We start from the raw sequence: 144179 nt of genomic DNA, 5'->3' as shown, positions 1-144179 counted from the left end.
GCAGAAATCATTTGCAATTGGATTGAAAACTGGCTGAAGGATCGTATCCAGAGAGTTGTGGTCAATGATTCCTACTCGGAATGGTCACCAGTTATGAGTGGTGTACCTCAGGGTTCTGTGCTTGGCCCACTACTATTTAATATATTTATTAATGATATAGAGGTAGGAATTGATAGCACTGTGTCTATTTTTGCAGATGACACCAAACTGTGTAGTGTAATACAGTCTATGGAGGATGTTCATAGGCTGCAGGGTGACTTGGACAAACTGAATGTTTGGTCATCCACTTGGCAAATGAGGTTTAATGTGGATAAATGTAAGGTTATGCACCTGGGGGCCAATAATCCAAAGGCAAAATATGTCCTTGGGGGAGTAAACCTGGGAGAGTCCCTTGTTGAGAAGGACCTGGGGGTACTAGTAGATCATAAATTGAATAACAGCATGCAATGTCAATCAGCTGCCTCTAAAGCTAGTAGGATCTTGTCGTGTATCAAAAGTGGTATGGACTCTCGTGATAGGGATGTAATATTACCCCTGTACAAGGCACTGGTTCGGCCTCACCTGGAATATGCTGTCCAGTTCTGGGCACCGGTCCATAAAAAGGATGCCCTGGAGCTGGAGAGGGTTCAACGTAGAGCCACAAAAATGATAAGGGGTATGGAGGGTCTTAGTTATGAGGAAAGATTAAAACAACTAGATTTATTTAGTCTGGAAAAGAGACGACTACGAGGGGACATGATTAATTTATTTAAATATATGAATGGTCCATACAAAAAATATGGGGGTAAGTTGTTTCAGATTAGATCAAATCAAAAGACGAGGGGGCACTGTCTCCGTCTGGAGAAAACAAGGTTTAATCACCGGAGGCGACAGGGCTTTTTTACTATGAGAACTGTCACTCTGTGGAATAGCCTGCCTCAGGTGCTGGTCACAGCAGGGACAGCAGAGAGCTTTAAGAAGGGTCTAGATGCCTTTTTACACCTAAATAACATTGATGGTTATGTTATATAGAATTGTTTCCCCTAAATCCCTTCCTCATCCAATCCCTTCCCTTCCTTGGTTGAACTTGATGGACAAGTGTCTTTTTTCAACCGTATAAACTATGAAACTATGAAACTATGAAATTTGCACAAGCTCATCGAAATTGGACAGTAGAAGATTGGAAAAACATTGCCTGGTCTGATGAGTCTCGATTTCTGCTGCGACATTCGGATGGTAGGGTCAGAATTTGGCGTCAACAACATGAAAGCATGGATCCATCCTGCCTTGTATCAACGGTTCTGGCTGGTGGTGGTGGTGTCATGGTGTGGGGAATATTTTCTTGGCACTCTTTGAGCCCCTTGGTACCAATTGAGCATCGTTGCAATGTCCATCCCTTTATGACCACAATGTACCCAACATCTGATGGCTACTTTCAGCAGGATAATGCGACATGTCATAAAGCTGGAATCATCTCGGACTGGTTTCTTGAACATGACAATGAGTTCACTGTACTCAAATGGCCTCCACAGTCACCAGATCTCAATCCAATAGAGCATCTTTGGGATGTGGTGGAACTGGAGATTCGCATCATGGATGTGCAGCCGATAAATCTGCGGCAACTGTGTGATGCCATCATGTCAATATGGACCAAAATCTCTGAGGAATGCTTCCAGCACCTTGTTGAATCTATGCCACGAAGAATTGAGGCAGTTCTACAGGCAAAAGGGGGTCCAACCCGTTACTAGCATGGTGTACCTAATAAAGTGGCTGGTGAGTGTATTACACCCAGGAAGTGTATAAAAATATATCTGTGTGAAGCTCAGTGCAATTTACTGCAAAAAAATGTTTTTGCCTCCGCAGATTTAACATTCCCTAGACTGAATATTTTCATTATACACATATGGGATATGTATGAACTCCTTTCATCTTAGGCCCCTTCCACACTCACGTTGCAGATCAAGTCAGAGTTTGATCAGGGTGCGATCAGGGTTTGGTGAGTGAAAAACTGACATTTTCATCAGAGTGCAATCAGTTTTCAGTCAGAGTTTGTACAGTGTTCAGTTTTTTTACGGGCGTTTTCATTGCATTTTCAATGAAATTTCAATACGCACAGATAATGGACGTGAAAAGGACTCAGGACTAAGCACTATCTTTTCTATGGCAATTGATGCGTGAAAAAGGCATTGCAATGAGTTTTTTTATTCGTCTCCATAGACTTGTATGGTGTGTTTTTCATAAGCGTAACTTGCAAAAGTAGAGCATGCTGAGATATAAACGTTAAAAAAATGTGTGTGTGTGCGTTAAAAAAAAAGCAAGTCTGAAAAAGCCCATTGATTACATGGGGTCAGAGTGCAATGCAAGTTCTGCACGTCAAAAGTAGGTGCAGAACACACGGGTGAAAAACGCAAGTGTAGAAGGGGCCTACGTCTCCGCTTTGATGTGAGTTTTATGTAAAGATGTATGTTTTTCATGCATTTTTAAAATTTTGTGTCTCTCACAAAGTTGCATGATGGTGGTACAGGCAGAAAACTATTAATCGAGACAAATGGAATCTCCTTGTCTGCTTTCAAAAAATATGTAGGTTTTAGGGGTTCCTTTATTTTTTAAAAATCTGTTTGATCTCTACTTTGCAGGTTGGGACTCTTTATTGCAATTCTGAAAGTGTGGCAAGTATATGCTTTCAAAAATATATTATGTGTTGTGGCTTAGTATAATGCTTTATGTTAAGAATGATCTACCGCATATACTCATGTATAAGCCGAGTTTTTCAACACAAAAAAGGTGCTAAAAAACCTCACCCTGACTTATACACGAGTCAATTAAAAAAAATAAACTTACATACTCACCCTCCGGCATCCCCGATGCCCGGTGCGGCTCCTCTTCTTTCTTCTCCTTGCTGTGTTAGCTGGCAGAGACGTGTCCACAATATCTGCCGGCCAGCGCATACTATGATTGATGACTTCATAGTGTGCGCAAGCCGGCAGATCACGAGGACGCGTCTCAACAATACAGCGTAATACAGCAACGAGAAGAAAGAAGAGGAGCCGTGGGGACCAGAATATCGGGGACCTGCGCCGGGCATCGGGACTGCCCGAAGGTAAGTATGTAAGTTTGTTTTTTTATGTGCTGGCTGTATACTACATGGGGCTGGCTATCTGTACACTACATGGGGTTAGCTTGCTGTATATTACTGGGGGATTGCTGGCTGCATAATACATGGGGCTGGCTGTAAACTACATTGGGCTGGCTATCTACACTACATGGGGCTGGCTGGCTGCATACTACTGGGGGATTGCTGGCTGTATAGTACATGGGGCTGGCTGGCTGTATACTACATGGGGCTGGCTGTATACTACATGGGGCTGGCTGTATACTACTGGGGGCTGGCTTGCTGTATACTACTGGGGGCTTGCTGTATACTACTGTGGGCTGGCTGGCTGTATACTATATGGGGATGGCTGTATACTACATGGGGATGGCTGTATACTACTGGGTCTGGCTGGCTGTATACTACTGGGGCTGGCCATATACTACAGGGGGCTGGCTGGTTATATACTACTGGGGGCTGGCTGGCCATATGCTACTGGGGGCTGGCTATATACTACTGGGGGCTGGCAGGCTGTATACTACTGGGGGCTGGCTATATACTACAGGGGGCTGGCTGGCTATATACTGGGAGGCTGTGACCAATGCATTTCCCACCCTGGGCTTATAATTGAGTCAATAGGTCTTCCCAGTTTTTGGTAGTAAAATTAGGGGTCTCGGCTTATACTCAGGTCGGCTTATACTCGAGTATATACAGTAATCTTAAATCTGTTGTGAGAAGATACTTTTAACAGTTAACACAGATCTTTCGAAGGTTCTACAAAACCTAACTGCACCTCCCCCAATACATCACAGCATTTTCATAGAAGGTACTGGTAGGTTCTTCCCTACTGATTCACTCATCAATATAGAATCCATGATCTATTGGATTCAGTATGGATGGGCTTGGATGCAGCAAACTTTTAAAGCCTGACAAAAATCTGACAGAATCAGCCAAGGTCATTAGCCAGGCCCAGCTATTATACAAGCAGGTAATAAATCTAACTACAGTGAGAGAGATGGTAAATAATTACCTGGCATTGTCACCTGGTTAGTTCATTACCAGGCCCTGTGGGCAGGGAACTTCGAATGTTTGCAGGTAAAATTGTTGCAGTTTATGGACACTGCAGCTATAAAGTTCTGAACTGCATACCTGAGTGTGGAGAGTCGACTCAGAGGCCTAATAACCCCTTAATTCCCAGAGGCAAACAAATTATATTATAAATCTTCTTAGAAAGCTGGTAGCTCCCACAGATTCTTATTACTGTATATATACTCAAAAGCCGGCCTGTTTATAAGCAGCAGCACTTCATTTTACCACAAAAAAAAATGGAAAAACAAATTTACTTGAGAATAATCCTTAGGGTGGGATTTGCATTGGTCACTGCCTCCCCTCACTAATGAAAACGGTGGAGTAAGAATGCATGGGCACTGTTGACTATGGGCACAATACGCAAGTCAAGCTGTATGCAGAGTTATAGGTAACGGAGGGTTCAATCCACTCCTTGTGGTGTTGAGCTGAGGCAAACGCAGTCCAATAAATGAAAGACTTCTTCTTTATTAATATGGAACACACAGGGAGGTTCCCAGCAGCCTCCGCCAATAATAAAATGTCTAGTAGCCACCCTACACTAACTCAGTACTTACTCCTAAATCACTTGTTTTCGCATCACCGTAACATTTTGATTTTTTTTTTGTTTATTCAGCTGTAATAGGGCTTATTTTTGTGTGATGATTAATGTAATATTCATTTAATGTATAATAGTAATTTATATTAATATAATATTTAATCTACATTTTAAACTTTTATCAACCATAAATGCAGAAACTGAACCAAAACCAGTACATAAATAGAGTTCTAAAAGCAGATTTACGCCAGAAATCCAGTGCCAGAACCAGGTTCTCTATATAAATCTTACACCAGGTTCAAGTTGAGTACATAAATATATTTAAATTGAATTTTTCTCCACGCCTTTTCTGATTAATTATGTCTAAGAAACTGTTTATTTATGTTGTATGTCAAAATATGTATTCCTCAGAATTGCAATGTCCAGCAATTCAGATACATAATTACTAGGAAAAAAATACCCTGACAAAAGTGTCAGTTCAACAGAGTGAATTCGAAGCTACACTAAAAACATGTAGTGGGAATTCATCCCCGGGTGTGGATGGATTTCCGATGGAGATGTATTGCAGTCTTGGGAGATATTTTATTTCCAATTTTAGTTCAAGTATGAGAGGCCAGTCAGAAGTATTGGTGTCTTCCTTTGTCTATGTATGAAGCTTATATTACTCTAATTTGTAAAAAAAAAAAAAAAGAAAAAGATCTGGTTAAAAAAGAATCATACCGGACGATCTCGCTTTTACACAGGAAATTGCTAGCAAAATTTATGTTCAATTGTTTAAAAAAATGATGCCAAATATTATCCATGAAGATCAAAACGGTATTCATTCCTGGGCAGGTACTAAAGGGGTATTCTTGTCTGGGCATTCACATTCAGATTTATTAATCTGCCATATATAAACATTTCTTCAATAAGATGTTATTAAAAATGTTTACCTGTGTGAAGTTAATTTCTTATAAATGTAGTCATATGGTCCCTTAGAAACAAGACTGTGTCTTTGGATACGACCGCCTCTCCTGGAGGGATTGCCCAGAGAAACAAAAGGTTTTTGTATATGAAATGTCTGGGAGATACTGAAATGTCCCACAGCCTTCCTGTGGTAATGATTCCTAAAGCCAGGGGGTCAGGCAGGGCTCAATAGTGCATGTATGGCCACTGCTGCCAAAATGTGAGGTGGTCGTATCCCAGGAAGCTATCTCGTTTCTAAGGGACAACATGACTACATTTATGAGAAATTATCTTCACACAGGAACATATTTTTTAATAACATCAAATGTAAGAAATTTTTACATATGGCAAATGAATTAATTATTATTATCAATTGAGTTGGGCCAGGGGGAGTCCCGCTCCATTCTGTGCCAGGGTGCGTTTTAGTGGATCTTCCTCTGGGAAGCGATGGAAAGATTTCAGTTGGGTTCAGAGTTTGTAAGTAGCATTAAGTTGTTTTATGCAAAACCAGGGGCCAGAATAAAATTTTAATTTTATAATGTAATATTCATTTAATGTATAATAGTAATTTATATTAATATAATATTTAATCTACATTTTAAACATTTATCAACCATAAATGCAGAAACTGAACCAAGACCAGTACAGAGTTCTAAAAGCAGATTTATGCCAGAAATTCAGTGCCAGAACCAGGTTCTCTATATCAATCTCCCTCTGATTGGATCTTCCTCTGGGAAGAGATGGAAAGATTTCAGCTGGGTTCAGAGTTTGTAAGTAGCATTAAGTTGTTTTATGCAAAACCAGGGGCCAGAATAAAATTTAATTTTATATTATCACTGAATTTTTTATCTACTAGAGAGACCCGTCAGGGATGTCCCCTGTCCAGTATTACTGTATATACTCTTTTTGTTGAACCCTTGGCGATTGCTATTATAGAAGCAAGGGAAAATATTGGGCTGTAGATGTGGTGGCCCGCAAGATAAGTCTAAGAAATTCTTCGGTCACTGTTCCAGCAGTTATGGATTTGATAGAGCAGTTTTCGGAGGTCTCAGGGCTCCAAATAAACTGGAAAAAAATCTATTATGCGTAAAGTTGACAATTTGCCTGAGGTAATTAATGTTGAGTTGAACTCAGTGGACTCGAAAGGAGTCTTTAAGTATTTGGGTATACAGGTTAGCACCAATACCAAAGACTATCCAAAATCAAACCTTGCTCCATTACTGGAAAAACTAGGACATAGAACACAAATTTGGAGTAAGATGCCGCTGAGTAAGGGAGAGAGAATTGGAATTGTTAAGATGGTTATGCTTCCCCAGGAATTGCATTCCAAATCCTGTTTATTAGGGAATGTAGAAATTCAAGTCAATTTTAGAGAGCATTGGTGGGGCTCATATGGCACAGACATACGGGACTGGAGAAATCACACCTTCGTGTGCAGCAGGAAAATTAAATCAGAAAAAGCTACAACATTTACCAACTGTCAGGCTTCTGGGGTAGTGAACCCCCTGGACCACCGTGGATGATGACACAAGCTAACACCTGGGACTGGAGTCTAATTGGCACGCGGTTTTCACCAGAGCCCACAGCATAGCGGGTTGGTCTTGCTGCGGCATGGTACCACTAGGTCGTTCCACAGGTGCAACTTGTCCGCAGTGGCAGCCAAGGTCGTGGTACAAAATCGGCAAGCAAACTCGTGGTTGGGGACATGCAGATGGTCAAGGCAGATGGCAACGGTTCAGGGTCTGGGACGGAGCAGGAGGTCTGGGCAGGCAGCGGAGAAGCGTAAACGCGAACAGGTCCGGGGTCACAACGGGGAATCCAATCACAAGCACTAGGCACAGGACAAAGCTTTCTCAACGGTATATAGCACAAAGATCCGGCAGGGAATTCTAGGAGATGTCGGCTTTTATCAATTTCCTGAAAATGGCCAGCACCAATTAGCGGTGCACTGGCCCTTTAAATCTTCTGAAGCTGGCGTGTGCGCACCCTAGGAGATGGGAACGCCGGGCGGGAATCAGGGGAGAGGTAAAACAGAGCGGAGGGGCGCTGGGGCACACAGAGGATCATGGGTGAGCAAATTGTTATCCAAATGCAGTGTAGTTGATGTTTCATCTACTGGTTTCAATATGCGCCCCAAATGACACCTCTCCTTTTTCTTTATTATATCATTTTTTTCTTTCTTTTTTTATAGTTTATTTTACTATTTTTTTAGAGCTCATAAGGGACTTAAACCATAGTGAGTCTGATAACTCCTATCATTGACTTGCAGGAAGCAATTGGGGGGAAAAAAAAGAACATACCCAGCTCTGGCTCAAGATTGACTGGCTCCTCCTCGTACAAGGGGAGAACACAGAAAGTGATTCCCCGGGAAAACAGAAATGGCAATCTGTTTCTGAGGAAGCCACTCATTGGATAAAGCAGGTCCCATCACCCCTCTAAACTTTTGGTCAGCGCAAGGCCAAAAACTGGAAGTACCAGGGCAATCTGGGAACTGAGACAACAAGTCTGTGCTCTTTTTATTACCTACCCCAACTCTTAAACCCCCACTCCAGGCGATTCTTATGGAAGGCAAATGTCTCACACATCTTTAAAAAAAATAAAAATTCACAACATAACAAATAATTATTTACCGTATATTCCGGCGTATAAGACGACCTGGTGTATAAGACGACCCCCCTACTTTCCTGTTTAAAATATAGAGTTTAAGATATATACGCCGTGTAAGACTACCCCTTTTCCAACGCATACAAAACACCGGTAAAAATTTTTAAAAAAACAGATTTGAATTTAACATGGTCCTTTTTTAAATTTAAATTCTTATGACATGCAGGTATATAGCAGGAAAACTGTCGCTCATGAACATAAGGCATACAACAACAACATTACCATCGTCCATTTTATTGTAAATGTTACCATACTGTACCTTAAATTTTTATTTTATTAAATATTCCATGCCATGTACTCAGAAGCGGGAAAAAAATGGTGATAAAACGCATTTGCGCCATTTTCTTGTGGGCTTGGATATTACGTCTTTCACTGAGCGCCCCAAATGACATGTCTACTTTATTCTTTGGGTCGGTACGATTAAGGGGATACCAAATTTGTATAGGTTTTATAATGTTTTCATACATTTACAAAAATGAAAACCTCCTGTACAAAAATTATTTTTTTGATTTTGCCAACTTCTGGCACTAATAACTTTTTTATACTTTGGTGTATGGAGCTGTGGGTAGTGTCATTTTTTGCGAAATTTGATAGTATTTTCAATGATATCATTTTTAGGACTGTACGACCTTTTGATCACTTTTTATAGATTTTTTTTATATTTTTCAAAATGGCAAAAAAGTGCCATTTTCGACTTTGGGCGCTATTTTCCATTACGGGGTTAAACGCATTGAAAAACCCTTATCATATTTTGATAGATCGGGCATTTTCGGACGCGTCAATACCTGATGTGTTTATGATTTTTACTGTTTATTTATATTTATGTCAGTTCTAGGGAAAAGGGGGTGATTTGAAATTTTAGGTTTTTTTATTATAATTTTTTTTTTAACTTTTTTTTATTTTTATTTATACTATTTTTCAGACTCCCTAGGGTACTTTAACCCTAGGTTGTCTGATCGATCCTACCATATACTGCCATACTACAGTATGGCAGTATATGGGTATTTTCCTCCTCGGGTCTTCGGAAGACGGATGGAGCCGGATCGCCCCCAATGACGTCACGGGGAGCGGCGATCCCAGGTAAGATGGCGGCGCCCAAGCGCCCACGCTGTGAAAACACCCGCGATCGGTGCTAGCAATATGCAGCAAAGACTTACCGGCTATGGAGAGGGCTCAGCCCCTGAGCCCTCTCCATGCAGCGCGACCCGACCACCGCCGTGAATACACGGCGGGCGGTCGGGATTACCGGTGTATAAGACGACCCCAGAGAAGACAGAAGATTTTTCTGTCTTCAAAAGTCGTCTTATACGCCGGAATATACGGTATATAAATAATAAAATATACAGTCCCCTATTTATTATAATAATCAGTGTAACCTCCAACTATACAATATATAGCATGCCCTAGAAGTAAAAAAAGGAGGTCAATACTCACAATGCACTTCTTTATTGATGAATGGAAGCTTATCACATAACCCACAACAATAAGGGGTTAAGATATTAACTTCCAGTTCAGACACAAGTGCCTGTCACATAGTGATACCAGGGACAGAAACCTGTGAGACAAGCACAAGGCACTCCCTGGTGTCAGATGTGGCACTCACATGACACTGCACGTTTCTATTGATCCAGGTTTCAGAGCGAGGTCTTCATGACACTATAGTAATTGTCATGTGTGAGTGATTTCTTCTTCTCTGAGGAACTGCTTTGTTTGTCCTTGACTGGTTTGTTTCTATGACTATGCTCAGACATACATGTTCTCCATAGTCACAGAAACACAGTTTCAAAATCAACAAGTGTTGAATGAACAATATTCCCATGATGCCTCATGTCATCCAGGGATTTCCCAGTACATTTATATAACACTTAATCATTGTGTATTGAAAAGTACTGTAACTTTCTAATAGACAGTGGGCCACATGTATCATAGTTTATCTGCTGCCACTTTTCAAGTTTCCTGAAGTTGTCCTACTTAATTGTTGCAATGTATTTTAAGATTTTCCCCTGTATGATACACGTGATAAGTTCCCTGTTTAGTCTCACTTTTGCAACTTTTTGTGGTGTGCAAATTTTTAGTCCCAAATAGTAGCTCCCAAATGCAAGTCTGAGTCTAGCATGCTCTGTTTTGGGACTTATTCAGTGCAAGAATGGGTCAATATAAGCGCCTCAGAAGTTGAACAAATATCAGGGCTACAAAGGATAAATATAGCACACTGCCTTACATCCTGGAGGCAGCTAACTTTGGTACGCTGCTTGATTCTGAACCCCTTTGTGACTGATGGTCATCGGTGTCTGCATGTCCAAGTCAAATTTTTGCCAAATTTTTGCTGTTCTGTTATGGGCCTCTTTGGAATCGCTTTCCATATCATAACAACTTTTACTTAAAATTAGCTGAAAAATAACTACAAATAATAAAAAAATTTAGATGGAAAATAACCAAAAAGCTTATTTTTTTTACAAGTCGTAAAAAATAAGACTTTACCAAAATATGTTATACATATGTACAGTGTCAATCCATCATCCTTTCCCAGGTTTAGCTACGAATACAGAGGGTGCATGTACTTCTGCAAACTGTAAGCTAAGTTTTTCCTGCAGCTCCTTCAACATTCTGCCTTCAGCTTTTAGCCTGGTGGGTGGCACACTTCAAACGCCTATATCTCCTGAACCACTGCACCTAAAAACACAATTCTGGTGTCATATTAAAGAGGTGTCATATTAAAGAGGAGAATCTCCCCAGAGAAATCCACTATTAAAGTTACAGTCATAAATAGATAGTGGTATAAAAAAATCACTTTTACAGTGGATATCTCAGTTTCTGTGAAACATCCAAACACAATCTTTTTAATAATCTGTTTAATATAACACTAGATTGTGTTTCTAGGTGTCAGGGCTCAGCAGATATAGGTGTTCGAATTTGGCCACTGTCATGACGTTAATAAACGCGCTATCTGTACAGGGGATGTGAAAATATGACAAATATAGCTGTATGCTAGTCACAAAGGGGTTAATGTTTACATGATAAATCATCTTGTATATACTTTTTGGAGGACTAAGAAATTAGGTAATTATGTGCGCAAAGAGCTGGTCCATTAGAAGACCAAGTTTCCATGACTGTTTGATGAACTAACATTATGTTACTGTAACAGAATGAACTATCATCAATTCCATAATGTGTACCTGTTGTGATACTATATATCAAACAAAAAAAAAGTCCTGGCAGAGGTTAAACATCATCAGAGGTGATTAATAGCTTGGCATATATTTTAGCTGTTATTGACAGCTTTTTGCTAGCATAAATAACTTTAAAATGTCCTTACTGTGAAGTCACACTACCCCACCCACGTTTAACAAAAGTGTCAGGCACATTGTAAAAAAGTAAAAAGTTACAAACTAATAGTTTATAGCTAACTTTACTAGCGAGCATCTATAACTAAATGAAATCTCTAGAATTAGTATAACCATGTGATTATTTTCTCATATTGCACCTTTTATTCTGTGAGTTTGGCACAGCCAAATTTCTGCATTGATTAAGCTGATGATCCATACAGTATGTCATCGCTGTGCTTTATTAACCAGTTTTTTTTAATAACTAATAGTGCTCATGTTACTGCTGCTAGGTCAATATTGCATGAGCATAAAAATACAACAATACTTGCAATAAAATCTGCATAACATGTACATATGCATACAATGTACAATTATCTTCAATAAAATGTATAGGAGGCTGTCTGTATTATTGGGGTGTAGTCAGTGTGTTTTCTGTGCTGATAATCCAGCCATGAATCATCCAGGATTACCACGCCTTGGGTTTCATAGTAAATGATGGCAATTGTTTGCTTAGAGAAATACAGTGTAGACTTTCTATGGCTCCATAAAATGATTCATATTAATGAGTTATATAATACATTCCTCCTCCTCAACCTCTTAGTTCTACAAAAACTAGACGAGCTGTAGAAAGATAACAAAGAAAATGGCATTGTCAGGTTCGCAGAGGATAATGCTGGGACTTCTGGTTCCTCTGGTGGTGCTTGCAGCGTTTGCTGATCTCCGGCGCGTATCAGTGAAAAATCCACCTCTCATCCGCTACCAGCTGTCACTGGCGCGCACTCTGGGTAGCGGCTGCTAAGACCTCGTGCTGTCTTGGAGTTGTGTTCTGAACTGCTGGGAGTTGTGATACCTCTGCATGGTGCCTGCTATTGTTCTTGGTCATATTGCTCCATGAGGGGTTAATTCCCAAACGTTTTCCAGCTCCTATCAGATTCTGGAGGTGGGGTTCTGGCTGCTTAAAATTGCAGACTCACTAGTCACTTGTGCCAGTGTTTGAAATCCCTTTCTTCACTGGCTCTCTGCATTAGGTTTGACTTGCTCTGTGTCTGTATTGTTGTGATCTCGGCTAGTTTTTGACATTGACCCTTTTGCTTACTGATTTTGCTCTTGACGTCCCCTCGTGTTGTGACCCCAGCTAGTTTACTACTCTTTTGTGTTTTATGTTTGTCAGTCTGTTTGTGTTTCCCTTCCCACACTTATCCAGTGTATTTCGAGTCTTCAAGTAGTCGCCCCACGGTTTAGCGTGGGGGGACTATAGGAAGGGACAGAGGTTGGGACAAGCTCAGGGCACACTATCCCCTGTCTTCTGTGTTACCCAACCCTAACAGGCATAATTTAATAGCAATCTTCTCCATGTAAAGCTAGCTAGAAGTGATCAGTAAAGTTGGAAAGAAGACTTGTTACTGTTACATTGTTCTGGGATGTCCAAAGGTGTCACTTGGCTTAAAGCATAACTGAGAAGTTATAATGATTTTACCAAATTATCATATGTGATTCCCCCTTTGAAAATAAACAGATTGATGCCTACTTTGTGCTGCTTGTCCTTTTCTTTCCTAAGTTTTGGCATTTTTTGTTCTGAAAGTGTTTGACAAAAATTCTTTCTCACCTGAGGTGAAGTGGGCGTAGACTAATGTCTGTCAGTCTATGCCCTCAGGCTGAGGCCAGTTAGCTTGCCCACAGATCCCATGATGCCTTGTGTTCGCTCTCAAAGTCATTTAGCATTTAATCCATTTAGATTCCCACAAGTAAATCCACTGAACACTGCACAGTGCACATACAGAATGTATATGGTGACAGTCTGACAGCTTAAATAACATGGAGGAGTAGGGAACATGTAATAAGTGGTAGAAATAACAGTAGTTGGATGAATTCTATAGCCTGACCTATTTGAGCACAAAGGGTAAACAGCTTATGTGAAGAAGGTGGAGTTTGGGCTGATAAAATGCTCTAAGGGGCAGGCTATTGTTGACAACTATGGACCAAATAATACCATAAAGTCATGAAATATCAGCATCATTATTACTGAAAAAAAACACAAAATGCAAAGATCAATATCACCAATGACTTCACTATAGAGGGCCCAAATAAATACTACCCCACCATGAAAACTAAATCAATATATATAATCATTAAATAATGCCATCATACTGATATTAACACTCCAGCTCAGTCTTATGTGACGGCTAAAATCCCACAGTAAAGACACCCTTGTTATTGCAGCAGTCCAATATCCACTGGCTGTGTGCATATACACTCACCGGCCACTTTATTAGGTACACCATGCTAGTAACGGGTTGGACCCCCTTTTGCCTTCAGAACTGCCTCAATTCTTCGTGGCATAGATTCAACAAGGTGCTGGAAGCATTCCTCAGAGATTTTGGTCCATATTGACATGATGGCATCACACAGTTGCTGCAGATTTGTCGGCTGCACATCCATGATGCGAATCTCCCGTTCCACCACATCCCATAGGTGCTCTATTGGATTGAGATCTGGTGACTGTGGAGGCCATTTGAGTACAGTGAACTCATTGTCATGTTCAAGAAACCAGTCTGAGATGATTCAAGCTTTATGATATGGCGCATTTTCCTGCTGAAAGTAGCCATCAGATGTTGGGTACATTGTGGTCATAAAGGGATGTACATGGTCAGCAACAATACTCAGGTAGGCTGTGGCTTTGCAACGATGCTCAATTGGTACCAAGGGGCCCAAAGAGTGCCAAGAAAATATTCCCCACACCATGACACCACCACCACCACCAGCCTGAACCGTTGATACAAGGCAGGATGGATCCATGCTTTCATGTTGTTGACTCCAAATTCTGACCCTACCATCCGAATGTCGCAGCAGAAATTGAAACTCATCAGACCAGGCAACGTTTTTCCAATCTTCTACTGTCCAATTTCGATGAGCTTGTGCAAATTGTAGTCTCAGTTTCCTGTTCTTAGCTGAAAGGAGTGGCACCCGATGTGGTCTTCTGCTGCTGTAGCCCATCTGCCTCAAAGTTCGACGTACTGTGCATTCAGAGATGCTCTTCTGCCTACCTTGGTTGTAACGGGTGGCGATTTGAGTCACTGTTGCCTTTCTATCAGCTCGAACCAGTCTGCCCATTCTCCTCTGACCCCTGGCATCACCAAGGCATTTCCGCCCACAGAACTGCCGCTCACTGGATGTTTTTTCTTTTTCGGACCATTCTCTGTAAACCCTAGAGATGGTTGTGCGTGAAAATCCCAGTAGATCAGCAGTTTCTGAAATACTCAGACCAGCCCTTCTGGCACCAACAACCATGCCACGTTCAAAGGCACTCAAATCACTTTTCTTCCCTATACTGATACTCGGTTTGAACTGCAGGAGATTGTCTTGACCATGTCTACATGCCTAAATGCACTGAGTTGCCGCCATGTGATTGGCTGATTAGAAATTAAGTGTTAACGAGCAGTTGGACAGGTGTACCTAATAAAGTGGCCGGTGAGTGTATGAGAAATGTGGCCATTATGACTCTCTCTTAATCCTCTATCATTTATCGTCAAGTCTATAAAAAATTTTTTTCACCTTTCCAACTCCCCCCTTTTGCTCCTGTGCCTCTTTGGGTCCTCTTCGGGTCCTTTGGTTCCTCTTCAGCTCCTCTTCAGGTCGTTCGGCTCCTCTTCGGTTCCCTTTGTGATGCTGTCTGCTCACAAACAATAATAAGAAAGAAAAGTGCAACATCCCTGCCAATGCAAGGCAGTGGAGTTGTTGCGAATAAGCCCTAATATGTGTGTTCCCCTAATAGAGAGTCTGATCAGCTCCTCTGCAGGACACTACACATATACAGAGGTAAAATAGCAGCGGTAGATTCTGCCTGGATAGGCAAAGGTTAAATATTGTTTATTGTTGTCATCCAATGATATGCCTCCATGCACTTAATTGTGAACTGGAGTGTAATTGGTGCAGGAGACCACCTGACCAGGGATTAACTAAACCCTTAGTCAGGGGAGGAGTTAGATCTCTTCAGACCCAGCTTCTGACTTGAGAAGCACCACCTCAGAGCTCAGCTCTGACCACAGGCCTCCTAGGTCTCAGCAGCTCTATAGAGTGTCAGTCCACCTTCAGGGCTAACACTGAACCATTCCAGGATAAAAGGTGAAGCTTCCTACATTGGACACAGCTCTATCCCAGCCTGTCCCTGCATCCAGGCTGGTGAACAGACTCCTGTGGTTCCCTCTCCAAGAGCACTCCGGGTATCTTACCTCTGTAAGGAATCATTGGGCACGTTGCCTGCTGTTGCTGTTGGTTCAAATAAAGAACTGTAAGTTATTTTTGCACAATGTTGCCTCCGGTTGGTCCCTGCTATGGCTGTAACTTCAAGGGCGCCCCATTCATCTACCAGGGACACACACTACAGACTCTAAGGGCTGCCCCAGGGAGAATCAGTACCACAGCCTCTCCCTCTATATAATTTCTTGCATACACCACAGTCCTCCGGTCCCCATACCAAGCACCATGACACTAGCGTGCCTAGGCCGCACTAGCCAGCCACTCTGGTATTCTGGGCCCTGGCTGCCTCCAGGCCACCAAGAAAGGGCTAAGCCCCGGTGGGGGATGTTCCAAAAGGAATTCCAGTATGCACCATCTATTTATATCCCAATAAAGCTATTCTCTCAGTTGAATAACAAATTTAATAAAATGATACACAGTATTATAAAAGCAAAGACGTAGAAACAAAATAGTAGCAATATCACAATATAGCAATCAAATTGAGATGTTACGATAATATAGTGCTGGGCCCACGCACTCATATATCAAATCTCCTTATGGTCCTAGAATGGATTGGATTCTTTAAAGTATCAAAAAAAGGTATCAAAAATGAAGTTTATAAAAAGTGTTTCACCCCAAAACTACAGTTGAGCGTAATGAACTCTCTGCGTTAGTTATTTAAATGTCATGTCATTTGTTGTAAAAACATATAGAGCCATATTTCACACATACAAGGTATATATTGCATTATCCACTGTCAGACAAAATGTAGGACTCCACACACGGTTTAGGGCTACTTAAAGGGATATTCCCATCAGGGCATTTACATTTAATTAAATTCATTTGCCATATGTAAACATTTCTTCAATTGGATGTTAATAAAAAAAATGTTCCTGTGTGAAGATAATTTCTCATAAATGTAGCCATGTTGACCCTTAGAAACGAGATGGCTTCCCCGGATACGACCACCTCACACTCTGGCTGTGGTGGCCAGACATGCGCTATAGAGTCCTGCCGGACCACCAGAATTCAGCAATCATTACCACAGGACGGCTGTGTGACATGTAGTAACTCCCAGACATTTCATATACAAAAACTATTTGTTTCTTTAAGCAATCCCTCCAGCAGAGGTGGCCGTATCCGAGGAAGCTATCTCGTTTCTAAGGGACCATATCAGTACATTTATGAGCACACTGGACAAAATTATCTGCACATTGGAACATTTTTTAAATAAAATCTAATTGAAGAAATGTTTATATATGGCAGATTAATGAAACTGAATATGAGTGCCCAGACAAGAATACCCTTTTAAGTATTTGGGTATTGTCCTTATTGGTGTATAGATGCTGTTCTTTATGGTATATATAACATCTCCGTGTGTATTGTAAGGTAGCACCTCAATAGTGTTACCAGTGGTGTACTCTTTACTCACCATCGGCGTCCCGGGGAATGAGCTGGTTAAGCCGTTCCTTCTCTACTTACATAGATTGTGCAGTTTCATGCGTGGTTGAAAATCTTGACTCACCACAGATGTAAGGATGACAGCGGCTTGTTCACAGTATTTGTAAAGCTGTTCACTTACGAGCCTCTGTAGCAGGTTTGTTCTTCCATTAAAAAGCTTTTAACCCCTTAACGCTGAAGCCACTTTTCACCTTCCTGACACGGCCCATTTTTTAAAATCTGACGTGTCTATTTAAGTGGTTATAACTTTGGAACGCTTTAACATATCCAAGTGATTTTGAGATTGTTTTTTCGTGACACATTGTACTTCATGTTGGTTGAGAAATTTAATCAATATGTTGAGTATTTATTTATGAAATAAATGGAAATTTGAAAAAAACTATGTTTTCAAAATGCAAAATTTTCAACTTTTTGGAAAGTTGGTCATATCACTAAAATAACTTTTTTTTGGATGTTAGGAGGCTTATAACTTTAGGTCCAATTTTTCAGATTTTCACGAAATTCATCAAAACCTACTTTTGGAAGGTCAATTTAGTTAGAAGTTACTTTATAAGGCCCACATGACAGAAAAACCCCACAAATGACACCATTTTAGAAACTACACCCCTCCAAATATTCAAAACAACCTTTGGGAATTTTGTTAACCCTATGAGTGTTTCATGAGGGTGAAAGATAAATGAAAGTGAAATTACAGAAATGTAATTTTATCTTACTATAGATTCATTGAACACTAAAATTTGCACCTTCACAATGGGTTAAAAAGGAAAATGCATTTTACAATGTTTAGGGCAATTCATCCTGAGTATGCCAATACCCATTTTGTCACTGTACCCTGCTGTACGGGCACAGGGGGGCACAGCGTTGTTTTGTTTTTGGAGGGCAAATAGGGCTGAAAAAGTTTTCATGTGTCAGGATGCATTTGGAGAGCCATAATGGTACCAAAACAGAGGAAAGCCCCAACAAGAGACACCATTTTGGAAAGTACACCACTTGGAGAGTTTAGCAAGGTGTAATATGTGTATTTTCCCCTACAGGTGTTTGCTTCAATTAGGTCTCTAAATGGAAAAATGGAACATTTTTCCCAAAAAGTCACTTATGGGATACAAAAATTAGCAGTAAAAGGCATTAAAGATGAAACAACCCCAAAAAATGTGTACTAGCATTTCTCCCGAGTATAAGATTGCCCCACACATGCAAATAAAATGTTGTATGGGTACGCAGTGAAGCTGAGAAGGGAAAGAGGGGCGTTGGCCTTTTACAAGCCAAATTTGACAGACATCCTTTACATGCATTTAGAGAGCCGTAGCGGTACCAAAACAGAGGGGAACCCCCACAAATATCACCATTTTGGAAAGCACACCCCTTAGAGAATTTAGCAAGGTGTAATATGTGTATTTGTCCGTAAAGTTGTTTGAGTTAATTAGGACTTAAATAGGAAAAAGGTGAAAATTTTCTTGTAAAGGTAATTTTACCACTAATTTTTTATAGCCACAAGGGATAAAAAATGTAATAACCCCGCAAAATGTGTAAACCTATTTCTCTCAAGTGTAGAAGTACCCCACATGTGTATATAAAATGTTGTATGGGCGCACAGTAAAAGGAAAGGGGATGTTTGCCTTTTATAAGCCAAATTTGACAGAAATGTTTGACATGCATTTGGAGAACCCTATTGGTATAAAACAGATAAGAATCCTAAAAGTGACCCTAATTTTTGAATGCACACCCCTTAGAGAATTTTGCAATGTGTAATATATGTATTTGCCCCTACAGGTGAATGATCCAATTAGGCCCTAAACATTAAAAAGATGAAAATTTTCCCTCTAAATGTCACTTTTACCCCTAATTTTTGTAAGCTACAAGGGATAATATATTAAATAACCCCGAAAAAGGTGTAAAACTATTTCTCATGAGTGTAGAAGTCCCCCACATGTGCATATAAAATGCTTTATGGGCGCACAGTAGAGGAAAAGAGGGATGTTTGTCTTTTAGTGGCCAAATTTGACAGAAATCCTTCACATGTGTCAGGATACATTTGGAGAGCCATAGTGGTACCAAAACAGAGGAAAACCCAAAAAGTGTCCCTAATTGTTTAATGTACACCCCTTGGGGAATATAGCAAGGTGACGTCATAAGTAAATTCGCTTCTATTGGCTGGTCTGAATTGATGAGCCAATAGCAGCGATCATGAACTGGGTCGGTGGGGGCTTGGGCGTAACGCTTCTGGTCCATGGGGCAGGATGGATGGCCATCAGGAACAGCCGCCATCTTGCCCCGATCACTGTGTCTGAACCGTGTTGGCAAGTCACTACCCGCCGCACCGTTCTATAACAACGCGCGTCGGGAGTAGGCTATACAATCTTTATTTATTTTTTGAGCAATTTCGACAAATAAGGGCATATTTTTTGCTAGATGAGATGCACTGTAAAAAACCCTTCATTTTAGTGGGTTTTTAGCTTATTGAAGTAATTTTATTAACTTTTTATGTGTGGAGGAAAATAAAATCATCAATTCTTGTTTTGGATTTTTTGCATTTTTTTTGGGGGGGGGGGGGTGTTCACTGTAGCATAACAATAATATATTATCTTTATTCTACGGATCACTACAATTACGGTGATACCTCATTCATATAGTTTTATTTATATTTGTCCAATTTAATTGAAAGAAAACTAGAATAGAAAAAATTGCATTTGTTTTAGTATTGCCATTTTTATAGCAGCATAACTATAGTATTTTTTGGTTGATGGAGCTGGTTGTGAGCTTATTTTTTGCGTGACAAGTTGTTCTCTTCAGTGGTATTATTTTGGTGCTTGTAACTTTTTCGGATCACTTTTTAGAACATTTTTTGTAAAGCAATTTGATAAAAAATTTTTAATTTTTGGCAAGTTTTTTGGTTTTTTTTTTTACCACGTTCACCGAGCGGGTCCAATTATGATTAGGATTTATTGTACAGATTGACGGACGCGGTGATACCAAATAAGTGGTTTTTTTTTGTGATTTAGTGTTTTTTATACTTTATTACTTGTGTACAGGGAAATGTGGTGTTTGGGGGGACGTTCACTTTCTTTTATTATTTATTCTAAAAAACCTTTATTTATTGTTTTGACTTTTTTTTTACAGTTACTGACATCTAAGCTTGATCAAGTGATCTTCTGATCACTTGTTCAAGCTCTTTTACAGGTTACACAGTACAATACAGATGTAATGTATTGCGCATGCTCAGTGTCTTACAGCGGGAGGAAGATCGGAGCTGCGGACCCCCCCGGTCCGATTGCCTTTAAATGCTGGATCCCCACTTCAGGGTTAAAACTTCTGATGTTTTAAATACACGGCAACTTTGGATCGGCCGATCACTTTCTCAAACTGGATTGTTGTCTCACTAGATGTGTTTCAAAGGCTCCGCCTTCTTCATCAGTAGCACACGATCCTTATTCCTTATCTTTCTTATTATTATCTACAATTGCCCTATTGCCCCGGGCTAGCAGCATTGCACATTTGTGAATAACCCTTCACCTGTAGATGATGCCCCATTAGGTATTATCACAAACAATGATGTCGACAAGTGTCTGACGTCATTGTGTGTGCCGCTGTGCCTGAGGACCCGAAGAGGAGTCGAACAACCCAAAGAGGAGCCGATACAGCCTAAGGAACCGAAGAGGATTCAAAGCAAGAAGAGGAGCTACAGGTGGCGTTGGAAAGGTAAGTACAGTGTTAATTTTTTCAAATTAAAAGCTTGGCATACGCGCGGCAGGGGCTGTCTGGCTATATACTGGGGGGGATGGGCTGGCTATATACTACAGGGGCTGGTAGGCTATATACTGGTGGGGCAGGGACTGATAGGCTATATACTGAGGGGATGGACAGGCTATATACTACAGGGGCTGGCAGGCTATATACTGGGGGGACTGGCTATATATTGGGGGGAGCTCGCTGCCTATATACTGGAGTGGCTGTGGGGGGGCAGGGGCTGGCAGGCTATATACTGGGGGGCTGGCTAGCTATATACTGCAGGGGCTGTCAGGATATATACTGGGGGCAGAGGTTGGCAGGCTTTATACTACAGAGGGCTGGCTATGTACTGGGGGGGGGGGGCTGTGTCCAATGCACTTCGCACCCTAGGCTTATACTCGAGTCAATAGTCTTTTGTGTTAAAATTTGGTACCTTGGCTTATATTCGGGTCGGCTTATACCGAGTATATACGGTATTTAACATACAGGGCCAATGTATTCCCAATATGACCCCTGAACAAGTCCAGGCCTAGATTGATTTGTAACAGAGCCCGTGGTGGCACAGCTGAAGGAGGAGATGAAGTTGCTGACCACGGGATGGCTGGAGATGAAAGTGCTGGCACTAGTAACTGTGCGGCCGGGGTGAGGGTTCCGACTTTTGTGGGTGTAGGTGCGAGCTGCTGGGCCGTCAGCGGTGGGACACAGCGGCCATCTTGACTGTGTCTGAAGGGGGACCTGCACCTGCACCCAGGGAGACAAGCACCGGAGCAGCAGTAGGGGACTCTGTCCCCTACTTCTTCTTGCACAACCCCCTTATGGGTGTTCTGATGCCTGTAAACTGATGGGTGAGCAGCAGGACCAAAGAAGGTGACTGAGGCAAACACTCCCTGTATTCCTGCATAGCCAGGCCACGCTCCATGTTCTCTCATTATGAGCTACACCTGCTTTTGGCCTTTAAAACTGAATGTAAAAAACTGAACATGTAAATGCACCCAGAAAGTTAAAGGGAACCAAAACCATGGAGGCATAGGGAGAACTAGAAGTTAATGGAGGCATGCTGTCATTTCATATGATTAGAATACATACATGGGTTATATTTTACAAATGTTACCGGGTAAAGGACCTTAGATGACATCACTCATGACCTTCGGTGACATGAAATGCTGAATGGTGACAGGATCACATTTATTTAGAGGTTTTTTTACACCCAACCTGCCACACTAAAGAATGAAGGAGGTTAACTGTGATATACATAATATACTGCACATTATACATGTATGTATATAACAGGGCACATGTCCATTCTCATGTTATGCATGCTGCCACCTAGTGGTCAAAGATTTCATTGTTTGATCGTTTGCTTTGCTGTATCTTTAATCTAGCTATCCCATGATGCACTGTTGCCCAGTTTCTCCTCCTCTTTCTGTGGCATCACTTCCTCCTTCCTCATTGCTGTCCTCCATTTGTGACTGTAGCAGACATGTTCATCTTCACTGTGCAGTAGCAATGTGTGTTGACCACATGGCATGTCATTTCTAAGGTAAAGCTATTAAACTAACCTAAGCACATCCATTGCATCCTTCCTTCATGCAAATGGCAACGCTGTGGAATGAAGGTCAGTGAGTTCTACTATCTTCCATCCAGTTTATACAGAGACTCCACTCACCTATCAAGATCTTCTCCAACGTATACAGTATCTGTGGCAGAATAACATACATGTGCATAGCTCCCAACTGTCCCAGATTTGGCAGGACAGTCCCAGTTTTTCACCGTTGTCTCGCCATCCTGGGTTGTTGGGAGATTGTCCCACTTCCTCCAACTTTTTAGAGCTGCAGAGTAGCCAAGGCATTGGGACCAGGAGGCGGGATCAGCTTCTTTCTTTTTAGCAGACATGTGTGGAGGTAGCACTTCCCCTAGATTCACCCAGACAAGCCCTGCACTCTTCTCAAAGTCAGCTTCAAAGCCGAGGAAAAGAGGAAGCAGAGGAGGGGGAGCAAGGGAAAGGTAAGTAACAAAGCTTTTTTGTTGTTTAATACAGTTACAGGAGGATAGCAGGGGCCACAATATAAAAGAGATGGAGGGCAGTTGCCACAATATGAGGTATATTGAGGACAGGAGGCGAAATATGAAGGGAATGCAGGACAGGGGCCACAACATGAGGAAAATGGGGGATGGGGACCATAATATAAAAGGGATGGAGGATGAAGAACAAGGAGCCATGACATGAAGGTATGGAAGGGAGGGCAAAAATATAAGAGGGATATAGAACATGGGGCCACAATATGAGGAAAGAAAAAACTTATCAACTCACCCTCTCCTGAATACATGGAGCTCATCAAGACATCAAAAAAGATAATCCAGCACTAGCATTGATAGTTTAAACATTGCTTATAGCTTTCTTTTATTTGAAAAAGTATTTAAAAGAGATGAGCATTGGTTCAGGAGTAACCATCAGTGTGCATAAAAATGATGAAAGTCAGCAAACCTATGCATTTCAAGTGCTTTGCTGTGCTTTTACTCATGGTTACTGACCATAATTATCAACAAGAGGCCTATGTAATAATAATCATAATAATTACAGTACATGTGCCATACCTGGTTTTACTGTATACATTCTACAATTGAAAGAGAACAATATGGGTCATACTGACCACCTTCTGGTCCTACATCACAGCTATCAATCCATCACATATAACTAGTTTTTCCAGCGTTAAAGAGTCTGGTCATCTGGGAGAGGACTGGGGGTTGGATACAGACCAAGGTATTGGGCTTTTGTTTGAGAACATGCTGGGGACTGGCTTTTCTAGTTGTGTCAATGTTTTTACCCAACATTAACAGGATGAAACAGTTTTCATCTGGCCTGGCAGACTGACACGCAAATAACACAAATGTTTTTGTCAAACTGTTATATCAGCGTAATGTCATATACACGCAGATATATTTTGTCTTTGAAATACAGGCCATGTTTTGAACACATTTCCTGGACAAATCACAGTTGAGGTGGCAGGACCGAAAGGACCATAGTTATCTATAGGTTTTTATGTCGTTGCCTATCCACAGGTTTACTCAGGGCTGTATTTGTGGGACGTGAGTTACTGGGAAAGCTGTGGCTACTGAGGCAAAGGTATAGCCTTGGCTACTGGGTCAGCACTGGCTACTGGAGCAGGGGGGCAGCACTGGCTACTGGGGCAAGGGGACAGCCCTGGCTTCTTTGGCAAAAGAACAGCACTGGCTACTGGGGCAGCACTGGCTACTGGGGCAGGGAGGCAGCACTGGCTACTGAGGCTAGGAGACAGAATTTATATATTGCCCACCCCCCATGCATTTTATAGATTGGGCTCCTTATTCAGTGGCGTAACAACAGCCGTAGCAGCCGCAGCGGTTGCTACGGGGCGCGCACTGCATAGGGGCCCAGGATGGACGGCGGTACCAAATTTATTCAGGGCGTTCTCCTGGGCCCGTCCTCCTATGTAGTATGAAGACTCCTGCCCTAGTGCTTGCGCAGTGCGCACTTCGCCTTCTTGCCACTGGGCTGACCCCCGAGGCAACTTCTCTGCGAGCCGCCACGCAACTCATCTTCTGACTTCGTCCTTAGGCTGCCGCCGGGTAGGCACTCGTCAAGTCGCTGCCAGGCAGCTCATCTTCGGACCACCAGCAAGCAGCTCGTCCATATCGGGCTGCTGGGGGGCACCTCATCCCCGGGCCGCTGGTGAGAAGCTCATCCACTGGTCGCCGGCGGGCAGCTCGTCCTTGGGCCAGCGCTGGGGAGCCCGCCTTCGGACACCTTGTCTTCAGGACGGCAGCTACCCTGCGGCACAACTTATCTTTTATTTATTTATGTACCTACCATTATATGTATATATGTTTAGATATAACGTTTAGATGTGTATATACGTGTGTATATATTTATATATATATGCGTGTATCTCTACAGGTGTATAATAGCTGCTATGACTCCCTCCTCATGCCAGATACATCAAGTTGCACTGGCATAGTTTTGCATTAAAACCAGCGAAAACCGTGCCCGTCCTCTCCTCCAGCCACCGCACCCCTCTACACCCACTCCACATGGTGTGGAGGTGGTGTAATAACGATTTTAATTGCAAATTCTTGCAGTGTGCAAGAGATTGTGACTAATCCACTGCTTCTACGCCAGAAAACTGGCGTAGAAGCAGTGCTAAATCTCCCCCATTGTGTGTGTATAATATATATATATACTGTGTGTGTTTATGTATATGCTGTATGAGTGTATATGCTGTCTATATACTGTATATATTAGTGTGTAAATGTGAGTACATATATGTGTGGGTTTATACCTGTAGGTTGTATGTACATTTGTAAGAGTATATAAAAGTGTGTGTACAAGTACAGGCGGCCCCCTTCTTAAGGACACCCGACTTACAGACAGACCCCTCTGACCTCTGGTGAAGCTCTCTAAATGCTTTACTATAGTCCAAGGCTGCAATGATCAGATGTAATGTGTCAGTAATGAAGATTTATGGATAATTCTTGGTCCCATTAGAGCAAAAAATATTTCAACTCCAATTGTCACTGGGACCAAATTTTTATTTGTCTGGATCTACAATTATAAAATATACAGTTTCGACTTACATACAAATTCTTAAGAACCAACCTCCAGACCCTATCTTGTACGTAACCCGGGGACTGTCTGTATAGAAAAGCGTGTATGTATGAGTGTATTAATGTGTGTGATTGTATAAATATTTGTGCATACAAATATGTATATATTTTTTTAAGGGTAAACTCACACATGGTGTCCTGGCACATACGTTTTGACATATGCTCTAGAACGCATGTGTCTTCATGTTACTAAGCATTTTCCAGCTTTGAAAGTGTTTTTTAGTATTAGTGCAGACGGTTCCGGACGCATCGAGTACTATTACAGCCTCAGGAAGGCCCCTTAAATAGCGCAGATGGCCAGGGGACTCTCTTGGGGTTGGGGCCCCTGGACATTCGCCCACTTTGCCATGGGCTAATGCCGGCCATGGTTAGGGGACACACTGGTGTTCTCAGTGGTTAGGTTCACATGATGCGTCTGAATTACATATAGGTATATAATTAATGCACAGAAAGGGAGGAGTGTCTCCTGATCACTGTGCTGAAATTGCATATGCATTGCAAACGCATCAAACATGTGTGTTATGTAAGTAGTAACGTCTTTTCTCATTTATCATTAATAGTGATGACTATCAAAGTCACACAACACACACATGCTGCTACTAAGAAAATGGCCCACATTTATCAAAAATAGTGCAAACTGCACGATGTGCAGGGTGCACCAGATTCATGAATTGTGGCGCCCTTTCTGCATGAATCTGGAGCCCCCTGCACTGCTTCAACAGAATGCACCTACTTTTTATGGTGCACCTTTAACGTAGAGCGTGCAACACATTTCTGTTGGACACTTCATGATAAATGTGTCTCATGGTCCGATGGAGCACCAAAACGCCCATTTTAGTGCAGTCTGTGTTGCGTCGGTTATGGTGCAACCATGACACTTCGTATATGTGCAAGCAGTTTGCACTAAAAAGAATATTCAAAGTCAGACAGAAAAACTGCTGCAGGGGCTGTAATAAATGTGGGCCAGTCTATTGACATGTGATGATGCATTTTGCCCAATGCATTTAAAAAAAAAAAAAAGCAAATATTGGGGCTCATTTACTAAGGGTTGCGTGCTGCACTTTCGTCAGACTTTGCACCTTTTTTTGCATGGCTTGGACAGGTATTTAACAAGTGTCTGCACTGGGAGTTCGGTGCACGAGATCGGATTTTGCCGCAGCTGCCCTGGCTTCCATGTGTCACAAATTGGGGGGTCATGCCGTTGGATGATCTGACTGATTCGGAATGAGCGTTGGATTTAACTTTCAAACTATGCCACATGACGATGCACTTACATGCACCACTAAAGATGGTGAACTCCGGAGGACATGAGCAGGGAAGCGACACATGCAGGATATCGGACGCACGATCTTAGTGAATCACGGCACAGTGCATTATCTTTGGACAATGCACTTTCAGGGAGCTACAGGGGGAATGTAAGTAAATGTGCCTCACTGTGTGAACGAAGCCTGACACAGTTTTGTGGATCATTGGAGTGACACCTTCTGGGTCAGACACTGATCTCTTCTAGTAATGTGCTCAGTGTCAACCGCTGCTTGATAAATGTGTCACACGGTCCGACTGTGCATTGGAACGCCCCTTCAGTGCAGAAATTTCAGTATCCAGCTTTAGGTTGGTGACACGTGCCATTTTTGTCACTTTTCTGCTGCAGTTTCGAATGCATTGAAGGGTAGAAAACGCCAAGTTAAAATACTTTAACCTAAAACCCATTGCAAAAGCCAATATTCAGATGTGATGCATTTTTCAAGGATGCAAAAATGCAATTAAAAAAATGCAACAAAAACTGCATTTCTGTGGCTAATCTATGCTGAATTGATCTAAATAAGTCTGCTGAGCCTGAGCACGTGGAGAATGTCACATCCCATTCTCCTTTTAATGACACTGTTGATGAGGTAATATTGGTTACAATTCCTGCTATGTAAGGAAATCATGTGTATGTGTCCTATCTCAGTGATATTGTCATGGTCCCTCACTGCGCTGTCACGAACTGAGCTGTAACTGACATCACAGCTTGTGACCATTGGGTTGGGCAAGAGAGAGATAAGAGTATCTGGGTTCCTGTAGACATCTATCGGTCAGAACCTAAACTTCTCCAAAATGCATTCCGAGAGGATAAAGTGGGAGGGTTCCCATCCGTCCCGATCCTTGTGGAATGTATCTGTTCTTTTATATAATTTGGTCAAATGAAACACCCCTGCTAACGCAGTGCATACATAACGGGGCAGTTTTCTGGTTGGCTTTGCATGTTTTTTGTAGTGCAAACTGCTTTCACAGGTATTTAAGAAGTATCTGCAACACAAATGTGTTGCAAATGTGGCGCAGCTGCACTAGCCACCATGTGACACAAATTAGGGGGCGTTCCGGCGCTCACGTGCATCGGATTTAACATGCAAAGTCTGTTGCACACCCTATGTTAAAGGTGCACCACAAAAAAGTTGACCTCTGAAGTGCAGGGAAGTGCCAGATTCATGATTTCTGGCGCAGGTTCTTAATGAATCTGGCGCACCGAGCATTATACACAGGCAGAGCACTTTTAATGCAGTTTCCTACATTCTTAGTAATTGTACCCCAATGTTGCAAAATCAACATCCCCCTCCATTCAATAATGTTTTTCTAGGCCTGATCAACCTAGGGAGACCTCAATTGTAATGCAGCTGGTAAACATTTGCCTGAGAAGGAAGCTGTAATTGTGTGACCAATCAGACGTTCCGTTATTATTACAATGTAAAGAGAGTTCTGGTTGGATAATAAGCTTGCCACCTGACATCTCATATTCATCCAACCAGTTTTTTTGGGGTTTTAGGTCCATAGATGATGCTAGGAATGCCTACACCATTTTTAACAGAACTGTTGGCGCCACAAAAAAGGTCTTTTCCCTTCTGTCACGCCGTTTTTTTTAATCGCCCAATTTGGGAGCAGTTGTGGAATCCCAACATTTTTCACTTCTAAGTTCCTGACACTTTTTTGCGCACAATTAGAGCAGCCAAAAGCTGGTCTTCCAAGCTCTACTTCATGGGTGTAGACAGTTCCGACCATTTATGGTTGTGCGCCAATTCATCAATCCATTGTGCCGTAATCTAACATCCCAGTGTAAATTACTGAACGTTTTGTGTGGGCAAAAAATACAGACCATATAAATGCTGGGCATGCTGGACAACGAAAGGTGGGCCCAACACCTCTATATTTAAAGTTTCAAGATCCTTGCTTTTATACAGAAAAAAAGGGAAAAATAGTATTAAAATTTAGGTACAGCACACACATCTAAAAGATGACATTAAAAATTCACACAGAATTAAAAACATATAAAAAGAAAAAAATTATGAACCAAACACTCCCAATCAATCCCAAAATATTAATTACATTACTATGTAAGAGGTGCCAACGGATGAAGAGAGGAATAGAGCCCCACGTGTATCACCTGTCTTGCAGGCCTCCTCAGGGTATAAATCAACACACGGCGCGGGGCTTTTTATTCATGGGTAAGGATTGATGCATTTACTCTCAAACATTTCACTCTTCACTTGTATATTAATATTTATTATTGGATCAATTTCTTGTTCCTTCCCATATAGCACTTTAATGTATGTTGTCTCACTTGAATAATACAATCACACATTTTTCATCCATACCCTCGCCGTTTCTAGCCAGGGTTATGACCCCCTGAGCATATGTCTAAGTGTATAGATATCTTTATGATATATGTAAAATAAAATTAACTTTTTTAACCTTCTCATGATTGTAATGTGGTGGAATTTTTGCTTTTTGGTTCAACATACGTTGTATACTGCAGACCCAAAAAAACTGGGAACACCTATTGACTTGAGTATAAGCCAAGGGTGGGAAATGCATTGGTCTCCGCCGCCAGCCAGTATATAGCTGGCCAGCCCCCTGCCTCCCAGTATACAGCCAGCCCCCTGCCTCCCAGTATACAGCCAGCCCCTGCCCCCAGTATATAGCCAGCCCCCTGCCCCCCAGTATATAGCCTGCCAGCCCATATCCCCAAGTATATAGCCTGCCAGCCCATATCCCCCAACATATAGCCTGCTAGCCCATATCCACCAGTATATAGCCTGACAGTCCCTGCCCCCAGTATACAGCCAGCCCCTGCCCCCCAGTATATAGCCTGCCAGCCCATATCCCCAAGTATATAGCCTGCCAGCTCATCTCCCCCCAGCATATAGCCTGCCAGCCCATATCCCCCAGTATATAGTCTGACAGCCCCTGCCTGAGTATGCAGCCAGCCCCTGCCCCCCAGTATATAGCCTGCAGCCCCGCCCCCAGTTTATAGCCTGCAGCCCCTGCCTCCAGTATATAGCCTGACAGCCTCTGCCCCCTGTATACAACTAGCCCCTTCCCCCAGTATATAGCCAGCAGCCTCTGCCCCCTAGTATATAGCCTGCCAGCCCCTGCCCTTAGTATGTAGCCAGCAGCCCCTGCCCCCTGTATACAGCCACCCTCTGCCCCCTAGTGTATAGCCTGCCAGCCCTTACTATGTAGCCAGAAGCCCCTGCCCCCCCCCCCCAGTTTATAGTCAGCCCATCCCCCAAGTATATAGCCGGCCAGCCCCTGCCCCGAGCATGCCATACCAATAAAAAAAAATTAACACTGTACTCACAGTGCTTCAGGTGCTCCAGGTCTGTCTTCGAGTTCCTCTGGCTCCTCTTGGATTCCTCCTGCATCTTCGTGTCATGTCCGGAACAAACAATGACGTCAACCACTTGCCGCCCTCACTCGGCTTATACTCGAATATATACGGTAAACCAAAAGTTCCACCACCTGGTACCAAAATGTCGTTATGAAATGGCAGGACCAAGAGATGTACAAATCTGTATCTGGGTTTTTGACAACGATGGCATTGCGAGAAAGGGTCTCTGCTCATTCTTAATAACTTAATGGTACCTTCCCATGTGGCGCATTACCTGCAGATTTCATTTTCCTACTCTGCCCTTCCCTGCTGGATGGATAATTCTGTTTCTCACCAATCTATGTAACTATGATATGGTATGATATCACCTGCTTTCCTAAGTGCTGTCACAAAAATGCAGAGTAGGAACTCAATATTGCCACGTAGGCATAGGCTTAGTCTGGGTTCACATCACATTATTTGTGTACGCTAAGCATATACGTCGGTAAAGCACGTGAAGTATATGCTTAGCGTATATATTGACATATAGTGGCAGATGGATGCATAGTTGTTGTCTCTGACAAGCCGCTAAACGTTCTGTCCGTCAAAAAAATGTAAGAGGGAAAGAAGTAGCAAACTACATCTTTTCATGCTGCAGCCTCCGGCAGCAGCTCCCCCCGCATTTCGGGAGGAAGCAAGGTCCTTGGGCAACGTGTCCCACTGTATAGGCATAAAGTGGGATATGTCTGTGCTATACGTTGTGAGGACACGCCAGAATCCTCTTGACATGTCCTTATAACATATGGCAAATAACGTGATGTGAACCAAGTCTTAGATACACCAGCTCCACAGACAGCCACAGAAGCCTTATACTGCATACAGAGGTACAGCCATGACATGCATACGTAAAATGAGTTTGAGAGAAACAGGTTGGTTTGGTTAAAGGCCGGGCACAATGTTTTACTAAATTATTTTACAATTCAAGGGCTGAACCTAAAAGGAATATGCATCAGGATAGTAGGGTGAAGTTCAAGTGCAGAGTTCTTCAATAACATGATAAGATGACAACACTCAATTTCCTGGGTGTGAACCTTCCATGGGAATTACTGTGAAGCACATGTAACAATGTGTCACTCTCAATCAAGTGATATGCAATGACAATGTCCTGGGATATCTACCAACAGTCAGAAAGGGCCAGGGTGAAAATTGCACAGCATAATATGACATGTAAAATGCAGGAGAAACAATGCAGCAAATTTTTCAGCCATTAGAATCAGTTAGCAAAATATATAATTGTTTTCATTTCTTGTTACATTTTCTAATTGTATTTCAGTTTTTCACCTTTATTTTCTGTCCATGATTATTGGAGCTTCAGTGTTGCCTGTGCTCAATTAAAAGAAACCTGCCACCACATTTTTCACAAATACAGCTAGCAAGAAGGACACGCTCTGTCTTTTTCATCTTGGGCAGTCGGCTCATGCACAGGGATGTGGAATCGGCAGCCTTGTGCATGAGCCCATAAAAAGTGAATGTGGACATTTTCTGGCTAGAACACATCCTCCTTTCCTTGGGGTGTACACAAGCCCTTAGGCTCAGTTCACAACCAGCGTTTGTGTTGCGTTTTTAACAAAGCAAAATACATATTCCTTGTCTTACTGGAGGAAATTTATCATTTTATTTTTTGGCAGTAAAATAGTTTTTGCAACTTTTCCAATAAACAACATAGAGTTATACATAGACCTTAGCATGGACAAATTAACAAATGCATCAGCTTGTGTAAGACCAAGCAACGATTGATTTAAGAACTGCACCCATTGGAATTTTGGAAAAGAAAAAAATAGTTGTAGTCAAATCAGTGACTTTTATGCAACTTTTTCTTTTAAATAACCAAGCAAATTTTAAACCAGAACAACTCAGATGCTAGCTATAAGAAACAAACCATGTTGCAATAAAAAATCATACATGGAGCAGTACTCCAAAGTGTAAAAACTATCATAATAAGTGGGTTAAATGATAAATGTGCCCACTGTCTTTGTGAAAAATCAGCTAATATCCACTAATATTTTTTGACGTACGCCAGGATTACTAACATAAGTGTAGCAAAATAAACCCCTCATCTTCTAAAAAAATGTATGCATACTTCATGATCTCACTTGTATGGTCACATCACTAACCCTGCAATCACAGGGCACAGGATAATTATCTTATTACATATGCATCTTATTATCTTACTACATATAATTTGTCGCCATCTAGTGGATTCAACTGAAAACTCCATGTCCATTAGATTTTTAATTTACTAGTCACCTATCAATAAAGCTCTTTCAGAATATATTTCATATATTTAACATGTTATGAAAAGTTCCCATAATTCCCATACTAACTTGTGCCCACACTGCTTTTAGCAAAATTTGCATAGTTCCTATCCCAAGAAAATGAACTTTATAAGCCTACTTGGCAGCCTGCCTGATGGATCAGCGAGGCCCAAGGATGTGTGGTGTCCTTGTGAGGCAACGTATCATTTACCTCATGTCAGCTCTTCCACCATCCCTATGATAGAGCAGAGGATGACTCAACAGTATAAGGGGTGGAGAAGAGGGACTTGCCAGCAGACTTAAGGTGAGAGATACAGTAGCTATCCTGAATAGCACATGCCCTTGGGACTCCCTGCTCCTTCCGGCAGGGTGCCAAGTAGGATTACATAGATATCAGAAAATTGCCTTTTAGAATTAAATGTAACTTTTAATATGCTAGTAAAACCAACAATCACATCTAATATGTACAAAACAAGAAAACAACTCAATTGTCACATAAACATAGTGAGAAAGAACAAAAACACACTTAAACACTGAATCATGAATTACTTTATATCGCTTCAAGCCCAACAATATAGTCACTACAATTGTCAAGGTGCATAGTAGTGTAGAGAAGGTTTGATCTCACCAGTCTTCAAATGGGAGTTTCAGGAATAGGAACCAGGTCAGAGACCACCTATATTTCCCTGTTGTAGCTTTTTCCTAGCCCCGTGTAGTAGCTCCCAGCCCTTACAAGGGCGGTCCCAGATCTGTCCCTGCTCGTGGCTATTATGCCCTGAGGCTGAAGGATATGGTCTTTCTCTACGCTTTTCGTGCATGGGTATATGCACTCATCAGGGGAAAACATAAATAAGTTTCTTAGTGCTGACTTAAACTAGGTGAGCATTAGCCCAACAACTAGTGGTTGAAAACCAAGCAGTGGCCGTCTGACTAACAGTCATGTATGCCATGTCCATTGCGCTTGCGCCAAATAAAACCGCTAATGCTCACCAAGTTTAAGTCAGCACTAAGAATCAAAAAACTTATTTAGGTATTCCCATGATGAGTGCATATACCCATGCACGAAAAGCATAGAGAAAGATTTAAGACCATATCCTTCAGCCTTAGGGCATAATAGCCAGATCAGGGGCAGCCCTTGTAAGGGCTGGGAGCTACTACACGGGGCTAAGAAATAGCAAAATATAGGTGGTCTATGACCTGGATTCTATTCCTGGAACACCCGTCTGAAGACTGGTGAGATCAAACCTTTTCTTCATTATTATGCACCTTGTCAATTGTAGTGACTATATTGTTGGTCTTCAAGCGATATAAGGTAATACATGATTCAGTGTTTAAGTGTGTTTTTGTCCATTCTCACTAGGTTTATGTGACAATTGAGTTGTTTTCTTGTTTTGTACATATTAGATGTGATTGTTGGTTTTACTAGCATATTAAAAGTTACGTTTTAATTCTAAAAGGCAATTTGCTACTATTTATTCAATATATGGTTGCCGTGTTGAGTAGCTAGTCCTTTATGTCTAATTGTTGATACTGTTTTGGATTGGCATTTATGCTTATATATCTACAAGTAGGATTACAGAAAAGCAGAAAAGAAATAAATTATTTTCCATTTTCTGATTTGTGAAAATAACGTGCCCCCTGCCTGCTCATGTTATATGCTTTGTACTTTGTGGGTGTTGTGTTGGAACATTCTTGTTACAATCTACAGCTCCTTGTGATCATCCTTTGCTCCGGACAGGATTTTCTTTGGAAGAATCTCTGCCCAAAACTTGACCCTTTTCTCCTTCAGCTGTGAAGACGATTTCTGCTTCAAATTAAGTTCCAGATATTGTCCATCTGTGCCGTACTGCGGCCATGCTGTAAGACCTGGACTATTGGGGTCCCTGCAGAACACAATGTGGTGTTATTATTAGTTAACAGGTAAGAATTCAACACCCGCCAAATAACTCTGGACATCCTGTGGTCTTACCCATTTCTAGCAAAGTTTGCCCAGTATCTCATAACTGTCCTGGCCAGGTGTTTCTCTTCATTGGTTGCGCTTCCTGTTAAAGAAAACCACATAACTGTTTGTTACAAAACTTTATCCTGTCTGATGGGTCTATTCACATCCAGCATTAGTGACGCAGGTAAAATGGAAACAAAGTGGTTGCAGTTTTTACTGGAGAAAAAAGAATTATTCTGAAAATTATAAACACATTGCAAACTATGTCAAGACTGTATACGTTTTTCACAAAGTAGTTTTGGCACAAAATTTAAGAAAATCAAGTATGAATAAACCTGAGACACTTTGTCACTGATCCGGGCATTGTGATTGTGGTAATCTTCTTATATTTGTTATCTGTGGCCTTCTTCCTTCTAAAATCAACTTTTAACAATGATGCTAATAAACCAGAATGGTTCATTACCAGAGCCCCTCCGTGCTGCAGATTTGGTGATACTTCCTCTGCTGTTTGAGATTACATCAGGCAGAGGGAGGGGTGAAAGTGCTGAGAGAACAGAAAAGAGAACGTTAAAGAGCTTGGTAACGCAGGCAATGGATCCCAAATATCAGAAGATTACCACAGTCACAGTGTCTGGATCTATGAATAAGTGTCCCTGGTTTATCATGCTTGAACCTGTCAACAGGGACCTCATTTTCACTAAAGACAGGTTGCAGAAGCTCATTACAGCTGCATTGCAGATATGCCTTTCTGCTTTCCCTAAGCATTTGCATTACAATACAATTGTTTGTAATAACTTATCTCGCACCTTGGCAGAATGCTCTGTGTAGTCCCAGGGGTTGGGTTTTGCTTTTGGTGCATTTCAAAAAGCAACATGTGACTTGTCTGTGCTGCAGACTGCTCAGCTCTCATTCCCTACCTTTGTCCTCCTGTACAGCTCCTGCTTCCCCAACTGATATCAGCTCACCTGAACTGAGCAGTCTACAAGTCATATGTTGTTTTCTGAAATGCATCCAAACCAAAGCCCACCCCCTGGGACTACACAGATGATTCTGTCAGGGTGCAAGGTAAGTTATAACAGACAATTACTGTATATTGTAATGCAAATACTTAGAGGAAGCATATTTGCAATGCAGCTGTAATGGGCTTTTGCAACAGGTCTTAAGTGAAAATGAGGTCCCTGATGACAGGTTCCCTTTAATTTTGATATTGTAGATTTCCTTTAACTGCACCTCACCTGCGGTGAGCTTGCTGCTGATACAGCTGTGTGTCTGACAATCTCCATTATCTCCAAAAAGACTAGTTCTTTGAATAGCTATAACCCTTATACAGACTTGCACATAGGCCCTGCACATATGTGGCTGACATCTGAACAATACCTGGACTTACTTTAGGAAAATTCTACAAAAATCTCGCTTTGACTCACCAGCTAATATTTTGCCATCCTGCAGGAATGGTCCTCCAAGCACAAAGATAATCTCATCACCGTGATCGCCTCTCACATAGGAGGGTCTTGTAGGAGCCAGTAAGGATGGTGGGTGCTGATACTCATAAAAGTAAACAGGGAGGCCCATATCTGATGAATGAAAAGAAGAGATGCTGTTCAAATCCTTTTAACCGAATGTATGTCCACTTGGCCATAGTCGGGCGGACATACGTCCGGCGCCATCAAGAGGAGAAGGGTTGACCGCTCCCCTCTCCGTAAAGATACACGGCGCACAGCGCCGTAACACAGTCAGAAGACATGTCCTATCTTTTCCCTGTGTACAGAGTAGTACGGTGCCACATGTATGCTGCACCATACTGCTCCGCACCGCTCCGTGCGCCCATTGCTGGCCTATGTGGGATGTATATACGGCCGTAAGCTTGCGTGAGAATGCAGCCTAACTCATTGGCCCAGATCTATTTTCCTGGCTGCGCCAGTTTTCTATCTAACATTGTACATAAAAAATGTGCAATCAGCTTCCAATCGTGATAGTTTAGTGTATGTAATCTTTGGCTGCACAATTAGGGGCAGAGCCAAGGTCACATATCTCAAGGATCATAACCACACATGGCTTCTAGCTATTGAATAGACAGTCACTGCAGTTGGAAATCAACACAACACTGGCCAAACTGGATGCACTGCAACCAACTGACTACAGCCAAACGTAGTGATGATCACTACGTTACCAGTGGCCATCTTCTGTCCTGTGTCTGCTCTATGCTGAGAAAATCAACGGACTGATTAATAATAATAATAGTAATAATTCCTTTATTTATATAGAGCACACAGATTACAAAGCACTACCCAAATCGGTCCCTGTCCCCAGTGGGGCTCACAATCTAATCATCCTACCAGTATGTTTTGGAGTGTGGGAGGAAACCGGAGGATCTGGAGGAAACCCACGCAAATACGGAGAGAACATACAAACTCTTTGCAGTAATTCTAACCACTAAGCCACCGTGCCACCCCAGGATCAGTAGCATTTTAATTCACCATCATACTGTATGTCCACAACATTTTTCTGCTTATGGGAATAACATTTTAAATAACTAATTACATATAAGCTTATATTTTATTGACCCATTTTTATATGAATTGTGATTATTCCTGGAATACCCCTTTAAGGACTTATTTTATGTCCATGTCCATGTATGATCTTATGTCCATAATTTTATGCAACCAATTTACATCTCACTTCAAAGTTGATTTTCTGGGTGAAACATGATATGGAAGGTGTTAAGCTGCTTGATCGCATACTGTTTGTTTTCTATTTCTACAAACAGGCTCCCTTTAATGGTCATGAGTGTAGATGAGCGGCCCGACACTCTCATTCGGGGTTGAGGTTTGGCTGCGTAACCTGGACGTATTGACGAACTGGCGCACGAAAAACCACTACAGTGAACTGACTACTCTTACAACTAGTCATTGCTATGAATCATGTTTTAATGGAGTTAATGATGTTCACACATGTGTTGCATTGTACCTACTATTAGTTTGTCTAGCTTGCCGCGCCACAATATTGAATTTTCTGGAGCACAGGCTATTTTCTGTCCGGTCACACCCCCGGACAGTTTTCTGATGTAGATAAATTGATACATCTCCCCTAGTGACAGGTTCCCATTGAGCCAGTTTTTTGGTGGCTGCTTTTTTTTTATGTGGGCATCACAATTTACCTTCTTTTCCGACACTCATAGCAATTCTTTCCTTTTGCTTAATTTGGGTGCAGCGTTTGAATCCCAACACTGTTCCTACCCTTCTAGCTTCTCTGAAATTTTTTTGTCGGATAATCAATCTATCAATCAATCTATAAACCCATTTATTAATGTGATTTGTCATTTCTGACGCTCATTTGTTCATCTTACAGTAAGCCAAATACATTAAGGCCATGCACCATGATATAACATTACAGTGCAAATCACAGCTAAAATAGGGCACCAAAAAATACCAAGAGCAAAAAATAATAAATGCCCCCCCCCCATTGATTTTTCATAAAGCTGTTTTTTTAGGGGGAAGGGTTCAAAAGATCTTTATTGGTTGCTTCACTTATATACATCATAGTATAGTTTAAAGGGAACCTGTGATCAGTAATTGGCTGCTACCAGTATGCTAGTTTTTGTTTCTTTCATGGTCCATTGTGGTGATATCATTCAGAAAATCAACTTTGAAATGAGATGTAAATTGATTGTTTAAGTCAAGAAGGCGGAGAGTTTAACACTGAAGTAAAGTGGGGAGCTCTGTAAACCTCCTCCTGTGATTGATATTGTGCATCAGACTTCAAGAGATCTGGTTAGTGATGTCTCTGGATGCAGAACTATCAATTACTGTGAAGGGGGCTTTATGAGGAAGAGAGAGCTTGACTTCAGTGTTAAATTCTCCGCCTCCTTGACTTTATACAACTAGTTTACATCTCACTTCAAACTAGATTTTCTGCATGATGCCACCACACTGGGTTACTGCCTGGAAAGGCAACAGTTAAATTGGTGTGAGTAATTATCCAATGATGTGGCTGTATTGTTAGCTGTAGTGTGATTGGAAAGGTGCTTCCACCTGACCAGGGGGAGTAAAAAAAATCCCATGCTCAGTGAAAGAACGTGGTCTGAGTCCAGAGAGCAAAGTCAGAGTGAAGAGAGAACCAGTGTGTGCAGCACACTTTCAGTGCTGCCACAGATTCTAATCCCAGGAATTGATAGTGCTTCTGCCCTACTGCCTGACACACAGGGTGAGTCAGGAAACTCTAGCCGAGAGCTGCAGCTTCCACAATTTGGAGACAGCTCCACCTCAACTATCCCAGCCTGCACCTACTATCAGGTGGGTGCACCAATCCTGCAGATCACTCTCCATGACCACTCCAGTAATCCGAATCTGCTGTTTGATTATTTTGCGCTGTTGCCTGCTGTCTGAAGTTCATTGAAGAACTGTAAGTTGATTTGCACAACGTTGCCTCCATCTGATTCCTGGATACGGCTGTTTACCACCCCGGGCTCCCCCATCCATTACCCAGGGACTTATCCTACAGACACTAAGGGGTTACCCCAGGGAGAACCATTGCATCAGCCTCTCCCTCCATATTTCTTGCACACACCACCTGCTGGAGACCTGCCAGGCTATAGGACAGCCCTCCGGTCCCCATGCCAAGCACTGTGACCACAGTGTGCCTGCCACTCACGTATTCTGGACCCCGGCTGCCTCCAGGCCCACAAGAAAGGCTAGGCCCTGGTGGGGGATGTTGCAAGTACAAATGGACAATTTCTAGCATTAAACAAGTGTAAACTTTCCAAATATGGGAAGCAAGAAATCATCTGTGACATAACAGCGAATGGGTAGGAGGCAATAATGGGAAATGGAGGTAAAATGGGGAAGTCTCTTTGTAATAATCGTTAGAGTACATCAAGACATTGGGGGACATTTACTATGGCGTTTCCACCAGTTTTGTGGTGCTCTCACCACATGTTCTGCTCTCAGACCTATTTATTAGCTGGCGGCGCCAGAAAAAATGACTTTTTCCGTCTGCTCCGACTCTTCTCCGAAAAGGGGCGTGGCTTTGGCGGAGTGGAAACTCAGACACAATTAATATATGTCGCAGCCCTTTTTGGGCGCTGTAAACTGGCGGAAAGTAGACAGAAAACTGGTCTAGCAGGGACTGTTGGACACATTTCTGGTGCTCGGGACAGATTTTGGTCCCAGGGACAGAAAATGGTCTTCGCGCCAGAAATGTCTCTGCACAGCTCTACAATATTAAATGTGTATCTTCTTTCCCAGAGCAGGTCGGTAACAAAGCCAATGCAGACACCGACACTTTAAGTAAATGTCCCCCATTGTGATCTCTTAACAGCTAAGAGGGAGAGGTATAGCCTATTTAGGTAACCTATTAGGGTACCAGTATCATTGGAAGAAAGAGTTCCACAATCCATGTGAATCTGGAGGGCCCTAGCAGGCTCTTTCTGATGGTAATTATGTGTAATAGATTGCTATGAGCTGTGTCGGTATAACCAGGCTCAGGTGGCGCCTATTTTCTCCATGGCAGCATAATGAAAGATCCTGTCATAGACAAGATCTGTCAATGTGCATGTCAGCCTATGCACCTTCACATTAGTATGGCAGTGTATTACTTTGAACAAGCTATCAGATGTATATTTAAGATGTAAGTATATTTATATACTTACACAGATCTGCCCCAGTAGCTGCTAACCACATGGGGGAAGTACATGGCAGGAATTAGAGATCCCTAGTCCCGTTGTTAGGCTTTTCCCTCCCTCACTCCCAACATTTCATGATGTTGTGAGAGATGTGTACTGTTATATACAGATTATGCTGTAAAATGTGCTCATCCTGGTGCACATCCTTCATTCTTTAGTGTGTCAGGTCTAGAACTGCAGGTCCCATAGCAGCTGCTATGGCTGCTACCACTGTAGATATACCCCTGGACTGGTTATATTGTGATACCTTAATGTATTTCTTATAACATTAAAAACTACTCCCAGCATGTCCTAACAACAAATATCTCTACTCCATCTGAATACCTTGATGATATCGTGCAATCTTTAAAGCCGGTATAACAAACATTATGTCGCCACACAGGTCCAGAAAACGGTCACGGATCTCTACTGGATTAGTGGTGCCACCAAGATACTCTTCAACAACAAAAGGAATGGCTTCAGGACTCAGACCCTAAAAAAAAAAATCACCATTCAGCAGAATAATCAGCAGAATGTTTTACCTCGGATAATAAGAAATATACTCTCAGCTATACTCACCAATAAAGGATGTTGTAACGTTGACATCACAGACTCCCTTGTCATTCCTTCTGTTATCCCAGTTAGATTTATTAGCTAGATGCCAAGATACAATCATAAGTTAAAGTTTTATATTATGTAAAATCTTTTGAAATGTTGTTCCATCTAAATGATAAACTTTCTCTGAACTCATGAATGTTCCTGTTACCTTAGTGTGTAACATGATCAGTGTGTGCTCAAGCATGCAAGGCTCAAAGGCTCGTGCATTGTTATGATCGGGACCAAGCACCCTATGTCAAAAGCCCAGGAGAGCCGAATGGGGTCATATGCCTATTGATAAATCGATTTATCGAAACAGCGGATTTCCATGCCATATCATGACCACCTCCAGCATCAACTTACCTAGCACTGTGTAACGGTATGTTTAGGTCAGAATGACCAATTTAAAATGGTTGCTTACTTTAAACTAGTAAAAAGTAGATCTAAAATCTTCCACATTTCTTCCTGGATTTGGTGTTTTATTTTGATGCTCATTTGTTTTATTTGCAATGCTTGCGCCCCAATTTAAAATCATATTGAAAAACCCCACTAAATTTTATAGATTATTAGATACTAATGATGGTTTTACACAGAAATGCAGGTCTTGCATAGATTGTGGGTGGGAAAAGGTAACCTTCATCTGTGCAGCCTGGAGTCTAGGTGATGTCCGGGCTGTTAATTATTCACACCACCTGTGTGATGCAAACTCCATCTCTAATGTCTCGCGCATCTTGCAAGACATCACCTCCATCACCAGCATGAGAGAGGGAGGTCGCAGGGAAGTGAATAATTAGCATGGTAGCATCAGACATCACATCTCTTTGCTGAAGCCTGCTTTTTATAAGTATCCTTTTGTGTCAAGATTAAAGAAGACCAACGCTGGGATGAAGAAGAGGACAGGTGAGTATCTGTAGTGCTTTTTTCCTTTTAGTGTTTGGTAGATTTCCTTTAAGCACCTTTGAAACAATAGGCTGTTATATACATATTCACAACATAAAACTGTTGCTATGTAGCTACAATGGTTTATACATATGTTTTACATTTTTAACTAATAAATATGAAATATTTACAATTTTGTGCCATTATTGTTTCTAATTTTTGAAAAATACAGAAATGCAGGATGTTCTCAGATAAGACCTGTCATGGAAATTCACTACACCTCTGATTCATAAAATGTTCCAAATTAAGAGTTAATAGGATCACAAGCTTGGAGGATCAAATTATGTTGAGACCAGTAGTGTTCTCAAGAAGATGCTTTTTACAAAACATATAATATAACACCTTAATCAGTAAATGAGGATACATAAAACAATAGGACAGTGTCTAATTCTTCATGAAAAAATCCCTGCCTATTCTACTTTGTACAGTATAAAGGAATGTAATGAAATTCTAGTAGTATATACTGACACATGCAATTTATTGTTAAACTTTAATATGATTGTCACCCTTAGTGATGTCTCAAGCCCTTAGTGCAACAACTACCGTACATACTTGAGTATAAGCCGAGGCTCCAACTTTTACCACAAAAAACAGTGAAAACCTATTGACTCAAGCCATCCAACCCCATTCCCCCAATATACACTCACCGGCCACTTTATTAGGTACACCATGCTAGTAACGGGTTGGACCCCCTTTTGCCTTCAGAACTGCCTCAATTCTTCGTGGCATAGATTCAACAAGGTGCTGGAAGCATTCCTCAGAGATTTTGGTCCATATTGACATGATGGCATCACACAGTTGCCGCAGATTTGTCGGCTGCACATCCATGATGCGAATCTCCCGTTCCACCACATCCCAAAGATGCTCTATTGGATTGAGATCTGGTGACTGTGGAGGCCATTTGAGTACAGTGAACTCATTGTCATGTTCAAGAAACCAGTCTGAGATGATTCCAGCTTTATGACATGGCGCATTATCCTGCTGAAAGTAGCCATCAGATGTTGGGTACATTGTGGTCATAAAGGGATGGACATGGTCAGCAACAATACTCAGGCTGTGGCGTTGCAACGATGCTCAATTGGTACCAAGGGGCCCAAAGAGTGCCAAGAAAATATTCCCCACACCATGACACCACCACCAGCCTGAACCGTTGATACAAGGCAGGATGGATCCATGCTTTCATGTTGTTGACGCCAAATTCTGACCCTACCATCCGAATGTCGCAGCAGAAATCGAGACTCATCAGACCAGGCAACGTTTTTCCAATCTTCTACTGTCCAATTTCGATGAGCTTGTGCAAATTGTAGCCTCAGTTTCCTGTTCTTAGCTGAAAGGAGTGGCACCCACTGTGGTCTTCTGCTGCTGTAGCCCATCTGCCTCAAAGTTCGACATACTGTGCATTCAGAGATGCTCTTCTGACTACCTTGGTTGTAACGGGTGGCGATTTGAGTCACTGTTGCATTTCTATCAGCTTGAACCAGTCTGCCCATTCTCCTCTGACCTCTGGCATCAATAAGGCATTTCCGCCCACAGAACTGCCGCTCACTGGATGTTTTTTATTTTTCGGACCATTCTCTGTAAACCCTAGAGATGGTTGTGCGTGAAAATCCCAGTAGATCAGCAGTTTCTGAAATACTCAGACCAGCCCTTCTGGCACCAACAACCATGCCACGTTCAAAGGCACTCAAATCACCTTTCTTCCCCATACTGATGCTCGGTTTGAACTGCAGGAGATTGTCTTGACCATGTTTACATGCCTAAATGCACTGAGTTGCCACCATGTGATTGGCTGATTAGAAATTAAGTGTTAACGAGCAGTTGGACAGATGTACCAAATAAAGTGGCCGGTGAGTGTATAGCCAACCCCATTATATAGCCAGCCCTCTGCCCCAGTATGTAGCCAGCCCCTTGCCCCCCAATTTTCAGCATTCCCCCAGTAGCCAGGCACCTTCCCCAGTATATATCCATCCAGAATCCCCCCATTATATAGCCCCATGGTTATATGGTTATAACTTTTGGACACTGTTACTTATCAAAGCGATTCTGAGATTGTTTTTTCCCCACATGTTGTACTTCATTTTAGTGGTAAATGTTGGCTGATGATGGATTTTTTGAGAAATTTGCCATTTTCAAAATTTAAAATCATTGCGATTTCAGGCAGATAGTTTTACCACCTAAATAAGTTGCTGAATAACATTTTCCATATGTCTACTCTACATTTTCATAATTTTTTAAATGTCTGAATATTTCATTTTTATGTCACGCGGCTTACAAATCAAATATCCATTTTCCGTATTTTCTGAATTTACTGTTTTGAATGAAATTTTACATATTTAGCATTAAAACCACCCTACATAATCAATCCATTTTCAAATCTACAAACTATCATAAACAGCTTTTAGGAAGATTGTTAACCCCTAGAGTAATTGAATCAAAAAGAGGGTGAAATTTAGAATGGAGTAGAAAAGCATCAATTCTGTACTGGATTTTTTACTTTTTTTTTGGTGTTCACCGTCTTGCCTGATAATCATGTTATCTTTATTCTATGGGTCAATACGATTACGGGGATACCATACATGAATATTTTCCTTCTGTTTAACTAAATTAGCCAAAGAAAACCCTAATGTGGGGAAAAATCTAAATTTTTAAATCCCATCTTCCAAGTGACATAACATTCTTATTTTTTGTCTACAGAGCTGGTTGATGGCTTAATTTTTGCGGGACATGTTGTACTTTGCTACAGTACAACATGTCCCGCAGAGTACATCTGCTTTTTTTGATCACTTTTTATTGCATTTTTTGTGGAATTAAAAAGGTAAAAATAATAATTTTTGGCGTTTTTTTTTTACGGCGTTTATCGTACATGGTCAATAATTATTTACTTTTATTCTACAGGTTGTTACGGATGCGGTGATACTATATATGTGGTGTTTGTGTTATGTGTTGTGTTGTGTTAGACTTTTTTGTGCATTATATGTACCTTTATATGTTTTGGGGCTTATGGGCATTTTTATTGATTTATTAATTTATTTTTTATTGAATAAAATTTTTTTTACTTTTTTACTATTTCTACCATGGGACGTGAACAAGCAATCATCTGATTCCTTGTTCATGATAATACCCTGCAATACTATTGTACTGCAGAGTATTATCAGGGTCAGCCAATGCCAACGTCATAGACACCATCTTAATGGCACTGCCTTCAGGCAGTCCTGGACCCCGGGGCTGCCATAGCAACAATTGGCGCCCCCCGAAGACGGCGCACGCATGGTCACGGGTGGGGATTGGTAGTGGGGAAAGACCCCCCAAAGGCAAGTTAAATGCCACGGGGTGTTACCCGCAGGTGTTAACCGGGGATGTCAGCAGTAGATTACTGCTGACATCCCGCGATTTCCGATGCCAGTTTGGCTCTGGTGCTGAGCGCTAATAGCGGGAGCCCGTGCAGTACTAATTAGGCACTGAGTGCTAAGGGGTTAGTGTCCCATGGTGAAACTATTAAAACGTTTTTTAAAATTAAAAAAATAAATTAATTAATTAATTAATAAAAATGCCCATAAGCCCAATAAACATGTAAAGAGGCATAGAAAAGAGTCAAAATCATAACACAAACCCCACATATATAGCATCAATGTGTCCTTAACGGCTTGTAGAATTAAAAGAGATTATTATTGAACCGGTTCAATGAAAACCATTAAAAAACCCACCAAAAATTATGATTTTACCTATTTCATCCCATAAAAATGCAATAAAAAGTTATCAAAAAAACATATGTACTCCAGAAGGATACTGTCGTAAAGTACAACATGTCCTGCAAAAAACAAGCTGTCAACCAACTCTGCAGCAAAAACAATAACACTGTTATACCACTTGAAAGACGGCAATACAAAATAGATTTTTCCCCGCATTTTGTTCTTTTTAGCAAATAAGTATGGTATTCCAATAATCATATTGACCCATGGAATAAAGATAACATGTATCAGGCTATATGGTGAACAATAAAAGAAAAAAAAAGTAAAAAAAATCCAGTGCAGAATTGATGCTTTTCTACTCCTCAAAAAAAAGTTAATCAATTTTCAACAATAGGGGATACCAACTCCAAAATGGTAACACTGGAAAATGCATCTCACCTCACAAAAAAAGTGCAGTCACATGGCCCCAATAATGAAAAAAAAACAAAATTTAATAGCCTGCAAAAACTAAAATCCTGGCATCTGCAGGGTGCTCCTTTTCTTCTGTGGATCGCTGTGCACCCATAAAAGAAGTAACAGCCACGTGCGGGGTGCCTCAGTACTCGGGAGAAATTGCATAACAAATTTTAAGATGGGTTTTCTCTTTTTATCTTTTGGGAATCTGTACATTTTAGGGCTAAATTAATGTATAACCAACAAAATCAAACTATTCTTAATTTCACCTCCATTTTGATTTAATTATTATGAAGATCTTAGGAGGTTAACAATTTTCCTAAAAGCTGTTTCTGATAGTTTGAGGGGTGCAGATTTGAAAATGGGTTGATATATAAGTACTTTCTAATATTATATATTTAAAATTTCATTAAAAACAATAATTATGCCCAAAAAAGTAAATTCTAAAGTCTCCTTGAAAATACAGAAAACCGATGTTCAATTTGTAACATCAAAATGACATAAAAAAAAATTATCTAGAAATTTTAAAAATTATGAAAATGTAAAGCAAACATAGGGGAAATGTTATTCAGCAACTAATTTAGGTGGTAAAACTATCTGTCTGAAAAAGAGATGATTTCGAATGTTTTTATTTTTTGTTTTTATAAGTAAACATATAGGGGACGTATATACGCCAATGTATATTCGGCCGATATATACGTCCCCCATGAAATGCAATGGACTCACGGCGCCCAACAGGAGCCTGTAGAAAGATCGGACATGTCCTATCTTTCTACGGAATACAGCGCCGTATGCCATATATTCCTATGGAGAGGGGCGGGGGTGAGCGGTGCTCTCCTCCTCTCCCTGGCACTGCCGTGTGCCCACCGTGCTACGGAACAGCGAGCAATGGCGGTGTGAATGTAGCCTAAAATTAAGTACAAATTGTGACGAAAATCTCATAATCGCTTTGATAAGTAACAGTGTTCAAAAGCTATAACTATACAAAGCAATAAAAGTCAAAATACAAAAAATGAGGCTGAGCCTTAAGCTACAAAATGGCTGTGTCCTAAAGAGACGACAATAAGAATGCCCATGGTCATAGAACCAATAATTTGTAAAAAATGCTTGGTGTCTCAGATAAACATTGGAGTAACTTTAGCAAGAGATTGTAAATAATAATTCAGACATTCACCTAATCTTTCATCCAAGGTGCCTATGCCACCAACTACAAGGCTCATAGGAGGTGGAAACTTGTGCAACTTGGGTAAAGAATGAAAAATTGGTGTAATAAAGGTAATAAGCCTTTTTATTAAACCTTCTTGCAGTAATTCTTCCAATATCTTTTGGTATTCATAGGTCGCATCTGAAGACAGGGTTGTATAAGTGTCTGAATCTTTGAGTATGTCTTCATTAAGTTTTTTATATTAACCACTATCCAAAAACACCAATGAACCCTCCCTTGTGAGCAGATCTCACAACTAAATGTGGATTCTGCTTTGAATCATTGAGAGCCCCAAATTCTCTTTCTGTTAAAATTTACTCTTAAATTATTATTATCTGTATCCGATAACTCTACAAGCTCTTTTTCTACCAGCTCCTGGAACCTGTCAAAGTAGGAGGCTCTCGATCCTAAGGGATAAAAATACGGATTGCAGGAAGGAAAGAAAACAGTAGTTACTTACCGGTAATGATGTTTCCTCGAACCACGACGGCACCAACCAGAGAGAGGGATCCGCCCCCAGGGACAGGAAACCTGAGCATAAAAAACACGCCCTTCCTATCCTGCCTCAGTGGTTACAGAGACTTGGAAGAACCTTATTAGTACATCAGAAAAAACATTTCCATGTAAGCATAATTCTGATGCCCAAAATTATTATTATTTATATTTAATTATATTAACTCTACCCATGGACTACCACAAATAAAAAAGGTAGGAAAAAACACCCGGGTGGGAATATACCTGGTGCCGTCGTGGTTCGAGGAAACATCATTACCGGTAAGTAACTACTGTTTTCCCCATCACCACGACGGCACCAACCAGAGAGATTTTCAGAGAGAAATATTTAGGGAGGGATAACAGAGGAGAGCGATTTTCTCTGGTAAAGAGTTCAAGAGTACCCACCACATTTAACCGATAGTGTTTAAAGAAAGTGTGGGGGGTAAACCCGCATGCTGCCTGACAGATCCGGTCCCAGGATGCATGTCTAAATTATACCCAAGATGTGGCAAGTGCTCGGGTAGAAAGGGCACTGATAATTTTTTGAGACTACATAGGTCAAATTCTACTCTTTATAGAGGTCTAGACCACCGAGTAAACTGATTATTTGCCTTTACGCAATACACATACTCTTAGGATATATTATAACCCGAACCCCTGGCCTCTAGGTTATGAAAACCTTCTTCCCCTTCAGATTTTGAATTGGTGCCAAGGGACATAAGAAATATTCTGTATGACCAATAATAGATAGTGGAGGTCAGATCGAAAATACTACCGAAGCCACCAGATTAGGTCAACCTTTGCGAGTAGGGACATCCTACTGTGGGACCTAATGTGGAGACTTTATGACCCAATTGCCTCTGGATTTCATGTCAACTTACTAACCAGAAAAAACTGAAGGGTTTTTTTTTTTTTTTTTTTAAGAGAAAAAAATGATACTAGAGAATATTAGAATGTTCCAAATCAATCTGAGATTTGCATGACGGACAAAAGCTCTGCCAGTCCTCTATTTATTTAGGATGTTCCTAAGGAATGTGTTACAGAGCATATTCCTTTACACTGTATGATCCTCTGACAATTTACTCCTTGTTTGTTCCCCGATTGTTATAATCTTCAGAACTTTGAGAATGACTTTTCGACCGACTCCAGATTCTCTGAAAAACTGTACCTTCTACCTAGGTTCCTACACCTTAAGAAGACAGTACATATAATAACTATAAGAACCTCTTAGAATCCTGACAGCAGCTTGTTTAGATTCCAGAGGACTGACCCCTAGACTGTCTAGTGAAAATTACAGCCTGTACCTTACTTGCAGAAAAACAAGTTGTAGAGGTCTTAAAAACTAAACTAAGACCTGGTAAACAGTAGATAAAAACTGGTTTATACTATATCCATTTTAAACCTTGCTATAAGAAGGGACAGCTTTGCCCCAATGGAAGATAACCTCCCTATATGCAACACAGAGGAATGACTGGACATGAATGGAAACATCAGGGCCATCGCTTCCATTGTTCCAGATGACTATTCAGGATCAGGATCTGCGCGTGTGGCAAAAATTGACGCGGCTTGGGCTGAAGGAAAGAGGTGGTTTAGTATTATGTGGGTATATGATAGGTCAGTGATGGCGAACCCTTTATAGCCTCAGTGCCCAAACCTCAACCAAAAGCGACTTATCTATTGCAAAACTCCAGCGCAGCAACCTAAGCAGTAATGTATTTCTCTTTGTTAATTGACAAATTTCATTCCTTCAGCCTCCCAAGGACACCAACCCGGTTGAAAGGAAGAGGGCAAATTCATCTATCATTGTAAGAAGATTCTGCAGGCTGACTCTGAGATCTGTCATGTGAACTTTATTCTGTGGTGATGGTCTGGGTGCCCACAGAAAAGGCTGCCTCTGGCACCTATGCCATAGGTTTGCCACCCTTGTGACAGGTGAATGGCTCCCTGACATCATAAGGACTTGTGCACCTGCACACATAGTAATATCATAGTAACAATATTTTTTATCTCCCTTGGAGTTCTAAGTCATAAAAGTAAATGATTGTTATTTCACATGAATATATTTGAAACAGATGAATGTTGTTCACTACAAGTTATTAATGGCGGATTTGTACAATTTGGTTGTAAAATGCACCTGGTATGATCACATGCTTAATTGAAGTTGTTCATATATGTGGAATGTTGGATTTATCACATTGTTACACTTGGGTAAATAAAGCACCCATCCATTTCAAAAAAAAATTTTTTTTTTTTTTTCTTTTTTTTTTTTTGAGTTTGGAATGCCGTCTAGTATATCTGCCTGGTGTGTCAAGACCAGTACTGAGGTTTTCACCAACAAAGCTTTTTGTTATTGTTTTGGTGCTACTGGACTTTCGAATGTTTTTCCAGGTCTGAGAGGATGCGCTGACAGCCTGTCAGGCTCCACTAGTTTAGAATCTGCAAAATATACTTAAATCTGCAGGACATGAAAAGAGACACTGACTTGCTCTATTTTTGTGACCTTGAAAGGAAGCAGACTGTTGGGCTTATACTAATAAGCAGACAACCATCAGGGGAATCATATCCCCTTGGGAAAAACTCCCCAAGTCTGGGTACACATGGATATTGGGAGTCTGCTGTACCAGCAAAACACAATGCAAGGAGCATATCCTACCCCAATTCATCATCTCTTGCTCCCCTGTAGAGCAACCGCTCGGAGCAAGGATTCCGGAACCATTCACATTACCTGCTTACCTGGGGACCAGCTGCTTCCAGCAAGGACTCTGGCATCGTTCACATTACTCGCTTACCTGTGAAACTACTTCTTCTATCAAGGTTTTTTGGCATACTTCCCATTATCTTGTGGGTACTTGTGGAGCCACCCCCCACAGACAGTTTTATGTTATCATTCACATTACCTTGTGTATCTGTGGAAAACTGTTCACAGCCTGGATTATGTAATAGTTCACATTACCTTGGGTATTTGTGGAACCACCGCTCACAGCCTGGATCATTCACATTACTTTGTGTATCTGTGGAAACTATTCACAGCAAGGATTATGTAATTATTCACATTGCCTTGGGTATTTGTGGAACCACTGCTCTCAGCAAGGAGTATAGCATCATTCACATTACTCTGTATCTGTGGAACTATTCACCGCAAGGATTATGTAATTATTCACATTGCCTTGGGTATTTGTGGAACCACCGCTCACAGCCTGGATCATTCACCTTACTTTGTGTATCTGTGGAACTATTCACCGCAAGGATTATGTAATTATTCACATTGCCTTGGGTATTTGTGGAACCACCGCTCACAGCCTGGATCATTCACCTTACTTTGTGTATCTGTGGAAACTATCCATAGCCTGGATTATGTAATAGTTCACATTACCTTGGGTATTTGTGGAACCACCGCTCACAGCCTGGATCATTCACATTATTTTGTGTATCTGTGGAAACTATTCACAGCAAGGATTATGCAATTATTCACATTACCTTGGGTATTTGTGGAACCACTTAACAGCAAGGAACATAGCATCATTCACATTACTCTGTATCTGTGGAACTATTCACAGCAAGGGATATATCATAATTCACATTACCCTGCATCTGTGAAACTATTTCCAGCAAGGATTGAGGCATAATTAACAATATACTCTATACCTCATGTGATACAATTGCTGATAGCAAAGATTATGGTATTAATCATATTACCATTTCCCTATCTTGGCCTCCCTGGTCTGAGGTTGTTGGGGGGGGGGGGGGGGGGTGACTCCTAGTCAGGCTCCATGAGCCTGCCTTTAGTGATGGATTCCCATCTTTCAGTGTACGGACACTCAAAGTCCACTTTCTCAGCGAATACATAGTCAAATGTTAATGTGTTAATGGTCCCGCAACCAAAATGTGTTATATGAATAAACCTTTTATATCCTATTGTATGTAGATGTACAAGGTTGGAGAGAGCAGTTTGAATTAGGTTAGGAAACTGCACATCTGTTAACAAACTGCAATATGCCAACACTGAGTTGTTTAAAACCTAACAAGTTTTGCAGGCATAGCCCATATAATAAATGTTTTACTACATCTTGTAATCTTGAGTTTCCAAATGATCAATGTTGATGGGAACTCACTTTTAGTCCAGGCCATGCTTTATAAAAGCAGCATGTGGTTCATCAGACCTTCCAAGATAACTGAAAAATAACCATGTGCTCTGTGAGGGGTCTCAGTCCTGCACAACTCTCCACCTAGGAGGAGAGGCTAACCTGCAAGTCGTTAGATAATTAACTCAGCCTGCAAGAGTAATTAATCAAAAGCTGTGACCTGAGCTACTAACCAGGATTACAGACCATCTTCCCATTCTGGGACTTGCAGATTTTAAAGCTGCATAGATGCAGCCCCCTCACAAAAGCAAGCACGTTTAGTTTAGAATGGCTGGTAGCCTTTCCATAGGTTAACCAGAATTCATATTACACACTACATATCATGAGTGTAATAGAAGAAAAGTAGACTTACCACCCAGAACTCTCATATAGGTACAGAGGTTCTGCCGGGTCTGTGGGGATACGGTGAGCTCCTTGTCAGGTTCCGTTAGCCCCTCAAATGGATAATCCAACAGACACAAACCAATCCAACTGGAGGCGTGTTCTGTACGGGACGCCAGAAGTCCCATCCTGTTAGCGCCATTCACCATGTGAGGTGTGTCTGGAGAGTTGTCACACCATGTAAACTCCGAATCCTGCTTCTAAAGATGTCGGACACGGCTGGGCTCCCACTCTGGGGTCAGCAGCGTGCAGCAGGAACCCCGAACAGGCGCACTCTAGTCCCCACATCATGCTGTTTCTGGGGCTAGGCTTTGGATCACTCCAGATCTGGACGATCTCCAGCTCACTGGCTGGGTTCAAAACCCTAGTACCTGTTGTCTGACAGGTACTAGGTAATAGTTCTCTACACACTCAGGTTCCCGCCAGGGACAGGAAACCACTGAGGCAGGATAGGAAGGGCGTGTTTTTTATGCTCAGGTTTCCTGTCCCTGGGGGCGGATCCCTCTCTCTGGTTGGTGCCGTCGTGGTGATGGGGAAATAATGATTTCATTGTTAGACTATTTTTCTGTTCTGAAAAAGAATCATATGATATCATGTCAATAGGATCATCATGAAAACCATAATCCTGATCAGTAAACCCTTTTTTATATCGTCCACATTATGCATATTGTAAAAATGTTTTTTACCATCAAATTTCTTGAAAAGGGGTTAATTTCTAATATAGCCCTATACAGGTCAAAATCCTTTGAATAGGAAATATCAAGTTGCTCCTTGTTGACATGGCAAGCCAAAACGCTAACAATAAAAATCTTTATTGTGTGAATCCTTAGCTGCATGTTGCATATCCCTTTTTCTACCTGCAATCCATATTTTATCCTGTGGGATAGAAAGCTTTGACAGGTTCCAGGAGTTGGTAGAAAAGGAGCTTGTAGAGTTAGGTGATACAGATAATAATCATTAGGCTCAATGAACCGAAAGTGTGTGTTGGGTTGTGTGGGGAATTTAGATGCTCCTAGGGCGGAACAACTTGTGGAAGCGAAGACATTGACATCAGGTTTGAAAAACTTTTACAAGGCACTGGCTGGATGCTGACCCTCCTGGCATTATGGAAGTTAAGAGAAAATAAATGCTTAAAACAGAGCGCCCTTTTGAAATTTTAAGAACCAATTGCATATCTGATTTAAAAAAAAATTTTTTTTAAAGCAAATCTCACAAAAAGAGAAAACGCACATTTGATTGTTAGTTCTGATGACAAGGAGGAGTTCAGTGGTCCATTTAGATAGCGGTTTATACAAAAAACTTAAAGGAAACATGCTCAAAGATTCGGACACTTATACCCCTCTGTCTTTGAATCCGACCTGTGAATATCAAAAGATGTTTGAAGAATTACTGCAAGAAGGCTTATATAAAGGCTTTATTTCTGAAAGGGTTAAGAATAGAGATGAGCGAGCACTAAAATGCTCGGGTACTCGTTATTCGAGACGAACTTTTCCCGATGCTCGAGTGCTCGTCTCGAATAACGAACCCCATTGAAGTCAATGGGAGACTCGAGCATTTTTCAAGGGGACCAAGGTTCTGCACAGGGAAGCTTGGCCAAACACCTGGGAACCTCAGAAAAGGATGGAAACACCACGGAAATGGACAGGAAACAGCAGGGGCAGCATGCATGGATGCCTCTGAGGCTGCATAATCGCACCATTATGCCAAAATTATGGGCAACAGCATGGCCATGACAGAGTGACAGAATGAAGCTAGATAGCATCTAAAACATGCAATAATTGACCCTGACACTATAGGGGACGGCATGCAGAGGCAGCGGCAGCAGGCTAGAGAGTGGCATGGCGACATACCCTAAATGGACTCAGGCTTCAAACCAATGTCTGGCAGAGAGGAACCAAAGGAGGTGAGCAAGAAGCGCTCAAATAATATCGGTACATGATAAAAGTTTGCCAGTATATTTTGTGGATTACACAGCAGGGTGGCGACAAAGTTAACATGGAAGCCATGAAAACAACCCAAAATTCTGCCTGACACAGCTCGTTTGATAAGGGGACCATGTATGGAGGCAGTGAACTAGTAGTAGATTAAAGGTGCTGCAGTTAAAACTATGTTAGTTGGATCTTGGCATGGAGCTGGCGCTCCGCTGCCAGGCGAGCTTTCGCCAATCCAAGCCCCTGTCTCTAGGCTACTCCCCAAACAGCACTTCTAAGAACCTTTTGTATAAGATCAAGTGTAGTAGCGTTCTTATAAGTTTAGGATATGCCGGGTGAGGGGAATGTAAACAGATGCGCAAGAAGCGCTGAAATAATATCGGTAAATGATAAAAGTTTGCAAGTATATTTTGTGGATTACACAGCAGGGTGGCGACAAAGTTAACAAGTTTGATGTGGAATGCCCTGTAATAGCTCTTGGGCGGTGTGCCTTTTATCGCCTAGGCTCAGCAGTTTGAGCACCGCCTGCTGTCGCTTAGCGACGGCACTGCTGCTGTGCCTAGAGCTACCGACTGATGGCGCCATGCCCACGGATGGTAATTCGGAGGAGGTGGAGGAGGGTTGGGAGGAGGTATAGTAGGCCTTTGAGACCTGGACCGAGGTAGGCCCCGCAATTCTCTGCGTCGGCAGTATATGACCAGCCCCAGGGTCAGACTCGGTCCCAGCCTGCACCAAGTTAAGTGTAGTAGCGTTCTTATAAGTTTGGGATATGGCGGGTGAGGGGAATGTAAACAGATGCGCAAGAAGCGCATGATGCGCATGGAGCTGGCGCTCTGCTGCCAGGCGAGCTTTCGCCAATCCAAGCCCCTGTCTCTAGGCTACTCCCCAAACAGAACTTCTAAGAACCTTTTGTATAAGATCAAGTGTAGTAGCGTTCTTATAAGTTTAGGATATGCCGGGTGAGGGGAATGTAAACAGATGCGCAAGAAGCGCTGAAATAATATTGGTAAATGATAAAAGTTTGCCAGTATATTTTGTGGATAACACAGCAGGGTGGCGACAAAGTTAACAACTTTGATGTGGAATCCATGAAAACAACCCAAATTTCTGCCTGACACACCTCGTTTGATAAAGGGACGATGTATGGAGGCAGCTATATGGACGACTTTTGGAGGTAGCAATGGAGACAACGTGTGGAGGCTGCTATGGAGACAATTTAATTTGGATAGTGCCTGTATGTGGCAGTCCCAAAAAATTTTCAAACCAGAGGAGCAGGTAGGTGGCCCTCCAGTAAAATGGAATAGATTGAGTGCCTGTATGTGGCAGTCCAAAAAAATTTTCAAACCAGAGGAGCAGGTAGGTGGCCCTCCAGAAAAATTGAATAGATTGAGTGCCTGTATGTGGCACTCCCAAAAATTGTTTAAAACAGAGGACCGGGTAGGTGGCCCTCCAGAAAAATTAAATGCATAAAGTACTATAGCTAGAGCCAGTGGGCCCTGTCAAAAAATAGCCAGTTTCCTCTGCTTTACTGTACAAAGAGGAGGAGAAGGAGGAAAATGAGGAGGAGAAGGAGTGGATCAATTATTCAGGTTGAGCTTCCTTCACCTGGTGGAGATTGGAAATTATGAGAAATCCAGGCTTTATTCATCTTAATAAGCGTCAGCCTGTCAGCGCTGTCAGTCGACAGGCGTGTACGCTTATCGGTGATGATGCCACCAGCTGCACTGAAAACCCGCTCGGACAAGACGCTAGCGGCAGGGCAGGCAAGAACCTCCAAGGCGTACAGCGCCAGTTCGTGCCACATGTCCAGCTTTGAAACCCAGTAGTTGTAGGGAGCTGTGTGATCATTTAGGACGATGGTATGGTCAGCTACGTACTCCCTCATCATCTTTCTGTAAAGATCAGCCCTACTCTGCCGAGACTGGGGACAGGTGACAGTGTCTTGCTGGGGTGACATAAAGCTGGCAAAAGCCTTGTAAAGCGTACCCTTGCCAGTGCTGGACAAGCTGCCTGCTCGCCTACTCTCCCTCGCTACTTGTCCCGCAGAACTACGCACTCTGCCGCTAGCGCTGTCAGAAGGGAAATACTGTTTCAGCTTGTGCACCAGGGCCTGCTGGTATTCATGCATTCTCACACTCCTTTCCTCTGCAGGGATGAGAGTGGAAAGATTTTGCTTGTACCGTGGGTCCAGGAGAGTGAACACCCAGTAATCGGTGCTGGAATAAATTCTTTGAACGCGAGGGTCACGGGATAGGCAGCCTAGCATGAAATCTGCCATATGCGCCAGAGTACCAACGCGTAAGAATTCACTCCCCTCACTGGCCTGACTGTCCATTTCCTCCTCCTCCAACTCCTCTTCTTCTGCCCATACACGCTGAACAGTGAAGGACTCAACAATGGTCCCCTCTTGTGTCTCGCCAACATTCTCCTCCTCTTCCTCCTCATCCTCCTCCACCTCCACCTCCTCCGATATGCGCTGAGAAACAGACCTGAGGGTGCTTTGGCTATCAACAAGGGAATCTTCTTCCCCCGTCTCTTGTGACGAGCGCAAAGCTTCCGACTTCATGCTGATCAGAGAGTTTTTCAACAGGCCAAGCAGCGGGATGGTGAGGCTGATGATGGCGGCATCGCCACTGACCATCTGTGTTGACTCCTCAAAGTTACTCAGCACCTGACAGATATCAGACATCCACGTCCACTCCTCATTGTAGACTTGAGGAAGCTGACTGACCTGACTACCAGTTCTGGTGGAAGTTGACATCTGGCAGTCTACAATCGCTCGGCGCTGCTGGTAAACTCTGGATAACATGGTCAGTGTTGAATTCCACCTCGTGGGCACGTCGCACAACAGTCGGTGAGCGGGCAGTTGGAGGCGGCGCTGCGCTGCCCTGAGAGTGGCAGCATCTGTGCTGGACTTCCTGAAATGCGCACAGATGCGGCGCACCTTCGTGAGCAAATCAGACAGATTGGGGTATGTCTTGAGGAAACGCTGAACTATCAGATTTAACACATGGGCCAGGCATGGCACATGTGTCAGTCTGCCGAGTTGCAGAGCCGCCACCAGGTTACGGCCGTTGTCACACACAACCATGCCTGGCTTCAGGTTCAGCGGTGCCAGCCACAGATCAGTCTGCGCCGTGATGCCCTGTAATAGCTCTTGGGCGGTGTGCCTTTTATCGCCTAGGCTCAGCAGTTTGAGCACCGCCTGCTGTCGCTTAGCGACGGCACTGCTGCTGTGCCTAGAGCTACCGACTGATGGCGCCGTGCCCACGGATGGTAGTTCGGAGGAGGAGGTGGTTGAGGGGTGGGAGGAGGAGGAGGCATAGTAGGCCTGAAACACCTGGACCGAGGTAGGCCCCGCAATCCTCGGCGTCGGCACTATATGACCAGCCGCAGGGTCAGACTCGCTCCCAGCCTCCACCAAGTTAACCCAATGTGCCGTCAGCGATATATAGTGGCCCTGCCCGGCAGCACTCGTCCACGTGTCCGTGGTCAGGTGGACCTTGTCAGAAACGGCGTTGGTCAGGGCACGGATGATGTTGTCTGACACGTGCTGGTGCAGGGCTGGGACGGCACATCGGGAAAAGTAGTGGCGGCTGGGGACCGAATACCGAGGGGCGGCCGCCGCCATGAGGTTGCGAAAGGCCTCGGTCTCTACTAGCCTATAGGGCAGCATCTCCATGCTAAGCAATCTGGAGATGTGCACATTAAGGGCTTGGGCGTGCGGGTGGGTTGCACTATATTTGCGTTTCCGCTCCAGCGTCTGGGGTATGGAGAGCTGAACGCTGGTGGATGCTGTGGAGGATCGTGGAGGCGACGATGGGGTTTTTGTGGCAGGGTCCTGGGCAGGGGGCTGACTATCAGCTGACACAGGGGAAGGAGCAGTGGTGTGCACGGCCGGAGGTGAACGGGCTTGTTGCCACTGAGTGGGGTGTTTAGCATTCATATGCCTGCGCATACTGGTGGTAGTTAAGCTAGTAGTGGTGGAACCCCTGCTGAGCCTGGTTTGGCAAATGTTGCACACCACAGTCCGTCGGTCATCCGGTGTTTCCTTAAAGAACCTCCAGACTTCTGAAGATCTAGCCCTCGCCGCAAGAGCCCTCGCCACGGGAGCTTCACTAGTTGACACATTTGGCGCTGATGCACCAGCTCTGGCCCTGCCTCTCCGTCTGGCCCCACCACTGCCTCTTCCAACCTGTTCTGGTCGAGGACTCTCCTCCGTCTCAGAAGCACTGTGTTCACCCGGCCTCTCAACCCAGCTTGGGTCTGTCACCTCATCATCCTCCGATCCCTCAGTCTGCTCCCCCCTCGGACTTCCTGCCCTGACAACAACTTCCCCACTGTCTGACAACCGTGTCTCCTCATCGTCGGACACCTCTTTACACACTTCCACTACGTCAAGAAGGTCATCATCACCCACAGACTGTGACTGGTGGAAAACCTGGGCATCGGAAAATTGCTCAGCAGCAACCGGACAAGTGGTTTGTGACTGTGGGAAGGGTCCAGAAAACAGTTCCTCAGAGTATGCCGGTTCAAATGCCAAATTTTCCTGGGAGGGGGCAGACTGGGGGGGAGGAGGCGGAGGTGCAGGAGCTGGAGGAGTGGCGATTTCGGTGACATGGGTGGACTGCGTGGAAGACTGACTGGTGGACAAATTGCTCGAAGCATTGTCAGCAATCCACGACATCACCTGTTCGCACTGTTCTGGCCTCAACAGTGCTCTACCACGAGTCCCAGTAACTTCAGACATGAACCTAGGGAGTGTAGCTCTGCGGCGTTCCCCTGCTCCCTCATAAGCAGGTGGTGTCTCACCCCGGCCAGGACCACGGCCTCTGACCCCTGCAGTAGTTGGACGCCCACGTCCCCGCCCTCGTCCTCTACCCCTAGCCCTCGGGTTAAACATTTTTAAAATGAGAGTTATAACTTTATTTTTTTTTTAACTTTTTTTTGTGTTTTTTTTTTTTTTTTGTGTTTTTGAGTTTTTAAAACCAAACGATGCTATCCTATTGCTATGGCTATTTTCTAGCCAAGTATGAAAGCACACTACTATGCCAGATGAGATGACACTGAGTTATTAAACAAAATAAACGTAAAATAAAAAAGGACAAATGGCAGACTGTGCCTAATTGAAATCCAACCCCTACTAAATTTTCCCACTTCGGTCTTTGCAATGGATATGTGCGTCACTAAGCGCAAAACACAGCGGTCGCAAGTCTCACTACAAATTGCTCACAATTGGCTAGTAGATGCACTGCAGCAAGTACAGCCACCAGCAGATCAACCAGAAATCAAATATATAACGCTACTGTAGGCGTAAGTAAGCCGTTTGGATTCTCCTATGGCTATTTTCTAGCCAAGTATGAAAGCACACTACTATGCCAGATGAGATGACACTGAGTTATTAAACAAAATAAACGTAAAATAAAAAAGGACAAGTGGCAGACTGTGCCTAATTGAAATCCAACCCCTACTAAATTTTCCCACTTCGGTCTTTGCAATGGATATGTGCGTCACTAAGCGCAAAACACAGCGGTCGCAAGTCTCACTACAAATTGCTCACAATTGGCTAGTAGATGCACTGCAGCAAATACAGCCACCAGCAGATCAACCAGAAATCAAATATATAACGCTACTGTAGGCGTAAGTAAGCCGTTTGGATTCTCCTATGGCTATTTTCTAGCCAAGTATGAAAGCACACTACTATGCCAGATGAGATGACGCTGAGTTATTAAACAAAATAAACGTAAAATAAAAAAGGACAAATGGCAGACTGTGCCTAATTGAAATCCAACCCCTACTAAATTTTCCCACTTCGGTCTTTGCAATGGATATGTGCGTCACTAAGCGCAAAACACAGCGGTCGCAAGTCTCACTACAAATTGCTCACAATTGGCTAGTAGATGCACTGCAGCAAGTACAGCCACCAGCAGATCAACCAGAAATCAAATATATAACGCTACTGTAGGCGTAAGTAAGCCGTTTGGATTCTCCTATGGCTATTTTCTAGCCAAGTATGAAAGCACACTACTATGCCAGATGAGATGACACTGAGTTATTAAACAAAATAAACGTAAAATAAAAAAGGACAAATGGCAGACTGTGCCTAATTGAAATCCAACCCCTACTAAATTTTCCCACTTCGGTCTTTGCAATGGATATGTGCGTCACTAAGCGCAAAACACAACGGTAGCAAGTCCCCCTGCTAATTCCTCACAAAATGGTACTAGATGCAAATAAAAAAAAAAAAAAAGTAGAACGTTATTGTAGCCCTAAGAAGGGCTGTTGGGTTCTTGGAGAATCACTCCTGCCTAACACTATTCTAATAGAACAGCCTAACGCTTTCCCTGACCAGCAGCAGCTCTCTCCCTAGCGGCATCCAGACACAGAATGATCCGAGCAGCGCGGGCAGCGGCTAGTCTATCCCAGGGTCACCTCATCTGGCCAGCCAACCACTGCTATCGACGTGTAAGGGTACCACGTCATGCTGGGTGGAGTGCAGAGTCTCCTGGCTTGTGATTGGCTCTGTTTCTGGCCGCCAAAAAGCAAAACGTCGGGAGCTGCCATTTTCTCGAGCGGGCGAAGTATTCGTCCGAGCAACGAGCAGTTTCGAGTACGCTAATGCTCGAACGAGCATCAAGCTCGGACGAGCATGTTCGCTCATCTCTAGTTAAGAACTATTTATATGTTGATTATCCAGTCACACCAATTTTACATTCTTTACCCAAGCTGTATAAGGGTATTTTTCTACCTCCTATGAGCCCTATAGTTGGTGGCATAGGCAGCTTGGGTGAAAGATTAGGTAAATGGCTGAATGATTACTTACAGCCTCTTGCTAAAGTTATATCCGAGACATCAAGCATTTTTTTTACAAACTATGAATTATGGAAAAATGCCTGATGGTCATTCTTATTATTGGGCTTCCTAGTGTATTGCCTGAATGGGCCGTTATATATCTACGATTTGGTGTGGGTATGGCAGGTACAGAGAATGTGCGCCTGTGCGCCTCACTCTGCAGGACACAGGTCAGCGTGCATGATGATGTCATCACGCGTGACGGCCAGTGACAGTATACGCAATGCGGCTTCTGGTGGGAGAAGATGATGAGGAGCTCTAGGGGAACCCCCGGGGCTAAAGGTAAGTATCAGGTTTATTTTTTTAGTGTCAGCTGTATATACTAATACGGGGGGAGGCTGTGTATACTAAGGAGGGTGCAGGCAGTATATACTAGTACTGGGGGGAGGATGTGGATACTGGGGGGACAGGCTGTGTATACTAGTACTGCAGGGAGGCTGTGTATACTGAGGGGAGCAGGCTTTGTATACTGGGGGGCAGGCTGTGTATATTGAGGGAGGGGGGCAGGGTATGTTTACAGGGGGCAGCATTTTCAATTTTCATCTCAAAATCGTCCCTGACTGACAGCAATGCTCTTTCTATTATTCCCTATAGGAAAGGATATGCAGGGAATTCATTGTCGGCTGCTGATTCATGTCACCCAAGACATGCAATTAAGAACCTACCATAGGGGTAACTAATATGTTTAAAACTAAATTGTACTATAGAAACAACCTTTTTGAGAGAAGCCACCTCTTTTAAATTTAGTCTCTTGGAAAGAAATTACACAACTACACAATTCAACAGAGCCCTTATCATGGCCAGACAGGTAGATCTCACTCTTACAAGACAAAAAAAGTTGTAGAACTTGAATAATCAGATTACCTTTGCAACTTCCTACAGTCGCCAATATAGCAAGATTGTACAAGTAGTAAGAAAATACCTCCCTACACTACAGCAGGATTCCATGATGATAGATAGATTCTGACAAATGGTATTAGATTTTCAGGGAAAAGAGGACCTACTATTAGTTCTCTGATCTCCCCTAGCTTGTTTTTAGAATAAACCAACCCTGTCACAGATGTGCTTCTCTGCAAATTTAAAGGTTCATGTAGATGTAACCAAACTAGGTATATATCATGTGGCCATACCAAGAGAAGAACAGGAAACACATATCCTATTTAATTGTACATTAATTTCACAACATCTTATGTGGTGTACCTTGTAACATGTCTATGTTACACAGCAGGGCCTTTAAAAGTTTGTATAAAAAGACATATTTTGGACGTCTCCAACCAGAAAGTTTATATTGGCACTGTCACGATATTTCCGTATTCCATATAACAAAGACATTAGTTCTTTTTTCTGACAAGAAATTAAAAAGATTTCTAAACTTTATAGCTGTGAATCCTTTTGGAAATTTATACCATAAACTCGTCAACCAGAAGGGATAGATTTTAGACAAGATTTGTTACATACTCCTTTGCTGTAACTGCCTATTCTATTGGATTCGGAATACAGTGGATTCTGAAGTGCTGGATTCCTTTTTGTTTTATTTCATCAAATCAAATTATTAATTACATACCTAAAAGTTTTGTACCTACCATGTGAGCAATCCAGCCAAACTCATCATTATTCACTCCAATTATAAATGGGACTTTGTTGCTTTCCTTGTTAGCCAACATTTCTTCTGGTGGTTTAGGTAGAAAAGCCCCATCCACACTAGCAGGAAAAGGCTGCATGCCCTGCAGGACAGTGGACACATAGAAGAACAGGAAACGTAACAATTTAGGTCATTTTGATGAAAACCTGCCCAAGCAACTTAGACTTGAAGGTTTAAAAACAGGGTGTAATATTGTAGTGTGATGCATCACATACCATTGCTGTGGCAATATCAATAAAATCCTTCTCAGATTTCTTCCTTAGACAGTCGGCTATGGAGGCTAAATCACAGCCTGATATCTTCGCTACTAACTGCAGAACAAAACAGATGTTATATTCAGCTGTTGCATATATTTATTTCACGGGTCATGTAATTGGTCACAATTAGAGATGAGCGAGTATACTCGTCCGAGTATACTGCTCGGTCGAGTATTAGCATACTAGGACCGGCTCGTTACTCGGACGAGTATCTCGCCGGCTCGAGTTCGAGCATTAAATTAATAAAACATAACACATGTTTCCAGATGTTTTAATTGTAAGAATACATTAATAAAACACTATTCTTCACTTTACAGGTGTTCGCGCGTGTCTCCCGCTAAGTTCGGAGATGTGCGCCGAACATCAGCAATGTAAAGAATAGTGTTATTTGAATGTGCTCTGCAATCTGCACTCAAATGCTCGTGTTTTCACTGTTTTTATTCTATTCTTTACATTGCTGATGTTAGCGAGTATCTCCAAACTTAGCGGGAGACATGCGCGGACATCTGCAAAGTGAAGAATAGAATAAAAACAGTGCAAACAGTGAAAACAAGAGCATTTAAGTGCAGAACACATTCAAATAACACTATTCTTCACATTGCTGATGTGCGCGCACATCTCCGACATTATCGGAAGACTTGTGCTAACATCTGCAAAGTGAAGAATAGAATAAAAACAGTTAAAACAGTGAAAACAGTGAACACAGGAGCATTTAATTGCAGAACACATTGAAAGAACACTATTCTTCACATCCAGATGTTCGACGCACATCTCCGAACTTAGCGGGAGACACGCGCGAACACCTGTAAAGTGAAGAATAGTGTTTTTTTTATGTATTCTTACAATTAAAACATCTGTGTGGAACATGTGGAATGTGTTATTATTTACTGTTCTTTTAATGTGTTGTGTTAGTGAAAAAATGCTCGGGTCTCCCATTGACTTTAATGGGGCTCGTTATTCGAGACGAGCACTCGAGCATCGGGAAAAGTTCGTACCGAATAACGAGCACCCGAGCATTTTAGTTTAGAAGGTTTTTCAGAAACCACTTACAGTGACAAGCAAAAGGGTAACAATATATAGAACTTTTGACTTTCTGGCCCCTTATCTCACCATCCACTACAACTTTGAATGTGAGATTGCCATTATTTTATGGATAATCATCTTGGCCGTATCATAAATACATTTCACTTGAAACCATTTAGAATATACTTAGTTATGCAGATACTTGTCATTTAACTTTTTTTCTCCTGAAGGTGGAACATACTTTTTCTTCTTGTATATTACAAAATACAAACTGTTCTCACATTCCTAATCACATTTTGCTATTAGGTTGATTACCAAGTGAAATGTCACTGGTTCAAAGTGCATCAAGTCCAACCTTTAAGAATTAAACAAATGTTTTTTAGCCATAACTCGTGATATTTTTGCTCTCCAGAAGAGCATCCAGGCCTCTCTTGAACATGTACAAAGTATCTGCTATAACAAGCTCCTGTCTATGGCAATGGTAGACATAGACGATGCCCCCTTGTCCTGGCCACAGACCTAGTTACAAAGGAATTATTATTATTATTATTATTAAAAAGAAGGGGGCCCAATGCTAACTCCTTTGGCACTCCACTGGTAACTTCAACCCAATCTGACAATGTGCCATTAATGACAACTCTTTGTTTTCTGTCACAAAGTCAATTGCTTACCCAAGTACACAGATTTCCCCCTTTCCCTAGCAGTCTCATTTTATGTACCAAGCTTTTATGTTACACTGTATCATCACCACTAGCTCAGGGTAAGAAGATGGGGACTTAGTTACTTTATTTCTACTTTTTATCTGGGTGCTCTTAGCAGGTCCTCCTTTTTGCTATGCGTAGGGCAGATGCATAGTTTCCTACATGCTTTTATTGATGTATCTCATTGTTGGGTCATTACTGACCCCTAGTGGCCTTTTGTGGTAGTATTCTTGTTACACTTGCTCATATATCGTATTTACTTATTCAATTTGTACCTTGAAAGTCTATATTACTTTTTTTTTTGTAAACAATAAAGAGAGAATTTTTATATACTTGGACTTTGATTATTATTTTGTCCCATTTTTTTGGATTCTTTTTCTTTTTTGAAACATTTTTCCAGTTTATGCCTTTAAGGTCCTCCCTTAACTGTTTTGCTAAATTTGCCCTCCTGAAATTTAGATTGTTTGTTACCCCTCTTAGTAAAGCATTATATAAAATCATTGATGTTGTGGTCACTGCACTGTTACCCAGGTTCCCTCGAGCCTGATATTTTTGATATTCTGCCAGGTCTGTTGTAGGATAAGGTCCAGCAGTGCCCCCTCTCTTGTTGGCTCCAGGACTAGTTGTGACAGGTAATTGCATTTTGTTGTTGACAAGAACCTGCTGCCTTTGAAGGACCTGCATGTTTCTGCCCCCCAGTCAATATCTGGGTAATTGAAGTCTCCCATGATAAGTACTTCACCATGCTTTGAAGCCGCATCCATTTCACTTATCAGCATTTCCTCTGCTGCCTCCATTATATTTGGAGCCTTATAACAAACCCCTAGTAATATTTTATTATTCTTTTTCCCTCCCCTTATCTTCACCCATAGGGACTCCACATTTGCATTTGCGTCACCAATGTCATCTTGCAGGACAGGCTTGAGGCAAGAATTCACATATAAACAAATCCCTCCCCCTTTTTTATTTATACAATCCTCTCTAAAAAGACTCTAACCATCTATAGTAACAGCCCAGTCACAGCTATTGTCCAGCCATGTCTTGCTGATACCCACTATATCATGTTTGCCCTCCAACATTAAGACTTCCAGTTCCTCCATTTTGTTTGTGAAGCTTCTGGCATCAGTGTACATGCACATTAACCCCTTAAGGACGCAGCCATTTTGTAGCTTAAGGCTCAGTCCCATTTTTTGGATTCTGACATGCGTCGCTTTATATGGTTATAACTTTTGAACACTGTTACTTATCAAAGTTATTCTGAAATTGTTTTTCCCCACATGTTGTACTTCATTTTAGTGGTAAATTTTGGCTGATAAGTTTTGCGTTTATTTACAAAAAAAAGAAAAAATGATGAATTTTTTGAAAAATTTGCCATTTTCGAAAATCTAAATCATTGTGTTTCCAGGCAGATAGATTTACCACCTAAATACATTGCTGAATAACATTTCCCATATGTCTACTTTACATTTTCATAATTTTTGAAATGTCTGGATAATTTATTTTGATGTCACGCGTCTTACAAATCGAATAGTGATTTTCCGGATTTTCAGAATTGAATATTTTGGGGATAAATACAGTTTTGAATGAAATTTTACATATTTAGCATCAAACCCCCCTCCTATATAACTAACCCATTTTCAAATCTGCACCCCTCAAACTTTTATGAAGCTTTTATGAAGATTGTTAACCCCTTGAGATCTTCATAGTAATTGAATCAAAATGGAGGTGAAATTTAGAATGGTAAAATTGTGCCGGTTATACGTTCATTTAGCCCTAAAATGTACACATTTCCAAAAGATAAAAAGAGAAAACCCACCATACAATTTGTCCAATATACGAAAGGTGAAATAGAAAATAAGGATGGCACTCACCAGGTTGTAGATGTGGCTAAAATTCTTCTTTTATTGCATCAAGTATTAATACTCACAGACATAAGTGCAAGGGAGGGAGTGGGAGCTGAATACCCAAAAGAGGGCGACGGCCGTTTCACGCTGGACTGCGCTTCTCCGGCCCCAATTGTGAAGTGACTAAAAACCGTGGGGTTTAAATGCTAACGCACGCAGTAACTCCGCCTCTATAAGGCGTGTCTTACTGCTCAGTAATCCAATAACAGGCTAATGGCACCCTAAACTCAAGGAGGCGATTCGCCTACATAGTTACAAACAACTGGGCTTACCTCCATGTGTTAGGTTGCTACACCTGTCATGTAGTGACGCATCTTCCACGTTTCTGTGGGTCCCGGTGGGCGCTCAGCCTATTCGTCCAAAGAACGGACTGTGGCCCCGCCCCTTCCGGGATTCCCCACGTGGGGTATGTCACGTGACCAGACTATTCGTCTCACTCCCCCTTTTTCTCTACCCCGATCATGTGACTTGTTACCTTGGAAACAAGGCACGGCGTCACTACATCGCGGGAGTCAAGGGGTTGACGCTGTCTGGAACTAGGGAGCAAACCGCACGGCACATTGAAATGAGGTATATAGCCCGCACGCTTAAGCGAGTTGGGGTATGCCATACGCATAGCCTAAAATTCACACCGATACAAGCAGTTGTATTACAAAACCCTGAGATAACGGCATCTATTAAAAACAAACAGGTGAAAGGCACCTACTATGATCACATTTCACATACAACACAGTGTAAATCCTCGAATAGAATATCTTAATGTTACACATAGACTTTATTCTTCTGACTCTTATCTTACTATGTGAAACCCTATACCAGGGGTCGGGAACCTATGGCTCGCGAGCCAGATGTGGCTCTTTTGATGGCCGCATCTGGCTCGCAGCCAGGGCCAGGGCCGCATCCAGAGATTGGGTTTTTAAAAAAGCCTGGCTTCTCTCCTCCCTCCCGCGCTGCAGACATTACATTACTGCAGCTGATGGCCCGATGCATTGTCATGTGACCGGTACATACCAATGACGCTCCGGTCACATGACCAAACACTAAGTCTGCCGGGACCTCGTGCTGCTGGAGCTGTGCCTGACCCTCTCCTGCAGGAGCCGACTGTGTGAGGAGGGGGGAGGGGCTGCAGCTCATGTCTGCGGGATCCAGCACAGAGAGCAGACACTGAGCTTCCTGTGCAGCCTCTGTACAGCCCCCTGCACTGATATCCTGGGGGATTTATTTAGAAGACTTCTATCTCCACCACAGGCTCTAAGGATATAAAAGTAACTGTAAATGTATGTCATATGTAGTGTACTGTGTGTGTAGTATCAGTGTGTCATATGTATTGTACTGTGTGTGTAGTATCAGTGTGTCATATGTAGTGTACTGTGTGTGTAGTATCAGTGTGTCATATGTAGTGTACTGTGTGTGTAGTATCAGTGTGTCATATGTATTGTACTGTGTGTGTAGTATCAGTGTGTCATATGTATTGTACTGTGTGTGTAGTATCAGTGTGTCATATGTATTGTATTGTGTGTGTAGTATCAGTGTGTCATATGTATTGTACTGTGTGTGTAGTATCAGTGTGTCATATGTATTGTATTGTGTGTGTAGTATCAGTGTGTCATATGTATTGTATTGTGTGTGTAGTATCAGTGTGTCATATGTAGTGTACTGTGTGTAGTATCAGTGTGTCATATGTAGTGTACTGTGTGTGTAGTATCAGTGTGTCATATGTATTGTACTGTGTGTGTAGTATCAGTGTGTCATATGTATTGTACTGTGTGTGTAGTATCAGTGTGTCATATGTATTGTATTGTGTGTGTAGTATCAGTGTGTCATATGTATTGTATTGTGTGTGTAGTATCAGTGTGTCATATGTATTGTATTGTGTGTGTAGTATCAGTGTGTCATATGTATTGTATTGTGTGTGTAGTATCAGTGTGTCATATGTAGTGTACTGTGTGTAGTATCAGTGTGTCATATGTAGTGTACTGTGTGTGTAGTATCAGTGTGTCATATGTAGTGTACTGTGTGTGTAGTAGCAGTGTGTCATATGTATTGTACTGTGTGTGTAGTAGCAGTGTGTCATATGTATTGTACTGTGTGTGTAGTAGCAGTGTGTCATATGTAGTGTACTGTGTGTGTAGTAGCAGTGTGTCATATGTAGTGCACTGTGTGTGTAGTAGCAGTGTGTCATATGTATTGTACTGTGTGTAGTATCAGTGTGTCATATGTAGTGCACTGTGTGTGTAGTATCAGTGTGTCATATATATTGTACTGTGTGTAGTATCAGTGTGTCATATGTAGTGCACTGTGTGTGTAGTATCAGTGTGTCATATATATTGTACTGTGTGTAGTATCAGTGTGTCATATGTAGTGTACTGTGTGTGTAGTAGCAGTGTGTCATATGTATTGTACTGTGTGTGTAGTAGCAGTGTGTCATATGTATTGTACTGTGTGTGTAGTAGCAGTGTGTCATATGTAGTGTACTGTGTGTGTAGTAGCAGTGTGTCATATGTAGTGTACTGTGTGTGTAGCATCAGTGTGTCATATGTAGTGTACTGTGTGTGTAGTAGCAGTGTGTCATATGTATTGTACTGTGTGTGTAGTAGCAGTGTGTCATATATATTGTACTGTGTGTAGTATCAGTGTGTCATATGTAGTGCACTGTGTGTGTAGTATCAGTGTGTCATATATATTGTACTGTGTGTAGTATCAGTGTGTCATATATATTGTACTGTGTGTAGTATCAGTGTGTCATATATATTGTACTGTGTGTAGTATCAGTGTGTCATATGTAGTGTACTGTGTGTGTAGTATCAGTGTGTCATATTTATTGTACTGTGTGTGTATGCAGTATCAGTGTGTCATATTTATTGTACTGTGTGTGTGTGCAGTATCAGTGTGTCATGTGTATTGTACTGTGTGTGTGTGTGTGTGTGTGCAATATTAGGCCACATGCACATTAACATGGGGGCATTTTGCAGGCCACAAACAATGGGCTTTGTCCCATTGTCTACAACCCATCTGATTACTGTGGGGTGAGTGGTACTCATCTCCTAAATGTAAGTGACTGTGCGGGATACAAAGACGGCAGGTCTTTCTCCTGTCGTCTTTGCATGTATGAGGAGGTTCTGCAGCAGCTGAGGCTTGTGTTTAACAGTGTCTGTCCATGCTGTACTAGGCCACCACTGGACCACAACAATGGTAATTCCCTGTAAAATAAAAACTAGATAATTTACATTGGAGCTTGCCATGCAGGACATCTCGCCCAGCACTCTGGCTTCTTCCTACTTCTGCGCATGCCTGAAAGCTGCATCTCTCATCATCAGGTGGGAAGGAGCCAGATCCAGGCCGCACATTAAAAAGAAGCCAAAGTGCTGGACGAGATGTTATGGATTGCAAGCTCGCGTGTAAATTATCTAGTTTTTATTTTACAGCTAATTACCATTGTTTTGGTCCAGTTGTGTCTTAGTACAGTGTCCCTTTAAACATATTGTACGGCTCTCGCCGAATTATATTTTAAAATATGTGGCGCTTATGGCTCTCTCAGCCAAAAAGGTTCCTGACCCCTGCCCTATACCATCTGAGAGCAGCACTATCTTTTAGGTGTTATAGGAATACCCCCATATCTATTTTATCATTCAGTCCAATAGGGCCCATAGCATTTGATCGAAGGATCCATCTGCTCTCGACCTCTAATAACAATCGTTGTCTGTCCCCTCCTTTTTTCGGAGGTGGGACCACTTCTAGCCCTGCGAACCTAATGGAGTTCACGTCACCCCCATGTTCTTCCCTAATGTGTTGGATCAACCGTGGGGCTCCTATCCCTGATCTTATGGACCCCAAATGTTCTCTCACCCTTAGGTATAGGTTTCTTATGGTTTTACCGATATAAAACCTGCGGCAGTTGCAGATCAGGACGTACACCACATAACTTGTTTTGCAGTTAATGAAACTTTTCACATGCACTTTCAAACCACCAAAGGACACCACCTTGCTACTAAGGTTGAACAGGCAACATTTACAATGGCCACATTTATAGTTCCCTGTGAGCGGGTTACTCTCAAGCCAGTTTCTTTTCTTCCTTGAACTAAAGGCACTATTAACAAGTTCAGATCTAATTGATCTGCCTCTCCGGAAACTAATGAGGGGTCCCCCCTCCGCTACCTCAGCGAGGTCCCTGTCATTTCCTATCAAATGCCAATTGTCTCTCATGGCTTTCTTGATGATGTCTGCCAGGGGGGAGAAATCAAATGAGAAGGTAAATCTTTCCCTCTCCTTTTTTTTTATCTCTAGTTCTCAGGAGTTCTTTGGTCCTTGTTTTTCACCTTATCGTATGCCTGATTTAGGGTCTTTTCTGGGTATCCCCTTTTTAATAATCTCTCTTTCAATTCCCTGGCTTGTGATTCGAAACCTTCTATCGTATTATTTATACGCTTCAGTCTTAGGAACTGACCGTATGGGATGGCTTCTTTTACGTGTCTGGGGTGATAGCTCTCAAAGTGTAGGAGGGCGTTGGTGGCCGTTTTCTTCCTATAGACTGAAGTTGATATCTCATTATTCTTTATTTCGACCATTACATCGAGGAATTCCAATCTCTGTCTACTTATGGCACACGTGAACGACATGTTCATTTTGTTGGTTTGGTTGAGGTACTGTACCATTTCGTGAAAAATCTCTTCTGTCCCATTCCAAATAATGAACACGTCGTCCACGAACCTCCTATACATCTGGATAAAGCGCATATAGGGGTTATTTTCATTGTATATATAAATGTTCTCGAAGACCGCAAGGAAGATATTAGCATATGTGCAGGAGACAGGAGTCCCCATGGCGGTTCCGTCTGTTTGTATATACCAAGTATCATCAAAACGAAATGCATTATGTGATAGTATATAATGAAGGGTGTTACAGACAAAGTCCCTATAACCTACACTCTTCTGGGCTTTGCTAATAATTTCCCTTACCGCTGAAATACCTTCTTTTTGTGGAATCCGCGTATATACCAAACCAACAAAATGAACATGTCGTTCACGTGTGCCATAAGTAGACAGAGATTGGAATTCCTCGATGTAATGGTCGAAATAAAGAATAATGAGATATCAACTTCAGTCTATAGGAAGAAAACGGCCACCAACGCCCTCCTACACTTTGAGAGCTATCACCCCAGACACGTAAAAGAAGCCATCCCATACGGTCAGTTCCTAAGACTGAAGCGTATAAATAATACGATAGAAGGTTTCGAATCACAAGCCAGGGAATTGAAAGAGAGACTATTAAAAAGGGGATACCCAGAAAAGACCCTAAATCAGGCATACGATAAGGTGAAAAACAAGGACCAAAAAGAACTCCTGAGAACTAGAGATAAAAAAAAGGAGAGGGAAAGATTTACCTTCTCATTTGATTTCTCCCCCCTGGCATACATCATCAAGAAAGCCATGAGAGACAATTGGCATTTGATAGGAAATGACAGGGACCTCGCTGAGGTAGCGGAGGGGGGACCCCTCATTAGTTTCCGGAGAGGCAGATCAATTAGATCTGAACTTGTTAATAGTGCCTTTAGTTCAAGGAAGAAACTGGCTTGAGAGTAACCCGCTCACAGGGAACTATAAATGTGGCCATTGTAAATGTTGCCCGTTCAACCTTAGTAGCAAGGTGGTGTCCTTTGGTGGTTTGAAAGTGCATGTGAAAAGTTTCATTAACTGCAAAACAAGTTATGTGGTGTACGTCCTGATCTGCAACTGCCGCAGGTTTTATATCGGTAAAACCATGAGAAACCTATACCTAAGGTTGAGAGAACATTTGGGGTCCATAAGATCAGGGATAGGAGCCCCACGGTTGATCCAACACATTAGGGAAGAACATGGGGGTGACGTGAACTCCATTAGGTTCGCAGGGCTAGAAGTGGTCCCACCTCCGAAAAAAGGAGGGGACAGACAACGATTGTTATTACAGGTCGAGAGCAAATGCTATGGGTCCTATTGGACTGAATGATAAAATAGATATGGGGGTATTCCTATAACACCTAAAAGATAGTGCTGCTCTCAGATGGTATAGGGTTTCACATAGTAAGATAAGAGTCAGAAGAATAAAGTCTATGTGTAACATTAAGATATTCTATTCGAGGATTTACACTGTGTTGTATGTGAAATGTGATCATAGTAGGTGCCTTTCACCTTTTTGTTTTTAATAGATGCCGTTATCTCAGGGTTTTGTAATACAACTGCTTGTATCGGTGTGAATTTTAGGTTATGCGTATGGCATACCCCAACTCGCTTAAGCGTGCGGGCTATATACCTCATTTCAATGTGCCGTGCGGTTTGCTCCCTAGTTCCAGACAGCGTCAACACAACCCCTTGACTCCCGCGATGTAGTGACGCCGTGCCTTGTTTCCAAGGTAATGAGTCACATGATCGGGGTAGAGAAAAAGGGGGAGTGAGACGAATAGTCTGGTCACGTGACATACCCCACGTGGGGAATCCCGGAAGGGGCGGGGCCTCAGTCCGTTCTTTGGACGAATAGGCTGAGCGCCCACCGGGACCCACAGAAATGTGGAAGATGCGTCACTACATGACAGGTGTAGCAACCTAACACATGGAGGTAAGCCCAGCTGTTTGTAACTATGTAGGCGAATCGCCTCCTTGAGTTTAGGGTGCCATTAGCCTGTTATTGGATTACTGAGCAGTAAGACACGCCTTATAGAGGCGGAGTTACTGTGTGCGTTAGCATTTAAAACCCCACGGTTTTTAGTAACTTCACAATTGAGGCCGGAAGAAGCGCAGTCCAGCGCGAAATGGCCGTCGCCCTCTTTTGGGTATTCAGCTCCCACTCCCTCCCTTGCACTTATGTCTGTGAGTATTAATACTTGATGCAATAAAAGAAGAATTTTAGCCACATCTACAACCTGGTGAGTGCCATCCTTATTTTCTATTTCTGCACCTTTCGTATATTGGACTTTTTGTTCTCAACTAGAGGATTAGAGCACCACTGAAGATTTTTACCTCCGTATATATGGAACCCATACACTCCTAAGCCCGTGGACTGTACCCCTTTTTCCTTGTGATTAATAAGTGGTGCCATCATCGCTTTTGTACAGTATCGTTTGTTCCACCATACAATTTGTTCTATATTTTCTCCTGAGTACAGAAACCCCCAACATGTGGCCGTGACTTGTTTTATGGGGGCACGGCGAGGCGCAGAAGGGAGGGAGCGCCCTTCAGCTGCCAGGATTTTAGTTTCCTCATTGGCCCCTTTTGTAGGCTATAACATTTTTCAGACTTGGGGGCCCTGGTTGGACTTTATGCGTTCTTCGACCTACACCACACTTGCAGATTAAGACTTTTCAGCCCAAATCTTCCTTCCCCTTCTTTCCTACCCCTTTTACCCTCCCCGTACCTGAATTTGAGTTTGATTCTGTTCCATTCATGTTTGTATTGTTATATGAATGGAGCTATTGTTATGACAACACCTGCTAAAATGTACTCTCTCTACAGATGTTGCGTCTTCTGCTTATGCAGACACAAGCCACTTTTGCATAAAGCAAATGCCCTGCAACTGTATGGTAACTATGCTTTGATCTCATGTATGTACATTCTCTGGCTTTCAATAAAAGAATTTGAAAAAAAAAAAAAAAAAAAAAATTCACTGTAGGTGGAGGTATTCTAATACAATATGAACCTGCGATTTAGAAACTTTAGAATTTTTTGGGGAAAATACATTAATTTAGGCCAACCCTGACAGTTTCATAATGAATAAAATGATGCTCTGCAAAGTTTGAGGTCCAATTTCTTCCGAGTGTACTGATACCCCATATGTGGTGGTAACTTCTGTAAGGGCGCACAGCCGGGAGTAGGATGGTAGCAGCGCCATTACATGTTTTTGGTAATGTGGACATATGAGGGCATATTATTTGCGGGGTGAGAAACACTGGGGGGGTCTATAGCTTATTCATGGTTCACTACGATTACGGTGATACCTCGTTTATATAGTTTTTCTTATCTTTGCTTAATTTTACTGAGCAAAACCAATATTTTAGAAAATTGCATTGTTTTTACTATCGACAACTTTTCAGGGCCATAACTTCTGTATTTTTCTGTTGTCAGATATGGTTGAGCGCTTATTTTTTGCAAAAAGAGTTGTTCTTTTCAGTCGTATCATATTAAAGCGCATAACTTTTTTTGATCACCTTTTAGAACATTTTTTGTGATGGTGTTTGATGAAAAATTGTATATTACGGGAAGTTTTTCGTGTTTTTTTTTAAGTCGTTCACCGAGCGGGTTCAATATTGATTTAGATTTATTGTACAGATTGATACGGACGCGGTGATACCAAATATGTACATTTTTTGGTGTTTTTGTGTTTTATATACTTTATTTGCCTTTTATGTGCAACTGGGGAGATTATGGGACTTTTATTTCATTTATTTATTTAATTATTATTATTATTAAATGATTTTTACTTTTTTTTTCTACATTTTTTACAATCCATATTTGGGCTTGATCAAGCATTCATCCGATCGCTTGTTCTTGTTCAAGCCTTTACACTGCACTCGGGGCACTCGTCTGACACTGGGGCTGAGGCAGGAGGGATCGGATCCCCCGGTAAGCTCACCGGGGGGGGGGTCCGATCCACAGGGTACACACTTGCAAGGTGTGGTCATGCTTGATTACGGCGTGTAAGGGGTTAAACACCCGTGATCAGAGTTTTTCCGATCCCAGGTGACATCCCTGCCCGACACCGGCACTATACTGATCGGTCTCCCAAAATCTTCTTCTGACGCGCTGCCGTAGAAAGGCGTCGCATCAGAAGAAGTACTCTTAATGACCGCCGTAGAAACCCGATATGGCGGTCATTAAGGGGTTAAGGAGCAGGATTGTGGTTACAGATATACACACATAAAGTGATTACTCTCAGTGTTAATGTCTGGAGTGGGTACAACAGCTTGTTTTCTGCTGTCTGTCCCCACTCTAATAGTTGCATTGGTTTCTGCAATCCGAACACATAGATGAGAGTTTTACAAATTCTGTTCCACTGGGATGGTGCATATTTTATTTTTGTAAGCACCACTTCACAGCGATTTGGCAGTGTGCTATGGACTAATAGACTGCAATAGAACTCTTTCATTCAGCCATTCATCTTTGATTTTACTCCACGGACTCCTAGCTAGACTGACTGGATTGTACTGAATCTGACTGTGTCTATCATAGCTCCTGCCAACCACACACACATAGCACCCTAGGACCCGACGCATTTCATTTACCATTCATTCATCAGGGGTCTCTATAAAAGGCATCATTATCTAGGGTTCGTATTGCAGAGGTCTGTGCTGTGCGCACAGTTTTCTTTATCTTTATTCCTCTGGTTCACCCCTCCCCCATGTACCATAACTCTTTCCAGCTCCCTATCGAAACTGTCTTGCTCTGTAAAAGTGTAGTTACCCTCCCCCTAGCACTGTAGTTTAAACATTCCTCCAACCTTGTAGCCATTGTTTCCACTAAAACAGCTGTAGTCTCCTCATTGAGATGCAGCCCATCCTATCCAGCATATAGAGATGGTGTAAACGGGAAGACTGGGAACACATAGATGAAACAGACTGAAAACTAAAATTGAACATTACAGATTTCCCTACCGACTAATTTGAAAAGAAAAGTTGCCAGAGCCAAGTCAGAAACCTAGACTACAAAAAAGTACCAAATCAGTACACAATAGTTATAACCAGGAAGACATGCCAAAGGGTCAGAAAATAACAGATATTAATTGTCTGTGTGAACTATAACAAGCGGTGAGGATAAGTTTGTGTGATAAGAACCATTTGTGTGATAGTGATAGGATAAGGATTCTGTCAATCACAGCAGTTTAACTGTTAGTGAACCAGAAAGGAGAATACTAGGTGTGGTGCATAAGTAATTAATGCTTCTAGGAAAAAATAGACCAGTTTTCAGATAATTTGGCCAGTAGGGACATGTGACCCCACTGTATAAAAGGCAGGGAAGTGCTAGAGATAGGCTGTTTCTGGAGATGGCGACAGACGGATAGAAACTTAATAATAGATTTGATAATTGACATTTCCACTGCATCTAGTTTTTATATGCAAAACATTCTATAGTGTGGGGCCAAAATTCTGTAAATGAATCTCTATACGCATACCATCCAAAGCTGTTAGATACTTAACAAGGGTCAATGTAGGTCTTCTGAGTCAAATGTGAGTATCCTACAAGATGATTTACTTTGCAGACTGCAGTATGTTTGGTGTGTAAAGGACTACATAATGTTCCACAAGGACAACAATCCTAACATGTATAATTTGGTGAAGAAATGGTTCAATGACAATAAAATAGAATTTCTGGTTTGGCCCCCACAGTCCCCACACTTGTTGGTAGAGTTAAAGGGGTATTCGCATCTGGGCAGTTACATTTAATTGAATTCATTTGCCATATGTACCGTATTTTCCGGACTATAAGGCGCACTTAAAAGCCTTGGATTTCCTTGGAAATCCAAAGTGCGCCTTATAGTCCGGTGCGCCCTATATGAGGCAGCAGACCCTACTTACATAGGTCCCCGCTACCGGAGACAGCAGATCTCCAGTGGGAACTGCAGACCACGCGGCACGAACAACTTCTGCCGCGTGGTCTGCAGTTCCCGCTGAAGATCTGCTGTCTTCGGTAGCGGGGATCTATGTAAGTATTCTATTCTCTACCTCCCCCTCACCTTCCCCGCTCACCTTCCCCGCGTTCCGCGTCGCGTCCCGTCGGGTCTCCGCTCCGCCCCCGGACCTCCGCCACGGCATCGGACTGTTGCGCCTTATATTCCGGTGCGCCTAATGGCCCGGAAAATACGGTAAACATTTGTTCGATTGGATGTTATTAAAAAAAATGTTCCTGTGTGAAGATAATTTCACATAAATGTAATCATGTGGTCCCTTAGAAATGATATGGCTTCCTCGGTTACGACCACCTCAGATTTTGGCAGCAGTGGCCAGACATGCGCTATTGAGCGCTGCCTGACCACTTGGATTCAGCATTCATTACTACAGAACAGCTGTAGGATATGCAGTAACTCCCGGACATTTCATATACAAAAACCTTTTGTTTCTTTGTGCAATCCATCCAGCAGAGGTGGTTGTTTCCAAGGACACAGTCTCGTTTCTCAATCTGGATGTAAATGCCCAGATGAGAATACCCATTTGAAGCAAAAGCTGTCTTTGTATCCAGTAAGCACCAACATTGGGAACGTGAAGAAGAAAACTGGGATCAGTTTGCGAGTTTTTGGTCAAAACGGGCTTGGATCTGATTGAGAGCATGCTCAAAAGGATTCAGTGTGTGTTTAAAGCCAAAGGTAGATTTATAAAATACTATTTCATATTTTGATTTTAGGAAGTAAAATTGTAACAAAGCAATTAAATGACAATCTGCATGACTAAGCATATGCTAAATACTTGCAAGTCAAATTTATGCATGAGATAGTCAAGATAATTGTCAAAAAATAATGGTAGACTGCCATTAAAACCTGTAGTGAATGGTGACTTATGGTGTCTGAAAGTTCAAAGTTCAAAACGCTGTTAAACTTCTGCTCTTAAAGGGGTGTTTCCATTTCAGCAAATAAACGTTATTGTTTGTGTAATGAAAAGTTATACAATGTTCAATATACTTTCTGTATCCATTCCTCACTGTTTTCTACATCTCTGCTTCCTGTCAATCTATTGGAAGCTTCATTGTTTATTTCCAGTTGACAGAGATCTGACCATGGTCACATATGTCCACGGCTCATTATATCACACAGCATTGCGTACACTTTGAAACTAACGTGATGTGCACCTGTGTGACCATGGTCAGATTTCTGTCCACTGGAAGTCAACATAGAAGCTTTCTACAGAATGACAGCAAGCAGAGATCTAGAAAACCGCAAGACATTGATACAGAAGGCATATTGGAAAAATGTATAATTTTTCATCATGCAAACAATACCATTAATTTGTTGAAATGAGAACAACCCTCTAAGTGTATTTTCCTCTTCTTCCATTCCATATACCATATCCTAAGGAACAAAAGCTTGTTATTTTTATGTGGATCAATGGGCTACTTCCATCCATTTATAACAAATACTGGGAGATTATACTTACATTTTGGGCATTAATTAGATCTTCAGGTTTTCTGACCACAAAGCCTGGCATTGTTATAGCTCCACTCTCTGCAATGGCGCGGTGGAATAGACCGTTGGATAAAGGAGAGGCTACCTGCAAGAGGTTAATTTCATCCATCATACTTCATTGAAACACACAAGCTGTCATATAATATGTGACACATATTGATCGTAGTAATAAATTAGACAACTATGACAATTTCTTTAGTATATAACTTTGAAGATGTCCCTTTAAGTCCCTTAAAGAAAATCTACCATTTGATTTCATGCATCTGAACCAAACATACCTCGAAAATGCTGTAGCTACAATGATGCAGGATCATAAGTCATAACCTGTTTAATCCCTGTGCAGAGTGGTTTTGCTGAAAAAACTGTTATAAAATTCAGGACCTTGGGAAAGCTGGATCCACATTACACAGAGATTTCTGAACAATTAATTGACTGATCAAACTGAGCTGGATAAGTCATACACAGCAGCTGTGGGATGCTGCAGCAATTGATTATTCTGCTTGGCAGGGAGAACAGTGATTACATCATTCTCTGGTGCAGCGCATAACTAATATGAAAGGAAAAGACAGAGCTTCATTTCCACAATGTTAGAATTGTTTTTTCATTAAAACCACTCAGCTAAGGGATTAATTGAGATATGATCCTGCATCGGAGTAGCTACAGCATTCTTAAGGTATTTTTGCTTCATAATGCATCAAATCAAATGGTAGATTTCTTTTAAAGAAAACCTACCACTAAGGATCTACCTATTAAGGTAGATCTGGTGGTAGGTGCATCTAACGTATGTAAGGATAACCCATTTTAGGGTTATTTTAATCCTTTACTCCCCTATCTTTGCTAATCTTTAATCCATGCTTCAGTAGCCTCTTTGATCCTCCTACTCAGACGTCTTCATCTCCTTGTAGCTGCGCGCACTCATCCGTGGAGCCGAAATTCTGTGCATGTGCAAAACACAGACCAGCTGCTGCCCGATCTCTGCTCCTAAGCCAGAGCTATGGCGCATGATCAGAAGAGTGTGCGCAGCTCCTTGTAGCTGTGCGCTGAAGATATCTGGGTAGGAGGATCAAAGAGGCTACTGCGGTGTGGAGTAGCCACGCCATGTAGCATCAGCTCCGGCTACCCCACGCCCCAGTAGCCTCTTTAGAAAATTTGCATATTACCTTGATTAAAGATTAGTAAAGATAGAGAGGAGTAAAGGATTAGCCTTCAAAGGGGCTATTTTAGTTAGGTGCATATGTTAGATGCACCTACCACGGGATCTACCTTAATAGGTAGATCCGTAGTGGTAGGTTTCCTTACTGTAAGTGTAACCCAAAAGTAATACAGTGTTTTATATGGATATGCATGTAACAAACCCAAGGCCGAACTTACGAGAGCGGAGACGCTGATTGCACCAGCAGATTCACCAAATATGGTGACAGATGTGGGGTCACCACCGAAATCTGAAATGCTTTCCTGTACCCACTGGAGGGAAGCTATTTGGTCCATAAACCCATAATTGCCATGTAATTGGTCATCTCCAGTACTGAAATAAGAAAAGGTAAAGTTTACAGGATGATGGAGACTAAGTCCTTTGTCAATCTCTACGCATCATATTGCAACCTCCATTCTACAGCAGAGATCATTATGCTGCCTGTAGAGGTTCCTGGGGGGCTGGGGAGGGGGGAATATCATACGCTGGTGCATGGAGTCCCCTGGCATTTGCCAGATATAGCAATATGGTCGCCTATCCATATAGGGTTCTGCAGCAAGCAGTTCTAATTCCAGATCCAGTCTGGTATAGAATTGTGCCTTACTATAGCTGGTGCAGGCTAAGTCTGCAGGCATAGTCTGCCTTCATGCTCCCGGCCAGCTGCGACCCGCTTCACGCCCCTTCACGCAGCTAAAAAGGAATCATCACATTTACTACTTAGCTCATGCTTTGGAGATAACTGTTTTTAGATAAAACAGTAATGTCAGAGATAGTGACAGAGTTAACATATGGTCTAGTGTTTTTGTATATACAGTACTGTACATTATAAGCTTTGTCCTTGTACAGTATTTGTGTATGTGTTTTTTTGTTTATCTTATACGCTTACTGTTTCTATATACGCTTGGCTTGGTTCTGGTGTATGTCATGAATGTGGTTTTTGTGCTGTATTTATGTACTTGGTTTTGTTCCACTATGTATGTTATGAGCTTAGTTTTTGTTCTGCATGTATTTTTTCAATTTGTATCTATCCAGGTAACACGTAACTGGGTCCACTGGGTATTTCCTGACAAGTGACAATTGCAGGCTGCCAATAGTGGTCTCAAAGGACAATCCTGGTGAATGTTAAAACAGACTTGAAAGAGTCGCCAGTAGGACTTTTAACAAGTTGGAAGGTCTCAAAAATCGGAAACTGATCAACAAACTTTTCACTTGGAAGCCATAGCTAAGAAAGAAAGACTGGAGACTAGAGACTTTTGCCTAAAGTCAGATCAGCAAGTGCACCTTCTCCTACCTGCTGTACCCTGCTTTTGTCACAAAAGCTCTTGCTGTCCATGTGTAGGGTTGTGGGGACACCTGTTTACCCCCGTATACCTCTGCAAGGTGGCTGCAGGCTTACTCACTTGTCTGCGCTCCAACAATGGCGCCTGTGGTCTGACGTTTGCATCCCGCCCCCTGTTGCTAGCGTCGGCTCTGTGAAATTTAAAGGGCAAGCGTGCCGCTAATTGGCACTGGCCGCTTGCTGCCCTGTTATACAGCCTGCCTTTTCCTGTGACTCCTGCGGGATCTTTGTGTTCTGTTGCCTTAGAGAACGTGTGTTATTGCGACTCTTGTGATTTACCTGTTGTGACCTCTGCCGCCTGCCTTTACCATCTGCTACGTTCCCGGATCTGCAATCTTGTGCCACTGGTCCTAACCTCCTGCCTGACCTTGACTCTGACTCTGTCTGCCCCCTCTGTACCTCGCCTTGGCCACTACCACGAGTATGTCATGCCTGTAGAGCAACGTGGTGGTATCCTGCCACAGCAAGTCCAACCCGCTTTGCGTCCGGCTCTGGTGAATACTGGGTGCCACTTAGACTCCACTTCCAGGTGTCGGCTTACTCCATCACTCGCGGAGGATCAGTGGGTCCACCACCACCGATCCAGACAGCTCTACTACCACCCATAAGTAAAGCAGTGCATAAATGTACTGCAGCATATATATAGCACTGCTAAGCCACCAAAAGGAGTTGGGGTGCAAACTTCATAAGCCAATTAAACAGCACCTATGTTAAAACCTGTCTGTGCCTAAGTGTGGTTGCCATTTTTTTCACATCATTGATTTTTTCACTGAACCCATTTTATGTACAAACATAGATTGGTTTCTTCTTCCTGGCTTCAGTGATTTTCCACTGATGCCTTACTGAACCATTCTTTTCCACCATTCTTTTGGGGACTTTCAGCACATAACCTGCTGTTGTCACTACAGGTTGCTGGGACAGCCTTTCTGCCACCATAATTCATTTTCTTCTTCAAAGACTGGTGCATAAGGCATGATACATCAGCCCCACTGTTTTATTGGTAGAGTCTGCATGTACATTACTTATGTGGTAAAAATCCTGAATTTCTACACAGGAAGTTTCCTTTGTTGAAGGATATACCACCAGCCCCAACTATTTTGAAAACTTTGCTATGCTTATTGTTGAAGGAGTGCCAAATGAAAAGCTTGCACTAGATTATAATACAGATTCTTAGTATCTTAGTAATATAGTATATATATATATATATATATATATATATATATATATATATATATATATGTATAAATATATATATATATATTTATAAAATGATCCTTGCATAAATAATGCGTACATGTAAATTACAAAGTAATAAAAATCAAACATGGACATTTGCAATATTGTATTAGAAATAATGTTACCTGAGGAACCCAAGGACCCCAAGCCTGTACTGTATGGTCACAACCACAACATTCTCATAGGCACTAAGTGCAGAGCCATCATATACACTGGCCAACCCTGCAAACAGTCCACCACCATGAATAAAGACCATGACCTACAGAGAAAGGAACAGATTATGTGAGATTATTATTGTATAAGGAGTCATAACTCATCATCTCATAGAAGTATCACAGTGTTAAATTGTATGTTTATCAATGATTCTGGACAGGAGATGAATGGGAAACTATGCACCAAATACCACAATTTGTTGCCAATTCACTAACATCATAACTGGGAAATGACAAATGAATCTGCAACAATTCCCAATATGCCCCGAGTACCTGCAGCTGCCATGGCATGTTATAGCTGTACACAGGGCCGATTCTAATTTTTTTGTTGCCTGAGGTGAAAATGTAAATCACGTGAAATATCAAAGTACTGAACTATGATTTCATAGCACTTACAGGTAATTTGGACTTCACATCTCTGTCCCTTGGGGTATAGACATTCAGATACAGGCAATCTTCTGATGCCCGAGGCATCTTAAAAGAGGATTGGTAATATTCTGACAATCCATCCAAAGCATCCAAAACCTGTAAACACCTGTAATATACAGAAGTAAGTCATAACAGTCTTATAAGTCTATACAATGAAACCTAACATTCAACAGAAATGAAACTAGAAACACCAATGTTTTCAGCCATGTCCTGTCCTTGAACTACAAAAAAAATGGTGAATGCATATATATTTTGAGATCAGACTTCAGGATTCATTTTCATGGACATTAACCCCTTAACGACCAGGCCCTTTTTGGTCTTTTCATTTCCATTTTTTACTCCCATCTTCAAAAATGTATATTTTTTAATGTTTAAACGTAAAGAGCTGTGTGACGGCTTGTTTTCTGCGTAACAATTTGCACTTCATAGTGATGGTATTAAATATTCCATGTCGTGCAATGGAAGTGGGAAAAAAATTCCAAATGCAGTGAAAATGGTGAAAAAACACATTTGCGCCGTTTTACTGTGTGCTTGGATTTTACCGCTTTCACTGTGCACCCCAAATGACAGGTCTACTTTATTCTTTGGGTCAGTGCGATCACAGGGATAACACATATGTATAGGTTTTATAATGTTTTCATACATTTACAAATATTAAAATCTCCTGTACAAAAAATTTTGGGGGGATTTTGCCATCTTCTGGCTCTACTAACTTTTTTATACTTTGGTGTACAGAGGTGCGGTGAAGTAATTTTTTGTGGCTTTTGATGATGTTTTCAATGCTACCATTTTTAATATTTTTCAAAATGCCCATTTTTGAGTTTGGCCGCTATTTTCCATTGCAGGGTTAAACGAAGTTAGAAAAAACATTATTATATTTTGATAGATCAGGCATTTGCAGACGCGGTGATGCTTATATACTAAGGGTCCCGCTGGTCGCATTTTTGTCGGTTTTGTGTCGGGGATTGTGTCGCATATGATCGTTTTGTGTTGCAATCGCGCCAGCTTTCACACTACACAGATGAGGGGGCGGGCTGTCAGACGTTCTGCGGAATTTAACATTTAAATTTGTGTGGCCCCCCCCCCGATTTGTGTAGCATGAAAGCCGCTGCCGATGCACCAAAATCCGATAGCGTGCCATACAATGCCCTTCTAAATCCCTTTCCTGGCAGCGCAATCCCTGAAAAGACGGAAAACTGACAGAAATTTACCCACGGGACCCTTAGTAAATAAGCCCCATTGTTTGTTTATGTATGTTGTGTACTGTTGCTATGACTTCGCAAGTCCAGGGCGGGTATTTTACAACACAAATTTATGCACTGAAAGAGGCTTACCGGTGCAAAGTCAGACATTGTGACACATTTATCATGCAGAGTCTGACAGAATTTTGTTGCACCCTCTATGTTAAAGGTGCACCAAAAAAAAGTTGGTGCACTTTGTTGGAGCAGTGCAGGGAGTACCAGATTCATGAAGAACGGGCGCCACATATAATGAATCTGGCACACCCTGCACTGCTTTTGATAAATGTGGGCCATTGTGTTTTCTCTCTGACAGTATTAAAGATACATTTACATTTTGGGTATTTATAACATATCTTTAGCTGTACAACAAATATGACACGTGACACTCACATAGGGTGATTCTCAGAGGCATCTCGAACAGAGCTCCAGGGCTCAGGAGGTTCTGGATTAGCAAATCTCAGCTTTCCAATGGGAGGTTTTGCAAAAGGGATTCCCAGAAAAACATCTGTGGCTCTAGATGTTTCCTTTACTGGCACTGTTATGCCCTGCAGTTGTCCATATTTTGTGTTCACTAGTGGCCTTTCATTCGTTTGATCTGAAAATAAAAAGATTTTTATAAGATAAAAGCCAATACCAAACACAGTTAATGGTATTCATATTTTCCTATTTTAGTTAAAGTTCAAGACAGATTTTTAAAGGGGTTTTCCCATGAAAAAAATCTTAGTCTCAAATCTTAATCCCCTAGTGATGTTTACACAATAAAGATCATTTTTAACTCCTTACTTTACAATTTTACAATTTTTATTGCTGTTTTAGCTCTTATCATTCCCTAAGCGGGTCAATGTAAAATTCCAGAGTTCATCGCATCACACTTGCAAGTGTAGAATGGGCCTAACAGTGCTTTTAAATCATATACACCCCCACAACACAACTGACCACTCTGCCCCCACATTTAAAAGTATCGACTGTGTGACATACATCACGTACAGCTCCTCACCAAACACACAACATGGGATTTGCCTTTGACCATTAATAATGATTAGTGTAACACACATAGGGCCTTATTTAATAAGGATCCGCAGATCGCACTATCGTCAGATTTGCGCCGCTGTGACAGGTATTTAACTGGGGATTGTGTTGCACGTGATCGGATTTTGGGGCAGCTGCGCCGGCTTTCATGCAATTGAAATTGGGGGGCGGGCCGTCGGACCAGCGCGGGATTTAACATTCAATTTGTGTCGCAAGACAATGCACTTACATACACCAGGAAGAAGAAGGTGAACTCTGGTGGACCTGAGCAGGGAAGCAACAGGAAATCAGGCGCATGATCTTCGTGAATCACAGCAGATGTGCATTCCGGTCTGACAATGCACTTTTGGGGATTGCGCAGGATGGGTAAGTAAATGTGCCCCATATTGTTACTTACATAACATATGATGTGTTTGGTGATTAGTTTCAAAAAGTGTTGATGCATTCGCTTTATTCACAAACAGCCTCAATAATATATTGTGACCCATTCTACTATTAACATACAGCACCCTCTTATTTCCACATTTATATACAACGGCCCTTCATGTATTAAAAGGTCTCAATATAACCCCCTCCCCCCAATTAAATGTTACACAGCTCCCAGAGTTTAATCGAAATCCATATGTTACTCAACTTAATTATATACAATACACCATACAAAGCCACTTTCATTCTCATATCCAACCTCTATATACAGCTCCTCCCCATAAACATTATATTATGTAGAGTCCCTGTAATTATATTATATACAGTCCACCAGTTATAGTCTACCTATACCCACCCACATATACATATTATATACAGCCCCCCAGTTAGTCTACCTATATCCGCCCACATATACATATTATATACAGCCCCCCAGTTATAGCCTACCTATATCCGCCCACATATACATATTATATACAGCTCCCCAGCTATAGACTACCTATATCCACCCACATATACATATTATATACAGCCCCCAGTTTAGCCTAGCTATATCCACCCACATATACATATTATATACAGCCCCCCAGCTATAGACCACCTATATCCACCCACATATACATATTATATATAGCCCCCCAGTTAGTCTACCTATATCCACTCAAAAATCCATATCATATGCAGCCCCCCAGCTATAGTATAGTATAGTAAGGTGTATCCATCCATAAATGCACATTATATACTGCCCACCCTAATTTTATTATATTCAGCTCATCCCCCAGCCCATATTATATGTAGCTCCCCAGTTATAGTATAACATAATACAGTATATCCATCCATAAATGCAAATTATATAGCTGCCACGCAGACCCTGCTGTCCTCTTCTCTTCTCCTGCTGATGATCTGTGCTGGGATGCAGGCGGCATGACATCATCACACTCTGCCTGGGTCATCCAGAACAACAGAGCGGCACAGCCAGACAGGCCTGTGCCTCTCTGTATATCAATCGTGTCTGTGTTCTTAGGGTGCGTTCACACATTGCAGTTAAAACTGCATCGCAATCAGCTTTGAGGAGGTTTTAGGTGCAGTTTTGTCAATTTAACAGGTGAAAGACATGAACTGAACGGGTGAATGACATTTGTGGAACAGGTTTCCCCTTCAAAATCAAATTCACCCGATCAGTTCATGTCTTTCACCTGCTAAATTGACAAAACTGCACCTAAAACCACCTCAAAGCTGATTGCGATGCAGTTTTAACTGCAACGTGTGACCGCACCCTGAATTTGATGTTGAAGGGGAAACCTGCTCCACAAATGTCATTTACCCATTCAGTTCATGCCTTTCACCTGTTCAATTGACAAAACTGCACCTAAAACCACCTCAAAGCTGATTGCGATGCAGTTTTAACTGCAACGTGTGACCGCACCCTGAATTTGATGTTGAAGGGGAAACCTGCTCCACAAATGTCATTTACCCATTCAGTTCATGCCTTTCACCTGTTCAATTGACAAAACTGCACCTAAAACCACCTCAAAGCTGATTGTGATGCAGTTTTAACTGCAACGTGTGACCGCACCCTGAATTTGATGTTGAAGGGGAAACCTGCTCCACAAATGTCATTTACCCATTCAGTTCATGCCTTTCACCTGTTCAATTGACAAAACTGCACCTAAAACCACCTCAAAGCTGATTGCGATGCAGTTTTAACTGCACCGTGTGACCGCACCCTCAAAGAAACAGACACGCTTAATTTAATGGTGGGTGATTCAGGTGGTAATGGTCGCACAAATCACCAACATTACAGTCACCTGGGCTGCCTGAGGCGAGATTGCCTCAAGGCATATGCAGCCCTGGCTTCAGATGCGGCCCTGGCTCTGTCCTGGCAGATGCGACCCTGGATGCAGAAACATCCAGGGTCGCAGGGTTTAATCTCTGAGTTGAGTGGTTTTGAGTGCTGAAAAAACTATTATAACATTCAGGATCTTGGGAAAGCTGGATTACATGCTTCTTGCAGTTCATAAACACATTACACTGTGTAATGGAGCTGTCTGCAATGTCCAGAAAGGACTAAGCTGGATCACTCATACACAGCAGCTGGGGGATGGATTGTTTCCTTCTGCCTGTCAGGCACAACACAGTGATTACATCATTCTCTGGTTCAGTGCATAAATAATGTGAAAGGAAAAGCACAGAGACAGGCAAAGGAGCAAGAGAGCTTCATTATCATAACTTTATAATATTTTGTTCAGCAAAACCACTCAGCTCAGGGATTAAACAAGATATGATTCTGCATCAGTGTAGCTACAGCATTATAAAGGTATGTTTTCTTCATAATGCATCACATCAAACGGTAGATTTCCTTTAATAACAGTGAAGTGGAGAACGTGTTATTTTGCTAAGTATTTTTAAGAATCTTGTCTTCATGGTAATACCCATTCAATGCTAAAGCACTTTTAAATACAACCTCTCCACTCCTACCGTACTCCTGTGCATGATTTTACTTTGATAAAACTGATAAAACTTTGTCTTTTCTCAGTTCCTAGTAGTTTCCTTAGTTTCTGTTCAAACCACTTAATTGATGATATTGACGATAGACAGCCACTCCAGTCTTTCATACATCACAAGAGTAACACACAACCCTCACAGATACTTATACTATATAGCTAGCCAGCCCTCTGCCCCCCAGTATATAGCCAGCCAGCTCATGCCCCCTAGTGTATAGTCAGCCAGCCCATACAACCCAGCATAAAACCATCTTATGCTCCCCAGTATATAGACAGCCAGCCTGGCAATGCCCCCCAGTATATAGACAGCAGGCTATGAACCTCAGTAAATAACCATCGCCTGCCCCCTAGTATATAGCCAGCAGCCCCTGCCCCCAGTACATAGCTATACAGCCCATGCCCCCTAGTATATATCCAGCAGCCCATGCCCCCTAATATATATCAAGCAGCCCATACCTCCTAGTATATAACCAGCAGCCCCTGCCCCCTAGTATATAGTTAGCAGCCCATGACCCCCAGTGTATAGCCAGAAGCCCTTGCCCCCCAATATATAGCCAACTGCCAGCCCCTGTCCCCCATTATATAGCCAGCCCATACCCCCAGTATATAGCTAGCCAACCCATGCCCCTAGTATATAGCCAGCAGCCCCTGCCATCTAATATGTGTCCAGCAGCCCATGTCCCCTTATATATACAGCCATCAGCCCATGCCCCCTAGTATATAGCCAGCAGCTCCTGTCCCCAGTATATGGCCAGTCCCCTGCCCGAGGTATGCCCAGCCTATGAAAAAAAATAAAACAAACTCTCCACTCACCTTTCCTATGCCAGGCTTCTATGCAGGTCCTCTTCTTTCTTGGGATGCTCCAGCTCTGTTGCCGGCACTCACACCAGCCGCTTGCTGACATCATAGTGTGTGCGCCAGCAGCATGCAGGAACACAGAGCCAGAGCATTGCTAGAAAGAAGAGGACCTGTGGGAGGGGAGGGGGGGGGGGGGGGGGGGGGGTTGCAAAGTTGAGTACAGAGTTTCTCTTTTCTATAGAATCCAGTATAAACCAAGTTAGATTTTTTTCATTACATTTTTTGTGATGACAAACTCGGCTTATAGTCAGGTATTTATGGTATATATTTGTTACTAGTGAGCTGTATATGCTTATTACAAGGGCTGTATATGTTTATTTTGGGAACAGCTATATATTTAGTGGGGACTGTATTTATTTATTATTTTGGGGTTGTATACAAATTTATTACTGTGGAGCTGTATATATTTATTACTGGAGGCTGTATATATTTATTATTGAGGGGCTGTATATATTTATCTTGGGGCTGTACATATATTTATTTTAGGGGGAACTGCAACTATATTACTGGGGGCTGTATATATTTATTATTGTGGGGCTGTATATATTTATTTTGAGGCTGTATGTATATTTATTTTAGGGGGGGAATTGTAACTATATTAGTGAGCAGCTGTATATATTCATTACTCTGCAGCTGAATATATATGTTTATTACTATGGGGCTTGTGAGACACTGAAGGGATTTGTCAAAACACAAGTTCAGCCTTGGCTTAGGCACATACAAAATACAAAATAAACCCTGCCCGGCTGGGCACTGCCTAATACAATAACAGCACCTATCTATACATGTAACAGGCTGCCTGGCACACACTCTTGGCAGCAGAATATCAGGAGGCACTCAGTTACCTTTGCTGTGTGAACACAGTCCAGCCTTCAGCTCTCCAGATAGTGCCTCACCTACTGCTTCTGGCCTGCAGTCTAAATCAGGCTCTAACGAGTCCTGTGACTATACAGAAGCCCACGACCGAAGCCCGGATGGAGTTGGAGTCCCATAATAAGCAGGCCCAGTACAAACATTACCAATGTGTCTATGCTAGCTAGGCCAACATAGACCAAACAGACTTCTCCTGCTTACCATGTACTTTTTATCTGCCTGTAGGGCAGATAGCGGTTCTCCCATACGACACCTCTCACTTTCTCACAATGGTTAAATGCATTTTACCAATTAGATCATCAGTGCAGTTCTTCCTGGGAAACGTTGCCCAAGGTGGACCTTCCAGTTGCTAAACTATCCAGGAAGTCAGTGTTGCCTCCTCTGGATTTTACTTTATTGGCTTATCCTGTGGATCATAAGGCAGATGTTTTTTTGAGGAAGAAGTGCATCAGCTTAGCTTGTAAGTCAGCATCGGCGTTAGTTTCTGTGGCCAGAGCCTTGCGGATTTGGCATAGCCAAATGTCTCAAGACCTGAAAGATAAAGTGCCAAGGGAAGAAATTCTTCAGTCAATTACATTACTGAAAAATTCTTAATGCAACATTAGATGGCATGAAAAATACGTCCAAAGCTAAGACACTTTTCAATTCTGCCCATAGCAAAGTTTGGATTAAATTGTGGGAGGGTGATGTTCCTGCAAAATAACATTTCCGTTCCAGTCTAAAAGCCTTTTCGGCCTACAGTTATCCAGGATCTTGATGAAGTTATCTGAAAGAAAGCACTGTTTTCCTCAACTGGAAAAAAACAAATAGACAAGCAAGAGCTTTTCAGTTTCAGGGAAGAAGATCTCCAAAAATTCTGAGAAGTTCCCACTTTCTGTCCAAAGAGAAGAAATTTTCAGAGCAAGTAACCATACAATTCTCTAAAGAGAAAACCGTCAGCCCCTAAATCGAATGACTTATGATACCAAGTATCTCTGATGGGACACCATATGGCTAGAAACTTCATCAGATGCATTGAGTACAAACCACAATCCGGTGGGGTAATGCCCTGGCATATATAGATTTGACACATGCGTATCTCCATGATCCTACTCTCCTGTCCCACCGCAGTTTCCTCCGAATAGCTATTAGGACCCACACATGAATTCCTTTCAATTTTTATCTCCGTTTTGGGATTGCCCATCTTGCCCGCACCTTCTTCTCCAAAAATTTCAATATCCTTAGCTTCATCAGCTTCACCTCATGGACTGGAGGATGGAGTTGGGAAACCTCATGCAAGCAGATCTTTCAGAGTCCTTAATAAGAACACTTTTGTCTTCCAAGAAGCCAGCTACTATTGAAGTCTACAATATAATTTGTTGATTTATCAAAACTGGTGTTCTTCTTCCTGGTCATCTTCATATGCCTTACCTTTGCTCCTTTAATTTCTGCAAGAGGGCTTCAATAAAGGCCTCGGTGACAATGGGGCACATTTAATTACTGAATGAACTCTGCTGCAATTCACTTACATCGTGCGCCCGATATCCTGCATCTGTCGCTTCCTCGCTTAGGTCCGCCAGAGTTCACCATCTTCTTTCCGGTGAATGTAAGTGCATGGCTTGCGACACAATTTTAAAGTTAAATCCTGTGCTCTGTCCGAATCAGTCGGATCGTCCGATGGCCCGAACCCCCGATTTCTGTCGCATAAAAACCCGGGGCCGATACGCCAAAATCCGATCGTGTGCAACACAATCCCCTTCTATATCCCTGTCACAGCGGCGCGATCCCCGAAAATGTTGGAAAACCCAATGGAAATGCGGTCGTGGGACCCTTAGTAAATAAGCCCCAATATGTTAAAAGTATACTTTAAAAACCTGAGTGAAGTTGCCCCCCCACCTTGTTCAAATCAAACAAAATTGGTGTCAAACGTTTGTGCTGGTTTGTGCAGCAGAAATTTTTGTTTGTGCCGCTATAATTTTTAAGATTTTAATGAAAGTTTCCAGAGGTCAACCAGCCCCCCCACATTGCCCAAATCAAACAAAACTGCGACCGAACAATTCTGCTACGTTTGTGCTAGTCTGTGCTGCTCAAATTTTTGTTTATGCTGCTTTTGTTTTGAATATATGAACAAAAAATTCAAGGTCAAAAGTTCAGCCAGCCCCCCCCACATTAACCGAATCAAACAAAACTGGTGTCAAACAATAGTACTACGTTTGTGCTGGTTTGTGCAGCAAGAATTTTCATTTGTGCCGCTATCATTTTTAATATATTCATACTTTTTTGCAGAGGTCATCATAGTTCATCCTAAACACCTCAAACACCTGAACATACCTTAAAAATTATAGCGGCACAAACGAAAATTTTTGCTGCACAAACCAGCACTAACATAGAACTAACGTTTGACACCAGTTTTGTATGATTCGGTTAATGTGGGGGGGCTGCTTGAACTTTTAAACTTTAATTTTTTGTTCATATATTCAAAACAAAAGCAGCACAAACAAAAATTTGCATAGCACAAACCAGCACAAACGTAGCAGAATTTTTCGGCACCAGTTTTGTTTGATTTGGGCAATATGGGGGGGCTGGTTGACCTCTGATGACCTCTGGAAACTTTGATTAAAATCTCAAAATGGTAGCGGCACAAACAAAAAATTCTGCTGCACAAACCAGCACAAACGTAGCACAAACGTTTGACACCAATTTTGTTTGATTTGAACAAGGTGGGGGAGATTCTCCAGCAACTCCATGGTTAGGTGTTTTTTCAAGGCCATCAGAAACCTAACACCTTCAATAGATAAACTAATTCCTTTCTTGGATATGTCTTTAGTTTTGCAAGCATTGAAGGGCTCCGCTTTGAACAAGCAAGCTAGTCTCAAATGAATCTCCTTGAAAATTTTATTTCTTGTCGAAATAAGAAGATATGGAGAGCTAAAAGTTCTATCCTAAAAGGATTTGTATTTGAGAATTCATCCAGACTGCATAATCTTGCTCACAGTTCCAGACTTCATCCTGAAAGTAGCTTCTACCTCTAACATTTATCAAAAGATTTATTTACCAGCCTTCTATCCAGACCTTGTGGATGACTCTTTGGACTGTAGTTATTGTTATATATTTATACTTTGTAGTGTCAGGACTTTATTAAAGACAGTGAAAGTATTCAGACCCCTTTAAAATTTTCACTCTTTGTTTCATTGCAGCCAATTGGTAAGATCAACTGAGATTTTCTTATTGCTGTTTAGTCTACAATCTGCACAGAACAATGGACAGAAAAAAACTGAAATGTAAATAGTTTTGCTAATGAACCCCTTAACGCTCTGCGCCGTAGCTCTATGGCGCAGAGGTATAGGGAATGTATGAAGAGGGCTCACAGGCTGAGTCCTCTTCATACAGAGGTGGGGGTTGTTGCATATTGCAGCAAACCCCCACCGCTAATAGCCGCGGCCGATCGCGGCTATTAACCCGCGCGGGCGCCGCCATCTTTATTCCGATCGCCGCGCCCCCGAACGTCATCGGTTGCCATGGTAGCCTCGGGATGGTAGGAACGATCTGACTATCTAGGGTTAATGTACCCTAGATGGTCTAAGATATAGTGAAAAAAATTTTTTTAAAAAGTTTAAAAAATAAAAATGCCCGATCTATCAAAATATAAAAACGGTTACGGCCGGCGGTGACCTCCGAGATGGGAAATGGTGCCCAAATGTCCGAAATGCAACTTTTACACCTTTTTAAATCACATAAAAAAATGGAATAAAAAATGATCAAAATGTCGCACAGACTTCAAAATGGTAGCAATGAAAACGTTGGCTCATTTCGCAAAAAATGACCCCTTACAAAGCTCCAAGTGCCAAAGTATGAAAAAGTTATTAGCTTCAGAAGATGGCAAAATTTTTTTTTGCTTTTTTGTACACATTCGTTTAATTTTTGAAAATGTACTAAAACACAATAAAACCTATATAAATTTGGTATCACCACGATCGCACCGAACCAAAGAATAAAGCTGAAGTGTTATTTGGAGCACAGAGTGAAAGTCGTAAAAACTGAGCCCACAAGAACGTGACGCATGTGCCGTTTTTTTTTCAATTTTTCCACATTTGGAATTTTTTTTCAGCTTCGCAGTACACGGCATGTTAAAATAAATAACATTACGGGAAAGTAAAATTTGTTACGCACAAAATAAGCCCTCACAAAGGTCTGTGAGGTCCTGCGTCCTTAAAGGGTTAATTAAACAAAAAAAAGAAATATAATCAATTCTTTTTTGGTGATTACAGTTGATAAAAAATAGATACTATTCTCAATCCCACCTGGTTATGAAAATGTTGAAAGAAGAAATTGAATGTATATGTGCAAGTAAAAAGGGGGACAATAGGAAAAAGCAGTAGGTTGGCCACTAGATGCCACTATAAGATCTTTAAATAACAATTCCAAGCAAGGTAATATTCATATTAAATATAAAGAGTGTACTGAATCTAACAATACAAAAAGGACATGGCCCGAAGCAGCACATGAATTAATCTATAATCGAGCAAAAAATAGTTTTAAAAAAGTCTCAGACATAACCCTGATACTACTACTGAATCCCTTGTTCGCCTCCTGACTCGCATCTTGTCATTGTCTCATCAGGAGGCATGCTCAGTATTAAGCAGAAACACCTTTTGAGCTAGTACAGCCGTGAGTATTTTTGGGAATGATCCAACAAGTTTTTCACACCTGAATTTATGGATCATCTGCCATTATTCCTTGCAGATTCTCTCCAGTTCCCTCAGGTTGGATGGTTAACGTTGGTGAACACCATTTTCAAGTCTCTACAGAGAAGCTCAATTAGGTTTAGGTCAAGTCTTTGGCTGGGCCAGTCAAGAATGGTCACAGAGATGTTCTGAAGCCACTGCTTTGTTAGTTTAGCTGTGTGCTTAGGATCAGGGGCGTAAATAGGAGAGGCAAGGCCCCATAGCAAACTTCTTACACTCATAAATGGCGAGTGGGAGAGTAATATTGAATTCAGGCCAAGTTGGGTGCTAGCTTTAACAATGAGTGCTGGAATTTACTTAACAATGAGTGCTGGCACCATACAGAATTGGTGTCAGCTGCATTTCACAGCTGACACCCTGTTGTAACACCCACAACCGGAGATTCCTCTGATTGCTGGTGTTAACTCTGTTCCGGAGGGTATTTGTTCCCCCCTCTGTCCATGTTCACCACTATTGGCTGGTCAATTCAGACCAGCCAATAGCAGCAATATTTGTCACAATGGGCATCACTATGTTTATGGGAGTAACACACAGCAACAATTGTTCCTGTCTAGGACAGCACCAATCGGTAGAAGGGGGAATGTTTGGTGGCATCATGCCATCTCCCATGAGAGCTCTGTTTGACCGATCTGTGAGCCCACTGCTGGATAAGGGTTACCACCTGTGTTTGGAAAAGTTTTATACAAGCGTTTCACTATTCCAATCCCTCTGTTCCAAAGGTTCTGTAGCCTCCAGCACTGTACGCGAAAGGCATAAAGGACCCCTGGAAACCTTGTTAGGCAGCCACTTAGAAAGGAAGGACATCAAGGCACATAGCAATCAGAACATGGTGTTGGTCAAGTACGAGGACAAAAGAAATGTCTTTGTTTTGACCACAATTCATGGGGACTCCAGCCCCCTCACCCCTGTACGAGGTACCACAACCACTGCCCCCAGCCAGATGGGATCCTGCCTTACAATAAATAAATGGGTGGGTTTGATAGGTCAGATCAGGTGCTGAACGAAGATATGGTACAAAAACGCTGGCCATGTGCATTGTACAGATGATGCTGTACAACTCTCACGTGCTGTTCCAACATGCAGGTCCTGCCGTATCATTTCAACGTTTTCAAGAGGCAGCGATTAGGGAACTAATATTTAGACAGAAGGACAGGCCCCCAGTACCTTTGAATTAGATGTCCCCTTGTTTTGCCAGGACAACATTTTCCTGGTGACTTTGGCTGCTTTTAACCCCTTAGTGACCAAGCTCATTTGCGCCTTGATGACCAAGGTCTATTTTTCAAAACCAGCATATGTCACTTTATCTGGTTATAACTTTAGAACGCTTTAACTTGCCCAAGTGTTTTTCAGTTTGTTTTTCCGTGACATTTTGTATGTCAAGTTAGTGGGAAATTTTGGTTGCTTTATTTTGAATTTTTTTATGAACAAAAGGTGAATTTGATAAACATGTTGAAAAAAATTGCTATTTTCAAACTTCAAAATGTTCTGTTTTTCAAACTGATAGTAACTAATTTGGGAATTAAGTACTAACTAACATAACAAAAGTGTCCTTTTGTTTTATTACACTAGAAATATCACAAATCAAACAGTATTCTCTCAATCAATTATTTTAGGGACCATTTAAATTCTATAGGGGTTTTGGAAGTTCTGTTAATAGAAAGCCCCCACATATCACCCTGTTCTATTAACTTCACCCCAAAAATATTCAAAACAGCAGTTAGGAAGCTTGTTAACCCTTTATGTATTTTACAGAAATTTAAACAAAGTGAAGGTTTGAGTTGGAATTAACTCATATTTATCATTAATACATTCATTTAGCTGCAAAATTTACCCACATAAACTGAATAAATATGAAACTGAAAATGCATCTAGGAATATATTGTGCAGTTTTTTCCCGAGTAAGGGGACACTAGGACTTCCTAGTGACGGCATTTACATTACTTCCCTTGTACTGGAAAGTGGAAATACAATTCAAAATGCGGTAATATTGACAAGAAACCATATTTGCGTCATTTTCTTATGGGGTCTGTTTTTATGTCTTTCACTGTACATTCCAAATGGCATCTCTAATATATTATTTGGTTTGGTGCGATCACAGGGATATCAAATTTATATAGGTTTTATTAGGTGTTAATAGATTTTACCAAATATTTAAACTTATTGTACCCCCAAAAATAGTTACTTTTACAATATTTTGATTCCAATAACTTTTTCATACTTAGGAGTACAGAGTTGGCTAAGGTGTCATTTTTCCGGGACGAGCTGACGTTTTTATTGCTACCATTCTCGGGACTGTGCGATCTTTAGATCAGTTTTTATTAAATTTTTTATGTGTTACAAAAGGGCAAAATAGTGGTGATTCAGATATTAGAGCGCATTTTTCTGTTACGGGGTTCACCGCCATGAATAACCGTTTTTATATTTTTATAGATTGGGAATTTTTGGGACTTGGTGATTCCCAATATGTTTTTTTAAACATTTATTGTTTTATATGTGTTAGGGACTTTTGGGACATTCTAATGAGTTTTATTTTTATCTTTTATTTATTATTTTTTGTGTTGTTTGTACTTTTTTTTTGTTTTTACAATACTAGCATATGAACTAGTGATCATAGTTTATACTAATGCACTGCAATGACCGTGTATAGCAGTGCATTAGAAATGTCATCCTATGCATCTGTACCGTGCAGAACTTAGGTTAGGCCGACGGAGAAATCCATAGGCCTAGCCTAAGGCCCCTTAGTAACCGACGTAGAAACCTGTAGAATCCCTAAGGGGTTAAGGGAAGGACTCAGGAAAGAGTCTGTTCCAAAAGGGGGGTTAGGAAGGAAAGTATATACTACTATGAGTTGTACTCAAGTTCGTCCCCTGGTATATTGCACGCAATGCATTCACAATTTACTTCCAAACTTTGTTGTGAATTCATTTCATTAACCCTTTAAGGACCTGGCCCTTTTTTGTTTTTTCATTTCCATTTTTCACTCCCCACAATCAAAAATATTTAATTTTTATTATTTTTACACATTAAGAACTCTGTGATGGCTAGTTTTCTGCGTAATAAATTACACTTCATAGTGATGGTATTTATTCTTCCATGCCGTGTACTGGGAAGCGGAAAAAAAATTACAAATGCAGTTAAATTGGTGAAAAAATGCATTTGCACCATTTTCTTTTGGGCTTGGATTTTACGGCTTTCACTGTGCGCCCCAAAATTACATGTCTACTTTATTCTTTGGGTTGGTGCGATCATGGGGATACCAAATTTGCATAGGTTTTATAATTTTTTCATATATTTACAAAAATTAAAACCTCCTGTACAAAAAATCTTTTTTAGATTTTGCCATCTTATGGCATTAATAACTTTTTCATACTTTGGTGTAGGAGCTGTGGGTGGTGTCATCACTTTTTATTGAATTTTTAATATTTTTCAAAATGGCAAAAAAGGGCCATTTTCAAATTTGAGCACGTGAGCCCTCTCCTTGCGCCTACAGCTGACCCGTAATGTGCTATTACATCACGGGTCGTTAAAGGGTTAAAAGGAATTATTGTAACATCTGTTAGGTCAAATTGCTTACTATACCCCTCCATTATTTCCTTGAGGAATTGAAACTATGGTCAATTGTTGGTTTTATTTTTTTTAATTTAGGTTATCTATTTCCCCTCCAAGCCTCTGTACTTGTTAGCACATCCTTTGTAGAGATGAGCGAACATACTCGTCCGAGCTTGATGCTCGTTCGAGCATTAGCGTACTCGAAACTGCTCGTTGCTCGGACGAATACTTCGCCTGCTCGAGAAAATGGCAGCTCCCGCCGTTTTGCTTTTTGGCGGCCAGAAACAGAGCCAATCACAAGCCAGGAAACTCTGCACTCCACCCAACATGACGTGGTACCCTTACACGTCGATAGCAGTGGTTGGCTGGCCAGATCAGGTGACCCTGGAATAGACTAGCCCCTGCCCGCACTGCTCGGATCATTCTGTGTCTGGATGCCGCTAGGGAGAGAGCTGCTGCTGGTCAGGGAAAGCGTTAGGGTGTTCTATTAGCTTACTGTTAGGCAGGAGTGATTCTACAAGAACCCAACAGCCCTTCTTAGGGCTACAATAACGTTATACATTTTTTTTTTATTTGCTTGTGGCTGGGCTTGCTGGCACTAGTAGTGCAGCTAGTACCATATTGTGAGGAATTTGCAGGGGGACTTGCTACCATTGTGTTTAGCTCTTAGTGACACACATATCCACCTCAAACACCAAAGTGGGACAATTTATTAGGTGTTTGATTAGAATTAGGCAGAGTCTGCTGATTTATTTTTTTTTTACCTTTATTTCATTTTATAGCTCAAACTCATCTTGCAAAGCAGTGTGCTCTCATTGTAGGCTACAAAATAGCCATAGGAGAACCCCAACGGCTTACTTAGGCCTACAATAGCGTTATATTTTCCTTTTTTTTGTTTGCTTGTGGCTGGGCTTGCTGGCATTAGTAGTGCAGCTAGTACCATATTGTGAGGAATTTGCTGGGAGACCTGCGACCGTTGTGTTTAGCTCTTAGTGACACGCATATCCACCTCAAACACCGAAGTGGGACAATTTATTAGGGGTTTGATTAGAATTAGGCAGAGTCTGCTGATTTATTTTTTTTTTACCTTTATTTCATTTTATAGCTCAAAGTCATCAGGCACAGCACAAAATCCAGTTGTGTGCTGTCAGTGTAGGTTAGAAACTAGCCATAGCAATAGGATAGCATCGTTTTGTTAAAAAAAAAAAAAAAAAAAAAAATAAACACACAAAAAAAAAAAATTAAAAGTTTACACTTTAATTTGGAAAATGTTTAACCTGAGGGCTAGGGGTAGAGGACGAGGGCGTGGACGAGGGCGTCCAACTACTGCAGGGGTCAGAGGCCGTGGTCCTGGGCGGGGTGAGACACCACCTGCTGATGAGGGAGCAGGGGAACGCCGCAGAGCTACACTCCCTAGGTTCATCATGTCTCAAGTTACTGGGACTCGTGGTAGAGCACTGTTGAGGCCAGAACAGTGCGAACAGGTGATGTCGTGGATTGCGGACAATGCTTCTAACCATTTGTCCACCAGTCAGTCTTCCACGCAGTCCACCCATGTCACCGAAATCAGCACTCCTCCAGCTCCTCCACCTCAGCCTCCTTCCCCCCAGTCTGCCCCCTCCCAGCAAAATTTGCCATTTGAACCGGCATACTCTGAGGAACTGTTTTCTGGACCCTTCCCACAGTCACAAACCACTTGTCCGGTTGCTGCTGAGCAATTTTCCGATGCCCAAGTTTTCCACCGGTCGCAGTCTGTGGGTGATGATGACAATATTGACGTAGTGGAAGAAGTGTGTAAAGAGGTGTCGGACGATGAGGAGACACGGTTGTCAGATAGTGGTGAAGTTGTTGTCAGGGCAGGAAGTCCGAGGAGGGAGCAGACTGAGGGATCGGAGGATGATGAGGTGACAGACCCAAGCTGGGTTGATAGGCCGGGTGAACACAGTGCTTCTGAGACGGAGGCGAGTCCTATAGCAGAACAGGTTGGAAGAGGCAGTGGTGGGGCCAGACAGAGAGGCAGGGCCAGAGCTGGTGCATCAGCGCCAAATGTTGCCCGTAGTCAAGCTCCCGTGGCGAGGGCTAGATTTTCAGAAGTCTGGAGGTTCTTTAAAGAAACACCGGATGACCGACGGACTGTGGTGTGCAACCTTTGCCAAACCAGGATCAGCAGGGGTTCCACCACTACTAGCTTAACTACCACCAGTATGCGCAGGCATATGAATGCTAAACACCCCACTCAATGGCACCAAGCCCGTTCACCTCCGGCCGGGCACACCACTGCTCCTTCCCCTGTGTCATCTGCTAGTCAGCCCCCTGCCCAGGACCACGGCCCAAACACCTCCCGTGCAAAAACCCAATCTTCGCCTCCACGATCCTCCACAGCATCCACCAGCGTTCAGCTCTCCATACCCCAGACGCTGGAGCGCAAAAGGAAGTATAGCGCAACCCACCCACACGCCCAAGCCCTCAACGTCCACATCTCCAAGTTGCTTAGCCTGGAGATGCTGCCCTATAGGCTGGTAGAGACCGAGGCCTTTCGAAACCTCATGGCGGCGGCCGCCCCTCGGTATTCGGTCCCCAGCCGCCACTACTTTTCCCGATGTGCCGTCCCAGCCCTGCACAAGCACGTGTCAGAGAACATCATCCGTGCCCTGACCAACGCCGTTTCTGACAAGGTCCACCGGACCACGGACACGTGGACGAGTGCTGCCGGGCAGGGCCACTATATATCGCTGACGGCACATTGGGTTAACTTGGTGGAGGCTGGAATCCGAGTCTGACCCTGGGGCTGCTCATATACTGCCGATGCCGAGGATTGCGGGGCCTACCTCGGTCCAGGTCTCAAAGGCCTACTATGCCTCCTCCTCCACCCACCCCTCCTCCACCTCCTCCTCCTCCGAATTACCATCCGTGGGTAAGGCGCCATCAGTCGGTAGCTCTAGGCACAGCAGCAGTGCCATCGCTAAGCGACAGCAGGCGGTGCTCAAACTGCTGAGCCTAGGCGATAAAAGGCACACCGCCCAAGAGCTATTACAGGGCATCACGGCGCAGACTGATCTGTGGCTGGCACCGCTGAACCTGAAGCCAGGCATGGTTGTGTGTGACAACGGCCGTAACCTGGTGGCGGCTCTGCAACTCGGCAGACTGACACATGTGCCATGCCTGGCCCATGTGTTAAATCTGATAGTTCAGCGTTTCCTCAAGACATACCCCAATCTGTCTGATTTGCTCACGAAGGTGCGCCGCATCTGTGCGCATTTTAGGAAGTCCAGCACAGATGCTGCCACTCTCAGGGCAGCGCAGCGCCGCCTCCAACTGCCCGCTCACCGACTGTTGTGCGACGTGCCCACGAGATGGAATTCAACATTAACCATGTTATCCAGAGTTTACCAGCAGCGCAGAGCGATTGTAGACTGCCAGATGTCAACTTCCACCAGAACTGGTAGTCAGGTCAGTCAGCTTCCTCAAGTCTACAATGAGGAGTGGACGTGGATGTCTGATATCTGTCAGGTGCTGAGTAACTTTGAGGAGTCAACACAGATGGTCAGCCTCACCATCCCGCTGCTTGGCCTGTTGAAAAACTCTCTGGTCAGCATGAAGTCGGAAGCTTTGCGCTCGTCACAAGAGACGGGGGAAGAAGATTCCCTTGTTGATAGCCAAAGCACCCTTAGGTCTGTTTCTCAGCGCATATCGGAGGAGGTGGAGGAGGATGAGGAGGAGAATGTTGGCGAGACAGAAGAGGGGACCATTGTTCAGTCCTTCACTGTTCAGCGTGTATGGGCAGAAGAAGAGGAGTTGGAGGAGTTGGAGGAGGAGGAAATGGGCAGTCAGGCCAGTGAGGGGAGTGAATTCTTGCGCGTTGGGACTCTGGCACATATGGCAGATTTCATGCTAGGCTGCCTATCCCGTGACCCTCGCGTTCAAAGAATTTATTCCAGCACCGATTACTGGGTATTCACTCTCCTGGACCCACGGTACAAGCAAAATCTTTCCACTCTCATCCCTGGAGAGGAAAGGAGTGTGAGAATGCATGAATACCAGCAGGCCCTGGTGCACAAGCTGAGACAGTATTTCCCTTCTGACAGCGCTAGCGGCAGAGGGCGTACTTCTGCGGGACAAGTAGCGAGGGAGAGTAGGCGAGCAGGCAGCTTTTCCAGCACTGGCAAGGGTACGCTTTACAAGGCTTTTGCCAGTTTTAGGTCACCCCAGCAAGACACTGTCACCTGTCCCCAGTCTGGGCAGAGTAGGGCTGATCTTTACAGAAAGATGGTGAGGGAGTACGTAGCTGACCATACCATCGTCCTAAATGATCACACAGCTCCCTACAACTACTGGGTTTCAAAGCTGGACATGTGGCACGAACTGGCGCTGTACGCCTTGGAGGTTCTTGCCTGCCCTGCCGCTAGCGTGTTGTCCGAGCGGGTTTTCAGTGCAGCTGGTGGCATCATCACTGATAAGCGTACACGCCTGTCGACTGACAGCGCTGACAGGCTGACGCTTATCAAGATGAATAAAGCCTGGATTTCTCCGGATTTTCATTCTCCCGCAGGTGAAAGAAGCTCAACCTGAATAATGTATGCACTCCTCCTCCTCATTGTCCTCCTTCTCCTCCTCTTTGTACACTAAAGCATAGGAAACTGGCTATTTTTTGCCAGGGCCAACTGGCTCTAGCTATAGTACTCTATGTATTTAATTTTTCTGGAGGGCCACCTACCCGGTCCTCTGTTTTAAGCAATTTTTTTGCCACATACAGGCACTCAATCTATTTAATTTTTCTGGAGGACCACCTACCTGCTCCTCTGGTTTGAAAACTTTTTTGGACTGCCACATACAGGCACTCAATTTATTTAATTTTTCTGGAGGACCACCTATCTGCTCCTCTGGTTTGAAAACTTTTTTGGACTGCCACATACAGGCACTATCCAAATTAAATTGTCTCCATAGCAGCCTCCACATGTCGTCTTTTTAGCTGGATCCACACGTTGTCTCCATTGCTACCTCCACACGTCATCGCCATAGCTGCCTCCAAAAGTCGTCCATATAGCTGCCTCCATACATTGTCTCCTTATCAAACGAGCTGTGTCAGGCAGAATTTTGGGTTGTTTTCATGGCTTCCACATCAAACTTGTTAACTTTGTCGCCACCCTGCTGTGTAATCCACAAAATATACTGGCAAACTTTTATCATTTACCAATATTATTTCAGCGCTTCTTGCGCATCTGTTTACATTCCCCTCACCCGCCATATCCTAAACTTATAAGAACGCTACTACACTTGATCTTATACAAAAGGTTCTTAGAAGTGCTGTTTGGGGAGTAGCCTAGAGACAGGGGCTTGGATTGGCGAAAGCTCGCCTGGCAGCGGAGCGCCAGCTCCATCTCAAGATCCAACTAACATAGTTTTAACTGCAGCACCTTTAATCTACTACTAGTTCACTGCCTCCATACATCGTCCCCTTATCAAACGAGCTGTGTCAGGCAGAATTTTCAGGTGTTTCACCAGATACATAGTGGAACTCGACCCATCTGTCGCCGCCATGCTGGAGACCTGAAGTTGCAATCATAGCAGCGCAATATGGATGCCCCATACTGTCGCTCTTAATCATGGAACCATTTCCGTAAAAACAATTAAAAATAGAACCACTATGCTATTCCATTATTCCTAGGTGAAATATTCAAACGACCCGGCCTGATTTGAAAATTATAATTTTTTCAAAGTAAACGCTTCTGGCCCCCAGGCCCATTTTGGGTGGGGAGGAGTCGAGAGACAGGGGCTTGGACAGGCGAAAGCTCGCCTGGCAGTGGACCGCCAGCTCCATCCCAAGATTAGGCAGCCTCAGAGGCATCCATGCATGCTGCCCCTGCTGTTTTCTGTCCATTTTGCCTCCACGATCCTCCACAGCGTCCACCAATGTCTCATTTCAACTCTCTATACCCCAGACGCTGGAGCACGAGAGGATATGCAGCACATCATCCCCTTATCAAACGAGCTGTGTCAGGCAGAATTTTCAGGTGTTTCACCAGATACATAGTGGAACTCGGCCCATCTGTCGCCGCCATGCTGGAGACCTGAAGTTGCAATCATAGCAGCGCAATATGAATGCCCCATACTGTCGCTCTTAATCATGGAAGTCGTCTCCATGGCTGCCTCCACATGTCGTCCCCTTATCAAAAGAGCTGTGTCAGGCTCATTTTTCAGGTGTTTCACCAGATACGTTATGGAACTTGGTCACTATGTCGCCACCATGCTGTGTTATCGACTAAATATACCGTCAACCTTTTGTTCACATAGGAAATCATTTCACCTCCTTTGGTGAAACCTGAGTCCATTTAGGGTATGTCGCCATGAGACTCTCTAGCCTGCCACTGCTGCCGCTGCCTCTGCATGCCGTCCCCTATAGTGTCAGGGTCAATTATTGCATGTTTTAGATGCTATCTAGCCTCATTCGGTCACTCTGTCATGGCCATGCTGTTGCCCATAATTTTGGCATAATGGTGCGATTAAGCAGCCTCAGAGGCATCCATGCATGCTGCCCCTGCTGTTTCCTGTCCATTTCCGTGGTGTTTCCATCCTTTTCTGAGGTTCCCAGGTGTTTGGCCAAGCTTCCCTGTGCAGAGCCTTGGTCCCCTTGAAAAATGCTCGAGTCTCCCATTGACTTCAATGGGGCTCGTTATTTGAGACGAGCACTCGAGCATCGGGAAAAGTTTGTCTCGAATAACGAGTACCCAAGCATTTTAGTGCTCGCTCATCTCTAATCCTTTGTAATTCTCCAAGTTCTTTATTTATTATTATTATTTATTTGTATTCCAAGTGCTTTATCATTCCAGGGTCTTTCTCACATTAGGAAATATGGCTTCCTAATCAGAGAGCTGACATTTCATAGTGACAAAAACTGGGCGTCACATAACGGGCACTGAACTTTCCAGAAATAATAGCAATTTTTGGGGGTTATTACATTTTTTATCCCTTGTGGCTATAAAAAAATTAGGGGTAAAAGTGACCTTTTATAGGAAAATTTTTATCTTTTTCCTTTTAGGGGTACAATTGAATCAAACACGTGTAGAGGTAGATACACATATTACACCTTGCTAAATTCTCCAAAGGTGTTATTTCAAAAATGGTGACACTTGTTGGGGTTCTCCTCTTTTTTTTACCACTAGGTTTCTGAAACTAATTACAACAGCTGAGAAGAGTGGATTTTCCTAATTACATTACTGTTAACATTTGAATTTACAAAATGTATAGTAAACGCAATGTTAACACATGCATTAACATGGCGTTTATATTGCGTTTTGTAAATGCAAATGTTAACAGTAATGAAACAAGGCAAATCACCTCTCCTCAGCCATTGTAATTAGTTTCAAAATGCATTATAAATGCAATTAAACTGCTACATGTGACCTCACATTTAGAAGTAACCAATAAAATTTTTTTTTTAAAAAAGCAAAAATTTAAACATTTTGACAAAAGAGGTTACTGTTCAAAATGTTAAGCAGTTAAAGCATGTGAAATAATTCCAATTTACATGTTAAAATCGGGTCCATGAAAAAAAACATTCCTTTGCACCTGCCAGTTAAAAGTCTACATTTAGACAATTTGGCTAGCTGAAACTATGATACATGTGCCCCAAGGAGTCCAAGAACAAACTCATTATGAGGGTACAGGACTGTGTCCCTTGTAATCAGGAAATGTTGTACCGCTCTCAGTCTGAGACCATGTCTGATTGAGCTGTACAAAACTTCAACATCAATTGAGCTGAGTCTTCCTCAAATTGTATCGTCTCCAATTTTAGTAGGAGGGAAGGACTTCCACTAAAGGCCTGAAAAAGTCTTCTATAGGTGTTCTTATCTGCCAACAGATTTTAACAAAGGGTTCTACATTTGTCATTATGCAGAATGACTAAATTCCCCATTTTGTCCAAAGGTCTCTCATAACTTGACAAATTTTGGGACCACCACCAGAGCCAGGTTTTTAAAGTCCCTAATTACAAGGTGTTCGAAGATCTCCAGGTAAGGAATATCCACCTGTTGCTAAATATTGAAGTTTTTAGGTTTCAGTTTGGTAAATTGCCCTTTTTAAGATCCCTTACATTGAAGTCCAATAGATTAGACTAATAGGGGGATATTTATCAGGACCTCTGCGCACCGCCAGTGGCGCAGAGGCCCTGAAATAATCGCAAATGCTAGCTTATTGCTAGCTTTTGCGATTATTTTCCCCAATCCGCCACCTTCATGCCAGTGGGCCGGCGCGGGGCGTTACTGTCCCCGCGCCTGCGCACTCGCTGCTTCCGGCGACTTTTCATTCGTGAAAAGTCGCCGGTTGCGTCTCTTTCTACGCCAGGCCCTGCCTGGCGTAGGAAAAACGCTGCACATCTGGCAGCCCGATACATGAAGAGGCAGAAGCCTCTTCATGTATCGGGCTGCGTATTTGAAGCGGCGGGGCGATCATACGCTGGCGCACGAGCGCCAGCGTATGATAAATTTCCCCCATAGATTCTATTTCCATCCATTGTTCAACACAAAAGTGTCTACCTGTGGCCTTGAGATGTTTGTTCCAATAGAGTTTCAGTAGAAACAAAGTTAAATTCTTTATCCAGTGAAATACTATGGGGCAGATTTACTTACCCGGTCCTGTCTCAATCCCGCGGTGCGTTGTCCAACGAGGATTCGGGTCTGCCACGATTCACTATGATCATGCGCCCGAGTTCCTGCATCCGTCGCTTCTGCACCGAGGTTCGCCGGAGTTCACCTGCTTCTTCCTGGTGCTTGTAAGTGCGTGTCTTGCGACACATTTCTAAATGATAGATCCCGCGCGTTGTCCGAATCCATCGAGTTGTCTGATGGCCTGCCACCCGATTTCTGTCGCGTGCAAGATTTTAATGGAATATAAATAAAAGTTACAGTTTTATTTATTATCCCGTGCATACACTATGACGTAATTGGGCTGCAACACTGCCGATTATAGGGTGTGTGCGGGTGGAGCGCATGGACCCGTCCGCGCTACTATACAGGAACACCGAGAAGGAAGAGGAGCTAAGATAGAAGTAAAGCCTACTTTAGCGTTCTGATGTTTAAAGGGAACCTACCACCACATATCTACCTATAAAGGGTAGATCGGGTGGTAGGTGGATCTATAGGACGTGAGGATAGCCCTTTTAAGGGTTAATCCTCACATCCCCTGTATCTTTTGCTAACTTTTATTACTCAATATTTTCTTAAGCGGCTACTGGGGCGAGGAGTAGTCGGAGCTGAGGCTACAAGTCGCGGCTACTGCGGCTACAGCCTCAGCTCTGGCAACTTCACGTCCCAGTAGCCGCTTAAGAAAATTTACATATTTGAGTAATAAAGTTAGCAAAAGATACAGGGGACATGAGGATTAGGCCTTAAAAGGGCTATCCTCACGTCCTATAAATCCACCTACTACCAGATCTACCTTTATAGGTAGATATGTGGTGGTAGGTTCCCTTTAAAACTTTGCTATATGCCAAAAAAATACTTGATTTTGAGCAGGAAGACAAGTGTATGCTGAGATCTTTCTCTTTGGGATTCCTATAGCGTTGAATCGGTTGTCCACATGAACCACGCTACGAAGTGCCGTTCATGCAACTACACAGAAGCCCACTTTACTAGGCTGTAAGTAAGGAATTGTTCCTCCCCTAAAACTTGTCAGAGGAGCATATGTCTACTTGTTTAGAATATACCAGGATGAGAGATGATTTATTTTTGTACTACTGTATTTAGACATGTTCATACAAAAGTGTATAATAAGTGAGTTACTGTAAATGACATGTTATACATGTGCTATAACATGGGACTATGTACAATAATATAGCTACAATAATTCTGCCTCCCATGTATAAGAATTTTCATATTATATTAATATTATAATATTGCCCCTTTGTACAAGAAAATCATATCATAGGTCAAATGTAACGACTAGAATTCTGCTCCTATATGCAAGACTAACTACTATAAAGGTATTTACTATATACAAGACAAGAACTATTACAATATTGCTCCTTATGTTCAAGAAAAGAACTACTATAATACTACTCCTTATAAACAAGAAAACATACTAGAATATTTACTTGTATATATGTAGTTATTTTAATATATTATCTATGAAATCTTGTGGACTGATATCTTGTACTTTTTGGTCTTACCGCCAAACGTTGTTATAATCAAGAGGCCCAGGAGGAGAATGTGCGTTATAATCCCCATGTCTAGTGCACTGCAGTCAGATGTGACCGCTGTTCTTCTATACCAGTCTTCACTTGCAGTAAGGAATCTGAGGTCACCTATAATTATAGTCTAGCTATTATTTAACAAATCATAGTATAATTGCATATCAGTCAGGGTTGGCAAAACCAGCGAGACAACACAGCTACACCCACTGCACACTCTACTCTGTACCCTGGCACAGGCCCATGTGTACTGCAGGTCACCACTTACAACCCTCATTTGTAATCCAGAGTAAAGGGAACTATTAGAAATGTTCTGGGATTCTGCAGTTCAAAATTTACTTATTTGATATTTCTTGGATAACTGCTTAAAGGAAGTCTAACATATCATTTAACCTCTACAAAGCACCACGAAAGCTTTATAGAGGTTAAAAATCTGAATGCCAAGATACTTTAATAAAATATAATCTATGGCTGATTTCTTCAGGGAGGAGCTATTGGAGCCCCAATGGACTCAGGCTACCTGCCCCCAGCAGTGCTTCTAACCTACTTGTTTCCTCCATATTCCTCAGAGCCCCAGAAGAAGTGGGCTGTTTAGAGGGTGTGTGTGTGTAACCAGAGGATATCTGCTAACACACGTGTGAGCTCTTCAGGCTAATTTACATGGGGATTAAAGGGAACCTGTCATCAGAAATTGATCTAATAAACCACAACAGTATGTTGTCAAGCAACTGAACACATTCCAGAAGATGTTTCTTTTAGGACCCAGTGTGGTGGCATAATCCATAAAAACTTTGCAGTGAGATGTAATCTGGTTGTATAAAGTCAAGGAGGCAGAAGTTTTAACACTGAACTCAAGCTCTCTCTCCTTAAGAAAGCCACCTTTTCTGTAATTGATGGTCCTGCATCCATAGACATCACTAACCAGATCTCCTAAAGTCTGATGCATGATGTCAAACACAGAGGAGGAGGTATTCAGAGCTTCCCACCTTGACTTCAGTGTTAAACTCTTCTCCTCCTTGACTTTATACAATCAATTTAATGTCTCGCTTTAAAGTTGATTTTCTTGATAATGTACCATGAATGAAACAAAAACTAGAAGGTGTTACACTGCTTGACAATATACTACCGGTAGTAGAGGTTTATTATTACAATTGCTAAAGACTAGAGATGAGCGAGCACTAAAATGCTCGGGTACTCGTTATTCGAGACGAACTTTTCTCGATGCTCGAGTGCTTGTCTCGAATAACGAACTCCATTGAAGTCAATGGGAGACTCGAGCATTTTTCAAGGGGACCAAGGCTCTGCACAGGGAAGCTTGGCCAAACACCTGGGAACCCCAGAAAAGGATGGAAACACCACGGAAATGGACAGGAAACAGCAGGGGCAGCATGCATGGATGCCTCTGAGGCTGCTCAATCGCACCATTATGCCAAAATTATGGGCAACAGCATGGTCATGACAGAGTGACCGAATGAGGCTAGATAGCATCTAAAACATCCAATAATTGACCCTGACACTATAGGGGACGGCACGCAGAGGCAGCGGCAGCAGGCTAGAGAGTCTCATGGCGACATACCCTAAATGGACTCAGGTTTCACCAAAGGAGGTGAGCAAGAAGCGCTGAAATGATTTCCTATGTGAACAAAAGGTTGACGGTATATTTAGTCGATAACACAGCATGGTGGCGACATAGTGACCAAGTTCCATAACGTATCTGGTGAAACACCCGAAAAATTAGCCTGACACAGCTCTTTTGATAAAGGGACGACATGGGGAGGCAGCCATGGAGACGACTTCCATGATTAAGAGTGACTACTGGGGCATCCATATTGCTTCTATGATTGAAACTTCAGGTCTCCAGCATGGTGACAGATGGGCCGAGTTCCACTATGTATCTGGTGAAACACCTGAAAATTCTGCCTGACACAGCTCGTTTGATAAGGGGACGATGTGCTGCATATCCTCTCGTGCTCCAGCGTCTGTGGTATAGACAGTTGAAAGTTGCACATGGAGACATTGGTGGACGCTGTGGAGGATTGTGGAGGCGAAATGGACAGGAAACAGCAGGGGCAGCATGCATGGATGCCTCTGAGGCTGCCTAATCTTGGGATGGAGCTGGCGGTCCGCTGCCAGGCGAGCTTTTGCCTGTCCAAGCCCCTGTCTCTTGGCTCCTCCCCACCCAAAATGGGCCTGGGGGCCAGAAGCGTTTACTTTGAAAAAATTATAATTTTCAAAGCAGGCCGGGTCGTTTGAATATTTCACCTAGGAATAATGGAATAGCATAGTGGTTCTATTTTTAATTGTTTTTACGGAAATGGTTCCATGATTAAGAGCGACAGTATGGGGCATCCATATTGCGCTGCTATGATTGCAACTTCAGGTCTCCAGCATGGCGGCGACAGATGGGCCGCGTTCCACTATGTATCTGGTGAAACACCTAAAAATTCTGCCTGACACAGCTTGTTTGATAAGGGGACCATGTATGGAGGCAGTGAACTAGTAGTAGATTAAAGGTGCTGCAGTTAAAACTATGTTAGTTGGATCTTGGGATGGAGCTGGCGCTCCGCTGCCAGGCGAGCTTTCGCCAATCCAAGCCCCTGTCTCTAGGCTACTCCCCAAACAGCACTTCTAAGAACCTTTTGTATAAGATCAAGTGTAGTAGCGTTCTTATAAGTTTGGGATATGGCTTGAGGAAACGCTGAACTATGAGATTTAACACATGGGCCAGGCATGGCACATGTGTCAGTCTGCCGAGTTGCAGAGCCGCCACCAGGTTATGGCCGTTGTCACACACAACCATGCCTGGCTTCAGGTTCAGCGGTGCCAGCCACAGATCGGTCTGCGCCGTGATGCCCTGTAATAGCTCTTGGGCGGTGTACCTTTTATCGCCTAGGCTGAGCAGTTTGAGCACCGCCTGCTGTCGCTTAGCGACGGCACTGCTGCTGTGCCTAGAGCTACCGACTGATGGCGCCATGCCCACGGATGGTAATTCGGAGGATCTTGGGATGGAGCTGGCGCTCCGCTGCCAGGCGAGCTTTCGCCAATCCAAGCCCCTGTCTCTAGGTTACTCCCCAAACAGCACTTCTAAGAACCTTTTGTATAAGATCAAGTGTAGTAGCGTTCTTATAAGTTTGGGATATGGCGGGTGAGGGGAATGTAAACAGATGCGCAAGAAGCGCTGAAATAATATCGGTAAATTATAAAAGTTTGCCAGTATATTTTGTGGATTACACAGCAGGGTGGCGACAAAGTTAACAAGTTTGATGTGGAATCCATGAAAACAACCCAAAATTCTGCCTGACACAGTTCGTTTGATAAGGAGACAATGTATGGAGGCAGCTATATGGACGACTTTTGGAGGCAGCTATGGCGATGACGTGGGGAGGTAGCAATGGAGACAACGTGTGGAGCCAGCTAAAAAGACGACATGTGGAGGCTGCTATGGAGACAATTTAATTTGGATAGTGCCTGTATGTGGCAGTCCAAAAAAGTTTTCAAACCAGAGGAGCAGGTAGGTGGTCCTCCAGAAAAATTAAATAGATTGAGTGCCTGTATGTGGCACTCCCAAAAATTTGCTTAAAACAGAGGACCAGGTAGGTGGCCCTCCAGAAAAATTAAATACATAGAGTACTATAGCTAGAGCCAGTTGGCCCTGGCAAAAAATAGCCAGTTTCCTATGCTTTAGTGTACAAAGAGGAGGAGAAGGAGGACAATGAGGAGGAGGAGTGCATACATTATTCAGACTGAGCTTCTTTCACCTGCTGGAGAATGAAAATCCAGAGAAATCCAGGCTTTATTCATCTTGATAAGCGTCAGCCTGTCAGCGCTGTCAGTCGACAGGCGTGTACGCTTATCGGTGATGATGCCACCAGCTGCACTGAAAACCCGCTCGGACAACATGCTAGCGGCAGGGCAGGCAAGAACCTCCAAGGCGTACAGCGCCAGTTCGTGCCACATGTCCAGCTTTGAAACCCAGTAGTTGTAGGGAGCTGTGTGATCATTTAGGACGATGGTATGGTCAGCTACGTACTCCCTCACCATCTTTCTGTAAAGATCAGCCCTACTCTGCCGAGACTGGGGACAGGTGACAGTGTCTTGCTGGGGTGACATAAAGCTGGCAAAGGCCTTGTAAAGCGTACCCCTGCCAGTGCTGGAAAAGCTGCCTGCTCGCCTACTCTCCCTCGCTACTTGTCCCGCAGAAGTACGCCCTCTGCCGCTAGCGCTGTCAGAAGGGAAATACTGTTTCAGCTTGTGCACCAGGGCCTGCTGGTATTCATGCATTCTCACACTCCTTTCCTCTGTAGGGATGAGAGTGGAAAGATTTTGCTTGTACCGTGGGTCCAGGAGAGTGAATACCCAGTAATCGGTGCTGGAATAAATTCTTTGAACGCGAGGGTCACGGGATAGGCAGCCTAGCATGAAATCTGCCATATGCGCCAGAGTCCCAACGCGCAAGAATTCACTCCCCTCACTGGCCTGACTACCCATTTCCTCCTCCTCCAACTCCTCCAACTCCTCTTCTTCTGCCCATACACGCTGAACAGTGAAGGACTGAACAATGGTCCCCTCTTCTGTCTCGCCAACATTCTCCTCCTCTTCCTCCTCATCCTCCTCCGATATGCGCTGAGAAACAGACCTAAGGGTGCTTTGGCTATCAACAAAGGAATCTTCTTCCCCCGTCTCTTGTGACGAGCGCAAAGCTTCCGACTTCATGCTGATCAGAGAGTTTTTCAACAGGCCAAGCAGCGGGATGGTGAGGCTGATGATGGCGGCATCGCCACTGACCATCTGTGTTGACTCCTCAAAGTTACTCAGCACCTGACAGATATCAGACATCCACGTCCACTCCTCATTGTAGACTTGAGGAAGCTGACTGACCTGACTACCAGTTCTGGTGGAAGTTGACATCTGGCAGTCTACAATCGCTCTGCGCTGCTGGTAAACTCTGGATAACATGGTTAATGTTGAATTCCACCTCCTGGGCACGTCGCACAACAGTCGGTGAGCGGGCAGTTGGAGGCGGCGCTGCACTGCCCTGAGAGTGGCAGCATCTGTGCTGGACTTCCTGAAATGCGCACAGATGCGGCGCACCTTCGTGAGCAAATCAGACAGATTGGGGTATGTCTTGAGGAAACGCTGAACTATGAGATTTAACACATGGGCCAGGCATGGCACATGTGTCAGTCTGCCGAGTTGCAGAGCCGCCACCAGGTTACGGCCGTTGTCACACACAACCATGCCTGGCTTCAGGTTCAGCGGTGCCAGCCACAGATCGGTCTGCACCGTGATGCCCTGTAATAGCTCTTGGGCGGTGTGCCTTTTATCGCCTAGGCTCAGCAGTTTGAGCACCGCCTGCTGTCGCTTAGCGATGGCACTGCTGCTGTGCCTAGAGCTACCGACTGATGGCGCCATGCCCACGGATGGTAATTCGGAGGAGGAGGAGGTGGAGGAGGGGTGGGAGGAGGAGGAGGCATAGTAGGCCTTTGAGACCTGGACCGAGGTAGGCCCCGCAATCCTCGGCGTCGGCAGTATATGAGCAGCCCCAGGGTCAGACTCGGATTCCAGCCTCCACCAAGTTAACCCAATGTGCCGTCAGCGATATATAGTGGCTCTGCCCGGCAGCACTCGTCCACGTGTCCGTGGTCAGGTGGACCTTGTCAGAAACGGCGTTGGTCAGGGCACGGATGATGTTCTCTGACACGTGCTTGTGCAGGGCTGGGGCTGGGACGGCACATCGGGAAAAGTAGTGGCGGCTGGGGACCGAATACCGAGGGGCGGCCGCGGCCTCGGTCTCTACCAGCCTATAGGGCAGCATCTCCAGGCTAAGCAACTTGGAGATGTGGACGTTGAGGGCTTGGGCGTGTGGGTGGGTTGCGCTATACTTCCTTTTGCGCTCCAGCGTCTGGGGTATGGAGAGCTGAACCCTGGTGGATGCTGTGGAGGATCGTGGAGGCGAAGATGGGGTTTTCGCACGGGGGGTGTTTGGGCCGTGGTCCTGGGCAGGGGGCTGACTAGCAGATGACACAGGGGAAGGAGCAGTGGTGTGCCCGGCCGGAGGTGAACGGGCTTGGTGCCATTGAGTGGGGTGTTTAGCATTCATATTCCTGCGCATACTGGTGGTAGTTAAGCTAGTAGTGGTGGAACCCCTGCTGATCCTGGTTTGGCAAAGGTTGCACACCGTAGTCCGTCGGTCATCCGGTGTTTCTTTAAAGAACCTCCAGACTTCTGAAAATCTAGCCCTCGCCACGGGAGCTTGACTACGGGCAACATTTGGCGCTGATGCACCTGCTCTGGCCCTGCCTCTCCGTCTGGCCCCACCACTGCCTCTTCCAACCTGTTCTGCTATAGGACTCGCCTCCGTCTCAGAAGCACTGTGTTCACGCGGCCTATCAACCCAGCTTGGGTCTGTCACCTCATCATCCTCCGATCCCTCAGTCTGCTCCCCCCTCGGACTTCCTGCCCTGACAACAACTTCACCACTGTCTGACAACCGTGTCTCCTCATCGTCCGACACCTCTTTACACACTTCTTCCACTACGTGAATAATGTCATCATCACCCACAGACTGCGACTGGTGGAAAACCTGGGCATCGGAAAATTGCTCAGCAGCAACCGGACAAGTGGTTTGTGACTGTGGGAAGGGTCCAGAAAACAGTTCCTCAGAGTATGCCGGTTCAAATGCCAAATTTTGCTGGGAGGGGGCAGACTGGGGGGAAGGAGGCTGAGGTGGAGGAGCTGGAGGAGTGCTGATTTCGGTGACATGAGTGGACTGTGTGGAAGACTGACTGGTGGACAAATGGCTAGAAGCATTGTCCGCAATCCACGACATCACCTGTTCACACTGTTCTGGCCTCAACAGTGCTCTACCACGAGTCCCAGTAACTTGAGACATGATGAACCTAGGGAGTGTAGCTCTGCGGCGTTCCCCTGCTCCCTCATCAGCAGGTGGTGTCTCACCCCGCCCAGGACCATGGCCTCTGACCCCTGCAGTAGTTGGACGCCCACGTCCATGCCCTCGTCCTCTACCCCTAGCCCTCGGGTTAAACATTTTCCAAATTAAAGTGTAAACTTTAAATTTTTTTTTTTTTGTTTATTTTTTTTTATTTATTTATTTTTTTAACAAAACGATGCTATCCTATTGCTATGGCTAGTTTCTAACCTACACTGACAGCACACAACTGGATTTTGTGCTGTGCCTGATGACTTTGAGCTATAAAATGAAATAAAGGTAAAAAAAAAATAAATCAGCAGACTCTGCCTAATTCTAATCAAACCCCTAATAAATTGTCCCACTTCGGTGTTTGAGGTGGATATGCGTGTCACTAAGAGCTAAACACAACGGTCGCAGGTCTCCCAGCAAATTCCTCACAATATGGTACTAGCTGCACTACTAATGCCAGCAAGCCCAGCCACAAGCAAACAAAAAAAAGGAAAATATAACGCTATTGTAGGCCTAAGTAAGCCGTTGGGGTTCTCCTATGGCTATTTTGTTGCCTACAATGAAAGCACACTGCTTTGCAAGATGAGTTTGAGCTATAAAATGAAATAAAGGTAAAAAAAAATAAATCAGCAGACTCTGCCTAATTCTAATCAAACCCCTAATAAATTGTCCCACTTCGGTGTTTGAGGTGAATATGCGTGTCACTAAGAGCTAAACACAACGGTCGCAGGTCTCCCAGCAAATTCCTCACAATATGGTACTAGCTGCACTACTAATGCCAGCAAGCCCAGCCACAAGCAAACAAAAAAAAGGAAAATATAACGCTATTGTAGGCCTAAGTAAGCCGTTGGGGTTCTCCTATGGCTATATTGTTGCCTACAATGAAAGCACACTGCTTTGCAAGATGAGTTTGAGCTATAAAATGAAATAAAGGTAAAAAAAAATAAATCAGCAGACTCTGCCTAATTCTAATCAAACCCCTAATAAATTGTCCCACTTCGGTGTTTGAGGTGGATATGCGTGTCACTAAGAGCTAAACACAACGGTCGCAGGTCTCCCAGCAAATTCCTCACAATATGGTACTAGCTGAACTACTAGTGCCAGCAAGCCCAGCCACAAGCAAATAAAAAAAAAATAAGTATAACGTTATTGTAGCCCTAAGAAGGGCTGTTGGGTTCTTGTAGAATCACTCCTGCCTAACACTATTCTAATAGAACAGCCTAACGCTTTCCCTGACCAGCAGCAGCTCTCTCCCTAGCGGCATCCAGACACAGAATGATCCGAGCAGCGCGGGCAGGGGCTAGTCTATTCCAGGGTCACCTGATCAGGCCTGCCAACCACTGCTATCGACGTGTAAGGGTACCACGTCATGCTGGGTGGAGTGCAGAGTCTCCTGGCTTGTGATTGGCTCTGTTTCTGGCCGCCAAAAAGCAAAACGGCGGGAGCTGCCATTTTCTCGAGCGGGCGAAGTATTCGTCGGAGCAACGAGCAGTTTCGAGTACGCTAATGCTCGAACGAGCATCAAGCTCGGACGAGTATGTTCGCTCATCTCTACTAAAGACAGGTTTCCTTTTTTTAGGAACAATCACCCAGCCATTATATTTTATATAAGTATGTCAGCATTCAGATTTTTAACGATTTGGTTTAAGGTTAAATGATATAGTAGATTTCCATATTTCTTACCATCATGGGGCAGGATATATCCCTGAAATTTAATGCAAGGAGCACTTTATACATTCTGAATCCCTCTATCATAATGCTTATAAATAAAGAAAAGATTTCTGTCTGTACTGGAAGAATTGTTTCATTATTTTTCACTAGCTATTCTTCTCTCCATGTTAAGACTGGTTTTCCCACCTCCTAAGTGGGTGTCTAAAGTAAGGGGAACAGGGCCGGCTCCAGGTTTCAGTGGGCCCCTGGGCGACAGACAAAATCAGATATTTCAATTACATAGGCAACAAGGATGCCGTTGCTGATGTAATTACATTTTCTGATCAGGGGCAGAGGCTGGGCTCCATAGCAGACCATTAAAAACACATGCATGTTTTTACACTATCACAATCATTTTTACACACATACAGTATATACACAACAAATTTACAACATATACAACATACATACACACGTATCCAGTATGTACAGCATATATACGCACACATCCAATATATACAGCATACAAACACGCATCCAGTATAAACAATATACACATGCATACAGTATAAACAACATAAACACGCATGAATATACAGCATATATACACACACGCATCCAGTATATAGAGCATAGATATACAGCATATATACATAACACATACGCACAGATATACAGCAGCTAAACACATAAACAGCTATATAGAGCAGCTATACACATAAACACATATACAGAAGCTATACACATAAACACATATACAGAAGCTATACACATAAACACATATACAGAAGCTATACACATAAACACATATACAGCAGCTATACACACAAACATATATACAGAAGCTATACACACAAACATATATACAGAAGCTATACACACAGATATACAGAAGCTATACACACAGATATACAGAAGCTATACACACACAAACATATATACAGAAGCTATACACACAGATATACAGAAGCTATACACATAAACAGATATACAGCAGCTATACACATAAACAGTTATACAGCAGCTATACACACAAACACATATACAGCTTATATACACACACAAATATATATACAGAAGCTATACACACAGATATACAGAAGCTATACACACAGATATACAGCAGCTATACACATAAACATATATACAGCTTATATACACACACAAACACATAGATACACATTTACATATGTAGCAATACTCACCCCAGCTGGATGTGGTGGCAGGGTCAGGAAGGAGACAGCATAGGAGAAGGTGGACAGGCACGCGGACCGGGTAAGGCCAGACATGACGCGCACAGGACGGGCCCGACGTAAGCCGCGCAGACCGGACGAGAGACGCGAAGGCCGGGCCAGACGAGAGACGCCCAGGCCGGGCTGGAAGCGAGGCGCGCTGGGCAGGCAGGACTCGAGGTGCGTGGGCCGGGCCAGATGAGAGGCGCGCGATGCGCCATGCCACATGTGAGGTGGGCAGGGCAGGCCAAGCTCCTTCAGGAGCAGTCAGGAGAGGTAAAGGGAGGGGCTGAGAGTGCATGGAATTATACTTTGCCCCCGGGGCCCTCCCACTACCTCTCCGCCCACCTCCTATGAAGCCTGCAATCAGGGGAGGTAGTGGGACGGGCCCGGGAGCATGTAATACAGCTATTTTTGTTACGCCACTGTTTCTGCTCGATCGTCACGGTGGGCCCCTTTGGAGCTCTGGGGCCCCGGCACTTGCCCAGGTCAGCCGGGTGCTGACGCCGGCCCTGAAGGGGAACATTATCAGTCAGGGAGCCATGTTAGAATGTATTTTATTTGTGGACCCATAGGGGGCATTCTGCAGTGTGGATGGCCACAGAATGAATTACAGAGTGGGAGAATACAGAAATGGGGCATTATATAGGGTGGACATTTCAAGTGTGGGTGGGCAACAACAACAAGGGCATTATACACACTGGTGTGCTACAGGAAGGGGGCAGACTAGAGAGTGGGGTTAGAGGTGTGGCTCATAAAATAAAAATATTGTGCGGCACTTGGTGTAGCTGCTGTGCCTCTAGAGATATTTATACAAACTCAGGAGTAAAGTTCATATTTTTTGTTGAATGGTAGAGGTCATGAATGAGGGAGAGGGATTCATGGTGGAGGAAGATAAGAAAAGGGCCAATCTATTGATCTGTCTTTACCCAGGAAAATCCCATGGTGGAAGACCATGAGGAATAGTGTAAATTTTCTTTGGAATGTCAACGATTTAACCGACGAAGAGGTACCATGACATCTCACAACCACTAAAATAGACAAATCAGCGGGCCAAGATTGCATACACCCCAGGGTACTGCATTAACTATGTACCGTGATAGACAGATCATTATTTTTTAATATTTAAAAATTCCTTGAGGACTGGTTCTGTTTTACAGGACTGGCGCATAACAAATGTGTTGCTAATATACAAAAAAGAATGAAAAAGTGATCCTGGAAACTACAGACCTGTGAGTCTAACTTCTGTTGTAGGGAAAATATTTGAGGGGTTTGTTAAAGATGCTATCCTAGAGTATCTCATTGTACAACCTTACAACCCGGCATTACCATGGGTTTATGAGGGATCGGTCCTGTAAGATTAACCTGATTGGCTTCTGTGAGGAGGTAAGTTCCAGACTAGACCTGGGGGGTGCTGTAGATGTTGTATATCTGGACTTTCCAAGGCATTTGATACAGCGCCACATAAAAGCTTGGTACATAAAATGACAATGCTGGGACTAGGGGAAAATCTGTGTATTTGGGTAAGTAATTGGCTAATTGATAGAAAACAGAGGGTCATCTTTAAGGCACATTCTCATATTGGTACAACCTCCACTACTGAGTAGAAAAAGGTAAAAAAGTAAAGCCAGCTCACCCAACCTTCAGACCATCTTGGCTGCACACTCTCTGTGGGGATATCCTGGTGCTCGGAAAAGACAATCCATAGCCATATAGCGTGAACAGGAAAAACAACGGTAAACCAGCACAACACGATAAACTTCACATGGGTACGATGCCACTTAACAGAATCTGTTATAAATCTCTCTAGTAGAATTTTGTCTGATAATCAAGTAAAAATATTGGCTAAAGGTTTAAAGTTTTCCCCCACAGTGGACTTTAACCTGTTCAATACACTATTGGACATTAATAAATTAGCGTGTAATATTACGGTAAAGAAACATTTCAATGATGTGTACACATCAGATATGATTACAGCAGACATGATTGAGAGCTCTACATCTACTACCAATAAACACAATGAATATATAGCAGACCTTATGAGATCAGATGTCATTATGGGCAAATTCCAAGAACAGGAAAGTGTATTAACACTCAGGTTATTAGAATGTGAACAATGCGAAGTCAATGACTGGGTGAACAATGAATTTCATACCACCAATGTAGATTTTTATCCTATTAACTCACGGGTTCCTGTCCTAGATCATTTCCAGGACATAGTTGAGAAGGATTTGGTAGCACTACATAAAAAAGTGAAAGAAAGGGACTCACACCAAATACATCAGAATTTATTCAAGGGAGAAAGGGAGGCCCTAAAACAACTTAAAGAGGATCCAGACCTAATTATTAGGTCTGCAGACAAAGGGGGGGCCATAGTAGTGATGGATGCCGCCCTTTATAAGATCCTCAATGAAAACATGTTGAAGGATAAAAATACATATCGCACCTTAGAGTCCAATCCCACCAGTTTAGTTCAAAAACGTCTATTAAAAATACTGGATGAGGGGGTCACACTGGGTATCATCACACAAAGGGAGAAAGATTTTCTATACGTGACAGATCCCATCACTCCAGTCTTTCATTCACTCCCCAAAGTTCACAAGAATCTTTTCCCACCACCTTTAAGACCTATTGTGGCTGGGATAGGGGGAGTGGGTGAGAGACTGGGTGAATGGTTGGATCATTTCCTCCAGCCCATCACTAGAGTTACTCCATCGTTTTTACGTGACACAAAGCATTTGTTACAAATTATGAAAGATTTCGAATGGCAAGAGGAGTTTAAATGGGCGTCATGTGACGCCACGGCTCTGTACTCATCTATTCCGCACGAATTAGGTCTCCTTTTCCTACGAAGACACCTGGACAGGTACAGTACATATAGCACAGCTTTAAAAGAATACATAATTCTCACTACTGGATTCCTACTCCAAAATAATTTTTTCTATTTTGACGGCACATATTACTTGCAAGTGGAGGGGGCCCCAATGGGAGCCAAATTGTCCCCCTCCCTTGCTAATATATATATGTCGCAATGGGAAGAGACTTACATTTTTTCACCCTCCAACCCGCACCGGGCGTCTATAGTATGGTTTGGTCGATACATAGACGACCTGGTGTGGGTATGGAGGGGATCAGAAATTTTGTTCACAGAATTTGTAAATTATCTTAATGATAACCCAATGAATTTAAAATTTACGTCCATGTTTGGAGGGAATTCAATCCCGTTTTTGGATGTAACTTTAATAGGAGAGAACAATAGGGTCAGGAGCGTACCCTATAGGAAAGAAATGGCAAGGAACACCACTCTGCTAGCATCTTCATGCCATCCCCCCCACGTCACACAAAACATACCATATGGGGAGTTAATACGTCTTAGGAGGAACTGCTCCGATGACGATGATTATGAAAAGGAGAGAATGAACCTTAAAGTTAGACTCAACCAGAGAGGATATCATAAATCCGTAGTTGAAAAAGCGTCAAAGAGGGTTTGCAATTTGAAGCAACAAGACTTATTAATAGACAAACCGAAACATAGAGGAAGAGGGGTTAGTCCTGCAACACAAGAATCAAAATCCTCTATAATTTTTACTACGACATATAGCAAGCAATTTAGGGAAATCACCAAAATAGTCCAAAAATATGTCCCGATCCTACTACAAGATCCCACTTTGCACACTTTGTTAAACAATGGTATCAAATGTGTGGCAAAAAGAGCTCCCACATTAGGGAGTGCTCTCTCACCCAGTCTATTTAAAAGCCAAAAAAACAATATGACTTGGTTAAATACCAAAGGTTGTTATAAATGTGGCCACATACAGTGCAAAGCATGCAGTTATATTACAGTGGATACGAGTATAACATCTTGCAGCACCAACAAGAGTTATCCCATTCGGTCATATCTCAACTGCAACACCAGTAATGCCATTTATTCAATCAAATGCATTAAGTGTAATGTACAATATATAGGTCACACTACGGGTCCCCTCAAAATTAGGATCCGCAGACACTTATCAGACATTACCAACGAGACAGTTGGCATCTCTGCGGCGTCGAGACATTTTAGAGAAACACATGGCAAATCTACATGCTACTTCACATGGACTGGGTTCGAGAAGGTTACATATCCAATTAGGGGCGGCAATATGAAGAGGAAGTTATTGAATAGGGAAAGTTATTGGATTTTTGTGATGGAAAGCAGAGTACCACAGGGTATGAACAAGAGACAGGACATCATATTGACATATTAAGAGAGAATATATGATTCTTTAGTGTTCACCGATGTGCTACAAAAGGTATTCTACTTAATCCCTATGGTATCGTCTTTTCGATAATGTATGGCACTTTGTTTCTCTTGCTCTTTTTCACAGATAATATATTCAATTATCAGGAAATTTTGAGTATCTATGTATTTGTACAAGTTGTAATTCACTATGATATTGTTATATAGTTCCGCAGTACTGTAATTTATGTCTAGCCAACACATGACATTGTTGTATAGTATCATCACAATGGGCATTGACAATTTTATTCACACAGATGTGTTTGTTTTTAAACCCTCACTTACTTGCATTTCACTGTTCCGGACTTCGCTCCCAGTCATGTGACTTAGTGAGAGGAGGTCATGTGATCGTGGAGGCGCGGCCACGGTTCAGATGACCGCTTGGTTAGAAGGGTGTTCCCTTCATTGAACCATCTATGTGTCTTTGTTCCGGACCTCGCTCCCGGTCATGTGACATAGTGAGAGGAGGTCATGTGATCGCGGAGGCGCGGCCCGGTCCAGGTGATCGCATAGTAAGGTGGGTGTTCCCTTCATTGAACCACCCAGCTGATTGAGTATAAAGGTGAGCGTGGCATGTTAGCAGACAGGTTAAGATTAAGACGGTTCCCGTCGAAACGCGTCAACCTATCTGTATCCTCATGTACATGGCGTTTTAATCAATAAAGAAGGAAAGATTTGGCATCGTACCCATGTGAAGTTTATCGTGTAGTGCCGGTTTACCGTTGTTTTTCACATTCTCATATTGGTTTGACATTACCAGTGGAGTGCCACAGGGGTTAGTATTAGGCCCCCTTCTTTTTAATCCCTTAATGACCTGGCCCTTTTTAGTTTTTTCACTTACATTTTTCACAATTTTAAAAAATATATAACTTTTTTATTTTTCCACATAAAGAGCTCTGTGATGGGTTGTTTTCTGCGTAACAAATTGTACTTCATAGAGATGGTATTTAATTTTCGATGTTGTGTACTGGGAAGCGGGAAAAAAATCCAATTACAGTGAAAATGGTGAAAAAACGCATTTGGGCCGTTTTCTTGTGGGCTTGGATTTTACGGCTTTCACTGTGTGCCCAAAATTACATGTCTAATTTATTCTTTGGGTCGGCGCGATCATGGGGATACCAAATTTGTAGAAGTTTTATAATGTTTTCATACATTTACAAAAATTAAAACCTCCTGTGCAAATTTTTTTTTAATTTTGCCATCTTCTAGCTCTAATAACTTTTTCATATGGAGCTGTGAGTGGTGTCATTTTTTGCAACTTTTGATGGCGTTTTCAGTGCTATCATTATTAGGACGGTGCTACCTTTTGATAAGAATGCAAATAAATTTTCCAAGGTGTTAAATGGAAAACAATGCCTCCTTTTGCTACCTTGAAAGGCAGCCCCCTTAACACCAAGTATGACCTACAAGAAGTCTAATAACATGATGTGGGATTAAGCCAAACCAGTATATCTATTCCATAAGGAACAGACTCCCAACTGTAGGCAGCACTGTTTCGGCCATAGCTGATTTGGCTAAGTGAGAGGCTATTGACTAGGGTCAGACAGTAGGTGGATTTAACACCTTGGAAAACTTATTTGCATTCTTCCCAGAATTCCCTAGTGGAGCATATGGCTTTAAGTCTCCACACGCCTATAAGGTGGCCATAATTGGCAATGTCTCCTTAAGGAGAACACCTATTGTCTACCTTTTGATCACTTTTTAAAGATCTTTTTATATTTTTCAAAATGTCACGGGGAGCGACGATCCTCATGACATAGGCGGGAAAACACCTGCGACCGGTAAGTCTGTTTTGCATTATGCAGCAAAGACTTTCTGGCTATGGAGAGGGCTCGGCCCACGAACCCTCTCCATGCACCGGGACCCGGAGGGAAGGGGTTAATATTTTTATTAATGACCTTGTAGTGGATTTACACAGTCAAGATTCAATATTTGCAGATGATACTAAGCTCGGTAAAGTAATTGATACAGGCGGTCCCCTACTTAAGAACACCCGACTTACAGACGACCCCTAGTTACAAACGGACCTCTGGATTTTGGTAATTTACTGTACTTTAGTCCTAGGCTACAATTAACAGCTATAACAGTTATAAATTATGTCTGCAATGAAGCTTTAGTGTTAATCCTGGTTCTTATGGGAACCCACCATTTTTAAAATACAATTGCGACAGAGACCCAAAAAATTCTGGCTGGGGCTACAATTATAAAGTATACAGTTCCGCCTTACATACAAATTCAACTTAAGAACAAACCTACAGACCCTATCTTGTATGTAACCTGGGGACTGCCTGTACTGAGGTCGATAGTTTAACATTACATTGGAAGCTGGAGGAGTGGGCGGAGAAATGGTTGATGAGGTTTTATGTAGATAAATGTAAAGTTATGCACTTGGGCTATGGAAACCAGAAGTACAATTATGTTCTAAACAGTCATTTACTTGGTAGAACTGAAGCTGGAAAAGACTTGGGGGTATTGGTGGATGGTAAACTGAATTTTAATGACCAGAGCCAGGCAGCTGCTAATATAGCAAAAGAAAATGATGGGATGTATCAAGAGAAGAGTAGATTCTCATGATAAAGACATGGTTTTATACAAATCCCTGTTCAGACCACACATGGAATATTGGGGCAGATTTACTTACCCGGTCCATTCGCGATCCAGCGGCGCGTTCTCTGCGCTGGATTCGGATCCGGCCGGGATTAAATAAGGTAGTTCCTCCGACGTCCACCAGGTGGCGCTGCTGCGCTGAAAAGCATCTGAACACGCCGGAATTCACCGAGGCCGGCTGAGTGAAGGTAAGCGCGTCCCGAGCGGCACATTTTCCGTTTTTAAATGCGCCGGTTTTTCCGAATACGTCGGGTTTTCGTTCGGCCACGCCCCTGATTTCCGTCGCGCGCATGCCAGCGCCGATGCGCCACAATCTGATCGCGTGCGCCAAAATCCTGGGGCAATTCAGCTACAATCGGCGAAAATCGGAAATATTCGGGTAACATGTCGGGAAAACGCGAATCGGGCCCTTAGTAAATGACCCCCATTGTGTACAGTTTACACATTGTATTAAAATAGTAGAACTGGAACGGGTGCAGAGGAGAGCAACTAAGATTATAAGCGGAATGGGGGGACTGGAATACAATGAAGTATTACAAAAATTGAGGTTATTCAGTTTAGAAAAAAGATGGCTGAGGGGAGACCTCATTACAATGTACAAATACCTGAATGGACAGTACAAGGATCTCTCCAAAGATCTTTTAATACCTAGGCCTGTGACCGGTACAAGGCGGCATCCTCTACAACTACAGAAGAGGCGCTTCTACCGTCACCAGGGGGCAGGAGACATCCTCTACGCCTAGAGGAGAGGCGGTTCTACCATCGCCATAGACAGGGATTCTTTACTAACAAACCAATATATTGAATCAAAAGGGATTCTTTACTGTAAGAGCAGTGAGACTATGGAACTCTCTCCCGGAGGAGGTTGTTATGGTGGACTCGATGTACATGTTCAAGAGAGACCTGGATGCCTTTCTGAAGAGCAAGAAAATCACGAGTTATGGGGGAAAAAAGGTTGATGGACTTGCTGGTTGTTCCAGCCTTATATACTATGATACTATGAATGCACTTGCTTTCATTAGGGCTCAAAAATTTAGGATCATAATCAAGCATGACAAATTAGGGGCAATCATAGAGAGAAACTGTCTAATCTTCTATTATTTGTTATCTATCCGCTTTTCCTTCTAAAATCAACTTATGCTGATGAGATTGAAATGCTCTGGGGAGCATTATCAGAGCCCCTCTATGCTGTAGCATCACAAGCTATTACACTGTCCCCTTCCTCAGCACTTTACCTCTCCCTCTGCTGGCTATAATCTTACTGCAGCAGAGGAAGGTTCACTAAACATGGGTAAGTGCTTCATGCGCAGTGTAACATACTGCTATTCTTCAACGTAGAGGGGCCCTGTTAAAACCTCCTAGTGCCCTTTAGCATCATTAGCATAATTTAAAAGTTGATTTTAGAAGGGAGGAGAACATGAAATTACAAATATAAGAAGATCACCGCAGTCACAGTACCTTGATCTATGAATATGTGGTTTATCTGGTTTATCATGGTTTTGATGGTAGATTTCCTTTAACAACTCAGCCTGCACTTTGATCATTATATAAACCTAATAAAGTTTATGCAATTGGGCAAGAAACAAATTAAGTGCTTTGTCATAACCATAATAACAGATAAGCTTTATAAAACCTTTTATAAAACTTTGAATAAATCAGGACCACAGTGTGTTTAAGAGATCTATCTTCATTCAGTCAAGCTGTGGGAACCCTTATCTGTATGTACATCTACATACCAATTAACCCCTTATCACCGACACTAGTTTTCAGCTCAATGACCAGACTCAATTTTTAGAATCTGCCCTGTGTCACGATAATTGGTTATAACTTCGAACACTTTAACGTATCCCGGTGATTTTGAGAATGTTTTCTCGTGATACATTGTACTTCATGTTAGTTGTAAAATTTAAGTGATAAGTTTTGCGTTTCATTCTGAAAAAAAGTGAAAATTTGGCAAAAGCTTGTAAAACTTCTTCATTTTCAAAGTTTGAAATGTTCTGCTTTCCAGACAGGAAGTAAAACTACCAAAAAGGCTTGATAATTAACATTTACGGAATGTCTGCTTTATGTTGAGATGGTATTTTATGTGTTCTCTCATTTTTCTAGTATGTTATGAGGTGCAGAACTTTAGGTGCAATTTTACAAATTTTCATGAAAATCGCCAAAACTCACATTTTGAGGGCAAAATCAGACTTTGAAAGGCCTAAATAATAGTAAAACCCCATAAATTACCCCACTATAAGAACTACACCCCTCAATGTATGTAAAACAACTTCTATTAATTCTATTAACCCTTTAAGTGTTTCACATGGATTAAAACAATATGGACCTGCAATTTATAAACTTTTGAATTTGGGGTGGGATACATTCATTTAGGCCAAAACTGACAGTTTCATAATGAATTAAATGATTAAATGATCTGCAAAGTTTGATGCCCAATTTCTCCCTAATGTATCGACACCCCAGAAGTGATGATAACCTGCTGTACGGGCGCACGACCGGACATAGAATGAATGGAGGCGCCATTCACAGCAGATTTGTATTGTCACATTGTACAAGCTATAAATTTTCATTTTTTTGGTAATGTGAACATATGAGGCTTATTATTGGCAGGATGAGATGCAGTGTATAGATAATTCATTTTGGGGGTCTATAGCTTATTCATGATATTTTATTAACTATTTCAAGAGGGACACAAATAAAATCATCAATTTTTATTTTGGATTTTTAGCACTTTTTTCCCTGCTCACCGTAACATAAAAATAATATTTTATCTTTATTCTCTGGTTCACTATGATTGCAGTGATACCTCATTCATATAGTTTTTCTTATCTTTGCTCAATTTTACTGAGCAAAACCAATATTGGAGAAAATCGCATTGTTTTTACTATTGACAACTTTTCAGGGCCATAACTTCTGTATTTTTCTGTTGTCAGATCTGGTTGAGCTTATTTTTTGTGAAAAGAGTTGTTCTTTTCAGTCGTATCATATGCAAAAATGAGACAATTTGACTAGCAGAAATAATGATACATGTCCCCCAAAGAGTCTATAATAAAGAACCCCGACCTACAGGGACTATAGTTGAAATCTTCGCCAGGTCAGAGCTGATCTAAACAGATCCGACCTGGCTGTGATTGTGTCTAGCCAGAGCCAGTATTGCTATATATTACACTGAATGATCACTTGTTCATCTCCCATATTGGGACAAAATAAAACATTAAAAAAAGGGCAAATAAAAAAAAAATTAAAAAAAGAATAGAAGTCCCCTAAAGCCCACTACTTCTGTTAAAATCACATACAAAATTAAAAAGTGAAAATCACTGCAAAACAATACACATTGGGGCTTATTTACTAAGGGTTACGGATCGCACTTTTGTTGAACTGTTTGCGGTTTTCGGGATTTGCGCTGCTTTGACAGGTATTTAACAGGGGATTTGCGCTGGGATTGTGCTGCATGTGATCGGGTGACAAGGTGTGGTTATCCTCCAGATACATCCGGCTGAAGATAACCAGTTATACCTCCTGCGTTCCTGCTGTGAGTTCCAGTGTTCCTTCCAGCACTGTTCTCTGCTATCACCCCCGGATCGGACTGTGTTCTGCATTTCTAACTTGGCTGCCAGCGTGGGCTAGTCGCACCTGTGGAACGACCTGCTCGCAACAAGACCATCCCGCTTCGCTGGGACTCCAGTCCCAGGTGTCGGCTAGTACCATCTCCCGCGGTGGTCCAGCAGGTCCCAAGAACCTTGACAAACATATTTTTTGCTTCAAATTAAGCTCCATCTCCATTGTCCATCTGTGCCGTACTGCGGCCATGCTGTAAGACCTGGACTATTGGGGTCCCTGCAGTACACAATGTGGTGTTATTATTAGTGAACAGGTAAGAATTGAATTTATGGTAAAGGTTTGAAGGTGTAAGCATTATGAAAAAATATTGACCAAATGGAATGGGCGCCGGGATAAGTGGAGTAGGATATGGTTGTTTGGAAAGGCCGAATTTCAAGATCTTTTTCAAGATTTTTTTTTGTGGTTCCCTACCCTCCCTTCTCCTCGTGGTGGGTGGGTTCTGGGTGGGTTTGGTGGTGGTCCGTTTGCTTTAGGCCTTTAGAGTTGGATTGTGGTATATTCTTTAGATTCTGTATATTGTAGGCCAGTGATGGCGAACCTTTTAGAGACCGAGTGCCCAAACTACAACCAAGAACCACTTATTTATCGCAAAGTGCCAACAGAGAAATTTAATTTATGATTTATACTGCTCTGTCACAGTTGTCATTGATACCAGCACTCTGAGGACACAAATAAAGCAGAAAATAGTCCCAGGTAGAGCTGTCACTTTAAAATAGCTCTGTGCACAGCAAGTTCTGGGCTGTCTGGGACTGCAGAAAGATACCTGGAGTCATCTCTGGTGATGGCCTGGGTGCCCACAGAAAGGGCTCTGATTGCCACCTCTGGCACCAGTGCCATAGGTTAGCCATCACTCTTGTAGGCTATCTGTTATGGAAAATTGCTGATTTATTGTTGGGTAAAAAAATGTCTTTTATGAGTGTATTCTGTACTAAATAATGGTTAATAAAAAAAAACAAAAAACAACAGGTAAGAAGACGACACCCGCCAAATAAAGAGGACATCGTGTGATCTTACCCATTTCTAGCAAAGTTTGCCTGCTGCATAACTGTCCTGGCCAGATGTTTCTCTCCATTGGTTGCGTTTCCTGGGAAAGAAAACCACATAACTGTTACAAGACTTTATCCTGTTTGGTGGGTCTATTCACACCTAGCTAGAAATGCCATTAAAATGGAAGTAAACTGGTTGCAGGTTTTACAGGAGAAAAAAAGAATTATTTAAAAATATATAGTCCCTACGACAAGACTCTATGGGGCTTATTTACTAAGGGTCCCGCGGATCGCACTTTTTTTTTGGCTTTTAGAAATTTTCCGGAATTGGGCCGCTGGGACAGGTATTCGGACTGAGCGCGGGATTTAACTTTAAAATTGTGTCGCAAGACATGCACTTACATACACCGGGAAGAAGGTGAACTCCAGCGGACCTGATCAGGCGCACAATCTAAGTGAATTGCGGTACGGTTCATTATTGTCAGACATTGCGGATTGGGGATCGCGCCAGGGATGGGGAAGTAAATGAATTTACTATGAATCCTTTCCAATGCGGTTTTACCCAATTTTAAATGCACCTTAACAGCTTTGTGTAATTGTTTCCTGTCAGTAAACTGTGTTCAACTGGGTTCCAGGGTCAATTGCATTGTGCAGCCCTGAGAAGGGCTAGGTCAGGATGTTTTATCCAGCCCAGAATGGAAAAAAATTAAAGGTTCCATTCACTGGCAGCAAACAAAGATCTTAGTATGATAAAAAACTGTTGAAATTACTCTTATTACTAGCTGTAGATCACTGTGCTGCCTAGGATAGGAAATAACTGCTCTTAGCTATAACAAATTAGAATGGGTTAACAAAAATATTTCATCTCTCTCTCTCTCTCTCTCTCTGACTTTCTTTCTTTCTGTCTCTCTGACTGACAGTCCCTGACTTTCTCTGTCTTTGACAGTCTCTGAGTGACTGTCTCTGAAGTCTCTTTCAGTGGCTATCTGACAGTCTCTGCCTCTAACCATCTCTTTAAATGACTATCACTGACTGTCTCTGACCTTCTCTGTCTTTGACTGTCTCTGAGTGACTGTTCCTGAAGTCCCTTTCAGTGGCTGTCTCTGACAGTCTCTTTTAGTAACGTTCTCTTACTTTCTCTTTTAGTGATAGTCTCTGACAGTCTCGCTGACTGTTACTGACTGTCTGTCTCTGACCTTCTCTTTCAGTGACTGCCACAGACCCCCCCTGTCTCTGACTTTCCCTGTCTCTGACCAACTGAAGGAGGCTAGTCAATACAGCCCAACTTCAGTGATTGGACTGGCGTGATTCTACTATTGGTGGAGTCAGGGGAATGCAGACGTGAGCGCTACTCTGATATCCACAAGTGACAAGTCTCTGGCTGTCTCTAAGTAAATCTCCCCCTATCTCTGTATCCCTGTCCATATTACCTCACACATAAGCGTCCTTATACTCATTTCCGTTAGTAACCAATCAAAGCTCAGAGGTTTATTTTGGAACTGTATTAGGACTGCTCAATTCTGTCCAGATAATAGTTAACTTGCATGATGGACGGCCATTCCAGTCAGCTGCTGAGGGCGGAGTCTGCGGAGTCCAGGAACTCCTGCCAATTCCATTACACCTTGCTGGTTATACTCTACTTCACTTTGGGCTTGCTGGGCACTCTTTATACTTCCGTATATTCTGGTTTTATGATCTTGGCTCTTGTACCTTTGATTATCCCTTTTGCCAGGGCAACATTTCTCAAGTTTGCTTCTAAAGGAAGGACTCAGAAAAGATTATGTTCCAAAAGGGGGGTGATGAAGGACACTATATACTACTGTGAGATCTGCGAGAACTCCAGAGTGACAACATTTTTGTTGGTCCCGCGGTATATTCCACCTCCTTATACGTAACAAATTCACAATTTACGTCCAACCTTTGTTGTGAATTCATTTTAGTAAGAGGAATTATTGTAACAACAGTTAGGTCAAATTTCTCCCTTAATTATTTCCTTGAGGGGTGTAGTTTGCAAACTAGGGTCACTTGTTGTTTTAAAATTTTGGGGGGTTTTCAATTTCAACTGACCGCTGTCTCCCTGGAACACCCTGTGATTTCCATAATGCTGTTTTCACCCTCCACGCTCTATCTATGACGTTGCTACTATGTTTAGTTTTCCCCTTCATTTCATCTGTCAGAAGGAATGAAATGCCTCAGGATTGATAGCCAAAAGCAGGAGTGGATGCAGAACACAGAGGAAATGCAAATATCCAATTTACTGGTCATCTCTGTTTTGGATCAACTCCTGTTTGTTTTTGGCTTATACTGATGATGTATTATTGACTGACACTGACGGACGAAATGAAGGGCAAAATGATCAGTGACGGCAATGCAGAATTACTGCCGACACCCTCTGCACTGCCGACGACACCCTCTTGATTTTATGTTACAAAACAGTAACAATGCCATTGCATGTGAAAAGTCTGCACAAGTATAAGCTAAATAGTTGCTAGTTAAATTTATATATGAGATGAGATTGTTTATATTAGGGGTGTACACTCTTTTTTGGTCCGAGGGCAGCATTGTCATACCGATACCCTTTAGGGGGCTGCACTATTAACCAAAACCCTAGATGCTCCAAAAACCACAGTATCGAGCAAATTCCCCCCATAAATCACTTCTTCATAATACTGCATTTGCTTAATAAGGAACATAGACACCAGAGCACGCTCAGTTTTGGCTTGTGATTCTAAGTGGCTAGTGAACTTAAGTGAGTTTAAAAAAGCAGAGTTTGAAAAAGAGAAGTCCACAGAACTGTAAGTAACCTACATTTTATCTCTTGATTTATATACTCATCACAGTTTTGTAACTAGGATATGGCTAGCAAGATTGGTGGTATGCTCCAGTGCACACACTGCCGCATGTATACACTACTGGAGCAGGAGTTCCAGGGTGAATACCGCTGTGACAGATGTGCCCATATTTTTCTACTAGAAGCTCGTGTTAGAGATCTGGAGGAAGATATTGCACGGCTGCGAGCAATTGACAATCTTGAGAGGAGTATGCTGCTCACTGAGCAAGCAATAAGCGGGGTAGAAGTGGAGGGTGGAGAGGAAAGCCAGCAGGGCCAGGTGGGTAGCTGGGTTACTATAAATAGAGGGAGTAGGAAGGGGTCAAAGAAAAGGAAGGCCAACTCTGACTCTGAACATCCAAGCAAAATTGCAAAATTGTGCAATGATGTCAGGACGTCAGTGTCAGAAATGGCAGCCCTAGCGGATCCTGCTCTCCCTCACAGCCGGGGGAGCAGACCAGCTAGTAGTAGGGTGGATGGGAGTGCAGGCAAGCCAAGGCAGCTAGTGGTTGTAGGGGACTCTATAATCAGGAAGACGGATAGAATAATTTGTCGCCAAGACCGCCTCAACCGAATGGTTTGCTGTCTCCCTGGTGCCAGGGTTCGGCATGTGGTGGAAAGGGTGGATAAATTACTGGGAGGGGCTGGGGATGACCCAGCTGTCGTGGTCCATGTTGGTACCAATGACAGAATAGATGGTAGGTGGAGGAGCCTGAAGAATAATTTTAAAGAACTAGGTTCAAAGCTTAAGGAAAGGACCTCCAAGGTAGTATTCTCTGGAATCCTACCTGTGCCATGCGCTACACAGAGCAGACAGCGGGAGCTCAGGGAGTTAAATGCATGGCTCAGATCCTGGTGTAGAGCAGAGGGATTTGGGTTCCTAGAGCATTGGGCTGACTTTTCACTGGGGTACAAGCTGTTTTCTGCAGATAACTTGCACCTAAGTGGAAGGGGGGCTGCTGTGCTGGGGGAGAGGATCCTAGCAGGGGTGGCGGAGTATTTAAACTAGGATCGGGGGAGGAGGAAAAGGAAGACACTGAAGGGGTAGACAGGTCAGAGAGGGGGCAGGTTATGTTGGTGGGTGGTGAGGTGGGCGGTGTATGTGGGACCAAGGCGGTGGATAAGGAGATCCACAAGTTGCAGAACAGTGGTGAGGATATATGTGCCAGTAAAATTACTTTAAATCAGATAAATAACTGTGGAAAATTAAATTGTATGTTCACAAATGCCAGAAGTATCACAGGCAAAATGGGCGAGCTTGAGGCTCTGATATTAGAGGAACAGTTAGATGTTGTTGGTGTAGTAGAGACATGGCTTGATGCATCGCATGATTGGGGTGTTAATATTCAAGGTTTTACACTCTTTCGGAAAGACAGGGCAAATAGGAGGGGAGGTGGTGTATGTCTGTATGTCAGAAGAGACTTAAAAGCGATTGTGAATGAGTCAGTGGTCTCAGAGTGTGAGGAGGCTGAAACTTTGTGGGTTGAAATTCAAAGCCAAGAGAGCTTTGAAAAAATTGTTTTGGGTGTAATTTATAGACCCCCTAACATCTCTGAGGAAATAGAGGGTCACCTATATAAACAGATGGAGCGGGCTGCACAGGAGGGGACCGTAGTGATAATGGGAGACTTTAACTTTCCAAATATAAATTGGGGTCAGGGCTCGTCTTCATCTATGAAGGGGAAACATTTTATGAACATTCTTCAGGATAATTTTATGGTGCAGCTTGTAGAAGATCCCACAAGAGGTGACGCATTGTTGGACCTTGTGATTTCTAACAATGAGGAGATTGTCCAAAATGTCAGTGTCAGGGAACCCCTTGGGAACAGCGATCATAATATAATTATTTTCCTCTTAAACGTTAAAAAGCAGAAACAGGTGGGAAAATCGAAAACTTTAAGAGGGCCAATTTCCAGAAATTCAGGGCTGCAATACAGGATATAGACTGGGATCAGATACTGTCACATGGTGATACTAATGTTAAATGGGAGAAATTCAAATCTATCCTGGGTTTTTATACTTCTAAATTTATTCCAATAGGTAACAAGTATAGACGGGCTAGATCACATCCCGCGTGGCTTACAGCTACAGTTAAAAGGGCAATTAATGAGAAAAAGAGGGCATTTAAAAAATATAAATCTGATGGGTCACCAGAGGCTTTCAATACTTACAAAAAACTTACCAAAATCTGTAAAAAAGAAATCAAATCAGCCAAAATACAAAATGAAAGACAGGTGGCTAAAGATAGCAAAACAAATCCCAAGAATTTTTTTAAGTATATCAATGCAAAAAAAAATGGGTCAGAACAGGTTGGACCCCTTTATTCTGAAAATGGGGCATCGGTGACTGGAGACCAAGAGAAGGCGGAGTTACTTAATAGGTTTTTTAGCTCCGTTTATACAATAGAAGAGAGAACTTCTGACTTGGGTGGTGCCAGTGCGGGTCATGCACCCTGTAATATACTAGACTGGCTAAATGTAGACATTATCCAATCTAAGCTCAATAAAATCAATGTGTACAAAGCTCCTGGACCAGATGGGTTACACCCCAGAGTTCTTAAAGAACTCAGTTCTGTTATTGCTGTACCACTGTCTAAAATCTTCAGGGATTCCGTAATGTCTGGTGTGGTGCCAAGTGACTGGCGCAAGGCAAATGTGGTGCCAATATATAAAAAGGGCTCTAGAACTTCGCCAGGCAATTACAGACCCGTAAGCTTAACTTCCATTGTGGGGAAAGTATTGGAAGGGTTAGTAAAAGACTACATACTGGAGTATGTGACATCAAATAGAATAATAAGTGACAGCCAGCATGGGTTTACTAAGAATAGAAGTTGTCAAACTAACCTTATCTGCTTCTATGAAGAGGTGAGCAGATGCCTGGATGGAGGAGCAGCTGTGGATATTGTGTTCTTGGACTTTGCAAAGGCATTTGACACTGTCCCTCATAGACGCCTGATGGGTAAAATTAGGGCTATTGGTTTGGCAGAAATCATTTGCAATTGGATTACAAACTGGCTGAAGGATCGTATCCAGAGAGTTGTGGTCAATGATTCCTACTCGGAATGGTCACCAGTTATGAGTGGTGTACCCCAGGGTTCTGTGCTTGGCCCACTACTATTTAATATATTTATTAATGATATAGAGGTAGGAATTAATAGCACTGTGTCTATTTTTGCAGATGACACCAAACTGTGTAGTGTAATACAGTCTATGGAGGATGTTCATAGGCTGCAGGGTGACTTGGACAAACTGAATGTTTGGTCATCCACTTGGCAAATGAGGTTTAATGTGGATAAATGTAAGGTTATGCACCTGGGGGCCAATAATCCAAAGGCAAAATATGTCCTTGGGGGAGTAAATCTGGGAGAGTCCCTTGTTGAGAAGGACGTAGGGGTACTAGTAGATCATAAATTGAATAACAGCATGCAATGTCAATCAGCTGCCTCTAAAGCTAGTAGGATCTTGTCGTGTATCAAAAGTGGTATGGACTCTCGTGATAGGGATGTAATATTACCCCTGTACAAGGCACTGGTTCGGCCTCACCTGGAATATGCTGTCCAGTTCTGGGCACCGGTCCATAAAAAGGATGCCCTGGAGCTGGAGAGGGTTCAACGTAGAGCCACAAAAATGATAAGGGGTATGGAGGGTCTTAGTTATGAGGAAAGATTAAAACAACTAGATTTATTTAGTCTGGAAAAGAGACGACTACGAGGGGACATGATTAATTTATTTAAATATATGAATGGTCCATACAAAAAATATGGTGGTAAGTTGTTTCAGATTAGATCAAATCAAAAGACGAGGGGGCACTGTCTCCGTCTGGAGAAAACAAGGTTTAATCACCAGAGGCGACAGGGCTTTTTTACTATGAGAACTGTCACTCTGTGGAATAGCCTGCCTCAGGCGCTGGTCACAGCAGGGACAGCAGAGAGCTTTAAGAAGGGTCTAGATGCCTTTTTACACCTAAATAACATTGCTGGTTATGTTATATAGAATTGTTTCCCCTAAATCCCTTCCTCATCCAATCCCTTCCCTTCCTTGGTTGAACTTGATGGACAAGTGTCTTTTTTCAACCGCATAAACTATGAAACTATGAAACAGTGCACAAACAAGAAGAATAATGATGAAGGAAATTGCCTGAACCCATGCAGGAAGTAATAAGTGTGAATAACTGGCTGCACACAGCTGCTGATAGATCCCTCCTGCCCCCAGCTCTAGTTCTCCCCCAACCCCAGGTCTAGTAAGCCCTCTGCCCCCAGGTCTAGTAAGCCCCCTGCCACAGCTGTAGTAATTCTTAGAGTTTGGACTTGATGGACTTGCGTCTTTTTCCAGCCTTATATACTATGATATTATGATATGTAGCATATACTTAGGATCTATCTGTACTTTAATAAATAAGAGCTGGTTGATTCTACTTACATTTTGGTTGTTTTGTTTCTCCTTTGGATAAAGGAGAGAGAACCTGCAAGAGGAAACATTTCTTTGCATCCCCATTACAATCCCTTTAAATACAAGCTGTTCTGACCAATGCTGATGATGGTAAAAAAAATTGGCAAAATATAACCAAGTCTTTAATAGATAACTTATAATGGAACAGGTCCCTTTACAAGAACACGCTTTAAGGGTACCCCAGAAGTAATTCAGTGTTTTATATGGATATCCTGTATCCTGTAATAAACAGAGGGAACCAAGAAGACCAGGTGGTGGCAGCAGGTCCCCTGACCACTGACCTGCTTTTATCATTTAGCTTTGTCAGAAAACATACCCCAGAGAAAGGAGGTAGGTAGGATGTCTTCCATAGATGAACATTCAGTCAGGGATGTGGGACATGCATACATACTAACCACAACTCTACTTTTCCAAAAAAGAAGGTTCCCCTCAATCACTCAGCCCAGCAAAGTAACTATGCCTTGCAACAAAAATTTTAATAAATTGGCACACCGATTGCATATGTTAGCATTTTTGGTGTACAATTGTATGCAACTAACCTAAGAGGCATAAAGAGGGGTGTATGAAATATCATTCTTACCGCTGTGCATACATATGTATAATTACATATTGTACGTACTGATTTAGAATTGCATGTTATACCCGTTATAGTGATGAAATAAAATATATAGCAATAATAGTAAATCATTAATACATACTCGAGTATAAGCTGTGATTTTTGGCTTATACTCGGGTATATAAAGTATAAAAATGTCCTTTGCTGGACATTAATGGAGGCGATCTGCTGGACATTACATTTATGGGATCACTCTCCTGGACATTTTATTAATCGGGGCACTCTGCAGGGCATTTTATTAATAGGAGGGGCTGCTGTGGACATTTCATTCATGTGGGGAGACTACTGGACATTTTATTCGAGTGTAGTGGCTGATGATCTTTACATTGCTACCAATTTGGGACTGGACAACCTTTAGATCACTTTATATAAATTTTTTTATTTGTTGCAAAATTACAAAAACATGGTGCAATTTTCTGTTCTCGGAATAACATTTTATATATATATAGATAGATAGATAGATAGATAGATAGATAGATAGATAGATAGATAGATAGATAGATAGATCAGTACTTTAATCCTAGGGGTATGATCACTTATACAATATACTGCAACATAACACCAAATGTGTATGGAGCAAGCTCAGCCCATACAATCGTTCTATACATTCTGAACCGACATGTATGTGACATGTTGGTAAGAGGTAAAGAAAAATGTCAAAGGACACTCATCAATTTAGATCAAACATTTTTCAAATGAGAAAAGGAGATTTGCCTAATTACATTGCTGTCAACATAGTGTTAACAAACACATGTGTTAACACAATGTTAACATGTGTGTCAATGTCATGTTAACACATGCATCTGACAAACGCAATGTTGGCAACAATGTTATTAGGGCCTGATAATGGTAATTGGAGATCCCTGGGAGCAAAATCTGGTGGCGTCCCCTACTCAATGTAGCCCAGACAATGATACACATTACGTTTCTAAATGATCATTAATATTCTAAACTTTATCCTACTTACGTGTAAGCCTAGCTGGCACAATAGCAGTGACAGTAGTACTGACTACTAGGCCTAGTTGACACACCAGTGCAATGCACCACTGCTTCCCTGAGAGCTCTCTCTCCTTCTCTCACAGATCGGGCTGAACGGTCTGTGAGGAAATAAAGCTAACACTGATTGGCTAGGACTTAGTCGGCAATCAGTTCAGCCAAACAGTGTTAGGTGCTATGGGGGGGGGGATCAGGTGTTACTCTACTCCTGAAAAGCATGTTTCATGCTGAATGCAATTACGTAGAGGTGGACTGAGTGGCCACACTCATACTGACAGAGCTAGCGGGGGCCCCCTTATGAGAAAAATGGTGATAGCCCTGGGACGTGTGCCCTTGCAGCCCTCCCAATTATTCGGACAGGAGTATATCCAGAAGAGCTTACAGAAAAGTATCACAATTCAGAATTTGAGAAAAAATGCCTAAGAATCGTTATTTTATTGAGATTACAAGTTTTTACTACGTGAAGAGTCACTGCTTCTGACTGCATCTATTCAGAGCTGCATCCTAGTCCAATGTGATAATAACATGAAGCAATCGGATCTTTATCTGCAGCTCACTTTCCAAACTATGTCTGAAATCTCGGCATGTGATGAGAAAAAGGAAGTAAAATATTTTATTTCTGGTTCTGTAGCTCACAGATCCACATTCCTGAAATTATTTGAAAGATGTGATTCTTGTTTTCATCATGATACCAAAGCATGGCACTAGGCACCATTGAGCCTAAGACAGGGCTATCCAAATTGAGACTCTTAATCCAGGCTCTAAAAGTTACCATCTTCATCTCAGACAAGAGTAGATCTTTTCAGCTCATTTGCAAATGGCTTTAGAGGCATTTCTTTTAAGGTAGACTACTGAACATAAAAGTAGGGGTGCTGAGAGCTTAGAGTAAGAACAGTATCAGCTAATTCATAAACCAAAGTCCAAGGTTCTCTGCCTAGGGTATGCAATACAGAGATAGACTCATGAGTATCACTGTGACTAAGATAGTTTCTGCTATTAACAATTTCAGTCCTGACCCTGGGAAAAGTAGAATGTACAGTCATGGCCATAAGTTTTGAGAATGACACAAATATTATATTTTCACATGATTTGTTGCCCTCTGGTTTTTATATGTTTGTCAGATCTTTTTATCACATACAGAAATACAAGTGCAGTCATATTATGAGATAGCAGTCCATTCTTGGACAATCAATGCTTGAATTTTGTCACAATTTGTTGGTTTTTGTTTGTCCACCCATCTCTTCATGATTCACCACAAGTTCTCAATGGGATTAAGATTTGGGGAGTTTCCAGGCCATGGACCCAAAATCTCTATGTTTGTTCCCTTAGCCATTTAGTTATCACCTTTGGTTTATGGCAAGGTGCTCCATTATGCTGGAAAAGGCATTGTTGATAACCAAACTGCTCTTGGACGGTTGGGAGAAGTTGGAGGACATTCTGGTACCATTCTTTATTCATGGATTTGTTTTTAGGCAGGACTGTAAGAGAGACAATTTCCTTGGCTGAGAAGCCGCCCCACACATGAATGGTTGCAGGATGCTACAGTTGGCATTAGGCAAGACTGGTGGTATCGCTCACCTTGTCTTCTCCGAATAAGCTGTTTTCCAGATGTTCCAAACAATCGGAAAGGGGATTCCTCAGAGAAAATGACTTTACCCCAGTCCTCAGCAGTCCACTCCCTGTACCTTTTGCAGAATATCAGTCTGTCCCTGATGTTTTTTTTCTGGAGAGAAGTGACTTCTTTGCTGCCCTTCTTAACACCAGGCCTTGCTCCAAGAGGCTCCGCCTCACAGTGCGTGCAGATGCACTCACACCTGCCTGGTGCCATTCCTGAGCAAATTCTGCACTGCTGCTACCTCAATCCCGAAGCTGAAACACTTTTAAGAGATGGTCCTGGCGCTTGCTGGTCCTTATTGGGCACTGTGGAGCCTTTTTGGCAACAATGGAACCTCTCTCCTTGAAATCCTTGATGACGTCATAGACTGTTGACTGAGATGCAATCTTTCTAGCTGTGATACTCTTCCCTGTTAGGCCAGTTTTGTGCAGTGCAATGATGACTGCACGTGTTTCTTTAGAGATAACCACGGTTAACAAAAGAGAAACAATGATGCCAAGCACCAGCCTTCTTTTAAAGTGTCCAGTGGTGTGATTCTTTCTTACACCCACACCTGTGTTAATGGAACAATCACTGAAACGATGTTAGCTGCTCCTTTTAAGGCAGACCTGCAATGAAGTTGAGATGTGTTTTGGGGGAAAAAGTTCATTTTCTTGGCAAATATTGACTTTGCAATTAATTGGTGTTAAGCTGATCAGTCTTTATAACATTCTGGAGTATATGCAAATTGCCCTTATAAAACCTGATGCAGTAGACTTTGTAAAAATTAACATTTGTATCATTCTCAAAACTTATGGCCATGACTGTAGGTTATTATTATGAGATAGGTTGGATGTGACACTTGGCAGAAACCGATTCAATGTGAGCTGCTAAAACCATCTTCATGCATGACTATGCACCATCTCATGCTGTAAAGATACCTCTGTGTCAATGGCTGCAATGGGTGAAGGAGAGAATCTTATGTGGCCACCATCTTCCCCTGATCTCAACTATATAGAAAACCTTTGGAGTATCATCAAGCAAAAGATCTATGAGGGTGGGGGCAGTTCATATGAAAACAGCTGCTCTAGGAGGCTATTTTGACATCATACAAAGAAATTCAAGCAGAAACTCTCCAAAAACTCACACGTTCAATGGATGCAAGAATTGTGAAGGTGATATCAAAGAAGGGTCCTATGTTACATGTAACTTGGCCTGTTAGGATGTTTTGGATTGAAATAGCTTTATATATGAATGAATGTTGAGGAATATACTGTTATCATTTGGAGGATTGTTCAGTAAAATTCAAGTTATACTCTAACGGGTGATGACATTTATTATACTGACTGTTATTTTCATCGACCACTTAGGAAAACTAGATATAAATACCATTTGCATAATAACTTGGAACATGGTGTACAGCTAGTCACAGGTTCCTATAGTAGTCTAACTAACTGACACTTTTCTTTTAGCTAAAAAGTGTTTCCTTAACATCCCTATACATCAACTTTATAGAGGGACCTGTCATATTTGCAACGTCTACCCCATGTTTGTATTTAATCACATGAAATCACAGCATGCCTCCATGGATTTCTAGTTCTTCCCATCCTCTATGAAGGCATGCTATGATTTCATGTGATCAGATAAATACATGGAATGTATCTGATCATCAAAGATGTAAGAGTGCCTTAAATTATGTCATCCTCGTCACATTATGTTAAGTGCTCAATAATGTAATGTTCCATAAAGCATAAAACCATAGCACTCAGACCTGTCAATCAAGAAGAAAGAGGCAGGGCAATGCAAAAAAATTTAATATGTCTGACTCAGTGATTCACATCAGGTAAGTTGCATATAAGTTTACAAACTAATTTTTTGCAACACCGCAACCATGCAAAGGAACCATTTGGGGATAAGAGCAATGCTTTTTAATTGTTGTTTTAAAAGAAGTCTTTATTTTGGATGCCTTAATTTGCATGACAAGTTCTCTTTAAGGGAACCTGTCACCAGAAATGTAATTTTTATTGGGGAGGAAGGAGCTGGATAGTGTGGAGGAGAGGAGGCTGACATAGGCAGCAGTTGCCTGCAACTTCAGGACTCACACGTTGCTGGCCAAGAGCCAGGTAATGTAAAATATACTTTTATAAATTGCTGAAATCGCTGAAATGAATGCTGACAAAGGCATCTCTTTTTTGTATCTTTCTTTTTTGTTTTTAACTGTTTTATTGCAGAATCAGAATAGCAGAAAATATTACATTGACATTTTATGTTTTACAATTTAACATCACATATCGTGCTACAATCTCCATTAATTTATCTGCTTTGTCTGAAAGAACAAAAACAATAATAAAATAATGAGTCAATACCATCTAACTGTGTCTTTGGTTTCATTTTCGAATGTCGCTACTGTATTATATTCGAAGGTTTGTGTCACTGTGTCCCCTCTCTGTCTTGTCCTGCTTGAGTGAAGCTTATTTATACCTTCAATTGTTTCTGTTTGTGGGTATCCAGTCTTCCTTGGTCTCAAGAGGGTGGTAAAGTCTGGGTTCCCATCTGGGGTCATATATAGTACTCTATTTAAAGATGTTTTAGTGAGTAGCTCCACTGCTGTACTTTCATATTGTTCTCAAACTCTCTGTCAGTTTATAAGTCTCTCATAGCCATCCGAAGTCTGGGAGGAGAGTAGTTGGTTCTCGGCGATTCGCACCGATCTCCCCATATTTGGTCGAATTTGCCTGGCTTTTGCCTGTGCTTATAGATAATTCTCTCGTATGGCAGATTTTGGTTTACCTGAAGCTTCCACATGCTAAGTGTAGGAGTGTTAGGTGAGTACCACCGCAGCGCAATGCATTTTCGGGCCAAAAACAATGTTTCTCTTAAGAATATAATTTGGTAATGTGTCCAACTGCTTCCTGAATTAGACCCAGTAAACATGTCTCGGGTGAGTGCGGCAGTGGGGCCGGTAAAATACCTGTGAGGAAGTCTGTTATGTCTTTCCAAAATTTTTGGATTGGTGCGCAGCTCCAGCTCATGTGACAAAAATCTGCTCCTGTTTCTCCGCATCTAGGACATGCTGTCGTTGTCACCCTACCCATGTGCCGTAGCCGTACTGGAGTTAGGTATGCTTGGTGGATGTAGTACAACTGGGTGAGTTTGTTATTTACTGAGGGAGAGACTTTTAGGTGCGAGGACAGAATATCTGAAATGGATTCCTCATCCAGTGAAGGAATGAGTGTTTTCCATTTGTCTATTGTAGTCAGTGGATGTTGTATGATCTTTTTCTGTATTAGATGAGAGTAGAGTATTGAGACTATGTATCTTTCTTTTTATTGTTTTAATATATAACAACATGTAACAGATAACACAGTGCATGTATTACAATGATGACATATGAAAGCTTGTTATATCTGATTACCCAAAAGTAAATTAATTTCAAGCAATACATGCCTTAACAAAAAAGACTAAGCAACATAAAACATGCTAAAAAGTGCCTACTGAAGCTCCTCCAGATGTTTTTTCTATGATTTAGAATTGACACTACTAAACTTTAAGCGGTTTAGGTAATTCTAATCATAATGGGTGGACAGTTATATCCTCAAATAACTGTGAAATAATGGATCCACAAGGCATAGAAAACGCATTTGCTAATTATTACTAATATCTTTATAACCTTCAGGACAAAGGCATCTTTAAGATCAGAATAGGCTTTTGGAACCTTTCCCCAGCTTAAAATGACATTCCTGATTACAGGTGTGCTTTAAGGGGAAGGAGGCCTGTTAAGAATACTACTATGGGGCCCAGCCTCTCCTAGTTACACCCCCTAAGTACACCAGCACCACCTCATTAAATAATATGTATAACAGCAGACATATTCAGACACTGACACATGTATTTTTTTTACTCTGTTTACAAAAACATATTCAAGTTATATAATGGACATGACTTTCTTTGAGGTTATCAACATTAAAATTGAATGAAGGGTATATTTTCAACTCCTTATCATC

The 144179-nt window shown here is 42.4% G+C and overlaps 1 protein-coding gene and 1 long non-coding RNA gene across 3 annotated transcripts; one reads left to right on the top strand and one right to left on the bottom strand.

Annotated features, from left to right (window-relative positions):
* Positions 1-34211: 34211 nt before the first annotated feature.
* Positions 34212-138650, bottom strand: LOC140070517 (fatty acyl-CoA hydrolase precursor, medium chain-like). Of its 2 annotated transcripts, XM_072117128.1 has the most exons (14): positions 138553-138650; positions 129720-129789; positions 84618-84822; positions 82954-83092; positions 82471-82604; positions 79950-80103; positions 78550-78663; positions 62774-62869; positions 62500-62640; positions 40813-40887; positions 40579-40726; positions 35999-36148; positions 34602-34674; positions 34212-34515 (listed from the first exon to the last, which is right to left on the bottom strand). In XM_072117128.1, exons 2-14 carry the CDS (start codon positions 129775-129777, stop codon positions 34335-34337), a joined length of 1668 nt encoding a protein of 555 aa, XP_071973229.1. In that variant the 5' UTR covers positions 129778-129789; positions 138553-138650; the 3' UTR covers positions 34212-34334. The 2 variants fall into 2 exon arrangements, with proteins under 2 accessions (XP_071973229.1, XP_071973228.1); XM_072117127.1 differs by lacking the exons at positions 129720-129789; positions 138553-138650 and adding an exon at positions 108353-108537.
* LOC140070518 (uncharacterized) lies at positions 47592-49481 on the top strand. The gene is made up of 2 exons (XR_011848933.1): positions 47592-47738; positions 49362-49481. It is a non-coding gene; the product is annotated as an uncharacterized lncRNA (long non-coding RNA).
* Positions 138651-144179: the final 5529 nt, after the last annotated feature.

This window comes from Engystomops pustulosus, chromosome 7, assembly GCF_040894005.1.
Source record: "Engystomops pustulosus chromosome 7, aEngPut4.maternal, whole genome shotgun sequence".
Lineage (NCBI taxonomy): Eukaryota > Metazoa > Chordata > Amphibia > Anura > Leptodactylidae > Engystomops > Engystomops pustulosus.
The sequence above is the reverse complement of the archived record's forward strand: the minus strand, read 5'-3'. Positions and strand labels throughout refer to the sequence as shown.

Excerpts from the sequence above, each read along its gene's own strand:
- LOC140070517 (XM_072117128.1), bottom strand. The coding sequence starts at position 129,777 with ATGGAGAGAAACATCTGGCCAGGACAGTTATGCAGCAGGCAAACTTTG. Across the intron at positions 78,664-79,949 it reads CAATCAGCGTCTCCGCTCTC|GTAGCCTCTCCTTTATCCAA; the intron begins GTAAGTTCGGCC and ends AACCTCTTGCAG. Across the intron at positions 34,675-35,998 it reads GGATGGCAAAATATTAGCTG|GAAGCGCAACCAATGAAGAG; the intron begins GTGAGTCAAAGC and ends TTTCTTTAACAG.